The 144179-nt window shown below is 39.1% G+C and overlaps 1 protein-coding gene across 1 annotated transcript; it reads right to left on the reverse strand.

The window, feature by feature from the left end:
- Positions 1-34222: 34222 nt before the first annotated feature.
- Positions 34223-91041, reverse strand: LOC149808508 (small ribosomal subunit protein uS5m-like). Its single transcript, XM_089978259.1, has 11 exons — positions 90893-91041; positions 83583-83681; positions 80193-80312; positions 78296-78535; positions 74777-74811; positions 71910-72000; positions 63645-63691; positions 44429-44486; positions 38055-38117; positions 36715-36854; positions 34223-35472 (listed from the first exon to the last, which is right to left on the reverse strand). The coding sequence occupies exons 1-11, from the start codon at positions 90966-90968 to the stop codon at positions 35128-35130; spliced, it is 1314 nt and encodes a 437-aa protein (XP_089834385.1). The 5' UTR covers positions 90969-91041; the 3' UTR covers positions 34223-35127.
- Positions 91042-144179: the final 53138 nt, after the last annotated feature.

Consider the following 144179-nt stretch of genomic DNA (forward strand, 5'->3'; position numbering starts at 1 on the left):
AAATTCCTTGTGGGGTAAAATGGCACAACGACCGTGTTTACCCAAGACGGAATATTTGACAGAACCTTCCCGCTACTTCCAGATGATTCACGACAAAACCAAATACATGAAACACGTGGACGTCGTTCGAGAGAATTTGATCTTGGTCAATTACCAAGAAGATCTGGACTTTGTACAAGACGACCCTTTTGGAAATGTCATCATTGCGGTTTACGTGACAGCTCATGCTCGCTTAAAATTGTACGAAGCTTTAGAACTGTTAGGGGAACGCGTCCTGTACTTTGACACGGACAGTTGCATCTACATCGATCGACCGGGTCAGCAACACCCTAACATCGAAGAAAACCGTTTAGGAGCCTGGACAGACGAACACCCCGACGACAAGATTCTAAGTTTCGCGAGTGGCGGTCCTAAAAATTACGGCTACCAATACCGGGACAAACAAGGAGAAGTGCACACGGAGTGCAAAGTGAAAGGACTGACTCTGAATTATCGTACCAGTCGAGTGGTCAACTTTGGGGTATTGAAAGAAGCCTTGCAATCGGGAGAGGATGGAAACTTTAAAGTGACCACTCACCAACCGAACAAGATTGTACGTTTACCCACTCACCACATCGTCAGTCGACCCCTGGAAAAAATCTATCAAATCGTGTACCAGAAGCGAGTGAGACTTCCCAATCACTTTACGTTGCCGTACGGTCAAATCGATATTGGTCAGCATATAAAAAGGGACAACGTCCAAGACCAATAGTTCATTGTCACTACAAGACCAATCGACAAAAATGAATCCTTTCAAACAGCAAGTATAGAGCGTAAGACTCAAGTCCAACGAGAAACTCGGGTGTGATTCTATGCCTCACGATCACATCACCAATGCAATACCACATCTTAGTTGTTATGTACTAATGCCATGACAAACTACGTGCAACCAGTGAAACTTCCAGACCACAAAACTTTACCTTATGGACATGCTGATATCACCCAGTATAAAAAGGGACGACTTCCAAGAACGACACTTCATTGCGAGGACAAGCGACGAGAAAGATGAATAACTCTACGCAGAAGAAAAAAGAGAAGGAACAAACATCATTGACCTCTTTCACCACCATACCGTCACAGCAAAGTGCGTTCAAGAAGGGAAAGGATTCAATAGACCTAAAGGAGTATTTTAGCATCCAAATGACCCAGACAGCGACCTCGAGAAAATTTAGAACGACAACTTACACGGTGAAATTTAAATACTTCGCGTCTGACGTTCCAGCCCAGGAAGTATCAGGTTTCATTACGGATCTACTTGACTCACTGTTAGAGGAACTCAAATGTCATTGCCAAGTCAAAGATGAAGGTCGTTTGAGCCTATCTATGTATCACGACAGTTTGAACTCGCCTGTATGTCTCGGATTTAGCACACCTGCAGAAATAACTTCTTCCAAACTTTTTAGGGCTATTGAAGACGTGCGGTCGGTGAGAGAAAAATTTGACATCACCGATGGAAAAGTGACTATTCATATGGCATATGTTGTACCTCCATGGGAAGAAGACGATCACTGCTCTTGATCTGCTTACCGATAAGTGTACCTAGCACGATGGACGTAACAGCAGATTTACGACTGACAGGGAATACGAGATCGGAAACATCTATGCTGGGACACAAGTGGTAGCTGACCAGATTTTAAACAACGTGTGTAACGGATAGAGAGACAAACACGAACTTTCTCTTATTTGATTGTTTGTTACTTGTTTTGTTTTAACTTTTTCTTATAAACGAACATTTAATGTAAATTCGTTGCATATGAAGTGATTTTAGAAAGGAGTGAACGTTAATTTTAAACATTAGTTTACTAGAGTCAATAACTAAACAACTCGTAAATATGTTTCTTTTATGTTCAAATGTTTATGTATTTAATGGATAGTGCTTAGACCAAAGCACAGGCCAGAGAGCCCATGTATATATGTACTTGAATAAATGTTTTGAACCCATACAACAGACTTTTCTTTATCGAGTCTCTATTCTATCTGTGAGTTTTTCTTTAGAATATTTCTGTCCTCTTTACTGTGTGTTTGAATGTGTATTTGTTTGTTTCTGTATGTCTATGTTTGTCCCTATCAACCCTTTGTCCCTACAAATACATTTCACCCTATGAAAGGTTTTGACCCTATAAACCTATGACGTTACCAATGTTTAATTCCCACTGATCCCCAGGTGACATTCCCATGTTCAATTTCCATGTTCAATTCCCCTTGTCGCTAGAGTGACCCAGTGTTTTTCTCCATGTTAAATTTCCCTTGTCGCTAGAGTGGCCCAAGGGGTTCTGTAATGCTAATTCCCATTGTCGCTAGGGTGGCCCCATATACTACTGACGAAATTGAATTAAATTATAATAGTAGTACTCCTGGAATCTAAATAAATTAAAGGAGCGTCAGTATATTGACAGAGATAGCCAGGTTAAACATGCATTCAATTTAGTTGTACCTGTTCCCCTTAGTGAAGATTTAAGCAAAGGAATGCAATCGGACTCTACCAGTTTTGGAGTGACAAGTCTTCGTAATTCAGAAATTATGAATGATCTGGACCCGAAACTTTCACAGTTGCAACAACAAGAAAGGAATGAACTTAAACATTTATTATTTGAATATGAGTACTTATTTCCAGATGTTCCTACAATAAAAAAACAAAATTTTCCATCACTTTGTAATTGTAAATTCTACACCTGTCAATCAACATCTATACAGGATGAACCCTCTCAAACAGGAATACTTGAAAAAAGAAATTCTGTATTTCTTGGACAATGATTTCGTAGAACCCAATAAAAGTGGCTGGAGTTCACCATGTATACTTGTTCCGAAACCAGATAAAATTTCCGTATGTCCACTGATTATAGGAAGGTCAACAGTGTGACTAAAACAGATTCATTTCCATTACTAAGAATGACTGCAGTGATAAAAATCGAAAATGCCAAGAATGTCACCAAATTTGACCTTCTGAAAGGATTTTGGCAAATTTTACTAACAGAAAGAGCAAAGAAATTTCGGCATTCGTGACCCCAAATGGACTTTATTAATATAAAGTGATGCCGTTTGGGATGAAGGGTTCGCCAAGTACTTTTCAATGTCTAATGAATATGATTACCTCTGGTCTAGATAATTGTGATGATTACTTACATCGATGATGTAATCATCTACAATATCTGGAAAGAACATTTTGCGACAATTGGGAAATTCTTTGATAAACACACAGATGCGTCTGACAATTAATTTATCCAAAAGTAAGTGCTGCCTTGCTAGTGCAACATTTCTATGACATATTGTGGGATATGGACAAGTTAAACCTATAGATGCTAAGATCAAAGCTATCTTGAATCCTCTGTGTTTATCAGTAAAAAGCGACTGATGCGATTTATAGGTATGGCTGGTTACTATCGGAACTTTTGTTCCAATTTTTTATAATTGCCTAACCCCTAACAAATTTATTGAGCAATAAAAATAAGTTTCATTGAACTGAAAAATTTCAGGAGGCTTTTGATAAGTTAAAGGCCATACTTAAGAGTGAACCAGTTCTTACAGCTCCAAATTTCAGTCAACCATTTAAACTGTCTGTTGATCAAGTGATGTTGAGGTTGGAGCCGTACTGATTCAAGAATTTAAAAATGGTGTTGATCATCCAGTGGTTTTTTTCTTCTTCTAATAAATTAAATAAGCGCCAAAAGGAATTATTCAACAATCGAGAAGGAATGTTTGGTTATCAGTTTGGCATTACAACATTTGAAGTTTACATTAGTTCAGCTCCTTCTTTGATTATTGTGTTTAGTTATCACATCCCCCTTACTTTCATCGGCAAGATGAAAAACAAGTCAAAGGCTACATTGCGGTGGAGGAAGAACCCGAGAAAGCCCTGGTAAGATTGATTGATTGATTGATTTATATCTTTATTTCCTCCGTATAGTCCGAAGAGTACAAACAATTTTACAAAAAGAAAGACAGTAAAAATAAATAAGAACAGGAATTAAAAGTGAGAAATAACGCACATTTACAAACGATCATGCGTAAAAATGCATATATGGTGAACGTTCGCCATGAGAGCTAAAGAAAATTAACTGAGTATATCTTCAAGTCATAGTTCGCTTTCAACATCTTTCTTTTCACCCCAAATCATATTAACACCAATTCTGTAAGTGAAGAAATTATATCAGAAAAGAAAATGATGATGCGACTTCTTTAATAGCCCATTTATATTAACACCAATTCTGTAAGTGAAGAAATTATATCAGAAAAGAAAATGATGATGCGACTTCTTTAATAGCCCATTTATATTAACACCAATTCTGTAAGTGAAGAAATTATATCAGAAAAGAAAATGATGATGCGACTTCTTTAATAGCCCATTTATATTAACACCAATTCTGTAAGTGAAGAAATTATATCAGAAAAGAAAATGATGATGCGACTTCTTTAATAGCCCATTTATATTAACACCAATTCTGTAAGTGAAGAAATTATATCAGAAAAGAAAATGATGATGCGACTTCTTTAATAGCCCATTTATATTAACACCAATTCTGTAAGTGAAGAAATTATATCAGAAAAAAAAATGATGATGCGACTTCTTTAATAGCCCATCTATTGCAACACAGTTGTCAATTTTTCAAGAAGATATATTTAATAAAAAATTTAAAAGGTTGAAAGTGTTTCCAGAGTTTGAATTATATGTTTATCGATACGAACTGAATGACTGCAAAGTTACTATGAAATCTCTATTTGAACAACTGCAGGAACCAGAAAAGAAAAAAAGGAAAGTTATTTTGTGATTTTATATAAGAAAGTTTAAAGGATTGAAAGAAATAAATGAAAACAGGATAGATGAAAATCTTCACAAATTCTGCACAAATGTTTATTATGTTCTGTAGATGTTTGCACTGAATACCCAACTCCAAGAAATCAGGAAAAGTGTCTCCAGTTCTAGTGCAGCATCCCATCTTATTTATTTAGGGAACACAATTGCGTTATTTACTTAACACAGTATCGTATAAAGGGAAGACAACTTCAATATCATCTGAATGGGAATGAACGGTATTAGTCCTGAACAGAAGGGAGACTGATAAAAACGTATCTAATTCATGCATATTTTTACAATCAACAGTTACGACTCTACTTCTGAAAATATGTAACAGAAAGAAGTTAAACCAACAAGTTTATTAAGTATGAGCATAATTTATTTTGCTACAATACAAAATGAAATTCAAAAACACTATAGTATTGTGAATTAAATTCCAAATAATCCTAACTGTTCTATCACAAGTCCAAACGTAGAACATGTTCTGAATGAATTCCAATAGTCTTGAATGTCCTGATGCATCACGCTGATATAATCCAGAATGTCTTTGAATGAACCCTCAATAATCACAAAGTAGTGTATTGGACCAAAAATGAAATAAGGACATTGTAATTACAATGAATAATCTAAATAAATAATTCCTCTCAAAATTATTTCAGAACACAACTGAAAACTCTGAATATAAATTTCCAAAGACTAATATAAAACAGGAATAATAATTGTTTACCAACCCTCTTTATTTACAATCTTCACTTGACCTGCGACGTAATAGATTTTCTGAAAAACTCGAGCTTACGGTGGACATTTCCACCAAACAGTAAATATGTTCGCTTCTAAAACAATCTAAGTTCATAAATAAGGTTAGGTATTAAACTAAAAGTTAATTAAACATTTTATTTACATCTTAAGAGTCGTTTTAAAATCGAGTAGGCATTAATTCCACAACCCTCAATCACGGATAAAAATTAAGCATGAGTAGTGAAGGGGGGCACTTTACGGTCAATGGGAATTAGCATTACAAGACCCCTTGGGCAAGATTACCGTCAAGGGAAAATTAACATGGAGAAAAATCGTGGGTAAGATTACCGTCAAGGGAAATTAACATGGAGAAAGAAAAAATCGTGGGGCACTTTAGCGTCAAAGGAAATTAAACAGGGTGGGCCTTTATAGCGTCAAGGGCTTTTACTAAAGTGGGCCTTTATAGCGTCAAGGGAAATTGAACATGGGATTTTTTTAAAATTTTTAAAAAAGGGGTAGGCAATGGAAAGGCTATCTCTTTTCGAGAAATATGACTGGCCCTGAAAAGGGCCTTTGGTTTATGTTAATATGCCCTTAACATAAAGGGCATTTGCGACATCATCTTGTCCTCAAACTTCGTCTTACAGCAGGGCCATACATCAGAGTCCTCTTGAGGCAACCTTGTCTCTCTATATAGACTCTTCTTATCCACAGACTGCTGTTGGTCCTGTGGACAACGGTCCACTTGGATCGGACATACATGAGCATGTCCGTCCTGAACATCATTGTTGACACAAGGGTTGAAGATTTAACGTCTGTCCACATGTTGAGGCTCCGAGAATAGGTGAATCAATGCAGTGAACGGCGCTTATTTATAGGGACAGGAAGGATTGAAACGGATTGAGTTCATTCACCAATCCGAACACGCGTTACAGAATTCAGTCAGCCCGCATCCAATCCGAAGAGAGCAGTCTGTGACGTCACGTAGTCAATATAGATTCGCTAGCGCTTGTGTGCAGTCAATATATGCGACAGTGATTCAACATGACGGAAACTCAGAAAACGATCCATTGGGGTGCACCAGCAGGGGAGACTGCCCAAGGGAACTCGGACTTACTTTCAGAAGAAGTGAATTGGGATTTTGTGGATTTTCTCTCCTCGCAAGAATTTGTTCCGGAACCTTCGTTACCTTCTTCATTACCGCAAGTGGAGAATTTTAGACAGAGACAGAAAGAAGAATTGGAGAAATTTATGCAACGACAAAAGGAAGCGGAACAAGCTTTTCTCCTACAGCAACAGCAACAAGAAGAAGAGGTAAGAAAAAAACAACAGCAGCAACAGCAAGAAGAAGTAGCAGCAAAGAAACAAGAGGGTGAAAATCAAACGGCCACGGTACTGTTGGACATTTTAGCGGAGTTAAGAAGTCTGAAACAAATGTATCAGACTTCTTTATCACGACCGAAGAGAATACGACCTTCCCGAGCTAAACACGTCAACCCTGTGACTAAGCCTACCGTACCACCCTTAGTGATTTCAACCCAATCATCATCAACATTACGCAGTCCAGAAGTAGGCCTTGGCCGTGGCAAAGGCATAAGGCAGTTAAAGTTGATTGCTTAAACTCACCCCTACACCAAAAAAGGCCCTTTTCAGGGCCACCCACATTTCTCGAAAAGAAATACAATTTCAATTTGCCAATAACTCAAAAAAACCCACCCATTTTACCTTATAGTACGTGTCTGTGTATGAGTGCGTGAGTGTAGCTTCTTATTTTAAAATCATAACACAAAGACACTTACCTTATATCATTCATTTATTCTTTTCTCCATTTTTTTACAATTCAATTCACAATTCACAACACAACACTTTAATTAAAAGTTCATTGACTTCTTCTTTCTCCTTGTTTAGTCTCTCTGTTTTTTGAATTTCTTCACCGTCTTTTCCTCATTTTCTTCCCTTCTTCTTTTCTTCTTCTCCTGTTTCTTTGCCTCTTGTAAATAGAATTGTCTTTTTTCTTCCTCTTCTTCCTCTAAAGAATTTTTCTCTTCTTTCGAAGAATCCCTCTCTTCTTCTGAAGAATCCTTTTTTTCTTCTGACTCCTCTTGTTTCTTTTTTGGGCAATCTGGAGACCAATGTCCTTTTTCTTTACAATAATAACAGGTATCTTGACTTTTGTCTTTTTTAGTCCCTGTTTTTGTTCTTTTTTCACGGTCTGGACACTCTGAAGACCAATGCCCTTTCTTCTGACAGATATAGCAAGTATCTTGACTTTTATCTCTAAAGGAAGGAGAGTAGTCCGTAGGCTGGTCTGAAGAGAATTTTCTAATGACCCCTCGCAAAGCTCTGACGAAACGTTCCATCTGGTTAGTCTCTTCCATCGTTGTGCTCGGCTTGAGAGTGAAATGAATAGTGAAAGGACAAGACACACACCCTTTTATATACGCTGGTCTGCCATGACTATAAAGTAGTTTATGGTGTTTGAACTTGAGTCATTTGACTTTTTGCTTTCAAGATGAAACGATCCCATTCATTCGAGAAGAAAGAAGAAGAAGAAAGAAGTAAGAGGCAGAAACGTGATCTATCGCCTCGTACCAGGGCTGAAATCTTGGCACAAATTCATGCCAGTGATTTTGAAGAGGACATGAGTGAACCAGAATCCGAACCCTCTAAACCAAGTTCACCACCCTTAGTCAACCCTGAAAAGTACTATTCCATTCGAGAGACGGAAAAGCGCTCCTCTAGAAAATTTAGAACCACGGCTTACAAATACACGGTGAAGTTTAAAGATTTCAAGGCTGAAGTGCCGTTAGAGAAAGCAGAAGTGTTCATCACTGGGGTGTGGGATTCTTTGCTCACTTCACTCAAGCAACAACGTCAACCCAAAGAAGACGATCGCTTGAGACTTTCCATACAACACGACGGTTTGAAATCCCCTGTTTGGATCGAGTTTAGCACCCCGGCAGAATTGACTGCTTCCAAAGTCATGGACAAGATTCAACACGTGCAACAATCTAATGACCAGTTTGACATCACCGATGGTAAAGCCACACTGGATATGACCCACGTCTCTCCTCCTCAAGGGACTGGACGCAAAAAGATGTTATTGGTGGACGACCTTCGCAACACCAAAAAGAGTCTCGTCCGAATTCGCAACCCTCATGACCAGATGTGTTTAGCCCGTGCCATCGTGGTGGGACGAACCTATGCCAACAAGAACGACACGGTAGAATGGAAAAGAACCTGGAACACTATTCAACAATCGGACCGAGCCAAACAACGAAACGAAGCAGAACTCCTGTTGCAACAAGCTGGCCTGTCCAAAGACACACCCTGCGGCATTCCTGAGATGCAAAAATTGCAAGATGTCCTAGCTCCACGATACACCTTGAAAGTGCACCCTCAAGAAGTGCGCGGACCTCTATTGTTTCGAGGGCAAGACTTTAAGGACGGAAAATACATTCACGTCTATTATCACGATGACCATTTCGATACGATTACCACTATCACTGGATTCCTGGGATACAGTTATTACTGTGAGAAATGTGACCATGGTTATAACAATCGAGAGCAACACAAGCATTGTGGATCGAAATGCACAGGATGTTTGGCCTCTTCACCCTGTCTGAGCGAAGAACCAGTGCCTTGTTCAACTTGTCTGCGCACGTTTGTCAGCCCTACCTGTTACCAACAACATCTGAAGACGCAAGGTTCACAGAAGAAATGTGCTTGTCAACTGCTGAGATTGTGCTCTACGTGTGAACAAGTCATACGTACCAATAATACCAAGGCACACGTATGTCCAGGAAAGAAAAAATGTCACATTTGTCACCACATCGTGGACTTGGAACACCAATGTTACGTGCACAAATACCAACCCCCACCAGAGAAAGAGGACGGACACAAGAAGAAAGGCAATTTCATCTTTTTCGATTTCGAATGCATGCAAGAGACCGGCATTCACATCCCTAATTTCTGCGTGGCTCATCGAGCGTGCGAGAAGTGCATTCAAGAACCTATCTTCAGTCATTGCCCTCACTGCAGCAAGATTCCTGGAGGGCGTGAAAAAATCTTTCGGGGACCGAACACGTTAGCCGATTTTGCCCAATGGGTCTTAGACCCCATCGACAAGACGTGGAGCCAAGAGGACATCGAACGTTACGGAGATTGTCATCGTCATGCCACAGTGATGGCTCACAATTTCTCCGGATACGATGGACAGTTTCTTTTGAGGTACTATACGGAACAAGGCACCGAGCGTCCTAAAGTGACTTTGAACGGAGCCAAAATCATTTTCATGCAAGTGGGACAAGTGCAGTTTAAAGATTCGATGAGCTATTTGGCCATGCCTTTGAGTCGAATGCCTAAAACGTTTGGAATGACAGAAATGGCTAAAGGGTACTTTCCACACTTTTTCAATACGGAAGCCAATCAACACGCCGTTCTACCCCATTTGCCTGAGGCTCACTATTACGACCCCGACAACATGCGTACCGAACAACGAGAAGATTTCTACGCTTGGTACCAGGCTCACGCCTCGGACCCTTTCGACTTTCAGGAACAAATGTTAAAGTATTGTCGTTCCGACGTGGACATTTTACGGCGTTGCTGTGGAAAATTTCGAGAACTGTTCATGGAACACGGAGGGGTCGATCCTTTGAAAGAAGCTTGCACTATTGCCAAAGCGTGTTCCTTAGTGTATCGACAACGATTCATGCCTGAAAACACCGTGGCTGTCATCAGCCCTCAAACGACCCACTATGTCAAACGTCAATACTCGGTGAAAGCCCTACGCTGGTTACATTACTTGTGCGACAAGGAAGACAAGTGGATTCAGCATGCCCGCAACGGAGGGGGCGAAAAGACCATCGGAACGTATTCGGTCGATGGTTGGGACTTAGAAAACCCCAAGATCGTGTACGAGTTTAACGGTTGCTTATTTCACGGATGTCCCGTCTGTTACCCTGACCGTGGCACTAAAAATCAGTTTTTACAACGAACCATGGAAGACTTGTACCAGGACACTTGTCAGCGACGCCTAAAGTTAGAACAGCAAGGATACCAAGTGGTGGAAATGTGGGAACACGAGTACGATCACCGTATGAAAACCGATCCCGAGTTTAAACGTGCCGTGGAAAGTTACCAGTTCATGGACCCACTGAACCCGAGGGATAGTTTGTACGGAGGAAGGACCAATGCCACCTGTTTGCTGTACCAAGCCGACGAAGAGATAGGAGAAGAAATCAAATACTTGGACGTGTGTTCGCTGTATCCCTACGTGTGCAAATATTGTCGCTTTCCTGTAGGGCACCCGCAATTGTTAACGGAACACATCGACCTGAAAAACATTCGACAATACGAAGGCTTGATCAAGTGTAAAGTTTTGCCTCCCACGAACCTATACCATCCCGTCTTACCTCACCATTGTCAAGGCAAATTGATGTTTCCCTTGTGCCGTACATGTGCCGAAACGTGCAACCAAGATCAACCTTGTTAGCACAGCCAGGAAGAACGGGCCTTGACGGGAACCTGGGTCAGCGTAGAATTGTTCAAAGCTTTGGACATGGGATACCAACTGTTAGAAGTGTACGAAATTTGCCACTTTCCCAAGACACAACAGTACCGCAAGGGTGATCCCAGTCAGAAAGGCATTTTCGCCGACTACGTGGATGCCTTTTTGAAACTGAAGCAAGAAGCCAGCGGCTATCCTTCCTGGTGTCACACTCCCGAAGACCAAATACAATTCAAAGAGAAATACTACGAACAAGAAGGCATCACTTTAGACCACATTGAGAAAAACGAAGGCAGGCGATCGTTTGCCAAAGTGATGTTAAATTGCTTGTGGGGTAAAATGGCACAACGACCGTGTTTACCCAAGACGGAATATTTGACAGAACCTTCCCGCTACTTCCAGATGATTCACGACAAAACCAAATACATGAAACACGTGGACGTCGTTCGAGAGAATTTGATCTTGGTCAATTACGAAGAAGATCTGGACTTTGTACAAGACGACCCTTTTGGAAATGTCATCATTGCGGCTTACGTGACAGCTCATGCTCGCTTAAAATTGTACGAAGCTTTAGAACTGTTAGAAGAACGCGTCCTGTACTTTGACACTGACAGTTGCATTTACATCCATCACCCGATTCAACATCACCCTGACATCGAAGGAGACCGTTTAGGAGCCTGGACAGACGAGCATCCCGACGACAAGATTCTAAGTTTCGTCAGTGGCGGTCCTAAAAATTACGGCTACGAATACCGGGACAAACAAGGAGAAGTGCACACGACGTGCAAAGTGAAAGGACTGACTCTGAATTATCGTACCAGTCGAGTGGTCAACTTTGGGGTATTGAAAGAAGCCTTGCAATCGGGAGAGGATGGAAACTTTAAAGTGACCACTCACCAACCGAACAAGATTGTACGTTTACCCACTCACCACATCGTCAGTCGACCTTTGGAAAAAGTTTATCAAATCGTGTACCAGAAGCGAGTTCGACTTCCCAATCATTTCACCTTACCGTATGGACACGTTGGTATAAAACATTGGTTGTAAGAGGATAGCCACCCACCAGAAAGATGACTTCGCCACATCAAGAATCGAGTGAGAAACCCGATGAGAACTCCAAGTTCAAACCCTACCATTTTCCAGTCTTCTTACCTGACTATTGTGATTGTGCCCGTCGATTGGACACGTTTCAGAAATGGCCTACGGATAGGGAAGGATTACCTTCTTCGCATGTTTTAGCTAGAACAGGATTTGTCTACTTGGGACCTGAGTCAGGATTGGGATACGAGGTACAGTGTTTCGCTTGTGGATTGAAGTTACGAATGGATCTATGTATCTATAAAGATTCAGCTATTCTGGAACATACTCGATGGTCTCCGCACTGCCCTTACCTTTCTATGGCCTTTCCACCCATTACACTACGGTACAATGTTGACGGTACCTTAGAGACGGTACCTTCCGAAATAAGACATAAAAAACGTAAAAAAGGAAAGATGTACAAACTAGAGACTGCATTGCGACTAGTATAAAAAGGGGGCTATGGTCAAGATCGATAGTTCATTGTGACTACCAAGACCGAGCGAACAAGATGAATACTTTGAAAGAGACATCGTTCCAGTTTGGGGATTGTAAAAAAGCTGTATCTTTCTCTAGTGTGACTAATACTGGATGGATAAGACCCAGACATTGCGACGGAAAATGTCCGGAAGGAAACTGCGATTGTCCATGTGGTTACCATTGTAATTGCGTAACGGAGTTTGCAGACGAGTGCGATTGTGAGCCTTGCGATGGGACCGATGCTGTACCTTGTGACCTGAGCGATGCCGTAAAGCATCATGGGAACTTTAGTGCCCCTACCCCTGTCATGGAAAGTGATGCTGTGCGTGTCAAACCTGTGGGATGCGAAAGCGATGCTGCTCGTCCTCTTGGACATTTTACTGGGTTTCGTTTTAAAGGGGAATGTCGACCTTCACGTTTACCTCCCTACGGATGTCATCCAGCCCTGAGCAAACTCCTGCCCATGTCACTCAACCCTCATGGAAACGAACCTGTGAAAGACGAATATTCGTTTCCTGTGCGTTTGTCGGAATACTGCGACTTTGAAAATCGTCTTCAATCGTTCAAAGGAAAATGGCCTAAGTATCTGGGAGGACCGACCCCCGAAGAATTAGCCAGAGCCGGATTTTTCTACTTGGGCGAAGGAGATAAAGTCAAGTGCTTCAGTTGCAGTGTGTCACTTCACCACTGGGAACCGCAAGATTCGGCCTACGTAGAACATGCTCGATGGTCACCGAATTGTCATTACTTACCTTTAGTGGGACCGAGACATTGAAGTAACTTTTTACCATAATAATCTGTTCATGGATACTTTACAAGAGAACATTCGTGCTTTGCCTGTGGAGTTGAGAGAACGCATTTATCGAGAACTGGTCAAAATACAAGTGAAACGTAAAGAACAATTGCATCCGATACGTCACCGGTGTTTGAACCACTGGTACCTGAAGGCTATACAAGGACTGATTCAATTGAAAGTGTTCCATTGGACAGACATTGATCAACGACCTCCTGGTTATAAAAAGGAATGGTTTGGTATTGACGATTTTATCTACTACATTGTAAACGTACTGCATCGAATTCCAGAGGAAGAGTTAACGAATTACCAACATCTTGAACGCAATGTCAACTTGGTGAAAGAGGAAACTTCTGAACGAATTGTAATGTGTAGATTAGTGACTCAACGATTTAAATTCGACACTGAAGTGAAACCATGTTTGTGCAAAGAGTACATTTCTTGTGTCAGACCAAAGAGGATTTAGTATGACCTATTCATGGATACTTTGCTAGAGAACATTCGTGCTTTGCCTGTGGAGTTGAGAGAACGCATTTACCGAGAGCTGGTGAAAATACAAGTCAAACGTAAAGAACAATTGCATCCGTTACGTCACCAGATCTTTAACCACTGGTACCTGAAGGGTATAAGAGAACTGATTCGTCAGAAATTGTTTCAGTGGTCAGACCTTGTTCAACACTTTGAGTTAGTGAATGATCGAAATGTTCATTATTTTGGTTACTTCGAGATTCACCTACAGCAATACATTGAGGAAGACGAGTTAAAGGATTATCAACATATTTTACGTGGAATCTACTTAGAGGAAGAGGAAACTTCTAAACGAACTCTGAAGTTTCGGTTACAGTATGCAAGATTTAGATTCCCTACTGGAGAACGAAGATCTCTGGCTAGAAAGTACGTGTATTGTTTCCGAAACAAAGAGACTATAAAAACAGGCTGCCATGCCACGACTTATGTCACATGTCATCCAACAGATTCCGTGGAAGGAACTCAATGACCATATTCAAACCGTGGATCATTACCATCGATTATTACAAGAACTGTATCCATTCAATTTGGGACGACAAGTGGTGTGTGTCTTAGTGACTTGTTTTTTGGGATTTCGTTTACCAGCCGATTCTTTGTGGACTCTTTACGATCAGTACTTACCACCTCCATGGCCTTAAATGGTCACGAAAAACTCCTTTTACTCAAAGCCTTGCGTTTTCATCTGGATACTTCTCGACCTCAACAGGAAAAAAAGATTCGTCAACTTTTAGCTACCCAAGACGTGTATGACGATGTGTGTGTAGCTTGTGACTTACACCCTCATTGGACAGATGTTCGTGACTGGAAAAAGGGGGGTTTTGAGGCTTGGACCCAAGAAGTGGCCCAGTATGCACAAGAGTTGTTCAAGGAAAAAAGTTACTTTTCAACCTGTGTTAGTGACGGTGCCAGAAGAACCCGTCACCGAGAACAACCACTCGCTTCAGGACAGGACTGTCATGGACATTCCTGAAAGGTCATTCCGGGAGGACACTTGTGTGACAATACCTCATGTAGAGACTGTAAGAACATTACACACTGTCCCTAGGACATCTTGGTTACCCAAAACATGTTGTACAGACACTTGTTTATATTCCACTTTGATCGCTTTGCTGTGTTTTATATTCCTGTACATCACTATTTGGGTTGTATGTATTTTTGTCTTTCGTGTTCATATTTGAAACATTTAATAAACGTGTTCTGAAAAAAGTATATAAACTCTTGTCTTGTTTGTTTTTTCGTGTCACAAGTGACATTTCTCACACCATGGCTGCCTCTACTGTCTCTGCTCCCTCTTCCTCTACTGTCAAAGTCATCGACGAACACTTAGATCGTGCCAGTTGGGAGGCTTTGTATCTTCGCCATCCCTTTAACATGCTCATTGCTGGACCTAGCGGTTCAGGCAAAACCGAATTCGTCAAACGTTTGATCGAACATAAACATCATTTGATCGATCGGCCCCCTCAACAGATCGTGTGGTGTTACAAAGAGTGGCAATCGGCGTACAACCTCTTGCGTGAAAGTCAAGGCGATTCCATCGTGTTTGTGGAAGGCATTCCTAAAGAAGACGATGGCATCGTCTCTGACTCCCGTCTAACCCATTTGGTCATTTTCGACGACATGTTAGGAGAAGACGAAGAAGAAATTAAATTGTGGTTTACGCGCAAAGGGCATCACCGTAATGCCAGTGTCGTTTACATCACCCAAAATTTGTTTCAACAAAGTAAAGCCCATCGCACCATCAGTCTCAATGCACATTACGTGGTCTTGTTTAAAAGCCCTCGAGATAAATCGCAAGTGCAAGTCTTAGCCAAACAGTTAGGAACGCCTTGGCTGACTCAGGCGTACGACGATGCCACTCAAACTCCACACGCCTATTTACTCGTCGATTTGAAACCTACGACTCCCGAGGATTTGCGATTTCGTACCCACTTGTTTCACCACTGGTGCCAAGACGGAGGGCCTGTCCTGTACACGTCTCCGTCCTCGACTTCATTTCACTCCCCATGAAAAAAATCTATAAAAACCTCAGACCCTTTTTCGTCTGTCTCACACAGTGTGAACATGACGTCCCTTCAGTCGCATCTTCCCGTCAAATTGATTCGTGCCTTGTATGGCATCAGCCGAGAAAAAGATCCACAAACACGAGCCCGTGTCTTAGAAGCTAGTCTCAAAGAAGTCTTACGATGGTTCACGGTGACGGCACGTCAATTACTCCAAGGAATCATTCAGATTCCTCATCAAACCCAACGCTTTTTCGATCGAAACAAAGTCGCTTTGGTCCAACTGGCCGATCCCCGCATCGACACTCAAACCAAAAAACAAATCATTTTGAAACCTGGAGGGAGCGGTACTCTAGGAGGGGTCATCATTCGCTCACTCTTAAGATGGGATCCTAATGCCCCCAAAGTTATCCCCAAGACAAAAGTTCAACTAAGCCCCAAGAAGAAAAAGAAAAAGACCAGGTCCCCAAGAAGAACTTCTCCAGTGGCAGGACCCTCCTCTTACCAGACACCACCACCATCACCCCGGAAGAAGAAAAGAAGCCCCCAGAAAAAGAAACAGAGAAAAAGTCCCCAGAAAAAGAAAAGTCCACAGAAGAAGAAAACTAGTCGCAAGAGAGGCACTTCGGCCAGGACGCAACCTTACACTCGCAAGCCACGACCTGCCACAGCGTCTCCGGCAGCCTCACGTTTGTCCACTTCTCCGTTGATGTCACCAGGAACTGAAGAGTACTTGGAGACGTTGATCACACCAAGAACTTCTCCGTTGATGACCCCCAAAAGAACTTCCCCAGTGGCAGGACCTTCCAATTTAGCGGCAGTGGCTGCTGCTCACAAAGTACCTTCTCCCAAAATCAAAGTTCAAGAAAGATCGGGCATGTTACAAAGTTTACTGGATTTGTCCAAGCAAGAACTGGCTCGATTTAGTCCGTTACGTACCCCTGCACGACGTGTCATGCCTGTCCTCAAACTGATACGACGTAAAGACAATCAATGGCGACGCGTTCCAGTATAAAAAAGGCCTGTGACCGAGTAGGATATCAGTGTTTTTTGGTGCTCCTGAAGACTCAAAGATGTCACCCTCCAGAAAACCCCAAGGAAAGAAAAGGAAAGGACTGCCACCACGTTTAGCCAAACATGGGGACCTGTTATCTGTCCTGTCCAAAGCTTCTCCACCCCTACGAAAAAAACTCATTCAAACGGCCTCCAAAGAGGTCATCGATACCGTGTGCGAATGTTGTTTGAACGTTTTGAAAGGCACGATCCCTTTGTCCAAACACCAGAAACAATGCTTAGGCAAACATCGTCACGTTCTTCGGAAAATGGTTCAAAAGAAAATTCCCATTCGTCAAAAAAAGAAGATGTTGGTCCAACGTGGAGGCATTTTACCTCTCTTGTTAGGCCCCATACTGAAAGGAGTCTTGGGAACCATGTTGGGAGGACTGATGGGAGCAAGATAAAAAGGCCTTCGGAAGTCCCAAGATCTCAGAATTCACCCCTGACAACCCCATGGAAGGACGAAAACTAGCTTTAGTGCCTTACAAACGATGGATGGAATACCATCGGTGGCAAGAACAACGCACCCCGCATTTACCTCCCAATCCCAATTTGAGCGAGATGTCCCAGTTACAATACGAATTGCAATCCTTGCTGGATCGCCAAGATTTGTCCGAAACAGAAAAATCGCAAAAGTACGGTCAACTCTTGCAACGACTGCAACTCTTTCACCAGAAAGCTTTAGACGAAACAGCTCTACCCACTTTGAAAGATTTTAAGACCTTGATGAAAAGTCCAGCACCATCATCATCATTACCACCACCACCACCACTACTGTCATCCCCAACCGTCACCAGAGATGCTACCCCACGAAGACCTGAGGAAGAAGAGACGCGCGAAGTGTTTCAAACACCGTCAGCAGCTCCCATTTCGAGTAAGATTGCAGCATCCTTGTTGACCCCGTCCCCCACACCCCAACGAGAAGAAATGAAAGCTTGGGTTAAAAAGATGATGTCCACACCTCCTTTGACAGAAGTGAAAAAGAAAGAAGGGAAACCAGAAGCGAAAAAAGAAAAGAAAACCAAAGCCATTCCATTGCCACCTCCACCACCACCACTACCTTCGACTTCTACTCCCGTAGCCCATCGGACACGTAAATCCGTTTCCAAACCACCCTTTCGACCCACCCAAAGTAGCATCACCGAAGAGTGGGTGACTTATTAACACACCAACCAACACAAAAAAATGGAAAAAGTCTTAGCTAGCATTTACTACGATCCCTCGCATCCTGCAGGTTACGCAGGAGTTCAAAAATTGTATCGTGCTGCCAAAACTCGACTGAAACGTCTCCGTTTACCTCAAGTGCAACGATGGTTACAAGAACAAGCTACCTACACTTTACACAAACCCATTCGACGCAAGTTTGCCAGAAGTCGCACCCGAGTGGAAGGCATCGATCATCAATGGCAAGCCGATTTAGCCGATGTCTCTCATTTGGCCAGCTACAATCGTGGTTACAAATATTTGTTTTGTGTCATCGACGTCTTTTCCAAATTTGCCTGGGTCGTACCCTTGACTTCCAAATCCAGCAGCGAGTTAGTGCGAGCCCTGCAACGGGTGTTGAAACAAAGCGGTCGTCGCCCTCTTCGATGGCAAACGGACAAAGGCACCGAATTTCTGAACCAAGCTTTCCAAAAAGAATTAAAGAAACGTGACATTCATTTTTTTACCACCGAGAATCCCGAAACCAAAGCCAGCATCGTGGAACGTTTTCAACGCACTTTGAAAGAACGCATGTGGAAATATTTTACGCATCACCACACTCTGAAGTACATCGACATCTTACCGCACCTGGTGCAAGCGTGCAACCAATCTTACCATCGAAGCATCGGACGTGCCCCGCAAGACGTGACTCCCGACAACGAAGTGCTGGTGTTCGAGCGCCTGTTCGGTACGTCCCCGACGAGGGCTGTCCCCAAGAAAAGTGGAGAGTTGACCGTAGGAGATTGGGTGCGCATTGGCAAAACCAAACGCACTTTCGACAAAGGTTACTTACCTAACTGGACGACCGAATTGTTTCGCGTCACTGGACGAGTGCATGGCCGCCATCCTACCGTCTATAAATTGGAAGACATGAACGGAGAAGTACTCAAAGGAACGTTTTATTTGCCCGAGTTACAACGTGTCACCAAAAAAGAAGACGACGTGTACGACATCGAAAGCATTCTCGAACGCAGAACCCGTAAAGTGGGCAAACGACGTGTCAAAGAAGTCAAAGTACGTTGGAAAGGATATCCACCCAGTTTCGATTCTTGGATCGACGCTTTGCAAGTCATCGACTATAAAAAGAAGAAGTGACCATCATGCCCTTTCACACAGCAGCAGACGCAGCTACGTCGACCACTCCTTCTTCCCCTAGTTCTTCTGTGCAAGATTTACAAAAACAACCCTTGTGGGTGCGGTGTGGAGAACGTGTGCCTAAAACGCAAATCGTCTTTTTCTGCCAAATCTTCGTGGTGTATTGTGTCATCGGGGCAGCCATTGCCAATTTGAGTTTGCAACAAGGAGACAAACAATTGTGGACCATTTTATTGAGCAGTTGCATCGGTCACCTGCTTCCCAATCCCTCCCTGAAATTCTCCTCGAACGGGAACGTTGTGTCCAGTGCCAGTGCCAGTCACCACTCCAACAGCCACAACCAGAACCCCATTTTGGGCGGAGACACGCCTCTGACGTCCAGTAATATCCCCTCGGACAGCCACAGAACTCTAGAATTATGAGTCACGAAAACAAATTTTACTTGACCTTACCCAGTGACAGTTCCATGGAGGTGTTTCCCAATAACACGTTGTGCTGTTACACGGCCAAATTACCTCAAGCCATCCCCTTAGATCACGAAGCCCATTGGGAAGTGGCTTTAGTAGAAATGATTCACCCGACCCAAGTCCTCAATGTCCTTCCCAATCAAAATAAATTTGATGTGGAAGTTCATGACGAGCAAATGCAACAGTGGATGGATACCCATAGCAAATATGACAAGAAAACCCGTACACCAAATTCAAAGTGGACCACCTATCACTTGTTCATTCCCCCAGGCTATTATTTTAGTGGTCAACATTTGGTCAACACCATAGCCACCAGGTTTAATAGTGTGTTTCTGAAAGCTTTGGAAAGTGTCAAAAAAAGTGTCACCCTGGAGTACCACAAAACAGCTCGTCGCTTCCTGATGAAATTTCCTGAGGGGCCCAAAATCATGTCTGTCTTATTTTGTCATGAATTGTTTGACATGTTGGGCGGTGACATGGAGCTAAGGAAGAAAGTAGAACAAGAAAAAGGTGAATTACCAGTCATTTCTGACAACGATTCTTTTGCCAAGTATTTTCGTACCCCGGTAGAACTGAACCAAGGACTGAATTTGATGTTCGTGTACTCCGATGTGGTGGAGTACAACGTGGTGGGACACACCTCCGTACCGTTACTGCGTGTCATTCCTTTCAAAGTGGATTCTGCCGCAAACGCTGACGAGGAAGGTGGAAACACTTACCACGTCCACCGCGAATTTGTCCATCCTCACTATTTACCTGTCAGCAAGTCGTATTTGGACACGGTCAACATTACTATAAAAGGAGATTTGGGACAAAATATTCCATTCACCAAAGGAAAAGTCACGGTGAAACTCCATTTTCGAAAACGGTTTTCTCACGACTCGTAAGTAAGTCATGTATCCAGTGTACCGAGGGGTTGCTCGACAGCGAGGACACGGTTTAGGAGACATGTTAAAATCGGCCTTTCGTTCGGTGGCCCCAGTGTTGAAACCGATGGTGACACGCGGATTGCACGCTTTGAAAGATGCGGCACTGACGCAAGGCAAAGAATTTCTCCAAAATGTCATCATCGACAAACAAAACCCTAAAGAAGCCTTCATGAGGGCAGGCAAAAATGTCTTGCTGCAAACGGGTAAAGACATTTTGGGCCGACGAGACACACCTATAAATGCCCTGCACGCTACCGAGTCTGGCATTCAGCAAGGACAAGGCAGAAAGAGACGACGCAGAAAACACCCTTTCACCAGACTTCAAGCGAGAAAGGCCAAGAAAAGAAGAACCGTTCGAGACTTAGACGTTTTCGATTATTGAAACATAGAAAAAATGATGCACCGAGAGTCTTGCGCCTGTTCCAAGACGGAACTGGATCTGTTTGCCATGCCCCCCACCATGATGACCATGCAAGAATCCCAGTGGGTGGAATTTCACCCCGTCTCCTCATTGACAGCCTCAGCTCCCATCGAGTTTGAAATCAAAGGACAGCCCGAAGATTATATCGATCTGAATAGCAGTTACTTGTACTTGAAAGTCAAAGTTGTCGATGAGGACAATTCGACCCTAGATGGCGATGAGGTAATAGCTCCCGTCAACAATTTCATGCATTCCTTGTTTAGCGGAGTGGACTTGTACTTGAACAACAAACTGGTCAGCAGCAGCATGGATACTTACCCTTATCGAGCGTACCTGGAAAATCTCTTGACGTACGGAATAGATGCCAAGAACACTCATCTCAATGCCTGTGTGCTATGGGAAGCTGACGAAGCAGGCCAGTTTGAAAGATTCGAAACTGATGCAAGCAAAACACCAAACAATGACGGATTTGTAGAACGAAGAGACAAAATCAAAAACGGACAAAGTTTAGAACTGATGGATCGTTTACATCTGGACATGTGGTTGCAAGAGAAATATTTGCTAAACGGGGTGAATGTTCGCCTGAGACTGAATCGTAGCAGTGCCGCTTTCCATTTGATAGGTACTACTGTTTGCAAAACTGTCATCGATGAAGCCAGGCTCTACGTACGCCGTGTGGAAGTGTTACCTAAAGTGGGTAACGACATCAGTCAGACGTTGAGCAGAACGACCGCCAAGTATCCCATACGACGCGTGGAAGTGAAAACGTTCACCATTCCCAAGGGACAGCGATCCATGATCGAAGATCATCTGTTCCAAGGACAGCTACCCAAACGTTTAATCGTTGGTATCGTCGAGAATACAGCCTTCAACGGAGCTGTCGAAAAAAATCCTTTCTACTTTCAACACTTTGGTGTGTCAAAGATCGAAGTCAGTCGCGATGGCAAGACCTTGTGTACCCGACCTTTCGAACCTGACTTTGAGAAGAAGAATTACTTGAGATCGTACTTGTCCCTGTACGAAGCCACCGGCCAGTTAGGAACCAACACCAGTCACGGCATTACGTACGAGGATTACGCAGGAGGTTATGCTTTGTGGGCTTTCGATTTCACTCCAGACCAAGGCAGCGACGAGGGACATTTCCACCCTATAAAATCTGGTCAAATTCGTGTGGAACTTCAGTTTGCAAACCGAGACCCTGATGTAACGGTGAACGTCATCCTGTATGCCGAATTTGATAATACCATAGAAATCAATAGTTTGAGAGAAGTCATTCTAGATTACTAGAAAGCCATGGAAGACTGTTCTCCCTCTTTACCTAGTGGAGAAACTTTGGAGATGGAATGTGTGGAAAAAGAAGAAGTGATCATGATGAAGTCGAGATGGCCAGAACAAGAAGCCCATTTAGTCTCCTGTTTTGCCAAACACTTGGTCGACAAAATGACGGAATTGATCAAGAAAAATTGCTATGGATGTCAAAACGATCATCCCAGTCAAATTCAACACGATAAATGCCTGATGTTGAGTCAAGAAGAAAAATTGGACGAGTATCTGGACGAAGCTTGGAGTCTCATCTCAAACAAAGACGTGTTGCACCAGTGGTATAAAGACTTGCGTGAACATTCTTGTCCACCATTAACCACTCAAGAGATCCATCGTATCGAAGCTCTCCTGAATCAGAGTGAGGAAACAGAACGAATAACCGTTTATTCGTCAGACATTTTCAAGCAAAAAGTCAGGATCGAATTGACAACTTATTATTACCTGTGAAGAAGAAGAAAAAAACAACACAGAAAACAATGGATACCTGGGAACTTTATTACCTTTTGAACCACAGTTCGTATACAGCTTCTTGGAATCCTGTCGTCTGTGCTAAAGATGAACTCCCTCATCGCAAACCTAAAGACCATCAAGCTTACGTGATCAACACGGACGACAGTCATCTCCCAGGAACCCACTGGGTAGCCGTCTACTTTCCTCAAGAAGGATGTGTGGAATATTTCGATTCGTACGGATTGCCCCCTTTGGAAGACGATATCATTGACTTTATGAGAAGAAATGCTCAAACCACCCGATTCAATAATGTGAAATTACAAGGCACAGATTCCTTGGTGTGTGGACAATATTGTGTGTATTTTCTGCATCATCGCAGCCTGGGCTATTCCTTAGAACATTTAGTGACTCATTTCGATCCTCGTTCTTCTGCTAGAAACGATGTGAAATTAGATCGATGGTTTTGTGACCATTATGCTTATCTTTTGTCTCAAGCTAGGAAACGTAGTGTCCATCAATGGCCTAATGATTTCCAACAGTGGAAATCACAATTTCATTCACAACGTTGTCAGCCCTGTTCAAAGTAGTTAGTATTTGAAGAAAAAAATGTTTGTGATTAGAAAAAGGTTGTTAGATGTTATAGTGTTGGATTATTGTTAAAAATGTTAGAAATGTTGTTGTTTAGTGTTAAGTGATTTTTGAATAAAAAATGTTGTGTTTAGAAAAAAATGCCTTTGTCTTTTGTTTAGCTATAAGAATGTTGGATTGATGCTCTTTCATTTCTTACTATCTCTCTCATGAACGTTGCGGCTCGAAAAAACCGTGTGGGGGGATGTTTTCCTTCACGTCCGCGCTTTAACTTTAAGAACCGGTTTGTTCCCAGTCTAACCATCCATTGTCGACTCATCCTCCTAAGAAGATGTGCTCCAAACTAGCTAAGCTCAACGAAGCCTACGTGAATTTGCATAGGGTCAGACACAGTCTGATACCGAAGCCAGAAGAAATAGAGAATGTGAGAATGTTAAAAATCACTGAAGACCTAATAGAAGAGCTCTTCAGAGAAGAAGTGAACAGGGAAAAAGAAGAATGGACAGAGAAGTACAGACTTCAAAAACAGCAGCAACAACAAGAACAGCAGCAGCAGCAACCTGAACCTGACAGAGGCTTTGTCGATTGCCGTATCGACACCAAAGAGTTCTTCTTCTCTTTCCGAAGAAGCAGACCTATTGCCAGAAAGTCTATCCTCAGAGGACATCGCATTCTTAGAAACTAAAAAAAGAATGCCATAGCAAAACAAAAAAACAGCCCTTTTCAGGGCTAACCAATACTCTAGAAAAGAAATAACTATTAATTTGCCAATGTGAGTAGGTAGAGTAGTGTGAAAATAAACACTAACTCTTTTATAAAAATGTGAGGGTATGTGTTGGTGTGTTTGTGTTTGTAAGAGCTAAAGTAAGTTGGTGAGGATAGTAGATTAAAATAATGTTTTTTGGGTTTTTGAGGTGTATATTTGGAGTTAGATTGGATTGTTTTGCTAATGTGGATAGTCTATTGAAGTGATTTATAAAAAATTTTACAATAGTAATGGGTAGCATAAAAAAGTGAGTGTTTCTTTTAGGTCCGCGTTGTTGTTTTTTTGGTCATGATCTAGGTAAGATGAATTTTATGTTTTTAGGGGGATGTTTTAGTTCACGTCCGCGCTTTCAGTATAAATTGAAACTCGTTCGGCAGTCCAGCTACCCTTGTTGATTGATCAACACCAAAAAATGAACACGAGACTTGAGAAACTGTTGGAGCTTCATGTGCATCTGGAATATGCCAGGCGCATATTAAATGAACTGGCCGCGGAAGCCATTGTCGAGGAGGGAAGAATAAGAGAGGAGGAAAGAAGAAACAAAGAAGAGGAGGAGAGAAGATATAAAGAAGAAGAAGAAAGAAGATATAAAGAGGAAAGAAGAAACAAAGAAGAGGAGGAGGAAAAGGAGAGAAGAAAAAATTTCAAAATCCCAGAGAGCGAAAATTGGGATTCTGAAGCGACATATCCTGCCTCTGCTCTCTCCCCCCAAAAGGTAAAAAGTAACTGGGGGATAAGATGCGTATGTGGCGCCAGGCCTGGAAGGTGCCACCATTAACCAGGTGCCCATGAAGTTCCAAACAAAACAGCCCTTTTCAGGGCTACCCAATACTCTAGAAAAGAAATAACTATCGATTTGCCAATGTGTGTAGGTAGAGTAGTGTGAATATAAACACTAACTCTTTCTTTAAAAAATGTGAGGGTCAGTGTTTGTGTGATTGTGAGTTTGTGTTTGTAAGTGATAAAGTAGATTATGGGTTTCTTTATTGTTTCTTAGCAAATGGGGAGAGTATAGTTTGGGTTATATTATATGAAATGAAATGAAAAAGTAGGGGATGTTTTCCTTCACGTCCGCGCGTTGTTGGGTCATGATCTAGGTAAGATCAATTTTATGTTTTTTAGGGGGATGTTTTCCATCACGTCCGCACTTTCAGTATAAAACTAACAGTGTTGGCCATTGGAGCTCATTCTACGGAATAAGCAAACAAGAAGATGCCAGCAGCTTCAGCTTTATACAACGATCTTATGGGAAGTTGGTATTGGATGGTAGATGGATTGAGTGTAGCAGAAAGGGTTGAACAGGAATGGAGGTATAAAGTGACAAAAGACTTCGTCACAAGACAAGTAAAGAGCCTGCACTTAGCCGTAAACATCGTGAAAGAAATGATAGAGGATGAGGAGAAGAGAATCAAAGGTTTAATTAACCCACCGTTATGTCAAAGTGGGTAAGTTAAAAGAAGCAATAGATCATGTGACAAGTGCAAGGTGCTTTTTAGAAGACGTTGTAGAATGGACAGATTGGTGTTTCGCAAAGTGGGGGTTAGAAAAACTTAAGAAAGCTGAAGAACTAATGAGGAATGTGCTGACCAAAGAGGTCAAGAAGATCAAAGAAAAGTGGTCCAATGAAAGAAAAGACGAAGAAAATAGAAGAAAAAAGGATGAATTCGAAAAACTGAACACAAACTGGATGAAAATCCAAGAGAAGTTCCGGGCCATGGGCCACCCGGACTGGCTGCCGGAAACAGAAAAGAAGAAGAAGAAAGGAATGATGGACAAATTAAGAAGATGTTGGAAAAAGTTAAGAAGATAAAAGAAGAAGAAGAAAAACGCAAAGGTCCTTTTCAGGGCCAGCCATATATCTCGAAAAGAGATAGCCTTTCCATTGCCTACCCCTTTTTTTAAAATTTTAAAAAAATCCCATGTTCAATTTCCCTTGACGCTATAAAGGCCCACTTTAGTAAAAGCCCTTGACGCTATAAAGGCCCACCCTGTTTAATTTCCTTTGACGCTAAAGTGCCCCACGATTTTTTCTTTCTCCATGTTAATTTCCCTTGACGGTAATCTTACCCACGATTTTTCTACATGTTAATTTTCCCTTGACGGTAATCTTGCCCAAGGGGTCTTGTAATGCTAATTCCCATTGACCGTAAAGTGCCCCCCTTCACTACTAGCATGCAATACAAATACAACGAACACATTTTCAATGCATTCTTAAGTGTTTGACAGTTAATGAAACACTTACACCAATCACATACTTCAGCACATGAGAACCATTAAATTATGTGCTGGCAATGCATCAATTTATGCTAAAAACAAAATAAACATTTATATGAAACATGTAGATATATCCAAACACACTTATATGAACAAATGTTTAAACTGTTTGGAAATGTAAATTATCCCCGAAAGAAAACGTTTTAGACACAAAATATATGAAAACGTATCTTTCCAAATGGGTATTCTGAATAGGAACAGAAAACAGTGAAGCACGCAGATGACTATGAATTCCGTGGGTTTTACGTGCAGGCATCGAAACGGTGTGTGTGTGTGATTTAGATTTTTAACGAAGTTTTAACAATTTCCCAGTCATATCGATACGGTGTCTTCAGTGTGGCAGTTTAAAGTGATGTCTAGCACTGGGTCATCATGCGGCAGACATGTAGCATGATGTCCCACCCAGTCACATTATTCTGATACTAGACTGACCAGTCCTAACACTAACCTATTAAGGCTGAGCGCCTAGCGAGGCAGCTGTTAGTACCCTTTTTAGAAGTCATGTGTATGACTCGGCTGGGGGGTATCCGGGGGTACGCTCTAACTACTAGTCCACCGGAGCGGTCGAAAGGTTAAGTTACTTATAACCGTTTACACAAATTGCGGGGGGAGGGCCGAGTGGCCGAGTGGTATAAAGCGCTCACCGTTACGGATCACTGCCATCTCAATTCTGTCTGCGTGAGTTCGAGTCTCATATTCGGCTAATGTGGTTATGTGAGAAAGCTTGCCAGTAGCTTTTCGTGGGTCGGTGGTTCTTTCCGGGGGTTTCCTGGGTTCTTCCTCCACCATTTATACTGGCCGCCATGTATAGCCTATCTTGTGCTGAAAAATGGCGTTAAACTCTACAATAACATAAACTGCGTACTGCAGCTGGATGCACGAGCTTTACATTGGAACGTACTGGCAACAGCAAGTGCATTCTCCCACAAAATAGATTTGTAGATTTTAGATATCAACAGAGACCTCTGCTATATACATGTGACAAATGTAGATTCGTTACCATATGTAAGATAAACCTGTAAAAAAAATATTAAAAATCATGTAATATTTTAACAAGTAAATAATGTGTCATATTATTAAAAAGATTATTCAAATTAAAGAATATGCCATATGCAACTGGTCCGCGACTGTCATGGGCAAATGCAATAGAACCTCTGGCTACAGATGCCTTATTGATTACTACTAGTTTTTGAAGGTAAGCCTCGAGTTAATGTGGACAGAAAGATTTAACGTGTAATCATACAAGTCATCATAACAGACAGATTTTGCAATTAATCAGTTGCTTTCTGTGTACTAATTACGGATATCTTGGAAACGAAAACTTAACATGTATTTAAACAATTTCAAGATCAACGAGGATAAATTCTTGATGAATCGAAAGGAACTTAATGTGGCATTACTGATTTTGTTATATAGTTCATCATTTTTTTAAATTTTATAGTGGTCTTATCGTTAATTCATTCAAAATGATTAAAGAGTTTAACTACATGAAGTGTATTTTATGTGCTGCAAATGTTGTTGCTATGTTTATGCTTTTAAACCTCTCCTACAATTCGAACACCTAAACATTCACTTTCGTACATGTCAACTCGCTCGATTACTTGTAAAATATGAAAACTCACAAACCAAATAATCAATATTTACTGTAATCATGAAGGTACAAATTACATCAGTAAAAGAACTTTATATGGTTTTGATTATGGACATGTATTGGCGTCCAGTTTATTATACCTTATTAAAATATACTGTAGTTAAATGAAGTATATGATTTAATACAAGTTTTTTTAATTGTTTAAAATAATGAACCTTTTCTGTGTTACTAACATAGTTTCTAAACCACGAATTGTAGACGGAGATGTATGTATCAACTGGGCTTGTTACCAAATGAGACCCAAAACTTACTGTTTCAAACAAAGTGTTATAGAGGGTGCAGTCATCTACTGGCTAGAGAAAAGGCTTGTGAAACAGCGATATGAAAGTAAAGGTACTGCACATCACGAGTTCCACGTCAGGAGACGGTGTCTGGATGAGTGAGACTCTATCTGTTGACACGTATCAATTTTATTCCAAGACCATTCTCAGCTAAAAATGAATACCAGATCAATTACACAAATCCTCTATGATTGTATTCTATAACAGTTTATACCGTCTTTATAAAAAAAAGTATACTTCCGCTAAGCTTGTTTGTCTAGTATACTTCACATTTCAAAATGTTCATTTTTTGTTCGATTTTCAATGTTAGCTTTTGATTATATAGCATTATTGGAGTTTACCAAATGAGAATGGTTTAATTCCATATTTCTAGGTTCCAGATTCTTGTGCCAGGTGAAAAGGATTTCTGCTAGGAGTTTAGACAGATCCATACATGCAGGAAAGACAATAAATTTGGACATGTTTTAGACACTGCTGCGTTGGAAAATATTACTTGAACTACAACACAAAACACACGTATATAGCACAGAATTGAAAAGCAGTTTTAAACCTTAACATGGAATGTCGTACGTAAAAACAAAATCTGTTCTTCAACAACTCTCATGAACATTTATAGAGCGTGATGTTCTTAGAGGCTTGAATGTAGATAAATAGATGCATGGATGGATTGCAAACCATAAGTTAATTCATATATTAAGCTATGTGGAAACTGAAAAAGTTCATTTTAAGTTCCACCTTTCTTACTGGTTTTCGAAACACGTCTTTATTTCATATAACTCTTAGCCATTATCAGCATTTTTCAAGAGTAACAAAAATGAATAAGTCTAAATAAATGATGCCTCAGTAAGATATTCAGTCTACAGAAAACTTGAATATAGAAAGGGTAAGGTATAGGTTAAAGGAATATTATTTCCTAATGATAAATATAAGATTGTTGTGAATGAATAGTGATGTATAAATAGAAAAGGTAAAAATAAATGTGTCCATTATAGTGTTTTACACTCTCTAAAGCTATGCTATACATGTTGCATGTTTTGTCCCATTACACCTGGCACCTATATATTAGTGCTGCAAGTAAGTAGTCCACTAATTACAAAGACAGTACTAGCGCTAGTGACGAGTTTGGGTTGAGACATACAGTTCTTCTGTTTGACATGTATATCACAGACTATATGGAAATATGCGAAGTTATGAATCACATCGTTTGGAATAGTTAATTCATAGCTTTTGTTCCCATGGTCATGAAGTATATCTGAAAAATTTGTTCATATTTTCCTACACAAAAGCAGTAACCTATAAATATTGAAGTTTCATACTTTACGAATAAAAACGAGATTAATATTTTTAGGAAAAGAAACTTGAAATGAGTATCATAAAACCTTCAAATCATTGTGCTAACGGTCACACCAGGAAAAGAATGTAAAATCTACCTGTGTCAGACTCTAGAATTCACAACACATAAAGCTGCACTTACCTGAAAAGGAGAAGCCTAGAACTCTACATAATGTGGATGTTGCTTATCTTACCCACATCCTTCTGCGACTATTTGTATGGGACTGTGGTCCGCAATGCATTGCTGTTCCCAAAAAGAACATTGGTGGACGAATGATGCAACCTTTCGCAATGGAAAGGAGAGATCATTACACAAAACATTTTTTCACAAGGAAACTTTAACCAGAAATGAGAAAACGCACATCACCTGACTGTACAGTCATGACGTGATTAAATGCTGCTGCTTAATGAACTAATGTAATGCCCTCATTTATTATTTTTGTGCTGTACAAATAGAAAATTTGTACCTTAGTACTCAACTAATAACTTTATTTTTCTTTATACCAACACTTTAAAATCACTTTAATTGTAATGTGTGTGCATATATATATATATATATATATCATCATCATCATCATCATTGGCAGCTCAGTCTCGAGGCGCCCTTGAAGTGTGTCTGTCTCTGGGGTGCTGGCATCATCTGCTGTGGCTGTTCAGGCCTATGTGCGAGTGACAGTCCCTATTGCAGTTGGTGCAGACATACTGGGAAGTCCGAGTTACTGGGATTGCTGCCGCGCTCTTCTTTCTCTCGCGTTTCTCTGCCGCCAGCTGGCCTCTCCTCACATCTGCGACTGCTATGCCCTTGCTTAACGTCAGTCTCCAGATGCCTTGGTCCTCGGCCAGCACTTCCCAGCCATCGGGTGAAATATCGCATGCCTTCATGTCCCTCTTGCATACATCCTTGAAATGGAGTACAGGGCAGCCAACTCTTCTGGTGCCAGTGGCCAGCTGTCCATATAGGATGTCCTTTGGCAGCCTCCGATCCTCCATGCATCGGACGTGTCCCAGCCATCGAAGGCAGCGTTTTCTCAGCAGGGAGTACATGCTGCGTGTACTTGCACTCTGCGGGATCTCGCTGCGTGGGATGCGGTCTTGCCAGTTGATTTTTAGGATGCGTTTTAGGCACTGTATATGGAAGGAGTTGAGCCAGCGCTTTTGCCTCATGTAGGTGCTCCAGGTCTCACTTCCATATAGAAGGGTTCTGAGAACGCAGGCCCGGTAGACTTGGATCTTGGTGTGCTCAGTCATCGCACTGTTTTCCCAAACCCTCTTCGTTAGTCGTGCCATGATGGTGTTTGCCTTTCCATGCCTTCTGTCCAGCTCCACATCAAGCGACAGAGTGTTGCTGATGGTTGACCACAGGTACGTAAAGTTGTTGACTTCTTCCAGGGTGACACCATCAATTTTGATGGAAGGGGCAATGGTGGTATCTTGCACGCTGATGTTTGTCTTTTCCAGGCTGATGGTGAGCCCAAACTGCTTGCAGGGATCAGCGAAACGGTCTCCCAGTCTCTGGAGGGCATCCTCGGTGTGGTTCACAAGAGCCGCATCATCTGCAAAAACTGCAAAAAGCATCTCCCTGATGAGCACTAACCTCACTTTGGTCTTCGAGCACAGTCGTGCCAGGTTGAATAGCATCCGTCAGACCTGGTGTGTAGATATACGCCATCAGTGGACGAGTTGAAGGTGTGGGACAGGAGCAGGAAGATGAAGATCCTGAAAAGGGTTGGCGCCAGTATGCAGCCCTGCTTCACACCGCTGTTGATTGGGAAGGAGGCTCAGGAGGATCCATCATACTGTTCCCTTCATATCGGCAAGAGTTTATCATGCTGCAGAGTTTGGGGGGGGGGCAACCGATCTTAGTGAGAAGTGCATATATGTATGTGTGTGTGTGTGTGTATATATATATATATATATATATATATATATATATATATATTGATCAATTGGACAAAAGTATTGGAACACCTTATGGGAACTTCAATGATAGGGTTTAATGCTGTTTACATTCATTTTTGAAATTCAATTACATTAATACTGATTGAGTTTATTCACTATGCAAATTATGACAGCGGATATACACAGATTTATATATGGTTGTGATCATGTAAGTGCCTGGGTTTGCAAACCTGCATATCACATCAATCTAGATAAAATTTTCTACCCATGATTTTCTCTTAATGGGATACCTCTTGGTAACTTTATTTGGCAGATTCATGTGTGTGATGTGAGGACAAAGTCATGTGTGTGATGTGAGGACAAATGTCATGTGTGTGATGTGAGGACAAAGTCATAGGTGTGATGTGAGGACAAAGTCGTGTGTGATGTGAAGACAAAGTCATGTGTGTGATGTGAGGACAAAGTCGTGGGTGTGATGTGAGGACAAAGTCATGGGTGTGATGTGAGGACAAAGTCATGTGTATGATGTGAGGACAAAGTCATGTGTGTGATGTGAGGACAAAGTCATGGGTGGTAGAAGGCTTTAACCTAGACCAGTAATGAAAATCTAAAACTGCATATTATGAGGTATGCATGAGTCCTATATTTGTGTCCTATATGTGTCTGGCACAAAAATAACAACTCATTTCTGCAATTTGTTCTATATGATGCCACTCTCCAATTATGTCTTAAATGTTTAGCAAGCTTGTGGAAATTGTATTCCATATATTTTGCCTCATGTATAGAACACCTCAATTTACATAATGTTTCAAGTCAGTATATGGAATTTTCAATTCATAAATGAGTGAATATAGGATACCCTGGCTGCTTTATCTGCCTTGTTGTTAATATCAATCTGACTGGGCAGCCAAACGTACAGAATAATTTTTCCAGATTGTATAAGCAAATTATGTTTTCATAAGATTTGGCATATTAACAGACTGTCCAATGTAAGGTTTTTGCAATATTTCAAGAGTGAAAAGTTAATCAGGAAAAAGCTGAAATTTGCTTTTGAGTAGTTGCAATGCAGCTCCAAGATTTGAGTATAGCTTTTGATTTTTGCAATAAAAAAGTGGCATTATCCTGTAACTAGCTCAAGATGAAGCTGTTACCTTTTGCAAAGCAGCTGCAACATTTTCTTAATATTATGAGCTCTTATTTCACACAGGTTACTCTAAAAAAAACAAGGACTTTTTGAATTAGCACAATTGTTATTGGGGGGAGTGCCTGACAACCGTGCCTGAGAACATACAATTTTTATGCATTGGCAAGATGAATTTTTGCTGGTTCCAGATGGGGATGAATTAGTACAAAAAAAGATGGAAGAAAATTTTGTTTTTGAGTGCAAAACTGTTGGTATTTGGACCCTAAAAGACACTGCATGCAGGATTATATAGATAAGAGAATTGCTTGGCAGTATACTAAAGAGTCAATTTTGTTCACGTTATATACAGAAATGGTTCATTTACCTCAACATCTATCACTTTCTTAAGGGAAAATTCTAAATATTCCCATTTTATAAGACAATAACAAATTGTTTTCAAAGATTTTGGAAACTTGATACATAGAAAAGTGATGAAATATAATCAAATTCATAGATTTTGGAAACTTGATACATAGAAAAGTGATGAACCAATTAATCACATTCATAGATTTTGGAAACCTGATACATAGAAAGTGATGAACCAATTAATCACATTCATAGATTTTGGAAACTTGATACATAGAAAAGTGATGTCCACTTTAGTTGGACAATATTACCTTCCATCTGCATTCTCAATTCCACTAATGAATAAGTGAAAGGTCTCTTTCACTGCTTTTTTTGACGGAGCATTTTGTGGAAAATTAGATTGGAAGACATGTTTATGCTAAATCATCCACTACCAGCTATACATATACACTGACAGTCAAAGCTGGCGACTCTAAATGTATTCACCTGGGCTTAAAACTTAAAATTTGTTCAATGTATTGTATTCATCTGAGTTACTATATACAGAGTTTCCTACCCTTTCAACAAACAATCTACTCTCCAATATGTTTTTGACATGGATGGCCCCTCATTAAATGACTCTCTTATAAGCCAAGTCTAACAGCAGACATCACAGACCTTGATTAACCATCACATAATGCACAAGCTGGGCAGAGTCTATGTTTTTTATTGTACTGATTATTACTAATAACAGAAAAGACCCATTCTAACTAATGCAGCAGATCTGGGTCTGTACAGTTTGCAGTTGGACTTGGCTTATAAGCAAGTACATATGGTATGAATTACTTTGATGCAAGATAATGTACCTTCTTATCAGGAAGCAGGGGAGGATCAAAAGAGAGAGAGGGAGAGATTCTATGTCTGAGGAGCAAGTTCACTATATCAGGCTTGAATACTGTGTAGCATCATTAAAGCATGGTTTATAATTTAATTTATTCAAATCTGAAAATAAAACAGCATAAATTTCTTATATTTGCAGCAGTAGTATTAAATAATAAAGATATAAACAAACAATATGTTTATTTTGCTGTTAAAAGTATGGAATAATAAATGCAACAAACATGCCTTTGTATTTATCCTACTTCCATGCAGTAAAGTACTGGTAATTACCATTGATATCCTACTTCCATGCAGTAAAGTACTGGTAATTACCATTGATATATGCCTTTGTATTTATCCTACTTCCATGCAGTAAAGTACTGGTAATTACCATTGATATCCTACTTCCATGCAGTAAAGTACTGGTAATTACCACTGATATATGCCTTTGTATTTATCCTACTTCCATGCAGTAAAGTACTGGTAATTACCAGTGATATCCTACTTCCATGCAGTAAAGTACTGGTAATTACCACTGATATATGCCTTTGTATTTATCCTACTTCCATGCAGTAAAGTACTGGTAATTACCATTGATATATGCCATTGTATTCATCCAACTTCTGTAAGGTAAAGTACTGGTAATTACCATTGATATATGCCTTTGTATTTATCCTACTTCCATGCAGTAAAGTACTGGTAATTACCAGTGATATCCTACTTCCATGCAGTAAAGTACTGGTAATTACCACTGATATATGCCTTTGTATTTATCCTACTTCTGTGCAGTAAAGTACTGGTAATTACCATTGATATATGCCTGTTCATGCAAAGTTTCCAATTTATCCATAATGAATAAGCTATTCCTTAGTGAGTTGTAGGTATATTACATTAATTTTTTCTGTCTACTATATTTTCACAAACAACACAACCATAGCTCATGCAAAGTAAGCTGTAGATTGATTCTGGTGATTGCATCAATAAATGTAATGACCACAAAAGACATATCTGAAAAACACAAATCCTCAACAATATACAATCAGTGAAGAACAAAGGATGAAATTCTGTCACTGAAAACTACTAATTATTTTACTGCTTCATTTTTGGCTTTGGCCGGTTAACTTCATATTCTGGCTGCAGACCATGTACTATCCTCAGTCGAAGGGCATCTGGCTGATTTCTACGTCTATAATCCTGTTTCAGTTTCCTCCGGTAGGATTGATAATTGAAGTAGAAAGGCTTTTGCTGTGGCTTCTTTAAGGTTAACCTGCCGTCATAATACAAAGTTTCAAAGTCAACCTCCTCTTCCCCCTCCTCCCGTTTTTCTCTAACGTTTGAAATTGGGGTGGCCACTACCCTAGGAACGTTGTCCATCTCGGGTCTATACTCAATCACATGAAGGGACAATCGGTCTGCTAGCTCCTGATGAGTTTCCTAGAAAGGCATGGGAAACAGACCTTAAAAGTATCACAAGATAGGAAATAATTATATACTATTAAAGTGTGCACAACCAAAAAACAAACAATTAGTTAACGTAAACAGCTGCAATGAAACAAATTTATATAATATGTTTTTCAGTATTACTTACCCAATCATGATACATTAGGTGTATGTCCTTTAGGTCACAAATCCAGCCCTCCTATTCTAAAAAAAGTCATTTTCCACCTATTTTGGCATGATGTAGAAAAAGAAATTGTACAAGATAGTCTGCCTGCCAAAACAGAGGTCAAAGTAGAGTTGCCTCCCCTTGGATAGAGGGATTAGCAAACAATAAAATGTTCTGTGATCAGTTAATGCATTTATAGTTACACTGATTTTGCTTATATAAGTTACAAAGGAATCAAGTGGAATTTTCTGATGCTCAAATATCATATAAGGCGTATGCAGATAAAACATTCAGTAAATACTTAAGATGCAGGCATGTACATGGACAAAGCCAAATGATTCTCTTCACATTCACACAGAAAATAATGTTAATGTTGTTAAGCAAAAAAATGTCATGGTAAGAGCCACAAAACTTGCTTAAATCCTGTGCATGACCTATGCGAAAACTTAAAACAAGCTGTTGAGTTAGCTTTTGAGATAATGTCCCAAGCAGGTGTCCACTACCGTATTTATGACCAGTAGTAACTGTACAGCAATCAGGATAATATGAAAGCAGTATTTAAGTTTAATATTTTCTATTGGTTACAATTTGGCCATATATAAGCATCTTCTTAAAAACACAGTCAATTTTTTCAGGTCATTCTTTTCAGCCAATTAGCAACCTTCTTTCTAGGCCCTGATTCACAACTTTTAACTGTTCACAGGCACACCCAAGAAGTACATATGCTCACTTTGAATTATAAAAGGAGGTAATATGGATTCCTGGTTCAGGCTTTACCAATATTTTCATTAAAGCAATTTTTGTATAAACCATATATACTTGCTTGTAAGTAGAGTCCAAATGTAAAAAACACAGACCATGACCAGTCATCACATAATGTACATGAAGAATGGGGTCTGTGTAGTTTGTTCTTCTGATTACTCCTAACAAACTGTAAATACCCAGATTGCCATTGCATTATGGCGGATCAAGTTCTGTGCAGTTTACAGTTGGATTTGACTTATACGTGAGTATATAAAGTAATCAATTACTCTCTCCGAAATAACATCTTTTTAATCAATGAATCTGACCTGTCTTCGAAGTCCTTCAAAAAAGGCCTTGGTGAGGGCCTGTGTGTTTTTTGAACTCCCCTCCACTTTGCAGTACAGGTCCTGGATACCAATTTTCTGACAGATAGTCTTCAGGGCTCTGTGACACACTAACCCATAACCTACATAAAGAGACACAATTCAAATCTGTAAAAATGTCTACATGGGTTCTGCCAAACACTAAGTCCTATCGTCAAACCACTAAAAGTTTGTTTCAGGACTTTCAAAATCTTTAAGATAAATACTTTATATACTCATTTATAAGTAGAGTCCAACTGCAAGCTGCACAGACCATTATCTGCCATAGAATAATGCACCTGCAGATCTGGGTCGATGCAGTTTATTAACAGTAATCAGTAGAATAAACAACATATACCCTGAACTGCAGGTATATTATGCCATGGCAGAAGATGTTCTTTGCTGTTTGCAGTTTGACTCAGCTTATCAGCAAGTATATATGGTATTTTAAACACTATATTGACAATTGCACTGCTATTATTAACAGAAGTGATATTTTTGTTTTGTGCTCTGTCAATGCTGGTAAGACAAAACAGACTAATCAAATGATCTGCAAAGTTAGTACCATATGCACTGCTTATAAGTCAAGCCAAACTGCAAACTTGACAGACCCAGATCTGCCATCACATAAATCACCAGCAGATCTGGGTCTGTACAGTTCGATAGGCGTAATCAGTATTACAAACTAAAAAGACCTTGATCTGCAGGCACAATATGCTATGGCTGATAAAAATCTTTGTTCTTTTCAGATTGACTTGTCTTAAAAGTGAGCATATATGGTATTCAATAATAATACAATAGCCACCATGAGAAATTTGAGAAGCAGTGCAACAATGGAAAGTTTTAGAGCATACATAGATCAATATTCAAAATATTTATTTCAACATGAAATGAGGTTAGGATAAATACATATAATACTTAATGTTATAGGTCAAATATGTGAATGTTCTCTCGAAAATAAACCGACAACACTGAATGTCAAGATCTTGAACTTCAATATATGGTGCAAAACTATTTCTTGTGGAACTATCAGAATGTGTTAAAAACTAAGATATGATGAAAGTGATTAAGATTCAAATAATTAAGGTCAACAAAAAAGCATATGTCACTAGAAGTTACATTTAATAATGTAATATCCTCTTTCTCTTTGAGAAAATCAATATAATTTTTAATTACTCTGCAATCTACATATCAACATATTGTACTTTTTAAAAGTCAAAATACACGAGTACTTCATATTCCAAAATTATCATTGTGGCATGCTGTAAAGTGCATAAAGAATTTACAAGCTTAAAATACTGTACCTTGTTCTTTTTTCTCCACAAATAGTCTTGTCTTATGAAACGCGATGTAAAAGTTGTGGAAAACTGAAACAGAAAATAAACTGTACATTTATACAAGATGTCCTTTGCACCTTCAATCAAGGAAAGTAAATCATTCATTAATTTATTCAATTATACATTTATCATTCAGTCATTGTATTAAACTTTAATATGTTCAACAATGGGAAACTGCTTTAATTTAGACAGATAATATTCAAATTGTATAGATGAACTCACACAGGAAGTTGAAAATATTTCCACTCAAATTGTGATGATAGAAAGGCTTTTAAGAAACTATGGTACAGAACCATGAGAGCAGTAAATAAAACATTTTAAAAAACTTCCATGGATTTCCCTTTATTTTATTGCATTTAATTATTTGCATTTTATGTTTAAAGGAAAGACGTGCTGAAGACTAACATTTATCAAGTGGATCTGACATCTGTATTTACTACAATTTCAAGTCCATATGTAAACATCATGGACACTGATTCACTGCTCCATTATAAACTGGCATATCAAGATCTATGTTATGAGTACTAATAGTTACAGCATAAACCATGATTTGTGCTGCATTATGCAGTGGCCAATATGTGTCTGCAGAGTTTGCAGTTGGACTCCAATTAAAAGGATGTGTGTATATGGTATCTTACATCACACCAGTGCATTGGTCTATAGTTAAAGCTGATATGTTTGACAGCACAAAGACTTTTTGGACCTCTAGAATAAGTCATACTTTTATAGTCATTTACAAATCTGACACAATGTGTTCTAATATTTCCAGATGTAATACTACTACCTTCTCAAGCCAAAGAGAACATTTTATGTTCTCAATGACAAAGACCTGGAATGTATTCCAGATTCTGGATACCACTGAATCATCAACAACATATATAAACCGTAAAAAAAATTTGAGTTTGGAATTTAAAAGATGTCATTGATTGATTTATTTATTTACTGCATACTTCTTCAGTCTTTATGTAATATGTCTTCATAATCTTTTATGATGATGTTTATAGTAAAATTTAGTCTGGAAACAAATATTAATTTTTTTTTGTTATCATGGAAGCATTTACTTGTGTTGCTATCAATTTACCAAGTTTTTTTTGTTTATAATGTGGTTGGTACTAAATTCATAGCTTGGGAAGAGGTCCTAATGTGGTTGGTACTTAATTCATAGCTTGGGAAGAGGTCCTAATGTGGTTGGTACTAAATTCATAGCCTGGGAAGAGGGCCTAATGTGGTCGGTACTAAATCCATAGCCTGGGAAGAGGTCCTAATGTGGTTGGTACTAAATTCATAGCCTGGGAAGAGGTCCTAACGTGGTTGGTACTAAATTCATAGCCTGGGAAGAAGTCCTAATGTGGTTGGTACTAAATTCATAGCTTGGGAAGAGGTTCTAATGTGGTTGGTACTAAATTCATAGCTTGGGAAGAGGTCCTAATGTGGTTGGTACTAGATTCATAGCATGGGAAGAGGTTCTAACGTGGTTGGTACTAGATTCATAGCTTGGGAAGAGGTCCTAATGTGGTTGGTACTAAATTCATAGCCTGGGAAGAGGTCCTAATGTGGTTGGTACTAAATTCATAGCCTGGGAAGAGGTCCTAATGCTTCCATAAACTACAGCACAACACCAAATCTGGCTAAAATCCTGAAAAGGCATTATAAACTGAATTCCAAGTTTAATTTAAATCCAACAAACCTTGGTAAAATAATGCTGTGGAATTCATGGAGTCCTAACTCCTCAGAAAATACAAGAAATCAAACTTATTCAAGGTCTTAGTAACATAAATTAAATTTGACTGAAAACCAATAATCCTGTGTAAAGCTATGCTGCTAAGATATGTGGATGGAAAATCAATTCCTCAAAATGTGAAATGCTGAAATCATGATCATTCAAGCAACATAAAACAAATCTGGCTGAATCCAACAATCCTTGGAAAAGGTAACACTGCAAGAAAGAAAAAAACAAGTCACAAGGATGGCAATCAGGGGCATGTAAATGATGTTGTGGAGCTGTGGAAATCAGTGTCATTTAAGGTCTTGTTGATATCAAGCTGCTTGCTAAATTGATTGAAATTCAACAGTCTTTGGTCAAGTTATGCTGCAGAAATCAATGTCAAGACAATGGGCAATATGGGATAAAACCACTGTAAATAAAGCCAATAAGGATAAATCATGGAGCTAATCTGTAGGTACTATAGACTAAACGGCAGGTAATAGATGCCACTGATTGGTTCTCACTGTAGAACAAATTTAGACAACTTAAATGCAAAATACTCATCTACAATGAAAACAGATTGATATTTGGACAGAGAAATAGATGTAGTATACATCAACAAGTATAGAAAACTCCAAAGAAGCGCTCAACTAGTGAAAAGACACAAAGTGGATAAATTTTTGTCATGCCTCATAAAATTGGAAATGACCTGGTACAAGTGAAAGTAGTAACTGGCTATTTATTGGATTTCACATGAAGCCATATATCCTAAAGGAGAGCACTCTCATCTCACTTCCATCTTGGCAAGCAGATGGCATTTTGGCCAAAAGCTGAAAGGCATGGAGATCATCTTTCTTTGCTTGGGAGGGCTGTATTTACAAGTAGTACATATATGCCTAACATAAAATTTAGCAGCATATTTGAAGAATCTAGAGTCAAAAGGTTGGATAATCAGGGGTATGACTCCTGTAAATGATGCTGTGCAATGCTGGAAATCAAACTCATTCAAGACTTTATCCACATAGATGAAATCTAACAATCTTGTGCTACTGAAATCAAAGTCTGAGGGTGAGACAATCAAGAGGGAAAACTCCTGTAAACAGTCATGAAATGCTGAAAATTAAACTCAAGGTCTTGTGAACACAGATTTGGCTGAAATCTAACTTACCTTGGCTTGGTCAAATCATGAAAATGAAAGTTAGGATGATGGAAAAATCTAGGGCAATGACTCCTCTAAAGTAAAATGTAGAAGGCTACAAATTATACTTTTCTAAAGTCATATCAATATTAAGCTGCATATTAAAGTTGGTTCAATAATCCAATCATTCCCAATAAAGTTATTTTGCAGAAATTGCTGATGCATGGGCATTCATTCTGACATATAGACTGAAGGAGAATATTACTGCAGTAGGGCTCTGCTTATTTCATTGAAAGGTGCCCTAAAAAATAACACAAGGAGATTGCTCACCAAACTGACATCTGCCTAAAAACCAAATGCAAAGCAGTTGGTCACAGATTCTGGTTCAACAGAAAGTTTCCTGTGGAAAATTCTTCCAATGCTTTTGATTACATGTGTTAAGAAAACCTCTGTCTCTAGGTTTCTCTACTTTTTATACCTTCATCCATGTCAGAGAGCACATCAATATCATTAGTCAAATACTGAATGGTCTCTATGCCGAGATGAACTTGTCCAAGTTGGTCAAATTCTTCGCAGCATTTTTCTTCAGAATAAGTTGTCTAAATGTCTGTCTAAATTTAGTAATGGTGGGCATATTTGAAGGTTCACTTGTGAAAGCCCTTCAAGCTAAGAACCATTTTGCCAAATCTGGTCAAATTTTGTCAAGCAACCTTTAAGAATCAGTTACTGAAAATTTGATTTTTTAAGTAGCAGCAACCCATATTTAATGGCAAATGGCATAATTTGTATAAACTTAAAAACACTTTACATCAAGTACTTGAGAGGATTGTTTTCACAACTCTGGCCATATGTAATGGCAAATGGCATAACTTGTATAAACATAAAAGCCCTTCACATCAGGTCATTGGATTTTCAGTAACTGGCTGTATTTATAGCAAATTAACATCATTTATATCAATCTGAGAGACCTTCATTATTGATTTAAAATTTGGTCAGAATCTGCTCAAGATTTTCTTTTCAATTTTGTTTCTATTTTAGCAAACATGGATACATTTTTAGCAGATTGGTATAATTTGTATAAAACTTGAAAACCTTGAAGCCAAGATGGTTTCTGTCATATTTTCACAAATTATGTACATTAATGTTTGAAACAGTCCTTCCATACTAAATAACAGCAGCCATATATGATGACATCATTTGAACAAATCTGAAAGACCCTCATTCCAGGATGGTTTCTGTCAAATTTGGTCATATTCTGTCAAATGGATTTTAATAAAAACATTTCTTTAAATTTTTAGCAACTGTGGCCATACTGGACGATGGATTGACATCATTGGAATAAATCTGAAAGACCTTTATGCCATGATTGCTTATGTAAATTTGGTAAATTTCTGTCGAGTGTTTTTTGAATGAATTATTTCAAGATTTTTCTACTTTTATTTACAGCCAGTGAGCCAACTATTCGTTAGGCCATACAATTTGTAGCTGAAGTAACCTCAATATACATGAAACCTGGTACTGTATGAAAAAATAGTTGACTCACAGTAAATAGCTTCCTCATTTTAGTACACCCAGATAACTTGTAAATCCACTTATAACATGGCAATATAGTGGATCCCACTTTTTCTTCTAAAAAATTGTACCTCAAAATAGACCCCTATATGATGAATGTGAACAGAATCTCAATCAAAATTAGCAATGAAACCTTGATAGATCATCAATGGTGAGAGTGCCCAGAAATTTGAATCAACATCATGAATTGAAAATTACTAGTTAAGTTATATATTTTGTTAAATTTCTTTCAACAAATTCTCAGTACATTGTAAATAAAAACATGTGATGAAATATTGATAAATGAAGATGTTAGTAACATCCACTAGTGGCAACATTTAAGAAACAAATATCAATTACACAAGTATTATCAAGTGAAATTCATGTTTCAGTTTTACAGGTGCAGTGTAACTGTTACTGGTGTGATATGCCCTCATGTATTCAAAAATGTGGAAAGTGTCAATCAACCAAACATCAATGCCCATGAGCATTTCCATGAAAACCTAATCTAATGCTGTATTCTGATCTATGACACGTGGAACTGTTTCTTGCATTGTTACAATCAATTAAAAACAAACTGGCTTTGTATTTACACAAAAATGACATATTTGGTATCAAACTAAGTAAACAGTGAAGGGGATGGAACAAAAAAAGTAAAAGGACATGTAACTTAGGTCAGCTCATTTCAATTGACCAACTGAATACAGTGACATAAGAAACCTATCTCACATTAATCAGTATTTTATCTTACTTGTTTGTAAATGTCATCTAACATTAATCAGTATTTTATCTTACTTGTTTGCAAATGTTGTCAAGGACAGCAAAGGATCCAAGTAAAAGGCATACTCAGGGCATGAAAAGCTTAGTTTCACAGAGAGGGCTGATTAATGAGAAGTGAGTTCCAAAGTTTGCAGTGAATTCATAATTTCTAAATAGGCAATCAGAGGTTTCCTCAAGGATTAGTATAAATTACTCCATTGCTTGCACCAGAATCAGTATTTTTTACCAGCAGAACAATAAAGAATAAAGTTTAGACACTGTTGCGGCTCGAAATAAATGTCCTTCTTCTGTGAAAAAAAAGATTCTTTTTTGTTCTAAATCAAGAATAACACTAAAAGGTATCCAAATTCACGTCCAACAGCAGTGATGCTAAAAACATGTGATGAGTGTAATGATGTTAATGATCTTGAAATTAAATGTAATTTAAATAGAAAAGCAAACAACTTAATCCCCAATGTGATAATAATTGGAATATTTAACCATTTACCATCATCCCTTCTTACTGCCCATGTCCATCCCTTTATTAGCTTTCCGAGATCTCTTGAACACATGCTTATGCTGTAGTCTATGTTTTGTACATCACTGTGTACAAGATAAAATGGGAGTTGCATATTATGATAATGTAACATCCAGTCTTTCCATTTATAAGGACTGAATTTTACAGTGCCTGAGTTGAAGACACTTTCCAAATCATGTGTTAGCATGCTAGTAAAATTTTAAATTCTTTAACATGGTTTACTGTTTCATACATGAAAAACAATAATTCAAACAATAACCATTTTATCAGCTTATGTACAATAATTCAAACAATAGCTATTTTATCAGCTTCTGTACAATAATTCAAACAATAACCATTTTATCAGCTTATGTACAATAATTCAAACAATAGCTATTTTATCAGCTTCTGTACAATAATTCAAACAATAACCATTTTATCAGCTTATGTTCTGCAGAACTTGCAGGAAGTATATATCAGTGTACCCTCATTTAATGCACTACCCTCATTTAATGCACTCTGTCTTAACAGAATGAATATTCAGAAGAAAAAAGTACAATCTGAATTTACCCATTCCATCTAAACTTAGCCATTCCATTGTCATATCTATCAATACAAATTTAATCTTAGCCATTCCACTGTCATATCTATCAACAAAAATCTGAACTTACCTGTTCTATTCTCATATCTATCAACATAAATCAAATGCTGGGCTGCTCTATTCATTGCCTGCAAGAAATATGAAATAAACTCTTTCTCAGCTCAAAGTGATATTACTGCTGCATAGTCAAATCTTTATTGATTAACATGTCTTGTAAGAAATATTCCAAGGAACTTGAAAAGATATTATAGTAGAACAATGAATGTTAGAGACAATGAGGTTTTATATCCGTATAACTAACTCAAGCTTGAGGTATCTAACTTTAGTAGTACAAGAAAAGTTCCAGGACATTACATATGCATGATCACATGTATGTAGACACCCTGCAAAAGGTAATTTTACCAAATCTGCAATTTTGGTTTTTTCATTGCATTCATTCTGCATTTCATTTGCATTCCATTCATGTTGGCACTTTGCAGCTACATTGGTTTGCATGCCATATTCATGACGAAAACGGTGTGGGTTCAAATCCTACCATTAGACCAGCCTAGCCTGGCAGGGACTCAGCTAGGCTTCGCATTTATCGCCAAATGCAAAAAAATTTTTAAAGTGGCAGTAACTTTTACTGACTGGCAGCAGCAGGGGGGGGCGAATCCGACATTTTGTCCAATCGTCATTTGGCTTAATTAATACTTTTTGCACTCAGCGGATCCGGTGTAGTCAGCGCCTGGTAAAAAAAAAACGACGTCGGTCCATCCTACACGACGGTGACGTCATTTGGTTCTGTGCGCCGATCCCAGCATCGTCAGCGTCCGGTAAACACAGCGACGACCGCGTCGATGTCATTTCCCCCCCTGCTGCTAAGTGGTTATTTACAATGATCTTACAAACAGAGTGATTACTAACTCCTCCTCTTGTAGATCAATTAGGTTATTTGACTGATCGGTAAGTCTAAAATTAATTCTCGTTAAAAACCGATTATGGCATCGCATATAGACCGGATTAATCGGGCTCTCAACGATTAAGAATCCGGGAGGGGCTGTTGGTGAAAATGAATAAAGGATATACCCCTGTTGAGCTTGATTTGATTGCTTGGTATCTACCTGGTAACTCCCTTCGATAATATCACACACTAGATTGATTGCTATCACCGATGCGATATTTACGTTGTATGGAGCAATATGCCTACCATCATCTCCGTTATCGTGTTTGAGGATAATTGATGGACCGAGAAAATCATTAAGAGACTTTCTTAGTTCTGGCGCGTTGTATACTGGAAACTTGAAATCGGGTATATCGGCTTCTGTGATATTATACTCGGTTAGGAATTTTTGTTTATTATCATCGCTGTTATCGGATATTATTTTAACGATTCGTTCATTGATATATTCCATGTCTGATATAAGTTGATTTAACATCTCAACGTGTTTTCGTGCTTTTGTTTTCCGTAGTTGTTCTAGTTGCAATTGGTAATTACAATTAATCTCGCTAAAAGCATTAGCGATATCATTTAAATTAATTGTTAATATGACTTGCGATTCAGGAGTTTCCTTATACTGAAAATACCACTGCATGGCATTCCTGTCTTGAAATATAAACCAACTGGGTAATAACGTGCTTTCCATAACAGACAAACCATCTCGATACCCGGGATTAATCTCATGATACGATTGCACATTCGTGTGCAAGTCCGCGGGGATTTCATTAGGTGGATTCTCGGGCCAACCTAGTATGGTTTTTATTGAACTGTTATAAATATCAACCATATACCCCGGTGTGCTTATTTCAATCGTCGACGATAACGTCGGTTCATGAACCGTAAGAGCGATTTTTGATTCTTTTCCTGTGATCGATTTTATCCTGCGTTGAAATTCTTTATTGATTTGTTCTACTTGGTATGACCCAGTTGGTATTGTAACCTCATTCCAGTCTGGGGTTCCATCGGGTTTATTTGTCCATGCAAAAACCAGCGAGTTATTAGGTTGTTGTCCGTTAAATGCTTCCGCTCGGATATTAGGCCAACTGTGATATATTCGCAATTTTGCCAGCGCTATTTCCTTCACTGGAATTGGAGAAGGGAAGTTTACACTGAATTCTGGCTTCGTTGATGTTATCGATATCATATTTGTTTGTACCGGAGTGGTGTTCTCCGCGATCCGTTGAAGCAATTGAAACCCTTCTGGGTTCAGCGACATTATTATTATTCGTCGTTTCTAGTGTTTAATTTCAACACCGAATATTAACAACCTGCTTGTTTTCAGGAGAATGTTTTAAGCCCATTGAAGTTGTTTCAGGAGAATGTTTTAAGCCCATTGAAGTTGTTTCAGGAGAATGTTTTAAGCCCACTGAAGTTGTTTCAGCGACGTGGTTTCCAGCTTCCAGTTGAAAATCCTCGATTTTTGACATCGCGGAGTCATGCAACTGGACCATCGTGGAGAATTCAGCATCGGATATAAACGAATTATCTATCGCCAACGAGATCAACCCGGATAACTTTGAGTACGCGTCGGATACTATTTGATGTTTTACTGTATACTCGTTGAGTTTTTTCTGAGAACACGATGATATCTTTCTAGTGATTGCATTGGCGACTCCAGCAATTGTTGTCGCCGCGGAGATAGCGATTGGAACAGCGATCGGGGCCATCATGGTCACCGTGGATAAAATAACACCGGTACCAGCTACTATACCTGACACCGAGTACACGACCGCGTCGATGGTGGTTATTTTTCGACGGTATTTTTTTATTTTTACACGGTATTGTTCGGAAAGCGTTTTCAAATTCGCGGAGAATTCTTTTACGGTATTGAATCGATATTGATGTGACGTCGGTGATACCTCTGATTCAATTACCTTGGTGGTCATTTTTATTTTAAAAGAGCTAGTGTTTTTAATTACTTAGATCCGTTACAAATTCCACATACCATGTAATGTTTGCCCCGGTTAAATGTCTATCGACGGCATAAATTGTAAACTGTTCAGTTGCGTCATTGTCTATAATTGTTGATATTGTATTGTTAAACCCGGATGAACTCGACGATAATATATTAAACTGCATCATTGAAACCAGTGTCAATCGATAAATACCCTTAACAGTTGCGGTGATTTTTACTGTATTCTGTGTAGGAGTCCAAGCGAATGATCCATGATTAATCGTGTATACTGTGTTGATGGGTTTTTCATGAGGGATTTTTATTTTTGTCACCTCCGGTAGTCTGTCTTTAATCGATTCAACGTTAATTTTGATTGTTCCTATTTCCTGTGTATGCGCGTCTATACCCTTTTTGTTCACTGCAACATCAGTTTTGATTGTTTCTATTATCCGTTTATGCGCGTCTATATTATTTATGTTCGTTGCAACATTAGAGCTGATTTTTTCTATTATCAGTTTATGCACGTCTACATTATTTATGATCGTTGCAACATCAGTTTTGATTGTTCCTATTTCCTGTCCATACGCAGTGATATCATTTATAGTTATTGTAATTTCATCCGGTCTGGTATTTTTTTTACCAAAGAATTTATCAATGGTGTTATCAGCCCTGTCAAAATTTTTTCGTAACGTGTAAAATTGGCCCGACAGCGTTGTAAACTCCGAAATAGTATTTTTTATCCCCACAAGATTCGGTTCGGTTACCGTCGGGGTTCCAAAAAAACTAGCAGTAGTGAGTTGTATATCGGTGACAGACTTTTGTAACCCCTCGAACTGATTTGCTTGCGCGTTAAATTTATCATACAAATTTTTTAACGAATCCGACACGGATATATAATTGTCGCCAAGTGTACTTATTTTTCCATTTATCGTCAAGATGGATTCACCTGATTTAAGTCGTCCGTCATCGGTATACAACACGATGGTGTTCTCGGCGGCATCACGCTGTCGTATTAAAATGTCATTCAGCGACACATTACTGGATTTCAATTTACCCTGGCGGTCTTGAAATACAACTATTTTGCCCGGGTCAACACTGGTTAAATTTAACGTATCAGCGATTTCATCCTCAATTAGTTTTTTTATGTCATCGGTGGCGAGCGTTTCCGTGGATTTTTTCAGCGCCGAAACCGGTCGTCCCCAGATATCAATCATTATTATTGTAAAAAAAAACAGTGTTTTTAATTAACCCGCCGGGCCTCTACGACCCCACTAGTGTATTCGTTTACAACCACATGAGGTGGTTTCCGCGATGATGAAATCGCCGCGAGTACGTTCAATACCTCACGGCCGCATATCGGTGGGTCACTTAATTGTTGTGTTGGCAGCGTGGAATAAAAAACCGGGGCTGAACACGCCCGGATATACCGCATGAACTCGTTTGGCGGGGCTAACCCGTATGAATCAAAATAGACGATCGCACGCGGATCAATTGCGTATGCAACCCAATGAGTCCCCGCTCCGGAGGATTTATCGAGGTTAATTATACCGGTTTTAATATTCCTTGGTTTTGTCGGTAATTGATCCCTCATAAAAACACCTCTGAAGTTTTTTATCGCTAACGCGTTTGCGGCATCTATTAAATCAAAATTAGACATAGGAGTCATTAAACGGTTCCCGGTAGTCTTAGACCCTTCCCCGAGTACCATGAATACAGGGTTCCTGGTAGTCTTAGACCCTTTCTGGCTACAGGTCGTTTTTTTTTATAGCCTTTCCCGGTTGCCTTCTTCAATGCCATTCCCGCTGCGGTACCAACGGCTCCTAACGCCGCCGCCTTCGCCACTGCTGGGGCCGCCGCGGCAATCAACGCTGGAATCGCAGCTAACAGCGGAAATATCCCACCGGTCTTTTCCATGTTTTTAATCGCTGCGGCCGAAAAATCTATTTGAACACCCTTTTTATTCTTCATCGCATCATTGAACTGTTTTATTTGACACGCCGTCAACGATATCTTATGATTACCACCTGCCATCTGTGACGGCTTTAACGTTATTGTGGTTCCACATTGTTTAGCCGACTTTGATCGTAATTTCTTGACTTGACCATCGGTCAACTCTATGCCGACAACATTATATGACATTTTTATTGTAAACGCATTTATGTTTTCAATTACATGTTTTCCACTGGCGCATCAACGATTCTCATTCGTCCACCAACGCCTTCTAGCAGCATTGATTTATCGCTGAGAATGACAGCAACCGCTCTATATTCGGCAACACCACCAGGACGTTGCACACGAGCTCGAAAGTGTATATCAACGACGGACTGTCTCGTTAAATCGAGATGTTCCAGCGAAAAGTAATAAATCGGATACAGGTTTTTAAAATCAAGTTGTGATATTTGTAAACCGGTATCGACGTTTTGATCGCGGCCCATATATGACAGCAATCAATGATACACGCGTGCAATCTGGTTGTCGCCGTAATTAAGTTGTATATCCTCGGATGGTTCCTGCTGTCCGTTTATTCTCAACGAGACCTCATTGACTCCTAATTGATCAAATATCATATGGCTGCGTTCTTGGGAGCCTAATCGCGCCTTATTCTGTAGCGCTACAAATATATGACGCGGAGCTGAAACACCCTGTTTGGATGCCAGGTGCCATGTAAAAACACCATCCATATTATCCTCTTTAGCATCAGTGGTTACTGTAAGCCAACTCAACAGTGATTTACCACCTGTCTCCATGAATGAGAGTAATCGCTGTTCTGCGGTGATTGATGGAGTCATTACTGGCATCCACAATACTATATTTTTTATATTGACCTTACCGTCGGCAACACCAGCATCATGCCAGATTGCATCATTATCATTACCCTTTCGCACGAGTACTACTGTGTGCTTAGCCCCATAGATGACTTTTCTGACGTTTCTACAGAATCCGAATATATGATGCAGTGGAATTGCGCATGAAAACCGTCGGTGTTGCCCTTGCAACATCCCTACTCGTGTTGCAAACCCTAGATTGTAATTAGTAATAACATTTATGACATCAAAGTCCCCAGCTGGTCTTACATACCCGACTGGTGCTGGATTAACCGCGGTGGCATGTGCTGCCTTTACCCTAGAAAACTGGTTGTGTTCAGCGTTATCAGTAATATCCTTTGCAAACATCATAGACGGACCAGCCGACCTTGTATAATCATCTGAGTATCTCGCTAGCCCGATTATTGTTGTTGCAACATCAACATCACGTTCTATTGATTCAATTTCTCGCCCGTCAATGAGATATTTTGCGCTCTCGAATAACGCCATTACGCCGTTGTTGACGAAACCAACTCGGATAGTCGGGTTGTTGTCGTATGGTGTATTATCGACAGCATTTGTTACAAGTTCCCCTTCGATTTCGATAAACGCCTCACACGGCAAAAAATATCTACTGGTATCTTGGACTTGAAGTTCAATTCGCGATCGTAGATTCGGTTGTATTGCATGATAAGAATAATATTGATAATCACGGACAGAATCATCCCTGCGCACTGGGGCGTCCATATCAAACGCGGGATCGGCGGTTCGCGCAAACATTTTATTATTTATCATGTTGACGTTTAATTTATCAACGTCGTTTTCGTCGTAGGCCACTTCCCGCTATCGCGTTCATGAGCGCGTTGGTTGTTGCATCGGTGGATGACTGAGCCGCCAACGACTCTAGTTTTTCTTCCACAGCGTTATTTATTACTTTACTGACATTTGCAGGCATCACTGTCGTTGATGGCATCACCGGTGGTTTCTGTTTTCTTTTTCGTGAAAATCCTTTGGATTTTACCAACGACATTAGTTTATCTCGTGCTGCAGAAACCACCCTTCCGGCAACATCTCCAATAGCACTAATACCCTTATCACGAATAACATCAATAGCCTTCATTCCTAATTGTTTGGCTAACGGCGCTACTTTTGGAGCCATTCTTGTAAATAACCCCGCAATGGTGCTACCGAGACCGTCTCCGTACCACTCGCGGTATACGGGCAATCGTGAGTTTACCACGTAGACGCTGACTGGTTTATCATGGTTGTAGTGTATAATCATCTTTATTATAAAAAACACCAGTGTTTTCCAATTAGTGATTGATCACCAGTGATTGGTCAATCGCTGTAATGACCGTGGTCCACGAGTTCGTCTATGAGCGTTCGATATATATTAATGTCCATGATACCACCGGCAAATAACCGTCTGCAAATATCAGCGGCCTCATTGATTATTTCCGAAGAGTTATTTCCGGCTCGTTTTCCTCCGATTAGTATTTCTAGCCGTGATATATCACTGAGAACACTACCAGGACAAGTAACGTCTTTACCAACAGAGTATCCTTTTCCGTGTTTTGGTCTTTCACTTTTTACTTTATTGTGGAATATTATATAATTATTATCACGCGGTAATAATACATTTTTATGTTTATTTGCCAAATACACTATTCTTGTCCAGTCCTTTAACGACCTTATATTTTTCTCGTAGCCGCTATTGATATGCTCATCTCGTGAATTCTTATCAAAATTTACGGCAGTAAAATCAATCAATTCTTCATCCCTGAAGGCTCTGATTTGATCTATTGTGCTCTTTTTAAGAACATTACGGGGTATATTCCCCTCTTTCCGTATTTCTTCCGGTATTTCTTCCGGTATTTCTTCTTCTGGTTCTCTTGCGGTGGCGCCTAGTTCTTCCTCGTCGGCCATTGTAACATAAGGTTCTTGTGGGTCCGTTATAGCGAGTGGTGGCGGCCTCCGTGTTGTAGCGAATGCTATTTTCGCAGGGAGTGTTTCCAGAGACTTTTTTGTTTGCTCGGTCTGAGCCGCTATCTTTTCAAGCGCACCGAGGATGGGCACAGTTGCCGCCGTAACATCTTTGGTCGCTTTAGTTACCGGAGCAAAGAGCTGTTCGCTTCCAACAGCAAAATCAGTTTGTAGTTGTTGCCGCGTTTGAAGTTGTTTTCGGACCCTGTCTCGTAACGGTATGAACTTTTTAAGCGCTACTAGCCGCTCTCTGGCTAGCCGAGTAGTAAGTGATTCGCCTACCATTATTGCAATTGCTCCGTAATTTCTAATTTCCCGCCGAGTGTGGCGGGGGGGATATGTCCCAGGGGCTCCACGGAGTTTTCGTCTATAATCCTTCTAATGTTTTTAATTTTATTAGAGATTTCTCGACGTCGTTCAAAAGCCTGTCCGAGTTTTTTTCGTACTGTCTCAACGGCAGTAAATAGTCCAATAAATGCATTTACGTCATTGCCATACAAGTTTTCATTGATCGTATATTGTAATCGCTTTATAAAAGAATACTCGCGTGGCAAGGTATATCGACCTTTCTTTGATTGCTCGTTAATAATTTCATAATCGGACAATATTTTTTGGTTATCAAGCTTATCAGATAATACAATTCCTTGATTTTTTAATTTTGAAATCTCGGTTAATATATTATTGATGTCTTCGATATTCATATTCTTATAAATATCTTTATTTTTAAATAAAAAAAAAATTATTTTACAAAATGAACCCCGCGTATCAATCCCGAGGTGTGTTAACATTCGATGAAACCGTAGGATAATTCGTTTTCTTCCGGTATTTCTTCTGGAAGAGACAATTTATTGTAGCGTTCGCACTGTCATGGCGACTTCGTCATGGCGACTTCGTCACGGTGACCTTGTCACTCGCTGATTTCTGTTACATATGAAAATCGAATTCTGTGACCCGTCTTTTTTGAGATCGCTGAATTCTGTATTCCTTCTGCAACAAATCGTATTGAGGCGATATAAATGTCAAAATATTTTCCTGCCTCATTCATCGACTGAAATATTTTTTCCTCGTGAGTTGTTGTATCAAATGACTTTACGGGTTTTGCTTTCTTTGAAAACTTACCAGTTTGGCCTTTTTTGGTATTCTGACTTTGCGAGATAGCTTGCAAGTTTATAAGAGAATTATCAGTCTTATTATTATTAATATGATCAATCACAAGCCCATTTTCGATTAATCCGTTGAATGCTTCAAATACAATCCTGTGAACATAATAGCTTTTTCCTCCCGCAGTAAATTGCAAGTATCCCTGATTATTTACGGTACCAACCGGCTTCTTCACTCTACAATTTCTAACAACGCCGTCGCGAGATGCCTCGTAATTAACGAGCACAGGATGCGGCTGAAATTCTTGGTTCATTTGTATAATAATACTACTTGTCTAATTCATTATTTGGTTTAATTATAAACCTTGCAATGTAGTCCTGAGGAGTTTTGATGACGAAGTCGGCGGTGGGGCCAATGACGGCGTTTTTTATTCGTTTATCATAATAGCGTTTTAGTTCCCTGTATCGTTTGCCGCCACAATTGATACACAACTGTGATTTTCCTCTTACACCAACGTGGCAAACCAAGCACAGTAGGGGGCCAAGAGAACCATTACGAACGCTTTGTAAATGATACCCGCAGAATTCACCTCTACATGATTTATTGCACGGGGTTATCGACCCAATCATCAACCATTTGCAGTGATTCATTATACTATATTCTTTCATTTAAATACTTGTTTTAATTATATGGAAGAGTTTGAGAGATTAGCAGCAATTAAGCCCTGGAAAAATATTAAGTTCAATCTCGATAGAGTCCTCAAGGACGCACCAAAAGCGTTAATAAACGATAGAACCCTGTTGAATAAAATACGCGACTGTATCAATGAATTCAAGCGTGATGGCGCATCTCATAGTTGGTCAACATTTCGAATTGATGGCGTTGTTGATGCTACCATGAACGACAACCGCGCGGCAACAATAATATCACAACTTGGCTCCAGCAAGTATTTCTTCAGAGTAAAATTCATTGTCCGGGTGGAATCAGGTAATTGGATCATACGTGATAAATTTGAACCGGTTCTCAGCAACAAGAAATCAGTCATTGTTAGCCGCGACTCCAAGCCGGGGCTATTAACCGGAATTGACATACCATACTATGAACGAGCGTATCCTGAAACAGCAGTTGTCTATGGAATATACCCGTTAAATAAGAAACCTGATATCGGAAAACTAGCGCCGATGAAACAGTCAACGGGGATAAATTGTGTAGCAGAACGAGTAATAGAGCATTTTACAAATGCGTGTCGAGGAAATAAACTGACCGATTTACGACGTAGCAAAATAAACCAATGGGAGGAGACAGTGCGCGAGCGAGGAGCAACCATCAGCGACATAGCGAGATTAGAAACGTCGCTGAGATTTCCAATAACCGTTACAACGATAACCGGTGAAGTATTATATGAATCAAAGTATAAATCAAATGGAGCCCCAATCAAAATTATTGATCATAACGAACACGCGTGGACGTCCGCGGTCACAATATTTCCACGGGATAGAACAGTAAAGTATATCCCCGGGGAATTCCTGGGAGAGGATAGTTTTCTCGCGGAGAGGAAACTATTTGATGCTATTGCCTGCTTGTGTAAAAACGACCCTGTATCAGTGTGGTTACTTCGCAGCGCTGAAAACGACATGGATACCTTTGATCAGTTTGTAAGACCAAACGGTGAATTATATCGCACTGAAGCGTTTCACAACAAAATGAAAAAAACCGCCATGGAATTTGAAGAGCATGATGAACAACTGCTAACAAATTGTTTTACGATTCCATCGGTTGTGGCTCATGTTGCAGCAAGGAAAAATGCGTGGAGACCAACGCGCAAGGAATTTCTACCGGATGTACAATCCAGTTGTTTGGAATATTATCACGGTGGACTATGGAACACTGAATACAACCGCGACGCTATGATCTCGGTTGATATGGTTGCCTGTTATCCAGCGAGTTTTCTCGGGTATGGATCCGCCGCTGTGTATTTCAAACGATTTGGACACCCCAGACATGAAATGACTCGTGTTGCTATTAATGGACCACTGCCTGATTTTGATTTAACCGGATTCGCTCGCATAGTATCATTTGAATTCGCGGCAGGACTTCATCGCTGTTGTTATATTTGGATCGGTAGACACATGGCTGAAAAGAAGTGGCTGCCAATAGCGCTGCTACGGTATATGATTGATTGTAGCATGCTTGTATCGTTGATTGTCAGTGACGCGATTATATCATATCGGGCGCAGACTGAAGTCTGGTTACCAGAACCAGAGCGTCTAGATAGCATAATTGACGAATCTAGAGCACACATTGATGCCGACGAGGAATATATCATCGAATGGTCCAAAAAGATATTCAACCAACGAAACCGCGAGGCAAAAGATCTCGGTAGAAGAATAATCGGTAAGTTCACACAAGGTGGAAAAAACTGCGACTACAAACGATATTGCTCACGGCTGATTATAGATGACGCAGAATATGATTTCGTAATCAAGGACGCAGTGGCAAAAAATAGATACGTGAACTGCAAAACAGCTTTCTTGTCCAATGGAACAAAGTTGGGTACAGTTGTTACCTACAGCGATGGAGACAGCCCGGCATATCCACATTTGAGGGCGTCTATGCTGGGTTACGCCGCTATCAATTTATTCTCGATGATAAATAGATTTCCCGACACCGCGGTTAGAGTAGCCGTTGATTCATTTTACACAGACGTAAAGTACAAGGGAAACATAGCCGAGTTTACTAGTCCGGACGAGAGTTGGGGTATATGGAGAATTAAAAATGAAATACGACGCGATTATTCCCCGTCAGCAAATGTCACCGTTGAAAATAATTACTTACGCGGTGATAAATTGTCAGAATGGTCTAATGCACCACCGTGTTCTGATCCAATTTGTAGACACAAAACAGTTTATTTAAGCGGCTGTGGCGGGTCAGGAAAGACGACTCGGGCAATTGAATTATTTCGAACGCGGGCAAGTATAATCGTGCTTACACCGACCCATAGACTAGCGCGAGAGATAAAACAACGAAATGTTGACGCCGTTACTTATCACAGCTTTTTTCGATACAGCGGCGGTGAGTGGACTCCTGATCGAAATGGGGGAAAAATTTATTCCTGAGGTTATCATCTGGGATGAGATATGCACTGTTTCGTTAGATGTTTTACAAATGTTTCTTGAGTGGTTGCTGCGCGCGAATACAGCGGTAATCATGTGTGGCGACCATGGCCAACCACCACCATTTGTCGGCGAGGGTCCACATGATTGGTTAAAGGGTTTTGTGGACTATTATGAAGAAACCGATACTGATTACCGAGCACTTGATGAACAACTGCGCGAGGTTAAAAAATTAATCAGATTACAGCCGGATAGAGTTCAATGTGAAATAATCCGCGAGGTGATTCCGGAAACGCCGTTAAATGAATTCTGGGAAACATGGAGACCAAACGATTTGATTGTAGCGAGTAGAAAGATAGTCAGAGACACACTTCAGCGGAAGTTGTTTGCGTTGCATAAGGAAAAGTTTCCAACGCGTCCAGTGCCGTTGTGTTATAGACCCGCGGACACACGGCGGCAGAACACTGAAGTTGAAATCCCGGGCCCGACAGCGTCAGGGACAAAAAAACAAATTCTTGTGCTGAATGATATTGTGCTCGTTGATATCAGCGTCGTCGAGGACGCGCTACGTGCTGATAAATTCCCGTGGACGCTAGGATACGCAACAACAATACATTCCTCGCAGGGATTAACCATCACGGACACAATTGTTTGGATGGTTGATAATCGCATCGAATGGTCAAATCTAGTCTATCTTGCAGTGTCCAGAGTATGGAGAATGAATCAGCTTCGATGAATTGTTATTGACGAAGCCACCGATGAAGCCGGCGACAACGATGACATCATCGATGCAAGCGTCATTGATAGAAAACTCTCGGGTTACTGCCAACAGGATAAAAAAAAACAGCGGCGTTTTGATATTGATGCCGAATTAATAATTGCGTTACGACAACAACAGAATAATCACTGCGCGAGTTGCAATTGTGTAATGCGCTGGCGTTATTCGGATAAAGACGCTCGCCAATTTACCGTGGACAGGATCGATAACAGTCTCGGTCATGTCAAAAACAATGTAAGGTTGACCTGTCTTGAGTGCAATAGACGCAACGGCGCTAGTTAAGACCACGCGGGGGCAATTGAGTATCGTCAGGTATCACTTGTAGTTGTTCGCGAGTAAATCCGCGCTGTGGGGCAGTTGAATCCAGTCTATAGATCGGTGGTCTACCAGTTGATCGTGTTATCGTTGATATGTTATGTGTGGTAACACTCCAAATAGGATCAGTAGCTCTTTTTTTACCGCCTTCAAGCTCTCCTGGTTCATACAGATATCTAACAGTGACATCGCCGAGAATCGGCTTGGAAACGCTATCTATTTTTGATCTTCCGGGTATATACTTTTTTTTAATCGCGTCGCTGGGCTTCATGTTGATTGCTCGGGTAATCTCGTTATTTAACGCTGCAATTACGCCTGGCAACCTTTTGACCCATTCACGAGATCGTTTTTCTTGGATGAATTCCTTCGCGTATTGATATCCAAATAACCGTTCAGCAAGAGTCCGATTGAATCGTTCAACAACTGCCTGATCACGATGTAGCGCAGTATGACCTCGTCGTATCGCGACGCTATGATGTTTCAGCGTTGATAAAACAGCGCCGCGAAATTCACTACCAGGATCAACTTGTAATAGATTTGGCCAGCGCAGAGGACCCCTTCGGTAAATCCGCTCAAACGCATCGGCTACTTCAGTTGCTGACTTTGTTTTTAACGGCTCCGCTTGTTTGTATCGACTCGCAACATCAACTACGGTTAGCGCGTATTTGTAACCGTTGTCATGCGGCAGAAATAATATGTCAGCCTGATGAACTTCATTAGGTACGCTGACATCAAAGTGTGAGAAGTTGATTTGTTTAGGCGGTGGTAGATAAATTTGCCATATAGCCTGTTTGGATAACCAATTATCCGCAACGGCCTTTGTTACCTTTGCAGCGCTTGCGAGTTTACCAATTGCGGCCTTCCCCTTCCAGTATCCTCTCGGAGAATAATAGATGGATTCCATGTTGTTATTATAAACGCTAGCGTTTTCAATTACCAGTGCGAGAAGCTCCGCTTCCAATCATTAATTTACCTTTCATAGCCGATTTTACCAACCATGAAGCCAATTTTTCTTTGAATGATTTATCAGGAATAGCATTTAACGCGTGAATTAATTTTACATCCGCGATATGACGCTGTTGCAGATCACTACTTTTGTAGTAAGCAACATCATGAGCATGACACGCCTTATCAATAGCATTTATTGGATACTCACCGGGTTTGGGCTGATTTTGATCATCGAGTCTGATATCTAATCGTGTTCCGGGGCCACAGTAGCTATATCCTGGGAGGTGCTTTTCTCCTGGATACTTTGCCCACGGTGTTCCGGGGAGTTTTGATAACTTGGCTGCAATATCACCTCCTCGCTTTTTTTTAAAGCATCCCCGGGTCTAGCAGAAATAAATCTAAATTTCTTTGTACCGCATTGTACACACTTACCAGTAAGCGCCGATCTGTTATTTCTTGTTGTAACGGTTGTCATATCATTTGTGCCAGTACGCACTCTACACATTCACACAATATAGATCCATAATTTATGTATAGAGATATGAATATAATTGATTTTTCGGCGACTAAAACGAGAGAACCAGTTAAGCATGTTGCAGCGTTACCAAACTCGATCCGGATGATTATCATCGGACCATCTGGATCCGGCAAGACGCAATTGTTACTCAATTTAATAATGAGATGGATGAAGTGGGATAAGTTGTATTTAATCGCCCCTAGCGTAGATGATGAACGATGCTACGAGGTGTTGAAAGATTTTAACGAGAATGCATCAGCGATTGCTGAAAAAAATGTTATTGAGTTTATTACAGATATCAATGATGCACCAGGTATTGATGATATTGATGGCGACGTTAACAATCTAGTCGTGTACGATGATGTTATGTTAGACAATCAAAAAAAACCAGCTAGGATATTTTCCAGAGGCAGGCATAAAAACACCGACGTGATATATGTCACTCAACGATACACTCAGATTCCAAAAGTAATCAGAGACAACTGTAATATTCTTGCTGTATTCAACGGCGTTGATACACACACGCTACGAAATATTTGGCAGACATGGTGCGGCGGTGACATGGACTTTAATGGTTTTCGAAACTTTTTTAGTCATGCTCAGTCGACCCCACATGGATTTGTAACGATAAATTTACATGATCCTCGGACACGATATCGTATCGGACTTGACCAAATATTCGGTTAGTTGTAAATAATTTTCATTGTAAATAGCCCTTAGCAGCAGGGGGGGAAATGACATCGACGCGGTCGTCGCTGTGTTTACCGGACGCTGACGACGCTGGGATCGGCGCGCAGAACCAAATGACGTCTCCGTCGTGTAGGATGGACCGACGTCGTTTTTTTTTTACCAGGCGCTGACTACACCGGATCCGCTGAGTGCAAAAAGTATTAATTAAGCCAAATGACGATTGGACAAAATGTCGGATTCGCCCCCCCTGCTGCTCTGGCAAAAGTTGCTGGTGACACATTTTTATAAAGTAAATTTATAATTTTCTATGATATAAGCGACTCAAGCCACTGAATAGCTGTTTTCACTATTTGCTGCAGTCAGTGGATCATGTCAGTAGATGATGAATAAGACATTATTCAAACAGGATTGCAGCTAACTACAAGCTGTCAGTCAGTTTTGAGAAGCAATTAAATGTGATTAGTAGGAAATAAGAAATGACCAAGGGATATACTATATTGTTGAACAGGTCAGCAAAAAGATTTTCTGTCATTTGCACATGTTGTTAATTTATGTTTATTGCAAACCGTGAGTGTGAGATGCACTTGGGACTGCTTAGTGTTTTAGGAATTATTTACTTAGATAACACGCTTTTGTGGTCTGAACTTAACTGAGTAACAGAGGATGCTGCTACAAGGATGCCAGTAGTGGACTGTAAAAGACCCAAGTTGCTTATATCAATGAAAAATAAAAACTTTACTTTACAAAACAAGTCTGTATCAAGCACAAAGAATATGGCTAATCTATCTCTGAAAAATAAAGATTTATATCCAGCTGCATCTGATTCAGCTACCAGGTTACTTGTTGCCCCTATTTCAACAACAGACTGTGAGAGGGGTTTCAGTCACCAGAATCTGATTACATCAAATTTACAAAATTCTAAGGGTATATCTACTCAGAAAAATTTAATGAGAATTTCTATTGATGGGCCCAGTATTGAAAAGTTTTATTTCAGGAAGGCATTTAAAAAATGGTCTTGGAAAAAAATGAGGCAGATATTGATGCTTTTCATATGCTATACATTGAACTTCACGTGTAAATAATGGTATTGTTATATTCATTAATAATTATTCTTGTGCTTTTAAATGTAATAAAAACATGTAAAAACTGTTTTATTGTCAAGTTTATACAGATTAAAATAGGGCCAATATAATATTACACATGTATTTAAGTCCCTGGAGCATGGCATAAAATGGCTCCTAGGGCTGAAAAGTGGCTCCCAAGTTTTTAAATTTGACAAAATTCATGGCACAAAGAAAAATATTTCCAAGGGAGGCCCTGGCCTGGACTAGCTACTGGGCAAGGCACTTTATTCCAATTTCCTAAATAATCTACTTATGGTGTTATACCACAAAGCAACACAAAACCTATTCAAACCAATCATGTCTGCATTTCATTTAGTGTCTTATTGTTTTAAGTTTACAGTCTAAGATATGCTTTTTAATTTTTGTATTTATTGCTTCCATTAATTTTGTTACCATTCAATTTGAGTCAGGATTACCATTTTCGAAATACAGTGAAACCCATCAAACCAAAAATCCTTCCAACCCACAATTTTTGTGAGCGTTTGAGAAGTTTTCAATTGCCTGAGGTTTTTTGCAGATGTTAAAAAGGTATCTTTTGGATCACTTACATGCCATGTATGAGAGAGAGAGAGAGAGAAGAGAGGGAGAAAGAAAGAATACAGTTATCTGAGCATTGTTGCCTGTGTGCAGAAAAGTATGCAAATTAAGAAAGCATGTATTTTGTATATTTTATTTTAAATATATGCATTTAATGAAGAATTAGCTGAACATTATACGTTCCTACCAAAATTCATATCCTCTCACATTAATAAGTACAGTTACTCCATATATAAATACTGTCCTTGTCACAAAAAACATCTGAGGAATGAGACAAGGTACATTTATAACTTATGAATGAGACTCCACAATGTTTAAATGATGTCTATAATTCACAGTACACGAGCCTGTCTTGACGCTAATGTGGCTAATGTTAAGACTCTATTTCTTGAGTCAAATAACAGCCAGCCTTACCAATTGTGAAGATTTTTTAAACTCTATTATAACCTCTAAAATTTCAGGGTATGTCATATCTCTGCCACAAGGTTCAAAACATACAATCTCATCATCATATTCATCATCAGCCTAATTGCTTTCATGAAATTGTGACACAAGTTCAAAGTCATGTGACTCAGACATAAATCAAGTCTGTGTGATACAGAATTGTTCCAGATCATAAATAGTATAGCCTGCTGACTTCTAATTTTATTTACATTATTTATCTATTTAATGAATAGCTGTGTAGTCATCCACAATTTCCTGTTAGCTACATATGTCACTGGCAAATTTATGAAATTAATGTTCTTAAAGCAATGGGATTCAGAGCCTTGCCTATTGCTGTAGCACTGCATGTAAAACATCACTGTTGTGAGAGAAGACAGTCATGGCTACTTAGATACATAAAGAATCATTCTGAGTTAATTTGACTTGTAGAACACTGCTTTATTGGTCTCTTGGCAAAGCATCAAAAGCGACGTCACATGCCTGGTTAACAAAGCCCTGATATTTAATTTTAAAAAACAGGGAAACAATGTTCTGTTGATCATGTATACAATAGCATCAATCACAATTAGATAATCAGCAGATGAAAGTCTTTCTTAAATGACTTACCTACAGGTACTTTGTTATTAATACATGTAATTAGCCCTACAAGCTGGCTCTATTGTATGGTGCAAAGACTTCAGATTAGCTTATTGTCAGCCCTAATTTGTATTGGTGCACATGTTTTAATGGTGCATACCCTTGAGGCATTTTCAGTGTCCTTTTCTCACAGATCAGATCACTACAATACCTGTCAACCATAATTAATCTCTTCAAGAGTGTCAGGAATTTAGCAGTTAAATATAATTCGAGGTTTCAACTGAGTTTCAGTGTTATGGGGTATTTTTCAGCATAAAATCAAAAGTTGGGATCAAAATTGGTTTTGATATTCAGAATCAAGGGGTTTCGGTTTAGTGAGGGAAAAAATGATGTTAAAGAAGGAAAAAATTCAGGACTAAAAAAAATATGGTCTTGAGGGATTTCCGTATACTGAGGTTTCAGTTTTGAGGGGTTTCACTGTAGTCCTGAATGTCGAGGACTAAAGTTTTTTGTATTTTGTATCCCGCCTTATTGTGTTATTTCAAGATAATAGATAATAGGAAATGCACAAAATTCAAGATGACAGTATTTAATTTACAATTAAAAACAAACACACCTATAAATGTAATAAATATTTAAAAAATAGAAGATGAGATATTTATCAATGAATTTGATTTATTATTTGTTTTGTTCCCCAAAAAACAGTTGTAAAGATACAACTACCAGTGATAATGATATATTAATGGTAACTGTTATCGTTTAAATTAGAACAATTTCACAGCTTGTAAATCCAGTTGTGTCAAGACCCTGACCCCAGACTATCATGTAAAAGGGCATTCAGTCAAAAATACAGTTTTTAATATCCATTCACTCATTTATCATCCATCATTCTGCTTTTGTGTTCTCCATTTTCTTTAAACTGCAATTATCATTAAATCTGCATTCATTCTGCATTTAATTTCTGTTCATTCTGCATTTAATTTTCACTGCTAAACTTAAACACTTCAGGGTCTGTATTACGTGGATTTGACTGTTTCACAATATCCTTGCACTTCTATGAACATGTGGGGAAAGAAAACTGCACAATAGTTACCTCAGTATATAAAATAAAACCTTATTCTATATAAGATCCTGTCTAACCACGCATTAAATATCTCTTGTACAGAACGGAATAAGTACACATGAAAATGAATTTTAATTTAATTAAATGAATTTGAGAAAGCTTGTGATGAACTAGTAGAGACAGATGCATTGTTTGACTGAAAGTACACAGATTAGCCATCTTGGGAAACAAAAGTACTTCATTATGATCTAATACTAGGCAAAACAAAGACACAGACTATCCATCTTGGGAAACAATAGTACTTCATTATGATCTAATACAAAGGCAAAACAAAGACACAGATTAACCATCTTGGGAAACAAAGGTACTTCATCATGATCTAATACTAGGCAAAACAAAGATGCAGCAGTGTATACTCACCTTTCTCAAGGCAGATCTACCATTAGGAGCTTTCCCTATTGCGTAGCCTAAGAAGAAGAATAAACATCAAGTTTACAACAAATACTGAATGATTCAAATAACTTCATATATATATATATATATATATATATATATATATATATATATATATATATATATAAATAATGCATCGATTTCCTTTACGTTTGTAAAATAAGCATATTTATAAATGTAAAACAAAAATAGGTATGAAATGTGCTATTCTGAAAATCTGGTTCCTAACTGTGTTATGTACTTTTATTAATTGTTTTTTTCTAGCAATATCTAGCATTATTTTTTCATTTCTTATTTTTTTAAGCTTTCCTTTCTTTTATAAACATCCTCTATGCAAAATTAGAAAATTTGTTGACTAAGTGTACAAATCTAACATTTACAAATTCACATACATTTTCAAACCTGAAATAAAGGTCACATCTGATAACTAATCACCTGTCATTCTTTTCAAATCCTACAAACCAAATTTTTTTAAAAATAAACCCTTATTAAGCAAGTATGTGTCTTAGAAGGCCACTTATCTCACTTCCCAAAAGTTGCTGTTTGATTCATTACATTACAGAAACCACAGCCTGGTACAAGTAAGTGAACATGATGTAGATATAACTTCCTGTTACCAGGCAAAGGTAGCCATCAGCTGGCTGCATGAATCATGCATATTTGAAGCTTCAACATCAATACTTAGTGTTTGCTATTTCTGTCTGATATTAAGACAGGAGTTTCAGGTTTACATGACCAAAAAAAAAAAAAATTCAACTCAAAGATTAACATATATCTATGGACAACCCAAATCCGTACAAGTAAACTCATAATCATTAAAACCTTTTAATTACAGATATTGAGCTCTGAAGTCTGCAAGATGGAAACACTGTGAAGTACTACCTCACCACAACATTGTTTACTGTATCAGTGTTAGCAAAAGTCAATCTCTTTCTTTTTGTACAAAAACAGTAATTAATTTGACAAAATATAACAATATAAAGCATTATAGGTACAAACAAATTTTTGTTAATAAATTGGCTGCTCTAAACTTTTGTAAAATTTCTGAACTTTGTTTTATTCAGTGTAGCAGTGCATTAATTAACTGCATTGGCACAGAACAGGAAAACAAATCCATGCAAATAAATTGCTTTTGACATAAAAATATATGGTACAAAAAAATCTTTTTTTTAAAGTACATATAAGGAAATATTTCACTCCTGAAATGGAAACATTTTGTGTTGTCACTCATGGCTTCATAGTTTCCACTTAACTCATGATATATATATATATATATATATATATATATATATATATATATATATATAGCTATCCTTCATATTTCTGGAATTTTGATCTTGCTATGGATGTTTAATTTGCATTGTTTGCTTGTTAGTTTCTGTTTCTATTTCATTATGTGCTATATGGACTTAACCTTGCCCAAAATCTAGTTCATTTTCTACCTGACCAGAATCAATGATTTTTTTTTAAAATTCTGTAAACAATTAATACATAGCCATTATTTTCTCTGCGAGTATGGGTTTAATGTTAGAATTATTATCAATAGAAGTAAACATATTTATTTGGGTATGGATTAGGTTATTGGAATTCCGATATAAATATACCAGGCCTACCTAATGTATTCCATGTTCAATAATTTTAGTAACAGACCTTCTAATTATAACTAAGATTTTCTCTTGTAAACATTTGGAACCTTCTAGAATCAAATTTTCCATTAGGTGTGTGTGTGATTAGGATTTTTAACGTAGCATTAACAATTTTTCAGTCATATCACCATGATGTCTGCAGTGTGGCAGTTTATAGTGATATCTAGCACTGTGGAATCATGCCACAGGCATGTAGCATGATATCCCACCCAGTCACATTATCCTGATGCCAGGCTGACCAGTCCTAACACTAACCTCTTAATGCTGAGTGCCTAGCAAGGCTGCTGTTAGTACCATTTTAGTAAGTCTTTGGTATGACTTGGTAGGGGTTCAAACCCACAACCTCTGACTTCCATTTCCATTTGGTAATATTTTTTTAAATAGAAAATGTTAATTGTGACCTGAGGTCAAGGAGAGGAATATATAATTGTTTTTCTAGAAATTATTCATTCGTTATAAAATCTTGAGCCAGAATGATTGTTGTGTCAAATATTTAATTTGGGCTGAAATTTATTTATTCATATTATTTAATTCATGTGATTCTTCTCTGGAAAGACAAATAGACACTTGAATTTATAGTTAAATTTCAAATTAATGAATATATTCCCATATATGAACAGGTCTAAACACTAAAAAGTGTATGACCCACGTATAAGCTGACCCACAACTCTGAGACACATCAAGATGCAAGAGGTAAGTTCTAAATGCATTTATTTAGGCAAACTTATATTTTAAAAAAATTACATGTATACTTATCTCAAGGCTGGCACTGCACTGATTATTAAAAAGAAATGGTATAAACTTTTTTGAAAAGTAATTTATTTAATTTTCTGTTTCTGCCTAATTTAGATGTGTATAATTTGATATAACGATGACAAGAATTTAGCAATTACGAGTTGCTGTAACACTACCTCTCCCTTTTGACTTGATTGTTTGTTTATGCATTATTGCATTGTACATTTTATATCAGTGCGCCAGTAATTAAGTTTTTACTTTGCTTTGAAATTGTAAGTACCTAACTCATTAAAATGTAATCCCAGCATGACAACACAATGAACAACAATACAGTTCGATTCAATGCTTGCAGTTAGGCCTCTGAACATATTTACATAATTGTGCCACCACATGAACATTGTAGGTTTCAAACACTGTAGGTCTGACTATGCACCAAATTAAGTACATCCCTTGGAGTTGAATCATGGGCACCATTGCGCTAAACTTTAATGATATCTACAAAATACAAAAATTGAAGTTTTAGAAATAATGCTTTGAAAATTAAGCTAATACCGTAAAAGCTGAGTTGTAGTTTGATTGATGTAAGTGACCTTACACCATATTTGTCAACTTTCAAGCCAGGAGGAAACAAAAACTCCCAATTTTTTGGGGTCGCTCCACACCTACCTTTTGATTTCATAATATCTTCCGATTTTTACAGAGAACTCCCGATTATTACATTATGTCTTCAATTTTCATTTCTTCTAAACAAGAAAAGTCCTACATGTTATGCTGTATCACTGTGAATTATTGTTGTCACGAAATAATTACTTTACTGGAAAGAATTTGCATCTTCACTAAATAGAATGTTAAGTTTAAGCATTAATCACGTAAACTAATGATTTTTTTACCTTTACAAGTATACAAAAATAATAAAAAACCAGAACAAAAAAAATAAACCACAACAATAAAATCATCCACAATTAATTTCAATTCCAAGAATGATCACTATGAATGCTGTCATTCCATATGCTATAGTGCCATTCCCACAAAAGAAACTTACATGAGTGAATACCTGGCAATTTTAAACCATATGTACCAATGTTAATTACCATCATTAAATTAAAAAAGGAATGAAAATACATACCACGCAGCAAATGTGTCCTCAAAAAACTAATTCAGAATACATGTTTTATAATAAACAATACTAAATGCTTTACGAGCTGACAATAAGGGAATAAGGTTGGATATACAACGATATACCACATGTATGGTACCATGAGGCTGCCTATTTCAGTACCTTTACTTCAGCAAAATTGGGAATCCTATATTTGCCAATCAATTGCTGGTGACTGCATAACACACAACAGTGTAGAGGGCGCTTCTTTGAATTACGATGGAGGGCCAATCATGTTCACAAAATAGTTGCATCGATAAGGATTAACTTCTAATTAGTCGCATGGGCTTTCTTGCTTGTTTATTTAAGACTAATCTTTAGCTATTGTGCAGTTTGACCACAGCTGACCAGAATATAAAAATAGGGCACGTCCTGGGGGGAAAATAGGGCGTGTCACAAGGAGAAAAGGTGAGTCTTTTTGCAAATTTCACGCATATTGGACCAGGAAGATCGTTCAATATTTAGTGAAAACAAGGTTTTAAAAATGCCACGAAAAACCTCCCAATTTTAGGTCCCAATCTCAATTTTTTTATTCAGTCTCACTTGGCTTTTGAAAAGTTCATACGTATGCCTTACACCCTGTTTTACAAAACTGCGATAATCATGCTAATATTATGGAATAAAAGGCAATAACACACTGATGTTCTGGTATAGTTACCTGCCAAAATTCCTTCTTAACACAAGCCAGTTTCAGGATTTTAATGATTAACTGGCCTGTACTGCTGCCACAAAACAAAAGACAAATTTCACCAAGTATCAACACAGAAGACACCAAAATATCAAGCTTTCCACTGTATAGAAAGTTATGATGTTTGTTTAGCCGAAACATAAAACTAAAATTGATTGATGTTGATCTTGGCTGATCTATATGAGAACTTTAGCCTTTATTATTACCACTCTTCATGAACATGTAAATTATGATGGTTACGAGCCTTGTACAATTAAACGTACGTACCTTTTCAAAAATATTACCTCAATTTGTAGGATCGCTTATATCATTGAAAATGAGTAACTCGTGAGCACCTGATTCAACATAAATGAAACAGCTATTTAAGGACTAGCTGAAATGTTATCTGGAAGGGCGCAATTTGGTGAAAGCAATGAATAAAGCAAAATCTGCATCTAATATGTTTGGGAATAAATAAGGGTTTAAGTGACGCTATGCTCACTTTCCACTGTATAAGAAATGTAGATTATAGTACAGCCTAGTCTCCCAGGTAAACTCAACCAGCCCATGAATTATGAAGTCTGCATTTACCTTTATTTAATTTTTTGCTGGAGAAATCAGAAAATATGCACATGCAAAATAATAACAAAATCATGCAAAGTACCTTATAACAGTTTAATAATTATCAGGTCACTGAAAGTCCTTTTTTTTTTTTTTTTACATACCTATGTCTTTTTGTGTCCCAAGATTTACATCCATTACAGTAGTCAACAAAAAGACCTAAAAACTGTTAAGTTTAGACACTGGCCCACTAATAAGCCAACCCCCTTCTTCCAGGCCTTTACTTTTTTCTAAAATTCAGCTTATAAGTGAATATATATGATAGGATTTATTCTTGCTTTGTATTATTGTGATTTAACAAAAGACTGTTGGTACATCACCACAACACAGGCACATCAACACTTTTCAGCACTGGATTTGAACTAAAGTTTATTCAGAATTTTAATCTTCAGTACTTGCATCAGTAATTCTAGGGTTATTTGGGATTTAATTTTCAATACTTTAAGTTCTTTTTACATTTTTTTAAATACATTTTTCACTTTGTATTCTAGGAAATAGATTATTTTTTAAATTTTACAAAACTTGTTGGTTTGCATTCTTTTCTGTTACTTATTTTAAAACCAAGGAGTTGTAATAATCTATATGAAGGATGCCACTCCCCAAAAATTGATCTGACATTCCAAAGCTTTACTGTGAAGGTTCTTTCCACATATTTTGCAAAATAAATTAAATGTATCAACTTACATAATTTTTAAGTCAGTAAATGGAATCTTTCATCTGAAAATGGGTGACTGTAGGGCTTTATCTGCCAAGTTATTACCCCAAATACCAATGTCACAAGGCAGCAGTACAGAATTCATTTTGCTTTGTTCCAGATTTTACAGGTAAATCAGTTTCTATAAATATTGGAATTTTACAGTGTAGTCAAATTTTAGGATTTGCAAAATTTTCAGTGTGGAAAGAAAATCTGAAAAGATGATAACATCTGTTTCTGAGACGTTTCACTATAGTTCATATAGCTGAGTATGGCTGTAATTTCTGCAGTAAAAATATAGGCTTAATGTTTTTTTGTCTTGAGATGGTGCTGTGGCAACTCCAATCTTGTCTACATCTTTTAACTGTCTGTATACTAGAACATATGCAATGACAGTTATCCTTCAAGAATGGCAATTATTGCCATAGCTGTGCAAAATATTTTGCAATGTTTTTGTTGAATTTGTTTTTTTTTATAATGATTACTGGCAAGGTCTCGATATGGATACAATCCAACTAATAATGTGGATTACACATAATACAATATGGAGAAATTCCAATGTCCTTTTAACTGTAACTGTCCATTCAGGGTTTATCTCTTTGTCATGTCCACAGACATCATGCAAAATTGCAGAAAACCTGCTGTACTAGAGTCGACATTCCCACTGCAATGAAATGTCCATGCTTAGGCAGTTATTTACATCAGGTGCCCATAAGCACTTGTATGAAAATATAATGGAAGTGTCCACAGGCACTCCACTAAAAATCAATCGGAGAATCGAAAGGAGCTTGCATTAAAATGTGGTATGGTTGTCCAGATACACTTGTACATTTGTCTGTTGTGAAGATAAATAAATGTCGATCTGTATTTTATGCATTTCACTGTCAACAAGTATATCTAAAAAAGCATAGTCACTAATTGTATTTTTAAAACTGGATGTGATCGTCACCAATTATGCATGTTTAAAAAAATGGATGTGATCATCAACAATTATGCATGTTTAAAAAAATGGATGTGATCATCACCAATTATGCATGTTTAAAAAATGGATGTGATCATCACCAATTATGCATGTTTTAAAAAAATGGATGTGATCATCACCAATTATGCATGTTTAAAAAATGGATGTGATCATCACCAATTATGCATGTTTTAAAAAAAAAGGATGTGATCATCACCAATTATGCATGTTTTAAAAAAAATGGATGTGATCATCAACAATTATGCATGTTTTAAAAAAATGGATGTGATCATCACCAATTATGCATGTTTAAAATGGATGTGATCATCACCAATTATGCATGTTTAAAAAAATGGATGTGATCATCACCAATTATGCATGTTTAAAAAAATGGATGTGATCATCACCAATTATACATGTTTAAAAAAATGGATGTGATCATCACCAATTATGCATATTTAAAAAATGGATGTGATCATCACCAATTATGCATGTTTAAAAAATGGATGTGATCATCAACAATTATGCATGTTTAAAAAATGGATGTGATCATCACCAATTATGCATGTTTTAAAAAAATGGATGTGATCATCACCAATTATGTACGTTTTAAAAAAATGGATGTGATCATCACCAATTATGCATGTTTTAAAAAAATGGATGTGATCATCACCAATTATGTATGTTTTGAAAAAAAGCAGATCCAGATCTCATGGCAATGGTCGTGAAAAGGTTATTTTACCAAATTCACATTTTGTTTTCATTTGTTTGAGTTCATTCTGCATTTCATTCGCATTCTGTTTGCATTTCATTCATTCTAATTTTGCATCAATTTCTTCCATTCATTGTTTACTTCATTTTCCTCCATTTGGAGTGCATTACCAAAAAGTGGAATTTGTTTTCAGTAGTATCAAATGGAGAAAACTAAGACTTGCATACTTGTTTTATTGTGTCTTAATAAATAAAAAATGCCTACAAAATTCAAAAGACAAAACTGATTTTATTATGAAATACAAATGTATAAACTATTTTGTTCCTATTTCATTTCATTCAAGTACAAACTTGTACAGATACCACTACCAGTGATATCACATCAATGCCAGTTTTTAGTTGAACAATTTAATGGCTTGTAAATAGTGAAAATTTCATTTTCATGTATTATTCCTTCTTCTGCATTTTATTTCTCCATTTCCTTCACATTGCAGTCATTATTTCTCCATTTCTTTCACATTGCAGTCTCCATTTCCTTCACACTGCAGTAATTATTTCTCCATTTCCTTCAAACTGCAGTCTCCATTTCCTTCACAATGGAGTCATTATTTCTCCATTTCCTTCAAATTGCAGTCTCCATTTCCTTCACATTGCAGTCTCCATTTTCTTCATATTGCAGTCATTATTTCTCCATTTCCTTCACACTGCAGTCTCCATTTCCTTCACATTGCTGTCATTATTTCTCCATTTCCTTCACAATGGAGTCATTATTTCTCCATTTCCTTCACAATGGAGTCATTATTTCTCCATTTCCTTCACATTGCAGTCTTTATTTCCTTCACAGTACACACATTATATTATTTGCATTCATTCTGCATTCTGTTTTAATTTCAGTTGCATTAGGGTTAGGGGTTAGGGTTAGGGTTACATTACCAGTTTCAGGGTTTGTACATAGTGCCACAGCTGGTCTGTATCTGTGCTGTTCTTAGTGAAGTACACATAGATAGTAAGTATGGGATATATACGTGTTAAATAACTTACCAGCAAGTCCATTGCCATTTCCTGTGACAACAAATGCACTAAATCGGCTTATACGTCCCAGTGTTCCAGTCATTGTTGCTACTCTTTTGAACTGAGGATACAAAAAAACTATAATGAAATATAAGAATGTGTCAGTGAATGAGGACTTCATGGAACAATTACCCCACCTATAAAAAATACTATGATCAGGAGTTTTCCTCTAATTTTAGCACTTAAAAGTCCATGAGACTCAGTGCTATTTATAAAACACTTATTGAACAAAACGGTGATTTGAAAGCTGTATCACAAAAGCTTACATGAGATGTTCAGCCTCAGACCTGCCAACCCAAACAAGACCTTCTCAGTAAGGCAGTCAAAATGTTTGATTAAGTTAAACTCTTTTCAGCAAAGTGTAATGAATATCATGTTCTGCTATTTGTCAACATGAAAACGTGCATTTAAAATGTTCTGCATGATCTGGGACTAATGCTGTGAAGGTAAACATTATGTTCAAACTAAAAAAGTTTGTCAAGTACACTTAGACCATAATAACTCCACTGCAGATCAGAAACTGCAGATGCAAACCAAATGGAGCTCAAAGGCTTTATCTCTCAACATTATGTAATCTTAAATTATTTTTTTCAATTTCAACTGCAATGGCAATCACCTCTCTAGTCATGAGACATATACTGCACTCAGATCCACAGAATATGATGTTCATTAAATGTAATTGTTTCCTTTTCTTGCCTTTTTCCCAAGAATCTGAATATTCCTTTTGATACTTCTATGCTGTTTAAACATTTTAAGAGGCTTATTGTCCTTTTCATGTTCCTAGTGTTTTTGTTCATTCAATGCTATTTCTAGGCAATGCTATAAGCACCAGCTTAATAAGGCTGGCATTTTGCCAGTTTAAAGCATGAGAAGCTTCTGTAGAAGTCTGACTGGTACTCTAACTGTATAAGTCTGACTGGTACTCTAACTCCACTGAATCTAATATAAAACACTGATCTGGATCAAACATGGACAACTCAGCTTCCAATTTTGACCACAATGATTGCATTTTCATAATTTTTGCCATTATTCCTTAAGTCTATAATCTAAAGGTCATTTCAGAAAGACTTATGATAAAATCATAAGGGTTGGCTGGTCTGCAGCCTGCCTTTTATTTCGCAAGGTAAAACAACATTGAAATTAATCAAAAAATTTAATGTTGTTGAGGTTAATCTTGGGTGTGACCAGAAGGACAGACACACACAGGGACTCCAAGTTATTGCTATGTCAAGTTTCTGACAAGGAAGGCTCAATAAAACTTGCTGATGACAAGACTATTTAAAATGTTATACCTAATACATCTAATAATACATACAATACAAAATTCACAGAAAATTTTTACTGATTTTCATGCCTAAGGGTGTTTGATTTTATATCAACTAATATTACTTCAAATTATATGACACCAAAAGTAAACTTGTTAAATGAACCTTAACATTTCTTAAACACTATAGGGTGAAACTAGTACCATTTTAACAAAAGCAACAAATAGAGACATGCATCAACAGTTTTAAGACTCACAGTTGAAGTATTTTAAAATCATATAAAATGTTTAGATCACTATGCTGTTTGCAGAAAGGACTTACTTTTGCTTCATTTTTTAAAACCCAAGAGCATGTTTGAAAGAATATCTCCATATTTTCATAATTCTTCATGCATAGGGTCTATATGTAAAATGTTCATCAGGATCCATGTGTGACAAGCTCAGCAGAGTCCATATGTGACAATCTCATCAGGGTTCATATGTGACAAGTTCATCCATGGACCATATGTGACAAGCTCATCAGAGTCCATATGTGACAAGTTCATCCATGGGCCATATGTGACAAGCTAATCAGAGTCCATATGTGACAAGTTCATCCATGGGCCATATGTGACAAGCTCATCAAGGTCCATATGTGACAAGCTCATCAGGGTCCATATCTGACAAGCTCATCAGAGTTTACATGTGACAAGTTCATCCATGGGCCATATGTGACAAGCTCAGCATGGTCCATATCTGACAAGCTCATCAGAGTCTATATGTGACAAGTTCATCCATGGGCCATATCTGACAAGCTCATCAGGGTTCATATCTGACAAGCTCATCATGGTCCATGTGTGACAAGCTCATCAGAGTCCATATGTGACAAGCTCATCAGAGTCCATATGTGACAAGCTCATCATGGTCCATATGTGACAAGCTCATCATGGTCCATGTGTGACAAGCTCATCAGAGTCCATATGTGACAAGCTCATCAGAGTCCATATGTGACAAGCTCATCAGAGTCCATATGTGACAAGCTCATCATGGTCCATATGTGACAAGCTCATCAAGGTCCATATGTGACAAGCTCATCAGGGTTCATATCTGACAAGCTCATCAGAGTCCATATGTGGCAAGCTCATCAAGGTCCATATGTGACAAGCTCATCAAGGTCCATATGTGACAAGCTCAGCAGGGTCCATATCTGACAAGCTCATCAGAGTCTATATGTGACAAGTTCATCCATGGGCCATATCTGACAAGCTCATCAGGGTTCATATCTGACAAGCTCATCATGGGCCATATGTGACAAGCTCATCAGAGTCCATATGTGACAAGCTCATCATGGTCCATGTGTGACAAGCTCATCAGAGTCCATATGTGACAAGCTCATGAGGGTCCATGTTTGACAAGCTCATCAGAGTTCATATGTGACAAGCTCATCAAATTCCGTACTATTTGTTCTACAGCTAACCTCAAACAAACAGCAGATACATGTTGTGACAGAAAATATAGATCTATTTCTGATCAAAGTTGGGCTGGCATTATACCAGGAAGTACAATATATCCAATGCAAGACTCTCCTACTCACTTCTAATACTCTGGTATCAAATCCTTCAAACGTGTCTGAAACAAAAATGAGGCATGGTTAAGTAGAACATTGATATTATAGATCTGTGTCTTCTGATAGGGCTGTAAATCATTACCATTCAATTAGTGCACAAATATTACAATACTTCAATACGGATGTTATCAGATCATAAGCTTTTGATAAAACAATATTCAGACACATGATACTTCACTTGAATGTATTTTCATATTCTTTTCTTCCCCTTTATTCCACCACTCACAGTATTATAGATTATACCATTAAGACCATAGTGTTTATACAACCACAGATCTATGATGGAGATGGCATAACAATAATAATAAACTACACGTCCCCTGAATTCACAAATTTCAAACTGGAATCTTTATTTAAAGAAAACATCAAAATTAAACTCTCACAAAAGTTACAGCCAATATCACTAAACCTGCCAGTAGAAGTTATGTCACTTGTTGTAATGAGAAGAAAAATTCATTGGTGGATCAACATTTATTGTATTTTATGACAATTTTCCATGTCAGGCTATTAGGATAAACTCAATAATATTGCCACTGTAAATCAGCTGTGATAGTGGTTAGGGCAAGGTTGACATCTACCAACTTGTATATTTACCTCAATGATTTGCTTTTAAAAATATGGGGATTATGTATTAGTAATAACACCTACCTATAGTAGATGATGGTGGTTCTTTCTGGGGTTTTCCCAGGTTCTTCCTCCACCATTTATACTGGCCATCATGTATAGCCTATCTTGTGCTGAAAAAGGGCGTTAAACCCTACAACAACAACGACCTGTAGTGGATGTAAATGTTGTGTAAATACAATGAATTACAGTACAGCTCAAGTGATTTTTCATTTTTCCACCCATTGCTTTTGGCAGTAATCCCCTCCACACTTGCTCCATATTGAAGCTCCATGGTGGAGGGATAATTACCTTCCAAATTATGACCAAGACTTGGCAGGAACTTGTTTTGCACCTTCACCATGAGAGGGGCTCATAAATATTCATTGACATTTAATACACAAAGAATGTAATAATGATTTACAATCAGGTACCAAATGAAAAATTACTGATCTTGCTGTCCAAGTTATATTTGGCCAGTAAAAAAAGCATTTAAAAATACTTTTACAGAGTCAGTATATGTGTACTTAAAAAGTTGATTGTCAGGAAGTCTGTGCATTCCTAATTCAGCTAAACCAATACAGCCCAACAATTTCCAATTATGATGTGTGGAAAATATATACCAATGACACTCTAGGAATTCACCAGTCAAGCAAAAAATGTTATGGTCCAAAAGAGGTTCTTACCCAAATTTATACATTTGTATACCATCTGAAGTGAATACATCAGATTATCAATGTCTGCTCAATCAAACATTATACATACCCAATCAATTTTATGGACCAAATTGTCAGCAGTTTTGGTCATTGTCACACACATGTAACCATAAACCCTTTTCTTCTTAATCCTCTTTCTTTTCTAGCTTCAAAAGGTTCAAATATACACTGGAAACTGTCCTGCCAATGTTAACACTGATTGGAACAAAACTGTTTAAAGTTATAGGGGTGGAAGGATTGTTAATATAATCATACTACTTTCTGCTCTGCAGTGAAGCAAAGTCATAGTTATAAAACAAATGTTTCAATGAATACTGTTGTTTTTTTTTTCCCCCTCTGTTGTCATGAGAATGACTAAACATAGTTTAAGGAACTTGCTCTGAACTCGCAGTTAAATGGTCTCCTCTGGAACTGGGTTCAGGCAGTTGACATGTACAGTGTACACACACCTGTTAAATTGTCATCACAAGAGCATGACAAGGTTTATACCTCTGATCTTCCATGTGAATTTTCAGCCAAGTACATGTGCTTTTAAGGCCTAAATACAGGTGTATTTGTTTAAACTGGCAATGTCTGAATTATTATTTTATTGTTGCCCAGAAATCAGACTCTTTGGACAAATCCAGCAAATATGAATGTTGAGGGGAAAATAACACCCATTTCATAAGTTTATAAGAACATATCAGCAAGAAATTAAATGTCAGAAGTTGAATAGACCTAGCAAATTTTTTTTATGATATAAATTATGCTTCTTTATGCACATTTTGATGGAATTAATGTTATGGATAAAAAACAGATCCAACTGATGAGTACTATATATGCTTATGTTGCAGATTTCCTATATATAAAAATAAATATTAAATACGTAATAACTATTTTAAGCATTTCTTGTTTAATCAGGAACAAGCTAATAGCCCTGTCAATAGTACTGTGCCGATTTCTATCCCCCATTTGTTTTGTTGGGGGTGGGTGGGTGGGTGGTTTTATCATTCTCTTCAGTTAGCTGACTTAGTTGCTTATAATGCAGTTAAGTACATAGAATGGTCAACAATTTTGTCATGATGGGGTCACACTGAATGTACCATAACTGGGATCAAACTTCCATAGGTGTTCCAGAGAAATCAATGCAATAACCACTGCCAACACTGTTATAAAATAATGATAACATTTAGCCAACACTGTTATAAAATAATGATAACATTTAGCCAACACTGTTATAAAATAATGATAACATTTAGCCCACACTGTTATAAAATAATTATAACATGTAGCATTAACAGAGGATGTTCAGTTTAGATCCCAGATTGGGAAAGGTGCTCAAATAAATGGCCAAAGTTAAATATAAAGGTAAACTGTGAAATGTCACAATGTTAGAATTCTGTAACATGTACATAAAATAAAAGAAACTCGTTGACACATATAAAAGTATGCAAACTAAATTTATGTTGCCTGAACAGGCATTATTTAGATAAAGGCGCAATACATGATTCAATATGTAAACATTTTTTAATTTTCAATCAATGATCTTGACCTCAGACCACAAATTCAATAGGAATCATTCTTTCATAATGAAAAACCTATGGCAAAGTTTGACAATGGTAGGTGCTGTAAAATAAATTATTGCATAGAAAAGTAAAGGACAGACTGACAGCATAATGCTTTCTATCATAAGGGAGGCATAAACAATGTTTCAAGACCTTGAACACATAATTAGTTTTAACATGAAAACTGAAGCACTCATTATCCTTTTAAGCCTGATATATGGCTTTTTTTGTGGGCTGTTGTTATTTTTGTTGTTGTTGTAGTAAGGTTTAATGCCATTTTCATCACAAGATAGGCTATACATAGTGGCCAGTATAACTAGTGGAGGAAGAACCCTGGAAAACCCCAGGAAGAACCACCTACCCACAAGAAGCTACTGGCAAAGCTTTCTCACGTACCCACGTTAGCCGAGCCTGAGACTTGAACCCACACAGACAGAGGTGAGATGGCAGTGATCCAGAACAGTGAGCATTTCAGACCACTCAGCCACTTGGGGCCCCTTTCATGTGGGTTAAATTTATTGGTTGATTTATCATTACAAGCTGTGAATGAATGAACATCTGCTTGAGTTAGACTACTGTGGATGACATTATACATCTTAAAGCAAATCAGAAGTACAACTCACAGTCTTCAACAGGATCTGGACATCCAATACTAGTCCCTGGCAGTTTGTTTCCTGTCCAGCCCCTCTGCAATGGGGGAATCTTACTACGTGCCTGCTTCTTCATTGACTGTTCTCGTAACTTGATCAGTTCTTCTTGTTTTTGAGGATTCAGTGGCAGTACCTGCATTTTATTTGCTTCTCTTCCTTCCTTTCTGGATATAATTGGGGCATTCAAACCAGGCCATTGCATCCCTTCTCGGCCTATGAATCAAGAGTCATACAAAAGTAGTGAAAAGTCAAACATGTTTGTCATAAAACAAAATGGCACTTAATCAAAAAACATTTCTATCGGATGTGTTAAACCAAAAGAAAAGTGACAGGTAAACTGGGACACACAATAACTCAAAATTTAATTTAAATCATGAAAGAGAAAGAAATTTTTTTAAAAAAAGAATGCTTCCTTTTAAATAAATACACACCATAGTATACTATGTTTTTTAACTGCATTTTCCAACAATCCACAGACATCATACATATATCTGTCTTCATTTACAGAACTTTTCTTCTTATTCAAAATGTAAAAACAGAAGTTATTCAAGAAAATTACAATTATAACTTTCATTTTAAAATTACAATTATAATTTCCACCCCATAATTATTAGTACATCATCATCATGTAGTACAAGTAATAAAACAAAAAGTAACAAAAATTTGAGACAGTGCAGTAGTCAAGCTGTACCAAAGATGAATATAACAACTGATACAGAACATATCCGACTTTCAAAAACTGAAACAAAGCACAAACGTTCCTGATGTATCACAATGACATTGTTAAGATCTCTTTGAAAAAATTCCCAATAATCCCAGAATAATTTTAGTTCAGAGTCAATGAGCACTTTGTAATTCTAAGGAATAAATCAAACAAATGTTTACTCTTAAATTATATATAAGCATAGCATTAAACATATCTGCAGACTGATATTAAAACAACAAAGGAAATAAAAATCTAAGAATTAATCAACTGTCCACATCGTATAAACAGTAAACCCTTATGGCTCTACATCACAATATTTTCCAACTCAATCATCACAACACATTACCTTACATTGCAACAGAACACACCTAATTTAACCATTCATGGGAATTCATCACAAACTTGTGCACAGGTTCTTTATTACGATTCATTTTAAAACTTGTAAACACCTATTTATAGCTCATATGCAACATACAGTGATGCATCAAAAGTAAAAGACACATAATAGATATGCATAACAATATATACGTACAAAACATAGTGTTTTATATATATATATGTATATGTATATATATATATATATATATATATATATATATATATATATATCTATTATCACTGATGATAACAGTTACTAAGGGTTATTTAATTTATAACATTTTAAGTACTAAATTTCTTAAGGATCGTAAGTTTACACTTAAAGATGAGTCATTCTTGAATAGTGTTTAAAATCCAATCACAGATTTCAAGGTTCAGTAGTACTATTAAACCTGTGTCAACATCAGGTGATCTGACAAGGACAAAAGTTCTTAAAAAGGCCAGACTGACCTATTTTCTGACTGGTTAACATCTGATCTTTTTTAGTAGCTGAAGTCATTCTAGAAGGAATAATGCGCCAGTAGATCTGGGTCTGTATCTCTATGCAGTTTGTGAGAGTAAACAGAAGAACAACATAGACCTGATCTGCAGGCGCATGATGCTAAAACAGATCAGGATCTTTGAAGTATGCAGTTTGACTCAACTTATAAGTGAGTACCTACAGTAATAATACAACCAGATGATTATTTTAGGCAACAAGATTTGGCAGCCTGATTGTCAAGTCTGTAACCAAGCTTTCTGAAATGTTTTCCACCACTGAATATAGTGGTTCAGACAACTACTGACCTTCTCCCAACTTTCTACTCCTATTCAGATCTACAAAGCGCCTGGAACCTCTTGCACGGCCCCTTTTCTTCCCTACATTACTTACACCTGTCACTGACTTCCATATATTACCACTTGTTTCTGAAAAGAACACACAATGTATCAAATCAAACCTCTGAATTCATAATTTCATTTTTCTGTAAGGATACTAATGAAAATAAAATTCTAGACAACAATGAGATGCAAGTTCCCTCTGATCACAGAAAGGCAACATCCTTTTGATAATCTGACATTACGTATACAAATATTTACTTCAAGCTTAGCATATTGTACAATATCACATATATAATATTAACTATAATTTGTTATCTGGCATTTTTATAGTACTTTTAGTCCATAGTGGTTAATTTCCAGATCTAGTTTTACTTCCATACCTCCAAAACGTGTGTGTTTTTATATTAAACTAAGAACCACTTGTAAAGATCATTTCTTCTTTAGCAATTACCACATGCACAGAAACATATCATTTCTTCACAAGCATCTCCTACAAAACTGCAAAAGACCTTCAAAGATTAAAATATGCAAAGGATAACATCATGGGACTAATCCCAAAATGTCAAAGTCCATTTTTATTTCCTGATTTTAAATCTCCAAATGTGTTAATCTGACAAAAAAATATTACGACTTTACTCAAGTTAGCCAATTTATGGACCTGCAATGTTGATGCTGGCTCAAAAGTAACCAAGCGATCTATGAAACAGCTCACTCTATCCATAAATGTAAAATTTAATGTGCTTTATTACAAAATGAGAGAACTAGTTTTTGACATGACACCTCAACATATTTCCAGTTTATGTACTTATCAGGTATATGCAGATGATTTCCATGTTTGGCAAAACAATCGGAAACTTCTTAAAATTTCCCCTTTAATACTGACCAATGTTAAATAATTTTGTTAACAAGCATTCCATGCAGGACATCCAACACCCCTGGAATATGCAGTGTTTTTCCATAGCTGACAAAGAAACTGATGAAAATAACTACATGTACAGTGTGACCCCATTATAACACGGTAGTCGGGAGCCATAAAACCCGACCGTGTTATATACCGAACTGTGTTATATGCAACCAAGTCAGTTAGCTAAAGAAAACGTACCCCCCCAAAAAAAAATTGGGTGGGGGTGGGTGGGGGTGGGTGGGGGTAATAAAATTATAAATGCGGACGGTAAAATACTTGCTTCGTCGGCACAGTTACCATGTTAAATTGATGCACATTAAATGAGAAATACACCTGTAGTGAAAACAGAAGACATAATATAACAGTTTACTTTATTTAGAGAACCATGAATTGGTACATATACGTGAATCCTGTTTATATATAAATGTCTAATGTATAGCATGACTAGAGTATCAACACCGTGTACTCACATGCGAACCTCATCTTATACATTGAATCCACAATACAAGTGATTCCATCGAAAATATGCACACACAGAGCTATAAAATATTCATTAATTTTGCAATAGGACATATTGGTCTGAATTCAGTGGAAAAACATAACACAATCACGTAACGAATGACGAAACACATTTACTTTAAAGTACGTTCCAAGTCGGTAAAAGTTAGTTTGCGTTTTAAGCCGCTGTTGGTAGCGTTTGTAAGCATAAACTTTTTCCCTACAAAAAGGAAACTTTCACAGCACAGTTAACGTGTTCCAGTCACATTGGAAAATGCAAAAATCCATCAGATTCCATCACTTTTATTTAAGTTTGGTACTGACTTCCTTTGAAGAAAAGTTCTTTGCTGTTGTTGAAAGATTCTAGTCGGCTTTCTTTGATGAAGGGTGCATGCACTATTGAAGTCACAGCTAAAGGACAGCTTTGGAGAAGAAAACGAATGCCCATTTCTTATTGTGGCGGCAACATCAAATAATTGTATTGCATGATTGAGACTGGTATTTTTTCCATTTGCTGAGTACGTTTACATAACAGTCGGTGCTTCAAAGGTAATCTGTTTCCTTTGAAATTTCAGCAAACTATTTTATCTGGGTACATTTTTAAAAAGGAGTTTTGCCGTCGTTTAGACTATTCTAGTTACTGTCCCTCCATGCCTACTGAATAAACCGATAAGTAAGATGCATTTTTCTTTTTACATTTGTGGTAGCAGCATGATGCTGAATTCCACGCATGCGTCTGAAAATTAACAAAGGGTCAATGGACGATAGAGACACAGGTGTTCTGATGACAGGGACTATTACAGAAAACATGAGTTTTCTGAAGGATTTAATTCTGAGTGAAAAGAAGAGGAATTTTACTTACCATCCACATAACAAATGTCAGTCTTTGTAAATATATTAATTACTAGCGAGTGGCCGAAAATCCGATGAAAGATAGATTATGAGACAATGCCTCGTCCGGTTGATCTCCATTACCAGAAATGTGAACAACAAAAAAGCAGATATTTCAGAACATACAGAACTCTAGCTACGATGACGTAGCCTCAATTTGATTTGTTGTGGTTGAGGTAGGAGTAAGGGTACTAATATTTGTACTAACAGAACTCATGCTAGATGGTCAAGATAAGCGGATTATGATATAACAATGCACTGTTTAGATGGTTTGTCAGTATGGACAAAGAATTTGTTTATATAACAATAGATATATTTCAGTGCATTTTATATCCAGTCTGCAGCTTCCTTTCATGGGGCCTCTGAATTTCTGCACTCCAAACCAATGGTTGTATAAAAAAATTTAAACAACCAACAATATAGCCAATAAATAAAAAAGTATGTTTTGCAGCCAATAAGGAAAAACAATCCAAGTTTGCGACATTGGCAAAGACCTACGCAATCCCAGAATAAACTTTTTTATGTGTTTTTTTTTCTTCTTACTTTTAAGAAGAAAAAAATACTATTTCATGTATGAGAAAAATGCATATAAAATTTCAGGAGCCAAGCCACGATCGTCTTGTATTATTCATACACAATCTCTTCCCCAAAATGATAAGCAACTTTTTACGGGGTTTTTTTGTACTTTTTAAGATTTTTTTTTTTTTGGTGCACAAGAAAAATACATGTACTGTATATGAAATTTCGGGAGCCATGCAACAACCGCGTTATATTGGAATTCGCGTTATAAAGGAGCGCGCTATAGCGGAATCACACTGTACTTTGGTTTGTTTATATATCAATACTTGGCAAAGTTTTCCACATGAAACATCTACACTGAGCTTTTCCATCAATAACAACTCTGCAAAAGAGATATTAAAATCACAGGGACTGAAATGTTATTGCTTATATTCATTGCTCCTTTATGTACAACTGTTACTCAACAAATATAATCCTTCAGTACTTTGATTTTAAATTAACATAGAAATTTCATTATCAGCAAAGCTAGAAAATGATCTACTTACGTGTATTGATGAAAGTTACATGGCGAACAGATTGGAGGAAACACTTAATGTTGATGCCTTGACAAGTCCTCAAAATAGCAGTTTTATGCAAGATAAGATCTGGAAAAAAATTATACATTTGTGATGTGTAATAGAAATTCTCTTAAAACTTTTAAATTAATGAATGATGAACTTGTCATTATTAAAATATGAGTAATGATTCAGGCATACCTTATTGAAATTTTGTTGCAACTAAAATTGTGTACAAAATGAATATATGGCAAAAGGTTTGGCAAGTTTCAATTTAAGAAAACCAACTACTCCTACCCCATTATTAGTTACTAGTTATAAAACATCTTAAATACTAACAAGTACCATAATTTCCATATAAAATAAACATTAGAACATGTTATGTGACTGACAGTTCTCATAATATTTTAGCCATTTATAAGCACATAAGTGCATTTATATAACCCTAAAATTCGGTGAAGACAAGATGTTACCTGATACAATTCCAAGCAAGGATTTATGGAGAATGTACTCATGTATTCCATCTTCCTACACACTAAGTAAAGTATAATACAAATGTACAGTTATATGTGAATTACAGCAACCATCTGATGTATTCCATCTGCCCACACACTAAGTAAAGTATAACACAAATGTGCAGTTATATGTGAATTACAGAAACCATCAAATGTTCACAATTAATCCTGGCATTTTAATGGGCATTTAGCACTTCAACATGTTTCTGGGAGGGGACTGCAACTTTTGCTGGTGGGACTCCTATTTTTACGAAAATTAGGAGTCCTGGACTCCTAGTTGTAAAATCCTAGTGAGACCTCTGTCTCTGAGACAGATTTATGTCTCCATAATGCTGTACAGCAGTCCCTCTCTTGAATGGCACCCTGACCAGCAGACACCCACTTCTTACGGCCAGAATCCCTTGGCAGTGACAAGTTTGTATTCAAAAATACCCCTCAAGAATGGCAACCCCTCTAACATGGCCAGTGGCAAGATTAGTACTACAAAAATGTAAAAATGTTCCCCTCACAGACAGACACTTTTTATTTAAAATGTGTCCAGGACGAAATAATTAATTTATATCATGACATAAGGTAAGTAATCAGATTTTCTCTACCATTGCTACATGTCTCCCGATGTCAGGTTTCAGTTACTGAAAGAAGTGTTGACTAAAGTACATGTAATACAAAGATTAATATCATATCATTATCTATAAAAGCTAACATTTACAGGAAATGGGCTGAATAATGTTATGATAGAGCTTTGGGCTTCACACTCTTTGATGATTAAAACCGGACATAATTGTCAAGATCATAATATGGTCAGCATAGGCTAAAAATAGTTTTTGTAGATTAACACACACACAGAAATTAACCTTGAACAAAACAGGGTACTAGACAAAGACAGAAAATTCATGTGACAATATATTTATTGCTTCCTTTATGCAGAAAGGATTTCGTCCACTCTATAAAAGTTTTATCTGCATAATTAAATCAAATAAAGTTTGCAACATCTGATTAAATCATTACCAACCATTAACATGTCATCGTGTAAACGGAGACGTATTATTTTAGAAGAAAGTCGGTTATTCTATTCGATGATATTGGGTGGGATGGGGAGGAGGAACTTGCCAAACAATTTTATATAGAAAAGACTCGAACAAAACAATTTTATGTTGAAAAGACTCATATAAACAAGGTTGTAACCAATAAGGAGATTATTCAGCAGTGGGAAAATGAAGCAAATGGAAAGAGAATTATGGATATACCAAGATTAAAATGACATTTTTGAATGGTTTTGCAATGTGCATGACAACAATACCCACTTACATATCACACTTATGTCAAGAATAAGAACTATTAATGCATATTCAGTTGAAATAAGTCTATTCTCAATACAAGAAGAAACTTTTAATAATTAATGATACTTTTAAATGAAAATATTAAACGCTTTGAAGCATGTAACTTTCTTACTACACCGCTCCCTCGATAACTCGCGCCCGGATAACTCGCGATCCCGCTTATAACGCAGTGTCCGTCTTGGCTCCCAATTTTTTCCAGAGAAAATGTATTTAAAATATCTTTAAAATATGCTGAACATGAAAAAATTACGATAAGAATTGATAAATTAAACCTTGATACATTGCTTGTTTTATCATCGAAAATGGTGATTAATGCCCGTAAAAATATAATCCATATTTTGAAATTTGCAGGTTCTAAAGAAGAATTAATTTCAGAGATCTCGAAAACTCTTAATTACGCGCATTTGGACGCCAATTTTTGATCTGGGACACAGAAAATCAATGAGGCAGGAGTCCTCCGTACGCATGTAATAGGTGCGCGGGAAAATTCAAAGATTTGCCAGTCCTGTTTCAGCCACCTGCTTTGTGGGAAAATGTGTTGATCAGTTAACTGTGCTGATATTTACAATGACAGAATTCAATGACTGAAATACTCTTTGATGTACTGTTGCCATTTTATAACAGTACATTACATAAAAAAAAAAGAACATGATGCAACAGCTAGGCGGCTAGTTCAAAGGCTTTGACTGGCGTCCGAGTGAGAAAATGTACTGATATTTAGTGATTGAATTCAGAGGCAGAAAGACCCAGTTTTAAAATCCTAGCGAGACCTCTGTTTAAAGATATCATATATTATGTAAGTTTTTTATGATAAATAGTTGTCATTATACTGTACATAAACAGTCTGGTGAAATAGCAATCAATGAAAACTTCTGGTAAATGCTAACAGGTGGCAACAGAGAATGAAATAAACACCAATTAAATGTCTTCCTGTGTGAAAGTCACGTTCTAATCCTTTAATTCCGTTTCAGTGTAAACATTATAATCACAACATATTCTGTTCATTGAAAACATGAAAAGAGTCAATCGACCATCAAATCGAAACCCGTGAGTACTTCTGTGAGAACCTAATTACATGTACACGCCGGCTTTGTTTTGATCAACAACTTGGGGGAAGTGTTTGTTGCATTAAAAAAAAAAATCAATTACAAGAGACCTCGGGTACTGGATTAAGGGTCTTGGAGCTGCCTTTGACGTAAAGCAAAACAGTAACAGAGACAACGACGATGATAGTGACTTCGAATGTTTCAGTGAAACTTATGTCATTAATGCCGAGGCTGTTTGGGAGAAATTCGTACAGACTCATGGTCCTGAGATGAGAGTTTCTCTTGATGATATGGAGGAGTGGATTTGTGCTGACAATGACTGCCCCACAGCCGAATAAATGTCAGATGAAACTATAATTATTTCTATAGCGAACAAGTTTGCAGCAGAAGACGATTCTAACTGGAGTAACACAAGTGTTGAAAGTGATGCAGACGCAGATGTTGCACCCCTCACCCCTCTGCACAGGAAGCAATCAAATATTTTGATATTGCCATAAGGTGGCTGGAGACCCAAAATGTTGACTACATAAAGCTCATGCAGTTGAGAAATCTGAGGGATTTTGCTCGGCGGCAGGGAAACCAAGGAGTAACACATAAAAAAAAAATTAACTGATTTTTTTCAAAAACTGAATTGATATTTGTCAAGCGTGGCACAAACAGCAAGTATTAACTTGTTCTAATTTACATTGTTTTAAATTTGTAGACCAATTAAATATGTTAGTACTGATTAACCCTTGTTTTTTTTGTTTTCCATTTAACTTCTATCGCATTCAAATCTATCTATCTATATATCGTTCGATTGACACTGTTTCTCGAAAAGAGTCGATCTTTTGTATATAAAAAAGTCTAATTTGGATCAAACAATAAAACTAGAATGTATCCAATTCAACATAAAAATTAGTGACGTAGTACACAATGTGTGAAGTGGTACACATGTTAAGCGAACGGAAACCACATGGAATAATGTTTTCGATGATCGCCTCAATATACTGTAATTTATCCTGAAAATAATGTTGTCCTATGAGAAAATAATAAAGTACACCGTTATGAAGAGATATTTATTAACAGTTAATCTCAGAACGATTATAAAGTGAGTATTCAACAGTATAATCTGCATACCCCCCCTTATTTTTCCGTTATGTCGTCAATCACTTTATTGGTTTTGGGCTTATTTTATAGGTCCCTCGATAACTCACGCCTCACTTATAGTGCGGTCGATGTTTCTGGACCCCGATGTGCGCAAGTTATCGAGGGAGTGGTATATGAATATTACATATACTTCTCATAAAAAATGTAGCCCCCACCCCCCTGGAAAGGACACACGTCTATATAAGGCCACTATCCCAGTGCAGTCTACTTGCTGAAATTGAGGTATTTTGATAACAAAAATAGCTTTACTTTACAATTTCATTTTTTGATTCAAGTTATTTATTAGTTTTATTCTAACCTTTCTGCTAGGGCTATATGGTTTTGTAGTACATGATCCTGAAGGGTTAAACTGTGACGAGATATGAAACGAAAGTGCAATCTACTTTAAATTGTCTGTATTTTAATTTGGCTTGTTTGTCTGCCTTTTCAACATTTAATTTCGAAATAAATCTGAAATGAGAGGTTGACTATCATGCTGTTTTTGTCTATCTAGCATATATAATGGACTTATATTCATGCCATTTTGGGGTTCAAAATTACTCACTGGCATCTTCATTAGCACTTTCCCAGCTCCAATAATATGATATACTGCCTAATTTTAAAAATAAAGTGCCTTCATCACTACAATCAACCTGTATTTAATGAATGAAATCATCATCCAATGATGCACTGGGATCAGCCATTTTGGATCTTCTAGACAGTGCATGTATGTGTGATTTGGATTTTTAAAGTAGCTTTAAAACTTGTTCAGTTGTATCACTATGATGTCCACAGTGTGGCAGTTTATAGTGATGTCTAGCACTGGGGCATCATGCCACAGACATGTAGCATTTTATAAATCTTTGGTATAACTCAGCCAAGGTTTTAATTCACAACCTCCTGCATCCAGGGTGGACGCTCTAACCACTAGGCCACCAGAGCAGTCTTCTTTTAGAAAGCCCATATAATAACGCATATCTATAAAACTTCCTTCATGCAAGTTTCAAACTATCACATAATATTTGTTACAGGGCCCAATGTACCAATCAAATTTAGCTTAACAACCATTCCTGTCAAGCTGAAGAAATCAGTTGTGTAAAGAGTTATAAAAAAAATATACAAGCACTACAATATTTCTACCGACTTGATGTTTGTTGCTACAAGCACTTTAATTGTGGATGGCTGAATAAAACTGTAATGCACTGGATACATTTTCATATACCCAACTTGGAACTATTGTGCAGTAATTCTCACATATCACCACATTCCAATTGCATGAATTTGCACAAATTTTACATGAATTCATGTATTTGGAATGTGGTGAAACGTGAGAATTCCTGCAAAATAGTTACAAGTCAGGTATATGAAAATGTATCCAGTGCACTGGGAGCATCTCTATTAACTCCATCATGAGTGTCTTCTTTTTAATTGATGCAAAAATGTACATAATTAAACCTTGTTTTTCATTTGGTCATTTTGAAGTCAACCTTGCAACAAGTAGGTTCATGTTAGGGATATAGTTTTTGAATGAAATGTACTGTTGCTTACAGTTCCAATAAGCATAATATATTTTTTATTTGTTTCATTAAGGAATAATATTTCAACTTAACCCAATTTCGGCATTTCCGGCTTTTATCGCTTTCCAGCCAACTGAAATGTAGGCCAACAAAACTTGAAAACATGTCCATTTCTTTTGTGAGAATCTGAATTTATTAGAGAAAAACATGACTTTACTTTGTAGAAAAGCGTCGTTATTTTAGTTGTCAGTTGTGTGAAATATTCCTGAAAATTTGACTTTTGTAACGATGTTAGTTGACATAAAAAAAACGCTACACAGCGCTGTTAGTTAGGCTGTAAGACCTTGACGCCCACAACATAAATATCAGCGTCAAGGTCTTACATGTATGACTAGACTACCCATATGTGTGACTGATAGTTAAATTGCAAGCAACGATACAAGCCCTGTGTAACAATTGAAAATTTTTTGTTCTGGAATTATTTTAATGACAATTACTGCCAACCTATTCTGCGCATCGGGTAATTCTATGCAACGATACATCATTTCTGTTAACATTTGATCACATGCTATTTTGGGTCAAAAATCCATTTTGTATCCAGAAAGAAGAATCATACATTAATTAAGAAAAGTGATATTCATAAAGTGAACAAAAATATCCCACATTTAGACTCAAAATGCACATAAAAATGTGATTTCTAAATGGCAACATGAAGACCCACTCCATGACCTTCTTGAACCTGTAACCCAGAAAATCTGATTTACTATACATCTTTTAGAATCATCAAAATAAATACATTATATAAAAGATGGAAATGTGTACCTTAAAACAAAACTGTATTTTAATCCAAGTTTCCAATTTTGCAAGAAGTTGTCCCACATGAACAAAATTGTCTGCTACCGAACATGTCTACTTGCTGCTAGAACATAAATTCTCAACAAATTCCCCAGCATATAGTCTGTTTCTAAATTCTGTAGTAATTTTTCCCCAAGACGTTGTAAACACATTACATCCTATTCATTGTAATTTCTCTTCCATGTAATAGCTTACTTTTCACAAAATGTTGAACTTTACTAACTTTTTTACAAGATCGGTTTAGTTTGCTTACTATCTCTTACTATTTATTGGCATTTTTACGTTGAATTTTGTAAAACTAGCTATAAACCTGACCTAATTACTCGACTGAACTGCTGACAGAAACAGTCCAAAGTAATATATTTCATTTCTAAAGCAAGATGGATAAACATTACATCTTTTCATTCGCAGAATAGGCCGACATATCGCGAGTCAGGAAAACAAGGAGGGGTGGTGGTATCCCCTGCGTCCAAAATTAATATTATTTTGAACAGAATATTCTGGTGACAACTGCATCTTTTCAAATGGTAAGCATTGCTGTATTTTATTTTTGTCAATCGCTCGAATTCGGTATGCGTTTTGCTTCAAAAGAAGTTCAATATTGGAAACGAAAACCTTTGGTGCGCAGAAATGCCAGACAGCAGTGTATTGTGCAGATCACTCAAAAATCACGATTGAATAAACTTTCTAGCACTATATCACAATTAAATTTTAAAGCAAAAATAATTTTTTTTTTTATTTATATCAGTAAATCTGCATACATGTGACTTAAACCATTTAATAATTTTCTAAATCCTAACCTTGTTAACAAATGCAAAGAACTGGCAAACAAAAAAATCAATTTACCATTAGCACTATTTCAACATATTTTTTATAATCAGTAAGTATATCATCTATTACCTTTTGAAGCCACTATGCTCTGAATACTGAACTGCTGCACAGCCACCCGGCTTAGGTTGAACCATCCTGCTGCCATATTGGAGCACAATCCGACAGATAAATCTTAGCAAAGTCTGTATTGGTTAATATTCTCGCGAATTTACCCAGTCATCCACGATGTTACATGAGATATGGTTTTGAACAATTTCCAAATATGCACCGGACAATGCACCGGAATATTCTTTGTTGACTCACCGCAAACCGATCAATACTTTCTCGCGGGTCCTCTTATATTAGATTATAAAATAGAAAAACTTAATTTTAATTGTCTTTTAACTGTATAATATTTTATCTCCGAATACATAGTGACCTAGAGAGTAGCTGCCTTGAGGAGTCATGTCGAAGCAAGCGGGGGTTGGATCACAAGGATAAAGTTTAATATGCTTTGATATATGCTCGAATCATTCCTCGTGACCATTTAGGTGAATGATCATGGCTGTTCTGAAAATTTGCGTTTGTGTTAAGGTTTTACTTCCATACAATTCCTTTTCATAAATGTAGCCTCAACGAACAATTTTACCCAATTAACATGTTTTCTCTTAACCTTCATCGGCTAAATAAGGAAATACCTAAATGTCTTCGATGAATTATAACCTGTCTAGTTGATACAAGACAGTGTGAAACATTTATCTCATTTTATTATTCTCAATCTAAATACTGATCAAAATTTCGAAAAAACTTCCCTATCCGGATCGTACGTTTACACTTCAATCACGGGGCCCCGAGTGGCCGAGTGTCTAAAGCGCTCTCCGTTACGGATCTTTGCCATCTCACCTCTGCGTGGGTTTGAGTCTCGGATTCAGCGAATGTGGGTATGTGAGAAAGCTTGCCAGTAACTTCTCGTGGATCGGTGGTATAGCCTATCGTGTGCTGAAAAAAAATGGCGTTTAACCCTACAACAACTACTTTAATCATGGGATGGAATCAAATCAGAACCGATCAACGTAACCCATACTATGCATGGCAGTAGTGAATGGGGTCACCCTAGGGACAATGGGAATTACCATTAAAAACACCTTGGGTCACTCTGGGGACTATGTAAATTTAACATTAACCACCCTGGGTCACTCTAGGGGCAATGGAAATTTAACATGGGCAAAAAACCCTGGGTCACTCTGGGCACAAGGGAATTTAACATTGGAGAAAGGAAAAAAATGTCTAGGGACATTCTAGGGACAAAGGCATTCGAACAATGGAAATTTAACATGGGAGATATTGCTGGGTCACTCTAGGGACAATGGGAATTGAACATGGGGAATAGAGTTTGGGCCTGTCTAGGGACAAGGGGAATTGAACATGGGATTTTTTTTTTTTTTTTAAATTTTTAAAAAAGGGGTAGGCAATGGAAAGTCAATCTCTTTTCGAGAAATGTGGGTGGCCCTGAAAAGGGCCTTTGGTTTCATCATCATCTTCTTCTTTTACTTCCTCCACTTCTGTAGCCATCTTCTAACTTTTGCCATCATCCCTTTCTTCTTCTTTTCTGTTTCCGGTATCCAGTCCGGGTGACCCATGGCTCGGAACTTCTGTTGGATTTTTATCCAGTTAGCGTTCAGTTTCTCTAGTTCTTACTTTTTCTTTCTATTTTCTTCTTCTTTTCTATCTTTTGCCCACCTGTCCTTTATTTTCTCCACTTCTTCATCTATCACCTTTCACATCTTTTCTTCCCCTTTTTTCAATCTTTCAACACTCCTTTTGACAAAGGGCCACTCTGACCTTTTTTCTATCTCTTCCAAAAACCTTCTTACTTCTTCTACCTTCTCAAGGGCCTCTTTTAATGTTCCCACTCTGACATAAGGGGGATTTATTAGCCCTATCAGTCTCTTCACTTCTTGTTCAATTAATCCTTCTATCATCTCCCTGGCTAATTTTAGTTCGTTCACATAGTGCACACTGGTTCTTAACCTCCAATCTCTTTCAATCCTTTCAACTCCATATTCACCATCCACCATCCAAAAATAAACATGCCTTAAATCATTCAACAGTTGGGACACTTCCATCTTCTTTTTTATTCTTTGTAGAATGGTTTGAACATTAAACCTTGTGGGTTCTTATACGAAAAGCGCGGACGTGATGGAAAACATCCCCTACTTTCTCATTTCATATAATATACTATCCACATAAGTGAAGCAACATTTAACAAACCCCAAATCTACTATTTACACATGCAAATCATTAAAACTAAATCCATAATCAACTATCCACACAATCGTACGTGAGCGGTTACAAACACAAACACAAACACACAAACACATACACTCACACTATGAAAAAAGAGTCAGTGTTTATATTCACACTACTCTACATACACACATTGGCAAATCAATTGTTATTTCTTTTCTAGAGTATTGGGTAGCCCTGAAAAGGGCTGTTGGTTTTTAACTCCAGATGCATCTATCTAATGCTGGCACCTTCCTGGCCTGGCGCCACACACACATCTTCTTCCCCAGTCTCTTTTCACTCTTTTTTGGGGGAGAGCAGAGGCGGGATATGTGGCTTCAGAATCCCAATTTTCTGTCTCTGGGATTCTGAAATTTCTTCTCTCCTTTTCCTCCTCTTCTTTTTTTCTTCTTTCCTCCTCCTCTCTCATCCTTCCCTCTTCGACAATGGCCTCCGCGGCCAGTTCGTTCAACAGGCACCTGGCATATTCCAGGTGCATCTGGAGTTCTAGAAGCTTTACAATTCTGGTATTCATTCTCTTCATCAATCAACAAGGGTAGCTAGACTGCCCAGCGAGTTTCAATTTATACTGAAAGCGCGGACATGATGGAAAACATCTCCCTAAAAACATAAAATTGATCTTACCTAGATCATGACCAAAACAACGCGCGGACCTAAAAGAAACACTCACTCACTTTTTTATACTACCATTACTATTCTAAAAAAAATTTCATTAATCACTTCAATATACTATCCACATACGCAAAGCAATCCAATCAAACCCCCAAATCTACTCTCCCCACACCTCAAACAGCCAAAAACATGATCTTAATCTACTATCCACACCAACGTACGTGAGCACTTACAAACACACAATCCTATACACAAACACATACCCTCTCACTATAAAAAAGGAGTTAGTGTTTATATTCACACTACTCTACCTACACACACTGGCAAATCGATTGTTGTTTCTTTTCTAGAGTATTGGGGTAGCCCTGAAAAGGGCTGTTTTTTTTTTTGTTTTGTTGTTTTGTTTTTTTTTGTTTGCTATGGCAATCTTTTAGTTTCTAAGAATGCGACGTCCTCTGAGGATAGACTTTCTGACGATAGGTCTGCTTCTTCGGAAAGAGAAGAAGAACTCTTTGGTGTCGATACGACAATCGACAAAGCCTCTCTCAGGTTCAGGTTCCTGCTGCTGCTGCTGCTGCTGCTGTTGTTGTTGTTGCTGTTGCTGCTGTCTCTGAAGTCTGTACTTCTCTGTCCATTCTTCTTTCTCCCTGTTCACTTCTTCTCTGAAGAGCTCTTCTATCAGGTCTTCAGTGACTTTTAGCATTCTCACATTCTCTATCTCTTCTGGCTTCGGTATCAGACTGTGTCTGACCCTATGCAAATTAACGTAGGCTTCGTTTAGCTTAGCTAGTTTGGAGCACATCTTCGTAGGAGGATGAGTCGACAATGGATGGTTAGACTGGAAACTGCCCCGGTTCTTAAAGTCAAAGCGCGGACGTGAAGGAAAACATCCCTCTACGATTTTCGATCCGCAACGTTCAATGAGTGTCATGAGAGGGATAGTAAGAAGTCAAAGACCATGAATCAACATTCTTATAGCCAAACAAAAGACAAAGGCATTTTTTTTCCAAAACACAACATTTTTTATTCAAAATCACTTAACACTAACCAACAACTCTAACATTTTTAACAATAATCCAACAATATAACATCAAACATTTTTTTCAAATCACAAAAATTTTTTCAATTCACACTCTACTTTAAACAGGGTTGACAACGTTGTGAATGAAATTGTGATTTCCACTGTTGGAAGTCATTAGGCCATTGATGGACACTACGTTTCCTAGCTTCAGACAAAAGATAAGCATAATGGTCACAAAACCATTGATCTACTTTCACATCGTTTCTTGAAGAAGAACGAGGATCAAAATGAGTCACTAAATGTTCTAAGGAATAGCCCAGGCTGCGATGATGCAGAAAATACACACAGTACTGTCCACACACCAAGGAATCTGTGTCTTGTAATTTTACATTATTGAATCGGGTGGTCTGAGCATTTCTTCTCATAAAGTCAATGATATCGTCTTCCAAAGGGGGCAATCCGTACGAATCGAAATATTCCACACATCCTTCTTGAGGAAAGTAAACGGCTACCCAGTGGGTTCCTGGGAGATGACTGTCGTCCGTGTTGATCACATAAGCTAGATGGTCTTGAGGTTTGCGATGAGGGAGTTCATCTTTAGCACAGACGACAGGATTCCAAGAAGCCGTGTACGAACTTTGGTTCAAAAGGTAATAAAGTTCCCAGGTATCCATGTTTTTTTTCTTCTTCACAGGTAATAATAAGTCATCAATTCGATCCTGACTTTTTGCTTGAAAATGTCTGACAAATAACCGTTTCTTCGTTTCGTCTACCCACTCTGATTCAGGACAGCTTCGATACGATGGATCTCTTGAGTGGTTAATGGTGGACAAGAATGTTCACGCAAGTCTTTATACCACTGATGCAACACGACTTCTTCCGAGATGAGACTCCAAGCTTCGTCCAGATACTCATCCAATTTTTCTTCTTGACTCAGCATCAGGCATTTGTCGTGTTGAATTTGACTGGGATGATCGTTTTGACATCCATAGTACTCTTTCTTGATCAATTCCGTCATTCTTTCGACCAAGTGTTTGGCAAAACAGGAGACTAAATGGGCTTCTTGTTCTGGCCATCTTGACTTCATCAAAACTTCATCGTCTTTGTCTTGGGATTCTCCTTCCACGGTCTCCTCACATTCCATCTCCAAAGTTTCTCCACTAGGTAAAGAGGGATAACAGTCTTCTATGGCTTCTAATAGTCTAGAATGACTTCTCTCAAACTGTTGATTTCTATGGTATTGTCGAATTCGGCATACAGGAGGACGTTCACCGTCTCTGTTAGATTTGTAGTAAACTGAATTTCCACACGAATCTGGCCAGATTTTATAGGGTGGAAATGTCCCTCGTCGCTGCCTTGGTCTGGAGTGAAATCGAAAGCCCACAAAGCGTAGCCTCCTGCGTAATCCTCGTACGTAATGCCGTGACTGGTGTTGGTTCCTAACTGACCAGTGGCTTCGTACAGGGACAAGTACGACCTCAAGTAATTCTTCTTGTCAAAGTTAGGTTCGAAAGGTCGGGTACACAAGGTCTTGCCATCGCGACTGACTTCGATCTTGGACACGTCAAAGTGTTTAAAGTGGAAAGGATTTTTAGCCAAAGCTCCGTTGAAGGCTGCATTCTCGACGATACCAAGGATCAAACGTTTGGGTAACTGTCCTTGGAACAGATGATCTTCGATCGTGGATCGCAGCCCGGTAGGAATGGTGAAGGTTTTCACTTCCACGCGTCGTATGGGATACTTGGCGGTCGTTCTGCTCAACGTCTGACTGATGTCGTTACCCACTTTAGGTAACACTTCCACGCGTCGTACGTAGAGCCTGGCTTCCTCGATGACAGTTTTGCAAGCACTAGTACCTATCAAATGGAAAGCGGCACTACTACGATTCAGTCTCAGGCGGAGATTCACTCCGTTCAGCAAATACTTTTCTTGCAACCACATGTCAGTAGTGAAAGGGGGCACTCTACGGACAATGGGAATTAGCATTACAGAACCCCTTGGGTCAATCTACGGACAATGGAAATTTAACATGGCGAAAAATCGTGGGTCAATCTACGGACAAGGGGAATTTACCATGGCAATAAATCGTGGGTCACTCTACGGACAAGGGGAATTTAACATGGCAATAAATCGTGGGTCAATCTACGGACAAGGGGACTTTAACATGGCAATAAATCGTGGGTCACTCTACGGACAAGGGGAATTTAACATGGGGAATAGAGTTTGGGCTTGTTTAGGGACAAGGGGAATTTAACATGGGATTTTTTTTTAAAAAAAAAAATTTTTTTAAAAAGGGGTAGGCAATGGAAAGGCTATCTCTTTTCGAGAAATATGGCTGGCCCTGAAAAGGGCCTTTGGTTTATGTTAATATGCCCTTAACATAAAGGGCATTTGCGACATCTTCTTGTCCTCAAACTTCGTCTTACAGCAGGGCCATACATCAGAGTCCTCTTGAGGCAACCTTGTCTCTCTATATAGACTCTTCTTATCCACAGACTGCTGTTGGTCCTGTAGACAACGGTCCACTTGGATCGGACATACATGAGCATGTCCGTCCTGAACATCATTGTTGACACAAGGGTTGAAGATTCAACGTCGGTCCACATGTTGAGGCTCCGAGAATAGGTGAATCAATGCATTGAACGGCGCTTATTTATAGGGACAGAAAGGATTGAAACGGATTGAGTTCATTCACCAATCCGAACACGCGTTACAGAATTCAGTCAGCCCGCATCCAATCCGAAGAGAGCAGTCTGTGACGTCACGTAGTCAATATAGATTCGCTAGCGCTTGTGTGCAGTCAATCTATGCGACAGTGATTCAACATGACGGAAACTCAGAAAACGATCCAGTGGGGTGCACCAGCAGAGGAGACCGCCCAAGGGAACCCGGACTTAGTTTCAGAAGAGGTGAATTGGGATTTTGTGGATTTTCTCTCCTCGCAAGAATTTGTTCCGGAACCTTCGTTACCTTCTTCATTACCGCAAGTGGAGAATTTTAGACAGAGACAGAAAGAAGAATTGGAGAAATTTATACAACGACAACAGGAAGCGGAACAGGCTTTTCTCCTACAGCAACAGCAGCAAGAAGAAGAGGTAAGAAAAAAAACAACAGCAAGAAGAAGTAGCAGCAAAGAAACAAGAGGGTGAAAATCAAACGGTCACGGTACTGTTGGACATTTTAGCGGAGTTAAGAAGTCTGAAACAAATGTATCAGACTTCATTATCACGACCGAAGAGAATACGACCTTCCCGAGCCAAACATGTCAACCCTGTGACTAAGCCTACCGTACCACCCTTAGTGATTTCAACCCAATCATTATCATCATCATCAACATTACGCAGTCCAGAAGTAGGCCTTGGCCGTGGCAAATGCATAAGGCAGTTAAAGTTGATTGCTTAAACTCACCCCTACACCATATATAAAAAAGGCCCTTTTCAGGGCCACCCACATTTCTCGAAAAGAAATACAATTTCAATTTGCCAATAACTCAAAAAAAACCCACCCATTTTACCCTTATAGTACGTGTCTGTGTATGAGTGCGTGAGTGTAGCTTCTTATTTTAAAATCAAAACTCAAAGACACTTACCTTATATCATTGATTTATTCTTTTATCCATTGTTACAATCCAATTCACAATTCTCAACTCAACACTTTAATTAAAAGTTCATTGACTTCTTCTGTCTCCTTGTTTAGTCTCTCTGTTTTTTGAATTTCTTCACTGTCACACTCTTTTCCTCTTCTTCCTCCTCACTTTCTTCCCTTCTTCTTTTTTTCTCCTGTTTCTTTTTCTTCACCTGTCTTCTTTCTTCCTCAGAAGAATCCCTCTCTTCCTCTGAAGAATCCGTCTCTTCTTCTGAAGAATTCCTCTTTTCTTCTGACTCCTCTTGTTTCTTTTTTGGGCAATCTGGAGACCAATGTCCTTTTTCTTGACAATAATAACAGGTATCTTGACTTTTGTCTTTTTTATCCCCTGTTTTTTTTCTTTTTTGACGGTCTGGACACTCTGAGGACCAATGCCCTTTCTTCTGACAGATATAGCAAGTATCTTGACTTTTATCTCTAAAGGAAGGAGAGTAGTCCGTAGGCTGGTCTGAAGAGAATTTTCTAATGACCCCTCGCAAAGCTCTGACGAAACGTTCCATCTGGTTAGTCTCTTCCATCGTTGTGCTCGGCTTGAGAGTGAAATGAATAGTGAAAGGACAAGACACACACCCTTTTATATACGCTGGTCTGCTATGACTATAAAGTAGTTTATGGTGTTTGAACTTGAGTCATTTGACTTTTTGCTTTCAAGATGAAACGATCCCATTCATTCGAGAAGAAAGAAGAAGAAGAAAGTAAGAGGCAGAAACGTGATCTATCGCCTCGTACCAGGGCTGAAATCTTGGCACAAATTCATGCAAGTGATTTTGAAGAGGACATGAGTGAACCAGAATCCCAACCCTCTAAACCAAGTTCACCACCCTTAGTCAACCCTGAAAAGTACTATTCCATTCGAGAGACGGAAAAGCGCTCCTCTAGAAAATTTAGAACTACGGCTTACAAATACACGGTGAAGTTTAAAGATTTCAAGGCTGAAGTGCCGTTAGAGAAAGCAGAAGTGTTCATCACCGAGGTGTGGGATTCTTTGCTCACTGCACTCAAGCGACAATGTCAACCCAAAGAAGACGATCGCTTGAGACTTTCCATACAACACGACGGTTTGAAATCCCCTGTTTGGATCGAGTTTAGCACCCCTGCAGAATTGACTGCTTCCAAAGTCATGGACAAGATTCAACACGTACAACAATCTAATGATCAGTTTGACATCACCGATGGTAAAGCCACACTGGACATGACCCACGTCTCTCCTCCTCAAGGGACAGGACGCAAAAAGATGTTATTGGTGGACGACCTTCGCAACACCAAAACGAGTCTCGTCCGAATTAACAACCCTCATGACCAGATGTGTTTAGCCCGTGCCATCGTGGTGGGACGAACCTATGCCAACAAGAACGACACGGTAGAATGGAAAAGAACCTGGGACACTATTCAACAATCGGACCGAGCCAAACAACGAAACGAAGCAGAACTCTTGTTACAACAAGCCGGACTGCCCAAAGACACACCCTGTGGCATTCCTGAGATGCAAAAATTGCAAGATGCCCTAGCTCCACGATACACCTTGAAAGTGCACCCTCAAGAAGTGCGCGGACCTCTGTTGTTTCGAGGCCAAGATTTTAAGGACGGAAAATACATTCACCTTTATCATCACGATGACCATTTCGATACCATTACCAGTATCACTGGATTCCTGGGATATGCTTATTATTGTGAGAAATGTGACTATGGTTATAGTAATCGAGAGCAACACAAACATTGTGGATGGAAATGCTCAGGATGTTTGGCCTCTCCACCCTGTCTGAGCGAAGAACCAGTGCCTTGTTCCACTTGTCTGCGCACGTTTGTCAGCCCTACCTGTTACCAACAACATTTGAAGACGCAAGGTTCACAGAAGAAATGCGCTTGTCAACTCCTGAGATTGTGCCCTACGTGTGGACAAGGCATACGTACCAATAATACCAAGGCACACGTATGTTCAGGAAAGAAAAAATGTCACATTTGTCACCACATCGTGGACTTGGAACACGAATGTTACGTGCAAAAATACCAACCCCAACCAGAGAAAGAGGACGGTCACAAGAAGAAAGGCAATTTCATCTTTTTCGATTTCGAATGCATGCAAGAGACTGGCATTCACATCCCTAATTTCTGCGTGGCTCATCGAGCGTGCGAGAAGTGCATTCAAGAACCTATCTTCAGTCATTGCCCTCACTGCAGCAAGATTCCCGGAGGGCGTGAAAAAATCTTTCGGGGACCAAACACGTTAGCCGATTTTGCCCAATGGGTTTTAGACCCCATCGACAAGACGTGGAGCCAAGAGGACATCGAACGTTACGGAGATTGTCATCGTCATGCCACGGTGATGGCTCACAATTTCTCCGGATACGATGGACAGTTTCTTCTCAGATACTATACGGAACAAGGCACCGAGCGTCCTAAAGTGACTTTGAACGGGGCCAAAATCATTTTCATGCAAGTGGGACAAGTACAGTTTAAAGATTCGATGAGCTATTTGGCCATGCCTTTGAGTCGAATGCCTAAAACGTTTGGAATGACAGAAATGGCTAAAGGGTACTTTCCACACTTTTTCAATACGGAAGCCAATCAACACGCCGTTTTACCCCATTTGCCTGAGGCTCACTATTACGACCCCGACAACATGCGTACCGAACAACGAGAAGCTTTCTACGCTTGGTACCAGGCTCACGCCTCGGACCCTTTCGACTTTCAGGAAGAAATGCTAAAGTATTGTCGTTCCGACGTGGACATTTTACGACGTTGCTGTGGAAAATTTCGAGAACTGTTCATGGAACACGGAGGGGTCGATCCTTTGAAAGAAGCTTGCACCATTGCCAAAGCGTGTTCCTTAGTGTATCGACAACGATTCATGCCTGAAAATACCGTGGCTGTCATCAGTCCTCAAACGACCCACTATGTCAAACGTCAATACTCGGTCAAAGCCCTACGTTGGTTACATTACTTGTGCGACAAGGAAGACAAGTGGATTCAGCATGCCCGCAACGGAGGGGGTGAAAAGACCATCGGAACGTATTCGGTCGATGGTTGGGACTTAGAAAACCCCAAGATCGTGTACGAGTTTAACGGCTGCTTATTTCACGGATGTCCCGTCTGTTACCCTGACCGTGGCACTAAAAATCAGTTTTTACAACGAACCATGGAAGACTTGTACCAGGACACTTGTCAGCGGCGCCTAAAGTTGGAACAGCAAGGATACCAAGTGGTGGAAATGTGGGAACACGAGTACGATCACCGTATGAAAACCGATCCCGAGTTTAAACGCCTCGTGGAAAGTTACCAGTTCATGGACCCGCTGAACCCGAGGGATAGTTTGTACGGAGGAAGGACCAATGCCACCTGTTTGCTGTACCAAGCCGACGAAGAGAAAGGAGAAGAAATCAAATACTTGGACGTGTGTTCGCTGTATCAGTACGTGTGCAAATATTGTCGCTTTCCTGTAGGGCACCCGCAATTGTTCACGGAACACATCGACCTGAAAAACATTCGACAATACGAAGGCTTGATCAAGTGTAAAGTTTTGCCTCCCACGAACTTATACCATCCCGTCTTACCTCACCATTGTCAAGGCAAACTGATGTTTCCCTTGTGCCGTACTTGTGCCGAAACGTGCAACCAAGACCAGCCTTGTCAGCACACCCAGGAAGAACGGGCCTTGACGGGAACCTGGGTCAGCGTAGAATTGTTCAAAGCTCTGGACATGGGATACCAACTGTTAGAAGTATACGAAATTTGCCACTTTCCTAAGACACAACAGTACCACAAGGGTGACCCTACTCAGAAAGGCATTTTCGCCGACTACGTGGATGCCTTTTTGAAACTGAAGCAAGAAGCCAGCGGCTATCCTTCCTGGTGTCACACTCCCGAAGACCAAATACAATTCAAAGAGAAATATTACGAACAAGAAGGCATCACTTTAGACCACATCGAGAAAAACGAAGGCAGGCGATCGTTTGCCAAAGTGATGTTAAATTGCTTGTGGGGTAAAATGGCACAACGACCGTGTTTACCCAAGACGGAATATTTGACAGAACCTTCCCGCTACTTCCAGATGATTCACGACAAAACCAAATACATGAAACACGTGGACGTCGTTCGAGAGAATTTAATCTTGGTCAATTACGAAGAAGATCTGGACTTTGTACAAGACGACCCTTTTGGAAATGTCATCATTGCGGCTTATGTGACAGCTCATGCTCGCTTAAAATTGTACGAAGCTTTAGAACTGTTAGAAGAACGCGTCCTGTACTTTGACACGGACAGTTGCATTTACATCCATCACCCGATTCAACATCACCCTAACATCGAAGGAGACCGTTTAGGAGCCTGGACAGACGAGCATCCCGACGACAAGATTCTAAGTTTCGTCAGTGGCGGTCCCAAAAATTACGGCTACGAATACCGGGACAAACAAGGAGAAGTGCACACGACGTGCAAAGTGAAAGGACTGACTCTGAATTATCGTACCAGTCGAGTGGTCAACTTTGGGGTATTGAAAGAAGCCTTGCAATCGGGAGAGGATGGAAACTTTAAAGTGACCACCTATCAACCGAACAAGATTGTACGTTTACCCACTCACCACATAGTCAGTCGACCCTTGGAAAAAGTCTATCAAATCGTGTACCAGAAGCGAGTGCGACTTCCCAATCATTTCACCTTACCGTACGGTCACGTTGGTATTGGTCTGTATATAAAAAGGAACCCTAGGCAAGATCGATAGTTCATTGGGACTACCAAGACCGAGCGAACAAGATGAATACTTTGAAAAAGACATCGTTTCAGTTTGGGGATTGTAAAAAAGTTGTATCTTCCTCTAGTGTGACTAATATTGGATGGATAAGACCCAGGCATTGCGACGGAAAATGTCCGGAAGGAAACTGCGATTGTCCATGTGGTTACCATTGTAATTGCGTAACGGAGTTTGCAGACGAGTGCGATTGTGAGCCTTGCGATGGGACCGATGCTGTACGTTGTGACCTGAGCGATGCCGTAAAGCATCATGGGAACTTTGTTCTCACTGCCCCTGTCATGGAAAGTGATGCTGTGCGTGTCAAACCTGAGGGATGTGAAAGCGATGCCGCTCGTCCTCTTAGACATTTTACCGGGTTTAAAGGGGAATGTCGACCTTCACGTTTACCTCCCTACGGATGTCATCCAGCCCTGAGCAAACTCCTGTTCCTGTCACCCAACCCTCATCGAAACGAACCTGTGAAAGACGAATATTCGTTCCCTGTGCGTTTGTCGGAATACTGCGACTTTGAAAATCGTCTTCAATCGTTCAAAGGAAAATGGCCAAAGTATCTGGGAGGACCGACCCCTGAAGAATTAGCCAGAGCCGGATTTTTCTACTTGGGCGAAGGAGATAAAGTCAAGTGCTTCAGTTGCGGTGTGTCACTTCACCACTGGGAACCGCAAGATTCGGCCTACGTAGAACATGCTCGATGGTCACCGAATTGTCATTACTTACCCTTAGTGGGACCGAGACATTGAAGTAACTTCTTACCATAATAATCTGTTCATGGATACTTTACAAGAGAACATTTGTGCTTTGCCCGTGGAGTTGAGAGAACGCATTTATCGAGAACTGGTCAAAATACAAGTCAAACCTAAAGAACAATTGCATCCGTTACGTCACCGGTGTTTGAACCACTGGTACCTGAAGGCTATACAAGGATTGATTCAATTGAAAGTGTTCCATCGGACAGACATTGATCAACGATCCTCTAGTTTTCAAAAGGATTGGTTTGTTATGGACGATTCTACCTACATCATTGTAAACGTACTGCATCGAATTCCAGAGGAAGAGTTAACGAATTACCAACATCTTGAACGCAATGTCAACTTGGTGAAAGAGGAAACTTCTGAACGAATTGTAATGTGTAGATTAGTGACTCAACGATTTAAATTCGACACTGAAGTAAAACCATGTTTGTGCAAAGAGTACATTTCTTGTGTCAGACCAAAGAGAATTTAGTATGACCTATTCATGGATACTTTACAAGAGAACATTCGTGCTTTGCCTGTGGAGTTGAGAGAACGCATTTACCGAGAGCTGGTCAAAATACAAGTGAAACGTAAAGAACAATTGCATCCGTTACGTCACCAGATCTTTAACCACTGGTACCTGAAGGGTATAAGAGAACTGATTCGTCAGAAATTGTTTCAGTGGTCAGACCTTGTTCAATACTTCCAGGCCCCCGATGATTCACGTGTTGATCATTTTGGTTACTTCGAGATTCACCTAGAGCAACCCATTGAGGAAGACGAGGTAAAGGATTACCAACATATTTTACGTGGAATCTACTTAGCGGAAGAGGAAACTTCTAATCGAACTCTGACGTTTCGGTTACAGTATGCAAGATTTACATTACCCACTGGAAAACGAAGATCACTGGCTAGAAAGTACGTGTATTCTTTTCGAAACAAAGAGACTATAAAAACAGGCAGCTATGCCACGACTTATGTCGTATGTAATCCAACAGATTCCGTGGAAGGAACTCAATGACCATATTCAAACCGTGGATCATTACCATCGATTATTGCAAGAACTGTATCCATTCAATTTGGGACGACAAGTGGTGTGTGTCTTAGTGACTTGTTTTCTGGGATTTCGTTTACCAGCCGATTCTTTGTGGACTCTTTACGATCAGTACTTACCACCTCCATGGCCTTAAATGGTCACGAAAAACTCCTTTTGCTCAAAGCCTTGCGGTTTCATCTGGATACTTCTCGACCTCAACAGGAAAAAAAGATTCGTCAACTTTTAGCTACCCAAGACGTGTATGACGATGTGTGTGTAGCTTGTGACTTACACCCTCATTGGACAGATGTTCGTGACTGGAAAAAGGGGGGTTTTGAGGCTTGGACCCAAGAAGTGGCCCAGTATGCACAAGAGTTGTTCAAGGAAAAAAGTTACTTTTCAACCTGTGTTAGTGACGGTGCCAGAAGAACCCGTCACCGAGAACAACCACTCGCTTCAGGACAGGACTGTCATGGACATTCCTGAAAGGTCATTCCGGGAGGACACTTGTGTGACAATACCTCATGTAGAGACTGTAAGAACATTACACACTGTCCCTAGGACATCTTGGTTACCCAAAACATGTTGTACAGACACTTGTTTATATTCCACTTTGATCGCTTTGCTGTGTTTTATATTCCTGTACATCACTATTTGGGTTGTATGTATTTTTGTCTTTCGTGTTCATATTTGAAACATTCAATAAACGTGTTCTGAAAAAGTATATAAACTCTTGTCTTGTTTTTCGTGTCACAAGTGACATTTCTCATACCATGGCTACCTCTGCTGTCTCTGCTCCCTCTTCCTCTACTGTCAAAGTCATCGACGAACACTTAGATCGTGCCAGTTGGGAGGCTTTGTATCTTCGCCATCCCTTTAACATGCTCATTGCTGGACCTAGCGGTTCAGGCAAAACCGAATTCGTCAAACGTTTGATCGAACATAAACATCATTTGATCGATCGGCCCCCTCAACGGATCGTGTGGTGTTACAAAGAGTGGCAATCGGCGTACAACCTCTTGCGAGAAAGTCAAGGCGATTCCATCGTGTTTGTGGAAGGCATTCCTAAAGAAGACGACGGCATCGTCTCTGACTCCCGTCTAACCCATTTGGTCATTTTCGACGACATGTTAGGAGAAGACGAAGAAGAAATTAAATTGTGGTTCACGCGCAAAGGGCATCACCGTAATGCCAGTGTCGTTTACATCACCCAAAATTTGTTTCAACAAAGTAAAGCCCATCGTACCATCAGTCTCAATGCGCATTACGTGGTCTTGTTTAAAAGCCCTCGAGATAAATCGCAAGTGCAAGTCTTAGCCAAACAGTTAGGAACGCCTTGGCTGACTCAGGCGTACGACGATGCCACTCAAACGCCACACGCCTATTTACTCGTCGATTTGAAACCTACCACTCCCGAGGATTTGCGATTTCGTACCCACTTGTTTCACCACTGGTGCCAAGACGGAGGGCCTGTCCTGTACACGTCTCCGTCCTCGACTTCATTTCACTTCCCATCAAAAAATCTATAAAAACCTCAGACCCTTTTTCGTCTGTCTCACACTCAGTGCGAACATGACGTCCCTTCAGTCGCATCTTCCCGTCAAATTGATTCGTGCCTTGTATGGCATCAGTCGAGAAAAAGATCCACAAACACGAGCTCGTGTCTTAGAAGCTAGTCTCAAAGAAGTCTTACGATGGTTCACGGTGACGGCACGTCAATTACTCCAAGGAATCATTCAGATTCCTCATCAAACCCAACGCTTTTTCGATCGAAACAAAGTCGCTTTGGTCCAACTGGCCGATCCCCGCATCGACACTCAAACCAAAAAACAAATCATTTTGAAACCTGGAGGGAGCGGTACTCTAGGAGGGGTCATCATTCGCTCACTCTTAAGATGGGATCCTAATGCCCCCAAAGTTATCCCTAAGACAAAAGTTAAACGAAGCCCCAAGAAGAAAAAGACCAGGTCCCCAAAGAGAAGAACTTCTCCAGTGGCGGGACCCTCCTCTTACCAGACACCACCCCGAAAAAAGAAAAGAAGCCCCCAGAAAAAGAAACAGAGAAAAAGTCCTCAGAAAAAGAAAAGTCCACAGAAGAAGAAAACTAGTCGCAAGAGAGGCACTGCGGCCAGGACGCAGCCTTACACTCGCAGACCACGACCTGCCACAGCGTCTCCGACAGCCTCACGTTTGTCCACTTCTCCGTTGATGTCACCAGGAACTGAAGAGTACTTGGAGACGTTGATTACACCAAGAACTTCTCCGTTGATGACCCCCAAAAGAACTTCCCCAGTGGCAGGACCTTCCAATTTAGCGGCAGTGGCTGCTGCTCACAAAGTACCTTCTCCCAAAATCAAAGTCCATGAAAGATCGGGCATGTTACAAAGTTTACTGGATTTGTCCAAGCAAGAACTGGCTCGATTTAGTCCGTTACGTACCCCTGCACGACGTGTCATGCCTGTCCTCAAACTGATACGACGTAAAGACAATCAATGGCGACGCGTTCCAGTATAAAAAAGGCCTGTGACCGAGTAGGGTATCAGTGTTTTTTTGGTGCTCCTGAAGACTCAAAGATGTCACCCTCCAGAAAACCCCAAGGAAAGAAAAGGAAAGGACTGCCACCACGTTTAGCCAAACATGGGGACATGTTATCTGTCCTGTCCAAAGCTTCTCCACCCCTACGAAAAAACTCATTCAAACGGCCTCCAAAGAGGTCATCGATACCGTGTGCGAATGTTGTTTGAACGTTTTGAAAGGCACGATCCCTTTGTCCAAACACCAGAAACAATGCTTAAGCAAACATCGTCACGTTCTTCGCCAAATGGTTCGAAAGAAAATTCCCATTCGTCAAAAAAAGAAGATGTTAGTGCAACGTGGAGGCATTTTGCCCCTCTTGTTAGGCCCCATACTGAAAGGAGTCTTGGGAACCATGTTGGGAGGACTAGTGGGAGCAAGATAAAAAGGCCCTCGAAAGTCCCAAGATCTCAGAATTCACCCCTGACAACCCCATGGAAGGACGAAAACTAGCTTTAGTGCCTTACAAACGATGGATGGAATACCATCGGTGGCAAGAACAACGCACCCCGCATTTACCTCCCAATCCCAATTTGAGCGAGATGTCCCAGTTACAACACGAATTGCAGTCCTTGATGGATCGCCAAGATTTGTCCGAAAGAGAAAAATCGCAAAAGTACGGTCAACTCTTGCAACGACTGCAACTCTTTCACCAGAAAGCTTTAGACGAAACAGCTCTACCCACTTTGAAAGATTTTAAGACCTTGATGAAAAGTCCAGCACCATCACCAGTACCAGTACCAGTACCGGTACCAGTGGTCAAGAAAGAAAAAGGAAAAGAAGAAGAAGAAGAAGGGTTTCAAACTCCACCTGAAAAAGTACGCAAGTTAACAACACCACCTACCTCCAGAATTGGATGGATTAAAAAGATGATGGCCACCCCTTCTTCATCACAAGAGAAAAAGAAAGTGAAGACAGAAGTGAAACAAGAACCGATATCCCCTGCTCAGACATCCTCCTCTTCGACACCTATTGCCGGTCGCACACGCAAAGCCTTGCAATCCAAGAAAATACCCCAAGAGAAAAAGAGTAGCCTCTTCCAAGAGTGGGTGCCTTATTAACACAAAAAAATGGAAAAAGTCTTAGCCAGCATTTACTACGATCCCTCGCATCCTGCAGGTTACGCAGGAGTTCAAAAATTGTATCGTGCTGCCAAAACTCGACTGAAAAGTCTCCGTTTACCTCAAGTGCAACGATGGTTACAAGAACAAGCTACCTACACTTTACACAAACCCATTCGACGTAAGTTTGCCAGAAGTCGCACCCGAGTGGAAGGCATCGATCATCAATGGCAAGCCGATTTAGCCGATGTCTCTCATTTGGCCAGCTACAATCGCGGCTACAAATATTTGTTTTGTGTCATCGACGTCTTTTCCAAATTTGCCTGGGTCGTGCCCTTGACTTCCAAATCGAGCAGCGAGTTAGTGCGAGCCCTGCAACGAGTGTTGAAACAAAGTGGTCGTCACCCTCTTCGATGGCAAACGGACAAAGGCACCGAATTTCTGAACCAAGCTTTCCAAAAAGAATTAAAGAAACGTGACATTCATTTTTTTACCACCGAGAATCCCGAAACCAAAGCCAGCATCGTGGAACGTTTTCAACGCACTTTGAAAGAACGCATGTGGAAATATTTTACGCATCACCACACTCTGAAGTACATCGACATCTTACCGCACCTGGTGCAAGCGTACAACCAATCTTACCATCGAAGCATCAGACGTGCCCCGCAAGACGTGACTCCCGACAACGAAGTGCTGGTGTTTGAGCGTCTGTTCGGTACGTCCCCGACGAGGGCTGTCCCCAAGAAAAGTGGAGAGTTGACCGTAGGAGATTGGGTGCGCATTGGCAAAACCAAACGCACTTTCGACAAAGGTTACTTACCTAACTGGACGACCGAATTGTTTCGCGTCACTGGACGAGTGCATGGCCGTCATCCTGCCGTCTATAAATTGGAAGACATGAACGGAGAAGTGCTCAAAGGAACGTTTTATTTGCCCGAGTTACAACGTGTCACCAAAAAAGAAGACGACGTGTACAACATCGAAAGCATTCTCGAACGCAGAACCCGTAAAGTGGGCAAACGACGTGTCAAAGAAGTCAAAGTACGTTGGAAAGGATATCCACCCAGTTTCGATTCTTGGATCGACGCTTCGCAAGTCATCGACTATAAAAAGAAGAAGTGACCATCATGCCCTTTCACACATCAGACGCAGCTACGTCGACCACTCCTTCTTCCCCTAGTTCTTCTGTGCAAGATTTACAAAAACAACCCTTGTGGGTGTGGTGCGGAGAACGTGTGCCTAAAACGCAAATCGTCTTTTTCTGCCAAATCTTCGTGGTTTATTGTGTCATCTGGGCAGCCATTGCCAATTTGAGTTTGCAACAAGGAGACAAACAATTGTGGACCATTTTATTGAGCAGTTGCATCGGTTACCTGCTTCCCAATCCCTCCCTGAAATTCTCCTCGAACGGGAACGTTGTGTCCAGTGCCAGTGCCAGTCACCACTCCAACAACAACCACAACCAGAACCCCATTTTGGGCGGAGACACACCTCTGACATCCACTAATATTCCCTCGGACAGCCACAGAACTCTGGAATTATGAGTCACCAAAATCAATTTTACTTAACCTTACCCAGTGACAGTTCCATGGAGGTGTTTCCCAACAACACGTTGTGCTGTTACACGGCCAAATTACCTCAGACCATCCCCTTAGATCACGAAGCCCATTGGGAAGTGGCTTTAGTGGAAATGATTCACCCAACCCAAGTCCACAATGTCATTCCCAATCAAAATTATTTTAAGGTAGAAGTTCATGACAAACAATTGCAAGATGAGTTGGATAAGATTGGCACATATAGCAATAAAACCTATGATGACAAAACTAAAACGTGGACCTACAACTTGTCCATTCTCCCAGGCTATTATTTCAGTGGTCATCATTTGGTCAGCGCCATAGCCTCCAAGTTTAATGGCGTGTTCCATAAAGCTTTGGGGAATGTCCAAAAAAGTGTCACCCTGGAATACCACAAAATAGCTCGTCGCTTTCTGATGAAATTTTCTGAGGGGTCCAAAAAATTCATGTCTTTCTTATTTTGTCCTGAATTGTTTGACATATTGGGCGGTGACATGGAGATGAGGAAGATAGGAGAACAAAAAAAATCCCCCGAATTACCAGTCATTTATGACAACGACTCTTTTGCCAAGTATTTTCGTTTCCCGGTAGAACTGAACCAAGGACTGAATTTGATCTTCGTGTACTCCGATGTGGTGGAATACAACGTGGTGGGACACACCTCCGTGCCGTTACTGCGTGTCATTCCTTTCAAAGTGGATTCTGCCACAAACGCTGACGAGGAAGGTGGAAACACTTATCACGTCCACCGCGAATTTGTCCATCCTCACTATTTACCTGTCAGCAAGTCCTATTTGGACACGGTCAACATTACTATAAAAGGAGATTTGGGACAAAATATTCCATTCACCAAAGGAAAAGTCACGGTGAAACTCCATTTTCGAAAACGGTTCTCTCACGACTCGTAAGTAAGTCATGTATCCAGTGTACCAAGGGGTGGCTCGACAACGAGGACACGGTTTAGGAGACATGTTAAAATCGGCCTTTCGTTCGGTGGCCCCGGTGTTGAAACCGATGGTGACACGCGGATTGCACGCCTTGAAAGATGCGGCACTGACGCAAGGCAAAGAATTTCTCCAAAATGTCATCATCGACAAACAAAACCCTAAAGAAGCCTTCATGAGGGCAGGCAAAAATGTCTTGCTGCAAACGGGCAAAGACATTTTAGGCCGACGAGAGACACCTATAAATGCCCTGCACGCTACCGAGTCTGGCATTCAGCAAGGACAAGGCAGAAAGAGACGACGAATAAGAAAACACCCTTTCACCAGACTTCAAGCTAGAAAGGCCAAGAAAAGAAGAACCGTTCGAGACTTAGACGTTTTCGATTATTGAAACACAGAACAAAATGATGCACCGAGAGTCTTGCGCTTGTTCCAAGACGGAACTGGATCTGTTTGCCATGCCCCCCACCATGATGACCATGCAAGAATCCCAATGGGTGGAATTTCATCCCGTCTCCTCATTGACCGATTCCGCTCCCATCGAGTTTGAAATCAAAGGACAGCCCGAAGATTACATCGATCTGAATAGCAGTTACTTGTACTTAAAAGTCCAAGTTCTAAAAAAAGATGATAAAGGAGTAGAAGACGATGACGATATAGCTCCCGTCAACAATTTCATGCATTCCTTGTTCAGCTCAGTGGATTTGTACTTGAATAACAAACTGGTCAGCAGCAGCATGGATACTTACCCTTACCGTGCCTACCTGGAAAATCTCTTGACGTACGGAACAGATGCCAAGACAAGTCATCTCAATGCCTGTGTGCTGTGGGTAGATGACACACCGGACGAGTTCGACACAATAGATACAAGCAATGAAGGCTTTGAGGCAAGAGAAAACAAAATCCTAGGTAAAAAGAGTTTAGAACTGATGGATCGTTTGCATTTGGACATGTGGTTGCAAGAGAAATATTTGCTCAACGGGGTCAATGTCCCCTTGAGACTGAATCGCAGCAGTGCCACTTTCCATTTGCAGGCTGCTGATCTTGCTAAGGCTCCTAAAAGCATAATCCAAGAAGCCAAACTCTACGTACGACGCGTAGAAGTGTTACCCAAAGTGGGTAACGACATCAGTCAAACGTTGAGCAGAACGACCGCCAAGTATCCCATACGACGTGTGGAAGTGAAAACGTTCACCATTCCTGCTGGACAGCATTCCATGATCGAAGATCACCTGTTTCAAGGACAGCTACCCAAGCGTTTAATCCTTGGTATGGTCCTGAATTCAGCCTTCAACGGAACCATCAAAGAAAATCCTTTCAACTTTCAACACTTCAACGTGAAGAAAATCGAAGTCAGTCGTGATGGCAATACCTTGTGTACCCGACCTTTCGAACCTGACTTTGCCAACAACAATTACTTGAGATCGTACTTGTCCCTGTACGAAGCCACCGGCCAGTTAGGAACCAACACCAGTCACGGCATTGAGTACGACGATTATGCAGGAGGCTATGCTTTGTGGGCTTTCGATTTCACTCCAGACCAAGGCAGCGACGAGGGACATTTCCACCCTATAAAATCTGGCCAGATTCGTGTGGAACTTCAGTTTGCAAATCCTCTGCCAGCAACAGTGAACGTCATTCTGTATGCAGAATTCGATAATACCATAGAAATCAACAGTTTGAGAGAAGTCATTCTAGATTACTAGAAACCATGGAAGACTGTTATCCCTCTTTACCTAGTGGAGAAACTTTGGACATGGAATGTGAGGAGACCCTGGAAGAAGAAGTAATCATGATGAAGTCGAGATGGCCAGAACAAGAAGCCCATTTAGTCTCCTGTTTTGCCAAACACTTGGTCGACAAAATGACGGAATTGATCAAGAAAAATTGTTATGGATGTCAAAACGATCATCCTAGTCAAATTCAACACGATAAATGCCTAATGTTAAGTCAAGAAGAAAAATTGGACGAGTATCTGGACGAAGCTTGGAGTCTCATCTCGGACAAAGACGTGTTGCACCAGTGGTATAAAGACTTGCGTGAACATTCTTGTCCACCATTAACCACTCAAGAGATTCATCGTATCGAAGCTCTCCTGAATCAGAGTGAGGAAACAGAACGAATAACCGTTTATTCGTCAGACATTTTCAAGCAAAAAGTCAGGATCGAATTGACGACTTATTATTACCTGTGAAGAAGAAGAAAAAAACCACACAAAACAATGGATACCTGGGAACTTTATTACCTTTTGAACCACAGTTCGTACACGGCTTCTTGGAATCCTGTCGTCTGTGCTAAAGATGAACTCCCTCATCGCAAACCTAAAGACCATCAAGCTTACGTGATCAACACGGACGAAAGTCATCTCCCAGGAACCCACTGGGTAGCCGTCTACTTTCCTCAAGAAGGATGTGTGGAATATTTCGATTCGTACGGATTGCCCCCTTTGGAAGACGATATCATCGACTTTATGAGAAGAAATGCTCAAACCACCCGATTCAATAACGTGAAATTACAAGGCACAGATTCCTTGGTGTGTGGACAGTACTGTGTGTATTTTCTGCATCATCGCAGCCTGGGCTATTCCTTAGAACATTTAGTGACTCATTTTGATCCTCGTTCTTCTGCTAGAAACGATGTGAAAGTAGATCGATGGTTTTGTGACCATTATGCTTATCTTTTGTCTCAAGCTAGGAAACGTAGTGTCCATCAATGGCCTAATGATTTCCAACAGTGGAAATCACAATTTCATTCACAACGTTGTCAGCCCTGTTCAAAGTAGAGTGTCAATTGAGAAAAAATGTTTGTGATTTGAAAAAAAATTGTTTGATGTTATAGTGTTGGATTATTGTTAAAAAATGTTAGAGTTGTTGTTGTTTAATGTTAAGTGATTTTTGAATAAAAAATGTTGTGTTTTGAAAAAAATGCCTTTGTGGTTTGTTTAGCTATAAGAATGTTGAATTGATTCTCTTTCATTTCTTACTATCCCTCTCATGACACTCACTGAAACGTTGAGACTAGAAAACCGTGTGGGGATGTTTTCCTTCACGTCCGCGATTTGACTTTAAGAACCGGTTTGTTCCCAGTCTAACCATCCATTGTCGACTCATCCTCCTACGAAGATGTGCTCCAAACTAGCTAAGCTCAACGAAGCCTACGTGAATTTGCATAGGGTCAGACACAGTCTGATACCGAAGCCAGAAGAAATAGAGAATGTGAGAATGTTAAAAATCACTGAAGACCTGATAGAAGAGCTCTTCAGAGAAGAAATGAACAGGGAAAAAGAAGAATGGACAGAGAAGTACAGACTTCAGAGACAGCAGCAACAGCAGCAACAGCAGCAACAACAACAGCAACAACCTGAAGCTGACAGAGGCTTTGTCGATTGCCGTATCGACACCAAAGAGTTCTTCTTCTCTTTCCGAAGAAGCAGACCTATTGCCAGAAAATCTATCCTCAGAGGACATCGCATTCTTAGAAACTAAAAAAGAATGCCATAGCAAACAAAAAAACAGCCCTTTTCAGGGCTACCCAATACTCTAGAAAAGAAATAACGATTAATTTGCCAATGTGTGTAGGTAGAGTAGTGTGAAAATAAACACTAACTCTTTTAAAAAATGTGAGGGTATGTGTTGGTGTGTTTGTGTTTGTAAGAGCTCAAGTAAGTTGGTGTGGATAGTAGATTAAAATGATGTTTTTTGGTGTTTGAGGTGTATATTTGGAGTTAGATTGAATTGCTTTGAGTATGTGGATAGTCTATTGAAGTGATTTATAAAAAATTTTAAAATAGTGATGAGTAGCATAAAAAGTGAGTGAGTGTTTCTTTTAGGTCAGCGCGTTGTTGTTTTTTTGGTCATGATCTAGGTAAGATGAATTTTATGTTATTAGGGGGGTGTTTTCCATCACGTCCGCGCTTTCAGTATAAATTGAAACTCGTTCGGCAGTCCAGCTACCCTTGTTGATTGATCAGCACCAAAAAAATGAACACGAGACTTGAGAAACTGTTGGAGCTTCATGTGCATCTGGAATATGCCAGGCGCATATTAAATGAACTGGCCGCGGAAGCCATTGTCGAGGAGGGAAGGATAAGAGAGGAGGAAAGAAGAAACAAAGAAGAGGAGGAGAGAAGATATAAAGAAGAAGAAGAAAGAAGAGATAAAGAGGAAAGAAGAAACAAAGAAGAGGAGGAAAAGGAGAGAAGAAAAAATTTCAAAATCCCAGAGAGCGAAAATTGGGATTCTGAAGCGATATATCCTGCCTCTGCTCTCTCCCCCCAAAAGGTAAAAAGTAACTGGGGGATAAGATGCGTATGTGGCGCCAGGCCTGGAAGGTGCCACCATTAACCAGGTGCCCATGAAGTTCCAAACAAAACAGCCCTTTTCAGGGCTACCCAATACTCTAGAAAAGAAATAACGATCCATTTGCCAATGTGTGTAGGTAGAGTAGTGTGTATATAAACACTAACTCTTTTTTTAAAAAATGTGAGGGTATGTGTTTGTGTTTGTGTTTGTATGAGTAAAGGTATGTTTGTGCGAATAGTAGATTATGGGTTTCTTTATTGTTTCTTAGCAAATGTGGAGAGTATAGTTTGGGTTATATTATATGAAATGAAAAAGTAGGGGATGTTTTCCTTCACGTCCGCGCGTTGTTTGGTCATGATCTAGGTAAGATCCATTTTATGTTTTTAGGGGGATGTTTTCCTTCACGTACGCGCTTTAAGTATAAGAACCCACAGTATTCGTCGTTCAAACCATTCTACATAGAAAATGGCTTCAAACCACCTGGATAAATTTCAATCATTGCAAGACGTCCTTGACAATTTGGGCATGATAGAACAAATGCTCGTACGACTCGTTGAAGACCACTATTCTTATAGTCCGCATAGAGTAAAAATGGAAATTAACAACTTAAGAAAAGCAAAGGACATGATCAGTGGTGTGATGAAGGAAATAAAGGAGGAGAAGGAGGATGAAGAGGAAAAGATAAGAATAAGAACATGGAACGAAAAAATTGAAAAAGAAGAAGAAAATGAGAAGAGGAAGAAAGAAGAAGAGGAGGAAGAGAAGAAAGAAGAAGAGGAGGAGAAAAAAAAGAAAGGGAAGAAGAGAAAGAGTGTTGGAGATAAAATAAGAAGTTGGTGGAGGAAAAGAAGAAATTAGAAGCAGAAGAAGAAAACCCAAAGGCCCTTTTCAGGGCCAGCCATATTTCTCGAAAAGAGATAGCCTTTCCATTGCCTACCCCTTTTTTAAAAAATTTTTTTTTTTTTAAAAAAATCCCATGTTAAATTCCCCTTATCCCTAAACAAGCCCAAACTCTATTCCCCATGTTAAATTCCCCTTGTCCGTAGAGTGACCCACGATTTATTGCCATGTTAAATTCCCCTTGTCCGTAGATTGACCCACGATTTATTGCCATGTTAAATTCCCCTTGTCCGTAGAGTGACCCACGATTTATTGCCATGTTAAATTCCCCTTGTCCGTAGATTGACCCACGATTTATTGCCATGTTAAATTCCCCTTGTCCGTAGAGTGACCCACGATTTATTGCCATGTTAAATTCCCCTTGTCCGTAGATTGACCCACGATTTTTCGCCATGTTAAATTTCCATTGTCCGTAGATTGACCCAAGGGGTTCTGTAATGCTAATTCCCATTGTCCGTAGAGTGCCCCCTTTCACTACTCATGTCCAAATGCAATCGATCCATCAGTTCTAAACTATCTCCACTTTTGATTCTGTCTCTTCGTTCTACAAATCCCGCATTGTGTTCTTTGGTTGTATTAATTTCGAATTCTTCAAACTGGCCTGCATCGTCAGCTTCCCATACCACACAGGCATTGAGATGAGTGTTCTTGGCATCTATTCCGTACGTCAAGAGATTTTCCAGGTACGCTCGATAAGGGTAAGTATCCATGCTGCTGCTGACCAGTTTGTTGTTCAAGTACAAGTCCACTCCGCTAAACAAGGAATGCATGAAATTGTTGACGGGAGCTATTACCTCATCGCCATCTAGGGTCGAATTGTCCTCATCGACAACTTTGACTTTCAAGTACAAGTAACTGCTATTCAGATCGATATAATCTTCGGGCTGTCCTTTGATTTCAAACTCGATGGGAGCTGAGGCTGTCAATGAGGAGACGGGGTGAAATTCCACCCACTGGGATTCTTGCATGGTCATCATGGTGGGGGGCATGGCAAACAGATCCAGTTCCGTCTTGGAACAGGCGCAAGACTCTCGGTGCATCATTTTTTCTATGTTTCAATAATCGAAAACGTCTAAGTCTCGAACGGTTCTTCTTTTCTTGGCCTTTCTCGCTTGAAGTCTGGTGAAAGGGTGTTTTCTTCGTCGTCTCTTTCTGCCTTGTCCTTGCTGAATGCCTGACTCGGTAGCGTGCAGGGCATTTATAGGTGTTTCTCGTCGGCCCAAAAGGTCTTTGCCCGTTTGCAGCAAGACATTTTTGCCTGCCCTCATGAAGGCTTCTTTAGGGTTTTGTTTGTCGATGATGACATTTTGGAGAAATTCTTTGCCTTGTGTCAGTGCCGCATCTTTCAAGGAGTGCAATCCGCGTGTCACCATCTGTTTCAAGACTGGGGCCACCGAACGAAAGGCCGATTTCAGCATATCTCCTAAACCGTGTCCTCGCTGTCGAGCAACCCCTCGGTACACTGGATACATGACTTACGAGTCGTGAGAGAACCGTTTTCGAAAATGGAGTTTCACCGTGACTTTTCCTTTGGTGAATGGAATATTTTGTCCCAGATCTCCTTTTATAGCAATGTTGACCGTGTCCAAATAAGACTTACTGACAGGCAAATAGTGAGGATGGACAAAGTCGCGGTGAACGTGGTAAGTGTTTCCACCATCCTCGTCAGCGTTCGTGGCAGAATCCACTTTGAAAGGAATGACACACAGTAACGGTACGGAGGTGTGTCCCACCACGTTGTACTCCACCACATCGGAGTACACAAACATCAAATTCAGTCCTTGGTTCAGTTCTACCGGGGCACGAAATAACTTGCTAAAAGCCTCGTTGTCGTAAACGATTGGTAATTCGTTTTTCTTGATCATGGCCATTCTCATGTCCATGTCTCCGCCCAACATGTCAAACAATTCAGGATAAAAAAAAATGGACAGGATTTTACTCCCGTCAAATTTCACCAAGAAGCGACGAGCTGTTTTGTGGTATTCCATGGTGACACTTTTTTGACACTTTCCAAAGCTTTCAGAAACACGATATTAAACCTGGAGGTAATGGTGCTCACCAAACGTTGACCACTAAAATAATAGCCTGGGGGATTGAACAAGTGATAGGTGGTGTACTTTTGATTTCTTGTGCCATGGGTTTTCTTGTCATATTTGCTATGGGTATCCAAGTACTGTTGCATTTGCTTTTCATAAACTTCCACATCAAAAAAGTTTTGATTGGGAAGGACATTGAGGACTTAGGTCGGGTGAATGATTTCCACTAAAGCCACTTCCCAATGGGCTTCGTGATCTAATGGGATGGCCTGAGGTAATTTGGCAGTGTAACAGCACAACGTGTTGTTGGGAAACACCTCCATGGAACTGTCACTGGGTAAGGTTAGGTAAAACTGGTTTTGGTGACTCATAATTCCAGAGTTCTGTGGCTGTCCGAGGGGTTACTGGACGTCAGAGGTGTGTCTCCGCCCAAAATTGGGTTCTGATTGTGGTTGTTATTGGAGTGGTGACTGGCACTGGCACTGGACACAAGGTTCCCGTGGTTCCCGTTCGAGGAGAATTTCAGGGAGGGATTGGGAAGCAGGTAACCGATGCAACTGCTCAATAAAATGGTCCACAATTTGTTTGTCTCCTTGTTGCAAACTCAAATTGGCGATGGCTGCCCAGATGGAACAATACACCATGAAGATTTGGCAGAAAAGGACGATTTGCGATTTAGGCACACGTTCTCCACACCACACCCACAAGGGTTGGTTTTGTAAATCTTGCAGAGAAGAACTGGGTGAAGGAGTGGTCGACGTAGCTGCGTCTGTGTGAAAGGGCATGATGGTCACCTCTTTATATAGTCAATGACTTGCGAAGCGTCGATCCAAGAATCAAAACTGGTGGATATCCTTTCCAACGTACTTTGACTTCTTTGACACGTCGTTTGCCCACTTTACGGGTTCTGCGTTCGAGAATGCTTTCGATGTCGTACACGTCGTCTTCTTTTTGGTGACACGTTGTAACTCGGGCAAATAAAATGTTCATTTGAGCACTTCTCCGTTCATGTCTTCCAATTTATAGACGGCAGGATGACGGCCATGCACTCGTTCAGTGACACGAAACAATTCGGTCGTCCAGTTAGGTAAGTAACCTTTGTCGAAAGTGCGTTTGGTTTTGCCAATGCGCACCCAATCTCCTACGGTCAACTCTCCACTTTTCTTGGGGACAGCCCTCGTCGGGGACGTACCAAACAGGCGCTCGAACACCAGCACTTCGTTGTCGGGAGTCACGTCTTGCGGGGCACGTCCGATGCTTCGATGGTAAGATTGGTTGCACGCTTGCACCAGGTGCGGTAAGATGTCGATGTACTTCAGAGTGTGGTGATAAGTAAAATATTTCCACATGCGTTCTTTCAAAGTGCGTTGAAAACGTTCCACGATGCTGGCTTTGGTTTCAGGATTCTCGGTGGTAAAAAAATGAATGTCACGTTTCTTTAATTCTTTTTGGAAAGCTTGGTTCAGAAATTCGGTGCCTTTGTCTGTTTGCCATCGAAGAGGGTGTCGACCACTTTGTTTCAACACTCGTTGCAGGGCTCGCACTAACTCGCTGCTCGATTTGGAAGTCAAAGGCACGACCCAGGCAAATTTTGAAAAGACGTCGAGGACACAAAACAAATATTTGTAGCCACGATTGTAGCTGGCCAAATGAGAGACATCGGCTAAATCGGCTTGCCATTGATGATCGATGCCTTCCACTCGGGTGCGACTTCTGGCAAACTTGCGTCGAATGGGTTTGTGTAAAGTGTAGGTAGCTTGTTCTTGTAACCATCGTTGCACTTGAGGTAAACGGAGACTTTTCAGTCGAGTTTTGGCAGCACGATACAATTTTTGAACTCCTGCGTAACCTGCAGGATGCGAGGGATCGTACTAAATGCTGGCTAAGACTTTTTCCATTTTTTTTGTGTTTGTGTGTTAATAAGACACCCCCTCTTGGAGGATGCTACTCTTTTTCTCTTGGGGTACTTTCTTGGAATGCAATGCTTTGCGTGTGCGACCGGCAATAGGTGTTGAAGAGGAGGATGTCTGAGCGGGGGATATCGGTTCTTGTTTCACTTCTGTCTTCACTTCTGTCTTCACTTTCTTTTTCTCTTATGATGAAGAAGGGGTGGCCATCATCTTTTTAATCCATCCAATTCTAGAGGTAGGTGGTGTTGTTAACTTGCGTACTTTTTCTGGTGGAGTTTGAAACCCTTCCTCTTCTTCTTCTCCTTTTTCTGTCTTTGTCACTGGTAGTGGTGGTACTGGTACTGGTGATGGTGCTGGACTTTTCATCAAGGTCTTAACATCTTTCAGAGTGGGTAGAGCTGTTTCGTCTAAAGCTTTCTGGTGAAAGAGTTGCAGTCGTTGCAAGAGTTGACTGTACTTTTGCGATTTTTCTGTTTCGGACAAATCTTGGCGATCCATGAAGGACTGCAATTCGTGTTGTGACTGGGACATCTCGCTCAAATGGGGATTGGGAGGTAAATGCGGGGTGCGTTGTTCTTGCCAACGATGGTATTCCATTCATCGTTTGTAAGGCACTAAAGCTAGTTTTCGTCCTTCCATGGGGTTGTCAAGGGTCGATTCTGAGATCTTGGGACTTCCGAGGGCCTTTTTATCTTGCTCCCACCAGTCCTTCCAACATGGTTCCCAAGACTCCTTTCAGTAAGGGGCCTAACAAGAGGGGTAAAATGCCTCCACGTTGGACCAACATCTTCTTCTTTTGACGAATGGGGATTTTCTTTTGAACCATTTGGCGAAGAACGTGACGATGTTTGCCTAAGCATTGTTTCTGGTGTTTGGACAAAGGGATCGTGCCTTTCAAGACGTTCAAACAACATTCGCACACGGTATCGATGACCTCTTTGAAGGCTGATTGAATGAGTTTTTTTCGTAGAGGTGGAGAAGCTTTGGACAGGACAGATAACATGTCCCCATGTTTGACTAAACGTGGAGGTAGTCCTTTTCTTTTCTTTCCTTATGGCTGTTTAGAAGAGGGATGTTTTCTGGAGGGTGACATCTTTGAGTCTTCAGGAGCACCAAAAAACACTGATACCCCGACTTGCTCACAGGCCTTTTTTATACTGGAACGCGTCGCCACTGATTGTCTTTACGTCGTATCAGTTTGAGGACAGGCATGACACGTCGTGCAGGGATACATAACGGACTAAATCGAGCCAGTTCTTGCTTGGACAAATCCAGTAAACTTTGTAACATGCCCGATCTTTCTTGAACTTTGATTTTGGGAGAAGGTACTTTGTGAGCAGCAGCCACTGCCACTAAATTGGAGGGTCCTGCCACTGGGGAAGTTCTTTTTGGGGTCATCAACGGAGAAGTTCTTGGTGTGATCAACGTCTCCAAGTACTCCTCAGTTCTTGGTGTCATCAACGGAGAAGTGGATGAACGTGAGGCTGCCGGAGACGCAAGTCGTGGTTTGCGAGTGTAAAGTTGCATCCTGGCCGAAGTGCCTCTCTTGCGACTAGTTTTCTTCTGTGGACTTTTCTTTTTCTGGGGGCTTCTTTTCTTTTTCCGGGGTGGCGTCTGGTAAGAGGAGGGTCCTGCCACTGGAGAAGTTCTCCTTGGGGACCTGGTCTTTTTCTTCTTCTTGGAGCTTCGTTTGACATTTTTCTTGGGGAGAAGTTTGGGGGCATTAGGATCCCATCTTAAGAGAGAGCGAATGATGACCCCTCCTAGAGTACCGCTCCCTCCAGGTTTCAAAATGATTTGTTTTTTGGTTTGAGTGTCGATGCGGGGGTCGGCCAGTTGGGTCAAAGCGACTTTGTTTCGATCAAAAAAGCGTTTGGTTTGATGAGGAATCTGAATGATTCCTTGGAGTAATTAACGTGCCGTCACCGTGAAACATCGTAAGACTTCTTTGAGACTAGCTTCTAAGACACGAACTCGTGTTTGTGGATTTTTTTCTCGACTGATGCCATACAAGGCACGAATCAATTTGACGGGAAGATGCGACTGAAGGGACGTCATGTTCAAAATGTGTGTGAGACAGACGAAAAGGGTCTGAGGTTTTTATAGATTTTTTTGTGGAATGAAGTTAACTCGAGGACGGAGACGTATACAGGACAAGCCCTCCGTCTTGGCCCCAGTGGTGAAACAAGTGGGTATGAAATCGCAAATCCTCGGGGGTCGTAGGTTTCAAATCGACGAGTAAATAGGATTGTGGAGTTTGAGTGGCATCGTCGTACGCCTGAGCCAGCCAAGGTGTCCCTAACTGTTTGGCTAAGACTTGCACTTGCGATTTATCTCGAGGGCTTTTAAACAAGACCACGTAATGCGCATTGAGACTGATGGTGCGATGGGCTTTACTTTGTTGAAACAAATTTTGGGTGATGTAAACGACACTGGCATTACGGTGATGCCCTTTGCGCGTGAACCACAGTTTAATTTCTTCTTCATCTTCTCCTAACATGTCGTCAAAAATGAACAAATGGGTTTGACGGGAGTCAGAGACGATGCCGTCGTCTTCTTTAGGAATGCCTTCCACAAACACGATGGAATCGCCTTGACTTTCTCGCAAGAGGCTGTACGCCGATTGCCACTCTTTGTAACACCACACGATCCGCTGAGGTGGTCGATCGATCAAATGATGTTTATGTTCGATCAAACGTTTGACGAATTCGGTTTTGCCTGAACCACTAGGTCCGGCAATGAGCATGTTAAAGGGATGGCGAAGATACAAATCCTCCCAACTGGTACGATCTAAGTGTTCGTCGATGTCTTTGACAGTGGAGGAAGAGGGAGCAGAGACAGCAGAGGTAGCCATAGTGTGAGGAATGTCACTTGTGACACAAAAACAAACAAGACGAGAGTTTATATACTTTTCTTCAGAACACGTTTATTGAATGTTTTAAACATGAATACGAAAGACAAAAAATACATAAAAGCCAAAGGCTTAAGTACAACGATAAAAGGCACATGATAACCATCAACGTGGAATAGACACAAGCGTCTGTACAACATGTTTTGGGTAATGTTCTGACCAGTTCTATAGTGGGTAAGGTCACTCAAGTGTCTTCCCGAAAGGGTCTTTCAGGGATGTCCACGACAGTCCTGTCCTGGGTGACGGGTTCTTCTGGTATTGTCACTAACACAGGTTGTAAAGTCGCAAGGCTCACAATCGCATTCCACTTCAGAAGCCCCACACTTGAATTGTGCCTTTCTAAACTTGTTTTGTGTTTCTCTGAAAGTATTCATCTTGTTCACTTGGTCTTGGTAGTCACAATGAACTATCGATCTTGCCTAGGGTTCCTTTTTATATACAGACCAATACCAACGTGTCCATACGGTAAGGTGAAATGATTGGGAAGTCGCACTCGCTTCTGGTACACGATTTGATAGACTTTTTCCAAGGGTCGACTGACGATGTGGTGAGTGGGTAAACGTACGATCTTGTTCGGTTGATAGGTGGTCACTTTAAAGTGTTCATCCTCTCCGGATTGCGAGGCTTCTTTCAATACCCCAAAGTTGACCACACGACTGGTACGATAATTCAGACTCAGTCCTTTCACTTTGCACGTCGTGTACACTTCTCCTTGTGGGTCCCGGTGTTCGTAGCCGTAATTTTTTGAACCGCCACTGTCGAAACTTAGAATCTTGTCGTCGGGATGCTCGTCTGTCCAGGCTCCTAAACGGTCTCCTTCGATGTCAGGGTGCTGTTGACTCGGGTGATGGATGTAAATGCAACTGTCGGTGTCAAAGTACAGGACACGTTCCTCTAACAGTTCTAAAGCTTCGTACAATTTTAAGCCAGCATGAGCTGTCACGTAAGCCGCAATGATGACATTTCCAAAGGGGTCGTCTTGTACAAAGTCCAGATCTTCTTCGTAATTGACCAAGATCAATTCCTCTCTAACGACGTCCACGTGTTTCATGTATCTGGTTTTGTCGTGAATCATCTGAAAGCAGCGGGAAAGTTTAGTCAAATATTCCGTCTTGGGTAAACACGGTCGTTGTGCCATTTTACCCCACAAGCAATTTAACATCACTTTGGCAAACGATCGCCTGCCTTCGTTTTTCTCGATGTGGTCTAAAGTGATGCCTTCTTGTTCATAGTATTTCTCTTTGAATGTCTTTTCGTCTTCGAAAGTGTGACACCAGGACGGATAGCCGCTGGCTTCTTGTTTCAGTTTCAAAAAGGCATCCACGTAGTCTGCGAAAATGCCTTTCTGACTGGGGTCACCCTTGTGGTATTGTTGTGTCTTGGGAAAGTGACAAATTTCGTACACTTCTAACAGTTGGTATCCCATGTCCAGAGCTTTGAACAATTCTACGCTGATCCACGTCCCCGTCAAGGCCCGTTCTTCCTGGGTGTGCTGACAAGGTTCGTCTTGATTGCACGTTTCGGCACAAGTACGGCACAAAGGAAACATCAGTTTACCTTGGCAATGGTGAGGTGGCACGGGATGGTATAGGTTCGTGGGAGGTAAAACTTTACATTTGATCAAGCCTTCGTATTGTCGAATGTTTTTCAGGTCGATGTGTTCCGTCAGCAATTGCGGGTGCCCTACAGGAAAGCGACAATTTTTGCACACGTAGGGATACAGCGAACACACATCCAAGTATTTGATTTCTTCTCCTTTCTCTTCGTCGGCTTGGTACAGCAAACAGGTGGCATTGGTCCTTCCTCCGTACAAACTATCCCTCGGGTTCAGCGGGTCCATGAACTGGTAACTTTCCACGAGGCGTTTAAACTCGGGATCGGTTTTCATACGGTGATCGTACTCGTGTTCCCACATTTCCACCACTTGGTATCCTTCCTGTTCAAACTTTTGGCGTCGCTGACAAGTGTCCTGGTACAAGTCTTCCATGGTTCGTTGTAAAAACTGATTTTTAGTGCCACGGTCAGGATAACAGACGGGACATCCGTGAAATAAGCAACCGTTAAACTCGTACACGATCTTGGGGTTTTCTAAGTCCCAACCATCGACCGAACACGTTCCAATGGTCTTTTCACCCACTCCGTTGCGGGCATGCTGAATCCACTTGTCTTCCTTGTCGCACAAGTAATGTAACCGACGTAGGGCTTTGACCGAGTATTGACGTTTGACAAAGTTGGTCGTTTGAGGACTGATGACAGCCACGGTGTTTTCAGGCATGAATCGTTGTCGATACAATAAGGAACACGCTTTGGCAATGGTGCAAGCTTCTTGTCAGGGTCGTAATAGTGAGCCTCAGGTAAATGGGGTAGAACGGCATGTTGATTGGCTTCCGTATTGAAAAAGTGTGGAAAGTACCCTTTAGCCATTTCCGTCATTCCAAACGTTTTAGGCATTCGACTCAAAGGCATGGCCAAATAGCTCATCGAATCTTTAAACTGTACTTGTCCCACTTGCATGAAAATGATTTTGGCACCGTTCAAAGTCACTTTAGGACGCTCGGTGCCTTGTTCCGTATAATACCTCAAAAGAAACTGTCCATCGTATCCGGAGAAATTGTGAGCCATCACTGTGGCATGACGATGACAATCTCCGTAACTTTCGATGTCCTCTTGGCTCCATGTCTTGTCGATGGGGTCTAAGACCCATTGGGCAAAATCGGCTAGCGTGTTCGGTCCTCGAAAGATTTTTTCACGCCCTCCGGGAATCTTACTGCAGTGAGGGCAATGACTGAAGATAGGTTCCTGAATGCACTTCTCGCACGCTCGATGACCCACGCAGAAATTAGGAATGTGAATGCCGGTCTCTTGCATGCGTTCGAAATCGAAAAAGATGAAATTGCCTTTCTTCTTGTGACCGTTCTCTTTCTCTGGTGGAGGTTGGTATTTTTGCACGTAGCATTCGTGTTCCAAGTCCACGATGTGGTGACAAATGTGACATTTATTTTTCCTGAACATACGTGTGTCTTGGTACTGTTGTTACGTAGGCCTTGTCCACACGTAGGGCACAATCTCAGCAGTTGACAAGCACATTTCTGCTGTGAACCTTGCGTCTTCAGATGTTGTTGGTAACAGGCAGGCTGACAAACGTGCGCAGACAAGCAGGACAATGTACTCTTTCTTGTCCTTCGCTCAGACAGGGTGGAGAGAGGCCAAACATCCTGAGCATTTCCATCCACAATGTTTGTGTTGTTCTCGATTTTTATGGCCATGGTCACATTTCTCACAATAATAAATATATCCCAGGAATCCGGTGATACTGGTATTGGTATCGAAATGATCATCGTGATAATAGACATGAATGTATTTTCCGTCCTTAAAGTCTTTCCCTCGAAACAACAGAGGTCCGCGCATTTCTTGAGGGTGCACTTTCAAGGTGTAGAATGGAGCTAGGACATCTTGCAATATTTGCATCTCAGGAATGCCACAGGGTGTGTCTTTGTACAGTCCGGCTTATTGTAACAGGAGTTCTGCTTCATTTCGTTGTTTGGCTCGGTCCGATTTTCGAATATTCTCCCAGGCTCTTTTCCATTCTACCGTGTCGTTCTTGTTCGCATAGGTTCGTCCCACCACGATGGCTCGGGCTAAACACATCTGGTCTTGAGAATTGTGAATTCGGACGAGACTTGTTTTGGTGTTGCGAAGGTCGTGCACCAATAAGACCTTTTTGCGTCCAGTCCCTTGAGGAGTAGAGACGTGGGCCATTTTCAGTGTGTCTTTACCATCGGTGATGTCAAACTGGTCATTAGATTGTTGTACGTGGTGAATCTTGTCCATGACTTTGGAAGGGGTTAGTTCTGCGGGTCTGCTAAACTCGATCCAAACAGGGGATTTCAAGCTGTCGTGATCTATGGATAGTGTCAAACGATCGTCTTCTTTGGGTTGACATTGTCGCTTGAGTGCGGTGAGCAAAGAATCCCACATCTCGGTGATAAACCCTTCTGTTTTCTCCAAAGGTACGTCGGACTTGAAATCTTTAAACTTCACTGTGTAGGTGTAAGCCGTGGTTCTAAATTTTCTAGATGAGCGCTTTTCCGTCTCTCGAATGGAATAGTACTTTTCAGGGTTGACTAAGGGTGGTGAATTTTGTTTAGAGGGTTCAGATTCTGGTTCACTCATGTCCTCTTCAAAATCACTGGCATGAATTTGTGCCAAGACTTCAGCTCTGGTACGAGGCGATAGATCACGTTTCTGCCTCTTACTTTCTTCTTCTTTCTTCTCGAATGAATAGGATCGTTTCATCTTGAGTGCAAAACGTCAAATGACTCAAGTTTAAACACCATAGACTAATTTATAGTCATGGCAAACCAGCGTATATAAAAGGGTGTATGTCTTGTCCTTTCACTATTCATTTCACTCTCAAACCGAGCACAACGATGGAAGAGACTAGCCAAATCGAACGTTTCATCAGAGCTTTGCGAGGGGTCATTAGAAAATTCTCTTCAGACCAGCCGACGCACTACTCTCCTTCCGTTCGATATAAAAGTCAAGATACTTGCTATATCTGTCAGAAGAAAGGGCATTGGTCTTCAGAGTGTCCAGACCGTCAAAAAAGAAAAACAAGGGCTAGAAAAGACAAAATTCAAGATACCTGTTATTATTGTCAAGAAAAAGGACATTTTCTCCAGATTGCCCAAAAAAGAAACAAGAGGAGTCAGAAGAAAAGAGGGATTCTTCAGAAGAAGAGAGAGATTCTTCAGAGGAAGAAAGCAGCCAGGTGAAGAAAAAGAAACAGGAGAAGGAAAGAAGAAGGGAAGAAAGTGAGGAGGAAGAGGAGGAAAAGACTGTGACGGTGAAGAAATTGAAAAGAAAAGAGATTAAAAAAAACAAACAGAAGAACTGAATGTAATTTATAACGTGTTCTGTTGTGAATTGTGAATTGGATTGTAACTATGGAGAAAAGAATACAACAATTATATAAGGTAAGTGTCTTTGAGTTTTGATTTTAAATAAGAAGCTACACTCACGCACTCATACACAGACACGTACTATTAGGGTAAAATGGGTTTTTTTTTGATTTTTTAGTTATTGGCAAATTGAAAGGCTATCTCTTTTCGAGAGAAGTGGGTGGCCCTGAAAAGGGCCTTTTTTTGGTGTAGGGGTGAGTTTAAGCAATCAACTTTAACTGCCTTAAGCCTTTGCCACGGCCGAGGCCTACTTCTGATGATGATGATTGGGTTGAAATCACTAAGGGTGGTACGGTAGGCTTAGTCACAGGGTTGGCGTGTTTAGCTCGGGAAGGTCGTATTCTCTTCGGTCGTGATAAAGAAGTCTGATACATTTGTTTCAGACTTCCTAACTCCGCTTAAATGTCCAACAGTACCGTGGCCGTTTGATTTTCACCCTCTTGTTTCTTTGCTGCTACTTCTTCTTCTTCTTGTTTTTTTCTTACCTCTTCTTGTTGCTGTTGCTGTAGGAGAAAAGCTTGTTCCGCTTCCTTTTGTCGTTACATAAATGTCTCCAATTCTTCTTTCTGTCTCTGTCTAAAATTCTCCACTTGCGGTAATGAAGAATGAGACGAAGGTTCCGGAACAAATTCTTGCGAGGTAAGAAAATCCACAAAATCCCAATGTAGCTTTTCTGAAAGTAAGTCCGGGTTCCCTTGGGTGGTCTCCACTGCTGGTGCACCCCAGTGAATTGTTTTCTGAGTTTCCGTCATGTTGAATCACTGTCGCATAGACTGACTGCATACAGGCGCTAGCGAATCTATATAGACCACGTGACGTCACAGACTGCTCTCTTCGGATTGGATGCGGGCTGACTGAATTTTGTCACGCGTGTTTGGATTGGTCAATGAACTCAATCGTTTCAATCCTTCCTCTCCCTGTTCTCGGAGCCTCAAGATGTGGACCGACGTTCAATCTTCCACCCTTGTGTCAACAATGATGTTCAGGACGGACATACCCATGTATGTCCGGTCCAAGCGGACTGTTGTCGATAGGACAGATACTAGTCTATGGATGAGAAGAGTTTACATAGAAAGACAAGGATGCCTCAAGAGGTTACTTGTGTATGGACCTGCAGTTAGAAGGAGTTTAAGAAGAAGAAGATGTGACAGATGCCGTCTATGTTAATATTAACATAAAACCAAAGGCCCTTTTCAGGGGCACCCACATTTCTCGAATAGAGATTGACTTTCCATTGCCTACCCCTTTTTTAAAATTTTTTTTTATAAAAAAAATCCCATGTTCAATTCCCCTTATCCCTAGACAGGCCCAAACTCTATTCCCCATGTTCAATTCCCATTGTCCCTAGAGTGACCCAGCAATATCTCCCATGTTAAATTTCCATTGTTCGAATGCCTTTGTCCCTAGAATGTCCCTAGACATTTTTTTTCCTTTCTCCAATGTTAAATTCCCTTGTCCCCAGAGTGACCCAGGTTTTTTTTGCCCATGTTAAATTTCCATTGTCCCTAGAGTGACCCAGGGTGGTTAATGTTAAATTTACATAGTCCCCAGAGTGACCCAAGGGTGTTTTTAATGGTAATTCCCATTGTCCCTAGGGTGACCCCATTCACTACTCATGGCGGCTTCGATGCGCTTCATTATGCTGTTATCGGTATATTGTCACGTCGGCCACATGCTGTATTGTACCTCGTCAGCCCTGTTTTCCATCTGTACAATAAATAACTAAACTCTTTTTCTCCTATGCATAAGGTAAAATCTTCAGACTCATTCTTCACTAGAGCCATTATTAACAATAAGATCTGAGAAATACAGTATAAACCGAGCTTCACGCATTAGTGACAAAGCTACTACACTATCGTCTTCAACTTTGTATAAAAAAGAGGCGAAATCATCAAGTTTTGTTGTTGTTGTTGTTGTTGTTGTTGATTTTGTAGGGTTTAACGCTATTTTTTTAGCACACGATAGGCCATACGTGGCGGCCAGTATTGATGGTGGAGGAAGAACCCGTGAAAACCCCGAAAAGAACCACCGACCCACGAGAAGATACTGGCAAGCTTTTTCACATACCCACATAGGCTGAATCCGAGACTCGAACCAACGCAGACAGGTGAGATGGCAGTGATCCGTAACGGAGAGCGCTTTGTAATATTTAACAAACAGTTTATTTCCCGAGAATGCAAAGTGACAATTTAATAGGAACTTAAAGTATTGTGAATTAAATCCCAAAGAATCCTTAATGTTCTATTGCATGTCCAAAAGTATATAATGTACTTAATGAATCCAAGAATCTTGAATGTGCTGATGTGCCAATTGTCTTGTTGTGTAAAACAGAATGTTTTTGAATGAGACCTTAATAATCCCAAGACGGTGTATTAATCCATAATTCCTTTCAAATTATATCTGAACACAACTGAAAGTGAGTCCACAAATTAAAACAGGAATGAATAATTTTGTTTAGTTCATTCTTATATTTATCCCCACTTAATCTATGTGGCAATATCATTTTCTTGGGAGAAATAAACCTCAATCATAAAAATGGAAAATTACATCAAACTGTAAACAAGGGCAGACCTTGGACTTAAATTTAAGTAAACATTATGATAAAAATCAGTAGACAATTGAATTTCCAACGGAAAAACCAAGGTCCTAAACTCAAATCGAAGTAAACATATTTTTGTAAAATTTAGGTAGTCCCAAGCCACAATTTATAAAAATCAAGCACACAATGCAAAGTAAATACACATAACATACATTTACAGAGTTGTAGCATCTGTATTATCTTTCCGAAGAGACGAAAGTTTACATAGTGACATTATGCCCGTTGTTGTCATTATACCATAATAGTCTTATGACGAGCAGGTGACAAATAGCAAGGTAAGCAGTTCTTTTAGGCGATGGAAACAAGGATTCCTCCAAATTCGTTTTTTTTAATCAAAGAGTTCCAAGAATAACACTAAGAAATTAAACGTGCAGGAATTTCATGGATGGCTGAAACGTCATGAAATGTTGCTTTCAACGTCTTCTTTCATTTTTTTTTCGTGTTGGGCTGCTACCGGCTTAAGATATCAAGCCAGTGTCATATGCCGGTAACTAGTAATAACTCTGTCTATCGATTGGTTAGTCAGTGCATTCATCCGAACAACATTGACGTCATTGCAATAACCGTAAGTTTGGAAATGAAACCCATCCACCTATGGTGGATTGAAGGGTTGGTGTGATGTGATGTGATTTTGATTTTTAACGTAGCTTTAACAATTTTTCAGTCATATCGCTACGATGTCTGCAATGTGGCAGTTTATAGTGATGTCTAACACTGGGGCATCATGCCGCAGACATGTAGCATGATGTCCCACCCAGTCACATTATCCTGACACCAGGCCGACCAGTCCTAACACTAACCTCTTAATGCTGAACGCCAAGCGAGACAGCTGTTAGTACCATTTTTGTAAGTCTTTGGTATGACTCGACTAGGGATCGAACCCACGACCTCCCGCATCCTAGGCGGACGCTCTAACCACCTGGCCACCAGAGCGGTTCGAAGGGTTGGTAGGGTTACATAACATCACATCGCAGTATAAGGGGCAAGAAGCTTCCATACTTTCTTCAAAGACGGACATCAAAGGTTCTCTGCGTTCTCACGAGAACCGGAAGAATCGCGCAGTTGTCAGTGAACTGGACGACTGGAACATCGCTAAGCTGTATCCATCAAGTCGAGAAATATCCTCTGATGTAGTTGTATAAATATATATTAATTTGATGGGTTTGGGGATTTTTGTCTGGCGACTTGCTTGCGGATGGTAACAAACAATTTGAATGTGCCGGTCTGTTCTGTCGCAACATGAGAATTAACTAAGTCCATAAATGTAAGTGCATTTACAAAACTACATCAGAGGTTATTTCTCGACTTGATGGATATCTTTCGATCAATTTGGCAAGTATCCCTACATTACTGTAGAGCCTCTTTATAAATGAATTGTCGCTCAACCATTCCCGTTAAGTCTGAAGAAACCTTTGTGTTGAAATACATATCAATTGTATGTGTTTGGTGAATCGACTCCAGCGGAGTGTACCACATTTGTTGATATTGAAGAGGACAACATTGATCCAGTTTGGACTTTGTCTCCTTCTGCCGTCATACGTTGCCATCAATAGGAGCATTGTTTCTATTTTAAGCTGAGAATAAACATCGGATGTAAGTAGTGGATGTAAATGGGGTATCTCAGCCAAACCCCTATTTTGTACTTGGACGACAGCAGGATTTTTGACCCGTCAGCCCCGCCACCACACCCCGTTGATTTAAACAAAATAAGAAAACAACTTTGTTGAGGCAACAGCTTTGATTTAATTATCGTTTACCTAACTCGAGGACCTATCATTGAATCATCATTGTCGTCATATAACACAGGGTTTTGGCATAGATACCATCCCCTTATACACAACTACTGGGGTTTTTACTTGAAATCGCTAGCGATTTATATTTATATTTGACAAAAAAATAGAGTGCCTTGCACTCCACTATATACCTAACATTCACACAAAATTTACTGTAATTACAATCTAAAATAACTAACAGTCACACAAAATTTACTGTAATAACCAATCTAAAATACTTAACATTCACTCAGAATTTTACTGTAATAACCAATCTAAATTACCTAACATTCACACAAAATTTACTGTGATAACCAATCTAAAAAATCAACCTTGCTAAAATCACTACCGTCAGACATTTTTTATCCTTACGCAAATGTATTGATCCCATCAGAGCAGTATCTTTTATCAACAAAATTACAAAGACCAGACTTTATTATAACATCGTTCTCAATTTTATGACAATTTGATGTTACTGACATCATCTCTGAATAAGTAAAATCCAGCCTAGCGCAGCCTTATAATTATCGAATCCTATCACCTTACCGACTGCATTTCTTTTCATTCTCTTAGCTCGTTTCTTAACTTTATTATCAGCTAATTTTAGACAGAACATTTTACTACGCAATCCGATAAACTCAACGATAGGAACAAAGTTTGACTCATCTTTAAATTTCCTATTACTTTTCTATCGTCGTTGCATTGAAATCAGCTGTTGATTTTTTTGTGTGGATAATCTGAAAGATGAAACATCTCTCTGTTATCATAAAACTCTTGATAAATATCAGAATTTATCTTGTACATAAGCGAGTTGGTATCTGTAAAAAAACAGATCTGCATCAAGCCACTTAACCTTAACAAAATCTTTTTGAAATTGGTACATTAGCAACTTTGATATCTCACGTAATGCCATACCGACATAAACTGGCTTATTTGACTTTATATTTGTCTTTCTTCGTTGAATGGCTACTAAATTTTCGTTAAATATTTTCATACTAAAAAACAATCATCAGATGCTACAAGTTTATTACGACGTTCCACGTTATTAACGATCTCAATATTGACTCGTTTTCTAATATTTTCCATAGTCTTGCCAAAAACGCTGTTATTCATGAGCTTGTAAAAGCTTTTTTCGAATTCAGTTTTTGCAACTGCTCTTCGACTAAGATTAATGTTGATATAACATTCATCCATGATAATTGCCTAAATTTAAACACGCGATGAAATTTTTTTTTAATATCAGACCATGATCAACTGGTTGTTTTAAAATTTTATAATGACAAATGTATATATGTGTGTCAAGCAAATTAGGAGCTGGTTTGTGAACAAAAGAACTGTTTGAGATAGATTTACGCTGCGAATAATGTGTCTGCTCATCAGATAATAAACTGTAGTCGATCAGCATTGATTCTGGACAAAATGGATAATCATTGTGCGTGTCATGAAGCTTAACAGGATAGTCAAGATCAACTTCAACAAAATTTATATCAAAATGACCTTTTACTCGATCTTTAGGCAAAGGCCCCCGCTCACAAATACGGCATATTTTTGCTGTGACAAATTCGGCTTCTTGTTTTATTGTTACTGATTTCATTTTTTGTCCTTGCGGGTAGCATCAGGATAAAATCAATTTCGATGATAAGGTTTCTTAGAAATGAGACAGCTGGATTTGTGCCACTATAAATCTTTATCGATTTTGATAGACGTCTATCATCAGCACAGACGACCTTAATTGCCATTCCGCGAGGAAAATGTTCTTGATTTTTTCTTGTCAAAGATTCATCAGGGTTATTATCTGCACCTAGCATTGGAAGTAGCATAGACTCGAAATCAGTGTATATTCTAAAACACTTTCATCTTCTGTTTGTAATTCGTAAATTGTAATACGTTTGTTTCTTCGTCAGGCATAGATATAAATAGAGTTGTATTCGAGATGTCAATCGAGAACCAGTTGCGATTTACAGCCATGCAATCACTTGAAACAGAAATACTTCTTTTCGTTTTGCCCGTTACAGATTTTTTATCCACGCTTAATGATTTTTATAAAACAGCAAGTTAATTGTCTGCTGACGTGAATATTTGCTATTATATATCGGGTAGAGTTTTAGATTATCATCAACACCAAACACGTTAACCCCACCAGGTCTCAACTGTTTATTTTAGTTTTCTAATTTTGGAATTTGTGATAGTCGATAAGGTTGATCTCGTGCTGGAAATAACGCTAATATTACTGCCCATTGGAAATATAAGTTGTCACTATTTCTAACATTTATTCAACATTTTGAGGGATTTTTTTAATTTTAATTGGCATTTCGACATAAGAGCTACCTCGCAGTGAATAATATTTCATATTGTGAAACACAGTATTTCTGTTATTTTCTCAGACTTCTAGCCAGATCCTGATGCTGTGTACTCAGCTATTGTTTTCCATTTTTCCAAAAATATTTCATCTGACAGCGATATTAAATTTATCCCTGTTAGAATTTAACGAGATCTGGATGTAATATAAGGATCGGCAAATTCCTCACGTTGCTGATTAACAAACTGGCCTGACGTAGGCGTCTGATAAACACGCCTTTCATCAACTTTCTTTTGGGATGCCACGGATATATCTAGCTTAGAAAACTGAAATGGAACAGCATTATTATCTTTAGACCCTTGTGCATGGTAAGCTTGGATTTAACTGTTGGCCGAAGCAGATGATATAATTTTGTAGCAGAGAAATTTGCATGCACTTATTATCAAATCTCCAATTGTTATCAAACCCAGCAAATGCGGTTGAAAATGTTTGTGATTGATAGCTTTCTGACAGGAACAATCGATAAGTTTCAGCAACATCTATCTACTGTTTTATATTTATCTAATAGTACGATACGAAAATGTCAATCAGATATTGGAAAAACACAATACTGTAAGATGGGCAAAATTATGCACAGTTGATTTATACCGACGGCTAGTGAACAGGAGATATTCTAAGTTCATCAGAAGTACCGCTTTTGCAATAATTGCAAGTGCAGGTCCCTGAAATCCTCCACTTATTTATTTACTTCGATACATTGCAGTAACTTGCGCTTCTGATAAATTTAAGATAAATGGCTTTCGCAGTTACATTTTATTGATTGCCCCTGCTTGCATCAGTTTTGCTGGCCGAATGCCAGCACTCGGTGTTATGAAATCTGTTTTAAGCGAAACAGATAGTCTTTAATGATAGCTTGTGTTAGTTTTTTAATTTGTCCTGGCGATAAGTTCGTTTCATGATTAATGCATTTCATTTTTTATCTAGTTTCCTTCTGCTTGATAAAATTCATACCGCAGTAATTCCGCCCTTTGTTAGTGGATCACTACAATCCGCCGAATACTAGAAAATCAATACATTCCACCGCTTGTCTGATACAACTGTGAAGTACATAGCAGTCAGACTTGGGCATTCTTGTGGCCTTTTGTAGAATATATCGTTAAGAATCTTTCCAATGCAATTAACGCAAATGAATAATACGCAACCGGAACAGCTGAAGCAGCTAAAATATTTAATGCCTATATAACCTCAATATCTGACTTCGACCCAATAGCTCGTTCGCTGTGCTTACTGATGTCAAAGTGGAATATCGGATAAAATTTTCTAAATTCTTCGATTGAAATTTGAGATCCACTGTCAGTATCCTGATATTTTTGCATTTACTTCATAAGGTACATATACCCACGAGATACATTTCTATTTGCGTCAGCTGAAAAATTAAATTCCATCGCTCGTTCTGGATACTGGTTAAAATTTATTCTGACGAATATTCGTCCGATATCTGGGCTATCAAAAACAGAATTGTTTTGAAGCTGACTCCAGTGTTATTCTGTCGTTGAAACACAATAAACACATGTCTTGGTAACTGTTCGTTTGGCCCAGTTGTTATCCACCATGTGTTATCAGTCGAATTTGGTATTGCTATTTGTTAAACTTTGTTCTACATAAAATACAAAATCTTGGTAAATGTGGCCAACATCGCCTCAAGTTCGATTGTTTTATCGATCGATGGAACGACACCTGGCATTCATAGAGATAGTCCTGAAATTATAAATTGTGCATCATCAACACCTCCAGAGTGCATCAGACAATCTTTTCGATCTGCTCTGTCAATTATAAATGTACGTTTGATACCATGAAACACCTTATGGTAGTCGAGGCTAATCCTAATATTGTGCTAAACGGCAGCATAATAGTTATATTTTATGTGAACTACTGCGAATTTTCTACGTTTTCTTCGTTTAACGTAACCGTCATTGTAAAATTGCGCCTTTTTATTATTTCGTTTGCAATTACCAACATTGCAGTTCCATCATCCGCGGCTAGAGGTGCTGTAACTACAAGAATATTACACGCGTCTGTCAGCGAATCTCTTTACTGCAGCTTCAGTTGCAGCTGCACCTGGTGAATCAATTCCAATCGCATCGGCGTTATCAATAAGAAAAGTTATAACAAAAACTAAATTATCATTAGCATTAGCTGTATCTGGAAATTTACCGTATTGAATAAACTTGTTTAAAACAGCGGACCCATCTCCAGTATCTTTAAACCACAGCATATTTGTCGCAACAAGTCGTGAGTAGTCATCGCTAAAGCTTTTCTTTTCCTCGTTAACTCTTCTTGTTGCCTCAAAGACTCAGATACAAGATTTGTTAGTTCTTCAGGATCTCCTATTCGCTCAACAATTTGCTCAGCAGCTTAATCTGTCCTTCTTCAACTAGCCCAAGTAGTCCTTTCTCCTATATTTTTTAAGATACCGCAGAAATATCTGGTTGTTTGACAAGTACAGCTTCGGTCACTGTTTTAAAACGTCTAGCAGTTTTTTCTGCAATTTGCTGTAGCTCTCGTCGTTCCTGTTAGACTTTTTTCTTGAACGCGGCCATTATTGCAATAAATCTCTTTAAAACCTCTCTTCCTTTTGCGTCAATTTTTCGTTTTATTTATTTTTGTTACACTAATTTTAGATTTTGGCTGTTAGATTTACATTCACAGTCCACAAACTTGTTTATTCCACATCTGAACATGCGATTTCGATTTCGTGCTATCTTAAATAAAAAGAAACTGTGTCTGCCATTACCAGTAGCCCAGTAAATTTATCTTTTTAATAAACTCCGCATTGCTCTCGGCTATATTTTGTACGTCAATATTGTCTAGTCCAGAAAATAGTATAAAACATCCTGTATTTCGCCTGATAAATCAATCGATATTGTAGAAGCCTTGTGCCAGATAGTCTGCGTTACATTTTCTGTGGCGTGGCAATAAATAATACGATTTTATTTTATCCATCTCGGCGTTGCTAAGCGGAATGTCATCGAAGAAAATTATTTTATGCTCGTCAGAATCTAGCTCGGCAATTGGAATTAAATTAAAATTGTTTTATAATAAATATGTCATCGCCTACGCTAAGTTCATTTTTTAGTTTTGCATTGTAGTCGCTAAGTAGAACTTATTTTTCCTGCTGTGGATTAATTGTGTAGATATAAACTCGATCGTAGATGAAGAGTACGTTAAGTAACAGATTTATCAGAAGGTAAGTTTTGCACGATCCAATTCGTCGTATTATGAGATAGGTCCTGGTAATGTTGATGTTTGATTAACCGTGTCAAATTTAAATATGCTCATTCTTTACTAGATATTCACAAAATTGTATCAGTTGTTCAAGGTTAAATTGTATCAGGCGCTCAAAGTTCAATGTTATCGTGCAGTAAGAAATAAGAATGAGCTATTACACAAAATTTGGTACGTTAATTGACAGCTCAACAGAAGATAAAACTACAACCGCTACGGCTGGCGTAGATTTACCGATATATATATATATATATATATATATATATATATATATATATATATATATATATATATGTATATGTATGCATGTATTATAAAATAAATTATAAAATAAACAACACCAACAGGTAGAATGTGTGACCGGTTTTGCTTTAATGCTTCATCAGACTGAATTCAATATCATTGCTTACGTCATTAAATATGTTGTGTCTAAGTGATCAATGAAATAAACAATATGACATAAACAAGATAACGTCATAGCTTACATTTTAACCTAATTATCTTATGCTTTAAGGTATAATTTACATGGAGATGTGCATATACAGCAAAGATTAATGATATCTTAATGCATACAAATATATAAAACTGGATCATAAAGATACATATATCTCTACTGATAACTATATATAAAATTTATTAATAAATAGAGATAAACAGTTTTAGTAATATTTGTATTATGCATAATGCACACTTATTAGAGATATAGAAAATAAATAAATAGAAGAAAAGAGAAGAGAAAAAATTAGAAAGATAAATATATAAAATATATATACTAATATAATCTTCACAACTGTTAAATTGGTTATCAGAACTCAATTTATATAATAAAAATTTGGTGTGCATAACGCTTACTATCAAGTATTTTATAAATAATTAATCATATTATATTGAGGATTAATTTACAAATTCACTTTCATTTTAAAAGAATAGTAAACTTCATTTATGTTATTAGATTATACTTTTACCAATTACGTTTTTCTGCAAAGTAAAATAATATGAAAATATTCTTATCTAACTGTAAACAGGGAACATAATTCAGAAAAGAAAAAAGGAATTTTTTTTACTGAATGTCATATAGTGTTTTTGAATTTAGACCTTTTGGATATACCGTATTAAGACGGTGAATCCAATAGGTTTTCTTTAGTAGACCTTCCATTTCAGAATCAGCTTTAACAATAGGTTGGAAGGAGAAATCTTGCAATGTATGGGAATTTTTTTTAAAATGTGCGGCAACATGAGATGAAAATTATTGATCGATATAATTTTTTATATCTGATCTAAATTGGTTCATTCGTTTAGATATTTGTTGACTGGTATGTCCAACATATTGGATGCCACATTTTTTGCATGTTATCAAATAAATAACATTTGATGTTGCACAATTAATATCACAACGCATATTAAAAGTTTCTTTCGTATTATTACTATTGAAAGAAGTATTTTCATTAATAAATGAACGGTGTGAACATCTAGGTATATTACATTTAGTTGATGATCCTATTTTATATGATGGTTTTTCTAATTTGGAATTAGTTAGGATTTTTTTGTCCTTCTATAAGCAAGTGTGGGTTTGCTTTCGTGTAGCGATTTAACACTTGCTTTACATGATAAGTTTAATAAATCCCAACATTTATTTATAAACTTACCTATATTCGGCAAACTTGGATTATATTCAATAACAAAAGGAATGATATCTTCATTTCTACTTTTGATTTTATATTGTAAAGATTCAAGCTGTGCAAGAGAAGATACTCTTTGGAAAGCAGTATTAATGATGTCAATAGGGTAATTTCTATTTTACAAAATGCTGACCTAACTCTGTCAAAGAGGATTTAAAAGCAGCGTCATCCGAAATAATTATTCTGTATCTTTTTGCTTGACTATATGGTATCCCATTTTTACATGATTTAGGATGGCATGAAGAATATTCAACATATTGATGAACATTCGTATTTTTAACATGAACCATGATAGTAATGTCATTATTTTCATTTTTCACGACATCTACGTCCAAAAATGAAACTTTAGTTTTAAAGACATTGAATGTAAATTTTATTGTTGGATGTAATTTGTTATTATGCATAATACAAATATTACTAAAACTGTTTATATATATATACATATATATATATATATATATATATATATATATATATATATATATATATATTCTGGAGATACAATGACAGGTTATTTAAGTATGTCAGGTAAGCGAAAGCTAGATCTTGAGGTAACATATCCACCTATCAGCGCAGATAAATCACAAGCAGTAAGCATTGCACAACTCAGAGCGGTCAGCAACAGTAAGTTATCACTGACAGGTGGAAAGGTGACCGGACATATCAATATGAGTTGAAAAAGGGTAAATCTTAATACTGAATACCGCCATCATTAATAACAAGCGGTAAGTTACGCACAACTTACGATGGCTGGAAATATAGATATGGGTAAAAAATTGGTATTTAATACTCAACTTAATAACACAACTTTAACCAGTAACAATTATGTAACAAATGCAAAATTTGTCAGGGATAACTTTGTGATAAACTCCGGTGACACTATGGTGGGAAATCTGGATATGGGATTGAATAAGATAACAACTACGGCAATTCCATCAGCAACATCAGATTTAACAAATAAAAATTACGTCGACGATATGATAACGGGAAATATTGCATCACGAGTAGCAAAATCCGGTGATACGATGACAGGTATGTTAAACATGGGCTCGAATAAAACAACAAATACTTATAATCCAGTCGACTCATTTGATCTTACAAATAAACTGTATGTGGACGCTGAGGTAAGTGCAGCATCAGCTAGTATAACGGCACCAATCGTACAACCCCAGTTGGGTGGAGCTTAAGGTGATGGGAACATTGCATTCAGAAATAAACAACAACACTAGCTGTGATTGGTGTATTATGTAAGAGTTGTCCTTATGTTAGGCTTTTAAAAATGTTGAGCCTTTTGGCAACATGTGAGATTATGTTAATTTTTATCTAAATTATATTTTGTATTTTTTATGATCTTTTTTAAAATGTGATGGCTGAAAATGTGTCTGTTGTGACTAGATAACTCTTACTCCTGTCTAGTTCCAGTAGAGTTATCTCTTTTAAATGCATTGAAGTACCTGGTTCTGTCCTTTTCAAATTGACAATCTAACATTGTTCTCTAAGACAGTGTGTTGCATGCATTTTGAGGTAGGATAGAAAGTATATTTATTTCACAAAACATTAGCATTGAGATCTATGGAAAAGCAATTGGTACCGTGAAACCAGCTAGCACAATTACTGCTGATGCCAATTATCTCAAAATATCCGGAGGCAGAATTACAGATGCGATCGATATGGCTGCCAACAAGATACCTTCTATGTATGTGAATGTTTCTGCATTTGATTTTGTCAATAAACAGTACGTGGATAGTGCTACCCAATCGTTTGGTAGTACAAAACGAGCTAAAATAGTATCGGTCATCTTCCACAACTCGCTCATGCTGTTAATATACGTTATGGTGGGGGTTTTTGTGTTTTTTGTTTTTTTTTGCAATAGCGTCAAGTTATTATTCGGCGAATAATCCAAATTATGAGTTTGCGATTAATGTCCCTCTATATGACGAGTTAGGGTGGATCTCAAACGGAGAAACAAGTGACGTTTGGATAAAAATACAGTTTTCAGAAGCCGTAGCAATAAGGAAATTTCAACTACGAAGTACATTTAATTTTAATTTTGGAATAATTTATAACTGGAGATTAGAAGGTCCGAATGATGATAAAGCATGGACTACGCTGTATACGGCATAGAATGTTTATATTGATGCTGATCATCAGCATTTTAGACTTAATAATGCATCAACTGTCAACAAGTATTCGTATACCGGATTTATATTTTAGGAGCTACAGGTACCTACTCGGGTCATACAATGTTTCAGATATATACACGCGATGACCTTTGTATAGGTCTGGTGTGCAAGCATGCTGTGATTTAATGTGATTGTAATATATAATATATGTTGATCCTCATTCGATTAGGGTCGCAAAAGTTTTATAATTTTAGACTAAACCCGAAAACGGAGATCGAAATAGCTGTTTTTGATCAGCTAGACCCAGAACGTGTTGAGGAAGCAAGATGGTGAATATAATTGCTCGGATGAACAAATTAACTTTACGTTTCCCCGGTTTAATTGAGAACAGTGACAACTTTACCAGAGTTTCAGGAATGAGAAGACCCTCAACAGAGATACGCAATCAGAGACTTTGATAAAATTAGCAAATACTGTCCTGTATGAATGCAAGCAACGACGATTAATAGTTGAAAATATTTAATAAATACACTGCTTGAGCTAGATAAAGAAAACGTTTTGACGATCGACAGATTTAAGAAACCAGGCGAGAGCGACTGATAAAGATTCACGACGAGCTTGAAAAAGTAGCTGAAACAAGAAAACACGAGTTTTAAAACATTGTAAGTTCAAAACACATCTGCTAGAAGTCGAGCATTGCGTGTGCTAGGCATGGACTACTATGACAACTATGATAAAGAGACGCTGTTAGAAATTGTAGATAAGAATGCTGACACTAACCTGCTAACAACAACATATCTAATTCTGATAGACTCTCTCACCGGCGATAAAATTGAATAACGTATATCACATTAATGCTGCACTAAACGCAGTATCAGATACTGAGCATAGGCTTGAGTCATATGATGATGTAGAACGAGAGGAACTTGACGATATTACTACTAGTATTAATGAAGATTATGAAATACATAATAGTTCTAACAAAATGCGTTGAGAAATTACTACAAAAGAGAAGCTGGAAAGTTAGTGACAGAAGGAAAATACAAAAATATCAAAGAGCTAATTGCTAAATACCTAAACCTACCCAAGAGTGACATAGATACAGAATAAGCAGATATTTGCGGTCTTTTAAGTTTTGCAACAGCATATACAATTCACAGGCTGCATCTAGTACATAACATCTTTAAGATGGGACAGTTATGATATGTTGTTATTTATATCGACGGAATAGAAGATATTTGTCGTGATAGAGCCAACGATATTACTGAAATACCAACAAATTTTGACCCTGCATTTTCATCCTCAGTTTTAACAGATATCAGATATGACGATATCTCATCTGAGGTGCATGTTAATTACAGAGAGTTTCTTGCCGGTCATGTCAATAATAAAGTTAGTGCTCTGACCGATAAAGCTTCCGCTGAAATTATTTTCACTACGGCAATTGAAATAATTGCCATAACAGTTTGATATTGACAAGAAAAGAAATAATCGACTTCAATCATATCTCATCAAGTCTGTCAGACAATGATATGGATGATCTCATCAAATACTATACATGTTACATAAAAATCTATATACATATTACATAAAAATCTACTATACATATTACATAAAAATCTACTATGCATGTTACATAAAAATCTACTATACATATTACATAAAAATCTACTATGCATATTACATAAAAATCTACTATACATATTACATAAAAATCTACTATGCATATTACATAAAAATCTACTATGCATATTACATATAAATCTACTATGCATATTACATAAAAATCTACTATACATATTACATAAAAATCTACTATACATATTACATAAAAATCTACTACACATATTACATAAGATAAACTTTATTGTGTACGACAAGCTTGGAAATATTAGAGTAAAATAATAAGCATGATGAATTACATTCCTATGATACTAACAACCACTGGAATTATATCCGTCGTCGGAATCACAAATCCATTAGTGTTGATAGTATCGGGGGCAGGTATTGCATTATCAGCACTAAGTTAAAGATCGATTCCAAATACGAGAATAAAAATACTTTTAGCAAAATAGCAATACCGACTTATAATAAAACTCTTAATCAATTTCGAGCTTATCTTCGTGGTGAGAAGTTTATTATGCTAGATCTAATAAAAAGATGATCTGCGTATAGATATGATACCGAGCATAGTTGTTAAATACGAAAAACGATACTCAGTACATTTTACATGTGAAATATGTAATATGTAAGATAATACCACGTTAAAGACGAAAAGAATTTTTTCCGGGGCAAGCATATGACTATAATTGCTTGACGATGAAAAGTACAGCATTTATTTCAAAA

The sequence above is a fragment of the Sinohyriopsis cumingii genome, chromosome 1 (genome assembly GCF_028554795.1).
Source record: "Sinohyriopsis cumingii isolate HCF-2022 chromosome 1, ASM2855479v2, whole genome shotgun sequence".
Taxonomy (NCBI): domain Eukaryota; kingdom Metazoa; phylum Mollusca; class Bivalvia; order Unionida; family Unionidae; genus Sinohyriopsis; species Sinohyriopsis cumingii.

Excerpts from the sequence above, each read along its gene's own strand:
- LOC149808508 (XM_089978259.1), bottom strand. The coding sequence starts at position 90,968 with ATGGCAGCAGGATGGTTCAACCTAAGCCGGGTGGCTGTGCAGCAGTTC. Across the intron at positions 83,682-90,892 it reads GAGCATAGTGGCTTCAAAAG|ATCTTATCTTGCATAAAACT; the intron begins GTAATAGATGAT and ends ATTTTTTTCCAG. Across the intron at positions 38,118-44,428 it reads TAGATATGAGAATAGAACAG|TTTTCCACAACTTTTACATC; the intron begins GTAAGTTCAGAT and ends TTTCTGTTTCAG.